This window comes from Acinonyx jubatus, chromosome A3 (genome assembly GCF_027475565.1).
Source record: "Acinonyx jubatus isolate Ajub_Pintada_27869175 chromosome A3, VMU_Ajub_asm_v1.0, whole genome shotgun sequence".
NCBI lineage: Eukaryota > Metazoa > Chordata > Mammalia > Carnivora > Felidae > Acinonyx > Acinonyx jubatus.
The window spans coordinates 123,326,160-123,470,338 of record NC_069388.1 but is presented as its reverse complement, the minus strand read 5'-3'; the positions used below and the strand labels follow the sequence as shown (position 1 = coordinate 123,470,338).

The following is a 144,179-nucleotide window of genomic DNA, read 5'->3' as shown; positions in this document are numbered from 1 at the left end:
GCTATTTTATAAGTAGTTTGAATCAAATTCTCAGAATTTATCCATCAACTTGTCTTCAATATTTCTGATTCTGCTCTAGTCTAGCCTCCTTTTACTTTTGCAAATTGTCATTACTCATTTTTATTTACTTTTAAAATTGCATTAGGAGATTCGCTTTTGGGGACACCTGGGTGGCTCAGTTAATCATCTGACTCTTGATTTCCACTCCGATCATGATCTCAGGGTTCATGGGATCCAGCCCCTTGTTGGGCTTCTGGCTGACAGTATAGAGCCTGCTTGGGATTCTCTCTCTTCTCTACTCTTTCTCAAAATAAATAAATAGACTTTAGAGAGAGAGAGAGAAAGAGAGAAGAGACTCACTTTTCACATGATTGTGTCAATGTTATTCACATCCACTTTCCACACTCCTCCTTCTCACACTGTATCGTTAAGTGAGTTTAGGCATAATTTGCTAATGTGGAGATTTCAGTTACTGGTAACTGAGTAACAGAAACTCTGTGCCAAGTTGTTTCCAGTTCTCTTTGAATAAGGCAATATTGCAATTCTAAATTCGTTATTTATTTTTGGTCTGCAATTCTTAAATTCGTTATTTATTTCAGTATGGTTGGCACACAACGTTACATTAGTTTCAAGAGTAAAACATAGTGATCCAACTTCTTTGCACCTGTGATATGTTCACCATAAGTGTAACTACCATCTGTCATCATCCAACACTCTTACAATACTATTGACTGCACTTCCTATGCTATGCCTTTTATTCCTGTGATCTATTCCTTCCGTAACTGGAAACCTATATCCCATAAATTAACATTATCTAAAACATTAATTAGAAGCTTCCCCTAACCTTGGTATTCAGGAAATATTATGGTTTGTACAGACTTAACTCAATGAACCCAAAGATCCCGTGTCTGTAGGTACTGGATCCAGAAACAGGAGGAGAGAAGCACCACACAGCACAACAGCTGGGAATATTACTTTTCTCTTGTTGTGTAACAAATTACCACAAATTTTCCAGCTTCAAGCAACACTAATTTATTATGTCACAGTTTCAGTAGGTCAGAGTTCTGAGCACAGTGTAACTGGGCTCTCTGCTCGGGGTAGGTAGGTAGGGCCAAGTGGGGGGCTCTCATCTGCAGGCTCTGAGGAAGACTGGGCTTCAAAACTCATTCAGGTTGTTGGCCAAATTTAGTTCCTTGTGGTTCTTGGTTGGTGGACAAAGGTCTCCATCTCCTGTTGGCTTGTCTGGCCGCCCACATTCCTCCTCCTGTCCCTTCATCTCCATAGCGGCAGCTGTCGCACTCCAAATCTCTCTGAGCACCCCCTGCCTCTACTTTGAGGGACTTACGTGATTATATCAAGCCCACCTGGATAACCTCATTTTAAGGGCAACTGTGCCATATAGCGTACACAAAATCACAAACATTATCCGTCATCATATTCGCAGGTTTGGAAAATTAGGCCAGGACATCTTTGGCAGGAGGAGGCCATTTCAGAAATTTTGCCCCACACCAGAGCATGTTTTGTTCTGGTATGAGGAAGCTTCAGAAACCAAGAGATATCACATGGAAAATGACACCTCCTTGAACAAGAAGAAGAAGACCTTGAACAAGAAGTAAGTTTCCAGTAATCCAATGGGAAAATTTTAAACTGCGTCGGTAAATTTTCTGCATTTGTTGCTGGAATCAAACTATAGGAAAAGGCACAGATGATCAAACAAGGAGAGAAAGAAGAAAGGAAAAAGTAAACAAAGTTTTGTTAGAAAGATTCCAGAAATACCAGGCCTGATTTTAAGTATACTGACATGAACATCATGAAACACATGAAAAAAATGAGCCATGAAGGGAAACCGTGCAAGTGAATAATCAGTGAGGGGCCTGGGAGCAGAGACAGCAGGGAGCCAGTGAATATAGAACAGACAGTCCTGGATGAGAATTCTCAGAAGAAGGAAAACACCAAGTAAACAAATACCCAGCTCAGAGCCAACAAGCTGCTTCAAGGCTGAGAAGTCCTAAGATTCAGAAAATAAGGGTGGTGATGGTCAGAGGAACAAGGACATTTCACTGTAGGTCCATGTAGTCAACTGTAAGGAGAGACTCATATACTAGCTATAAGTAGTACAGCAAAATGATCCCACTAAAAGGAGATATGGGCAACAAGTCTGAAAATGAGATATCCTAAGCTAGGTATATTTTACTCTTCAGAGACTCCTATTCTGTTACTGCAGTTATATGTCTTTACTTTGTACCTAATTCTAGGAAAATGAATTATAAAAATATTAAAGATGATGAGAAGCTTTAGGGGTCATCTAGCTTAACCTATTTCACAACTTGGTAAGTCAAGGACCAAAGAAGGGAATAAACATGTCTGGACCAAACTGTGAACCTCAATAGCCAGTTCTAAGGATCTCAGCCCTCTGCTTTTGCCCAAGGTTGAGTATTTTTTAAGAAATCACTGTGGGTCTTCTTTTAGTAATTTGTATAAGCTTTTACTTCTATGTGCCATGCTATCACTACTCCTCCATAAGAATGATATTTATTTTTTCATGCAAGGAATTTTGGAATGAAATTTTTATTTTAGTTCAACTATCAATGGCTTTTAAAGAATGAGGATGTGTTGGTCAAGGTAGGTCTTAAATTTCATCAAAAAAATCTTTAAATAACTTTATATGTTCAAAAAATATTGACCCCCCCATCAAGTGTTATTAGCATGAAATGGGGATTATGGTGAGATTTGGGGTCTATACATGAACTCATACATCCACTCAACAAATAGCTGGTTGTATGAAAATACATAAGAGCTTCCATTGTTGGGCCTCAGTTCTTCATCTGTGAGAGGTGAAAGTAGGAGTAGACTCTCTATACTCTCCCCTTTAGTGCTAATAAACAACTAGTCTAAGAATATACATATCACAGGACGGCTATTGAGCTGTATACTCAAAACACCAAGGGAGTGCCATTCTCACTGCAGTGTGTGTGAATGGACCCCTCTGGAGTATGGGATATGAAAACTGCAATGTTACATATGTTGTTATATGGGAAAAATCCATCTCAAAAGAAAACATCACGAAAAATTGGAGATCGTATTAGACCATCCAGCCCAATAAAGAATCATCTCATATCAGCTACACTTCTCCGGAATCTCCCGTGTTGGCTGAGAAGAGTAGAAGATACTCCTTTCATTCTGGCTGAGAAGGGTCCTGTTGCCCTTGAGATACCATCTTAATGTAGTGAGAATGCTGCCGGATAGCTGTCCAGCTTGGAGGCCGGGGCATGGGAAAGAGCCCAATAGTAGTTGGAGAAAGAGGAGTGTGGTGATGAGCTCAGATGTCTAAACATAGAAGAAAAGCCAAGAACTGAGTAGTAGATTAGCCGTGGAGCAGTCCAGTGAGGCGCTATATATCCTGTAGGCATGGTGACAAAAAACAAGAATTAAAAATGCTCAAAATTCATCCAGCCAATTTTATTAAGAATAACATTTTCTAACTAAAAAGAACTTGAGTTAAAGGCATTTCCATATGCATGTCCTTTGATATTGAGTCTTAGCATGACTAACACTGATTTGAGTTATAATCTATGGAAAGATTCTTTTCAGATTTTGAATTTACCTTGGGCAATCAAAGTGCTAGTGGCAGATACTTGAGGTCTCCATTCTAGGACAGGCAGGGACACTAACAGAGTTATAGGTTGAGGGAGCGGGGGGCAGGGAGGAAGAGAAAGAAGGATCCAGGAAAAAACCCTTCAAGGATTTTTTTCAAATTTAATTTTATTTTGATATTCTCTAATTTTAGAATAAACAATCAAATAGTAAAGTCCAATGATCTTAAAGTTAAGAAATCAGCATCAGCTTGGCTCACACCCCAATATAATCCATACACTTCACTCAGCCTCAATAGCTCCAGAAATGTCAAATACCTTCCTAGTCAAGGTCTAGACTGGGCCACTGGGGAGCAGGTGTCATGTCCTACTATGAAGCTACTGATCACAGCAACAAGAATAACAACCCTCCTTTTTGCACTTTGGCACCTGAGACTAAAGGAGCAACACAGAGAGGCAGCCATATAGAAGAAGAAGGTCTTGCTTTGGTTTTGGGAAAGCATCCTCTCTACAGCTCTTTGAAACTATAGAATGATTATTAGAAATTAAGCTGAATTTACACATTTTTCTTTTATGTTTCTCAGAATCAAGCTATTGGGAGACTGAGCAATCTATCATTGATGTATTCATTCAAAAACACATAATAGGAATGCACATATTATGAGCAAGGTTCTAGGAATGAACACAACATTAGAAATGGAACCACTCTGCTCATAGAATTATTGAAACAAAGGATGAAATTTAATAATTTTTCAGGAAACTTAATAAATGAAAAATAATACCATATTTTTGATGCTGGGGTGCCTCGATGGCTCACTCAGTTAAGCATAGGACTCTTGATTTGGGCTCAGGTCATGATCTTCCAGTCGTGAGACTGAGCCACGCATTGGCCTCTGTGCTGGGTGTGGAATCTATTGGGGATTCGGTCTCTCCCTCTCCATCTGCCCCTCCCCTGCTCGCTCTCTCTCTCTCTCTCAAAACAAAAAAAAATTTTTTGATGACATGAATCCCTGCCTATTGCAGTGGGAGTGATTTTTTTAATGTTTTTCCCATAGCTGACATGTAGCCACATGGGGATTAAATGAAACGAGATAAGAACTGCAAGGTGCAGAGCATGGTCGTTTCCATTATCAAATGGATGTGACTTAGCCCTCCATAACGTTAGTGTGTTAATTCACGGACTCACATAGTTTCAACTGCCCAATTACTTTTATTGGCATTAAGTTCCACTTTCTTACCTGAATCATATATGTTCATGAAGATGCTTAACGATGAATCTGGGTACATCTATGAAACCTCCTGAAATAGATCAAATTTCAGTGAGGCTACCCATTCCCTGCTTCCACCACCAAGATCTAGATGCAGAAGATGATACCTGAAGTCCCAATGCTGGGACAGGACAAATCACATTAGCCTCCGAACAAAGTCAGTCATAAACGTCTGCTGCTATCTTCTCATGCGGTTATCTTTCCTGTGACTCCTCATCCAAGCCCTCCGCCACTGCACCTACTTGGTCTAAAATGTCAGTGTTTTGGGGTATATTTACTTAGCCATCTACTTCCTGGCTCTAGGATTCTGTTTTGTTAGATGCTGTCGTCACTACCAGGCTGGAGGCCAATGTTTGTACTGGGTGGGAGTTGGAGGGAGGCATAAACAGAATCAACCCTCTTGTGCTTTAAAAAATCAGGCTAGAATTATATACATATTTCATGTCAGAAAAATAAAATGTGTCTTGGCGGCAGATGGGAAGTTGGAGCGCGTGGAGGGGGAGTGGAGAATTGGCAGAATTGTTCCCCTTTTCTTTGGCCCCCCGCCTGACAATCATTCAGCCCTTTACTCTTGGAGTCAGCACCTTCCCCTTCTTCTGAGGCCTTCCAAGTGCTACAATTTCCTTGCCGTCATCCCTAGCATGTTGTCAGAACTCCGAATGGCTTGAAAAGGAAGAACACTCTCACAAAATGGTGTCCATTCCCTAAATTATCTAAGACTTGTGTTCAAGTCACTGGAGTGAACCTCAACTTGGCTTAGAAGAGAAAGCAAGGTTCAGATGGCAAGACAAATCCACACAAGGATTTGATGATCTAAATGAGGATGCGTTTAGGAATCAAGTTCTTCACCTGAAGAAGAAATTCCACTTCTGAGCTTTGTAGGGAACCAAGAGTATTACCTACCTAAAAGGTTTGCTAAATTTCTCTAAGCCCCATCACTTCCCTCCAACTGGAGTGTTTCTGTTTCTCTAATTCCTGGTGCTTTCTAGGACCACCCAGAGCTGCAGTCTCTTCTGAATAATTATCTACACAAAATGTGACCTTCGCCCTAGTCCTTTAGCCTCAGCCTTTCATTAAGCAGTTCCCAATGCTTCCTATCATGTTCCCAGAAAGGACCGCTCCGTGATAAACAGTGCTCCTAAGTCCTCAAACTCCTCAGAAAGTTCTTCTCCTACCAGTGGTCTCAAAAACCCTGAAGCCTTCCGGTGGCGGCTACTTGTGTCCATGTGATCCCTAGATACTAGTTTCAGGGGACATAGAATAAATTTGTAAAGACCCACAAGGCTTTTTGGCCACTCCTTTCCTACTCTCCTTGAGAATACACTCCTCCTTGAGCCTGATGCCACTAATGAGCTCTCTTCACCTTCATGGCTGTCATATGTCAGCCTCTATGTTGGTCATTTCTTCATATTTAACACCTCTTATAACCTGACACAATGTCTTACTCTCCACCTTAAATCCTAAAATGTAGTGCTGACTTCACCAATCACAATCCTAAAACCTTGCTAATTCGAATGGCCTTAGACTCTCCTCCCCACCTATATACAATTCATTCCAAAGACCATCAGCCAGACCCTGGAACTCTTCCTCTCTGAAAGTGCCCTAACCCCCACCGAAATATCACCTTTGGAAGCCCACTCTTCTAGCTTTGTTCAAACAGTGCAACAATATATTTAGTAGAGAATGAGATCTTTCAAATTCAAGTGGTGTATCCAGATATCAAAATGGAAACAAACACCGTAGTTAACCCCAAGCAAAATATTTTGTTTGGAAAGAAGAATAAGCAGTGAGAAGAACAGAAAAAAAATATGGGTGTCAATGGCCTTTCCTCCTGTAAGAAATGCCTACATCTTCTGTACTGGGGAAACAAATTCAGTACTTAATAGCAAATAAATAGGATGCATTCCATTACTTCTTCAGGAGAAGATAGCATTTCTGCTTAGCCTCCATTGACTTGCAAGGAAAAATAACACCGGCATCACCAAAAATCATGATTTCTGGGGTTGTTTGTCGTAAAGAACCCACCTATGCCAGAGTGCCAGTGACTAGTCTGAGCAGTTCCTGCTCCATGGCCAGCCTACCAAAGGCAAACTCAAGATGAAGTGTTCCATCCCACTAAAAACGTATATGCACGGTCCCAGATTGCTGTACTTTCTTTATGACACAACTGAAATAGGAGGCTGGGAAACTTGCCTTATCTAGAATTGAGTCCCAGATCTTGGCATTGTCCAAAACAATCCTCAACTCAAGTTACACTAATGTAATCTTCCTTCTTGTGCCAAAAACAACTTTTGATGGGTCTTCTACACTTACTCTGCAGGTCACACACTCTCTCCCAAACGTGAGTGTTGAACTAACATCAGCTGATTTCCGAGAACTTTCAGGGCAGGGGAATAGCCCCAAACACTTCTGAATTTGGCTGATTTTTGTTGTTGTTGTTATTGAATGGCTATGCCTCCCTCAGCTCTGTGTTGTCAGCAGAATTAACCTGTCTATATCATCTTTTATAGATTGTGAACAGGGAGGACCTCAAGTCTGACCCCTGTCGGGCCCCAGTAAATCTTGCAGCACACAATTAAAGGCACTCCTCTGGTCTTTGTTTTTCTACCAGTCCATCAGCTCCCATGCACTCTGGATACTCATGAAACTTCTTTTCATCTGAGGCTCCCAGTAGGATTTTTTAAAAAAACATCTACTGAAGATCCAAATAGGTTGTTATACTTCCTCTTAAAAACTAACCCATGGGATTGCTTCTCCTAGACAATTTTTTTTTTTCTGCTGAAAGTGAACACCCTTCACTTGTTCTTTTATTTCAGTTTGAAACGAAGTTGCCCAAGGTAGGAAATAATGCAATTACCAGCCCTCCTTTTTTTTTTTTTTTTAATTTGTGGATCATTTGGCTTTGTTATCTCTTGGGTTAAAGACTCTCAGGAAAACTTGGAAATCTCTTGAGAACTTTGTTTCTTATAATGGTCTACTTCTAGGCTCTGCCCAACGGTTTTATTGTCATATTAAAACCAACACCTATCTTATAAAATACAATGAGAAAAAAATTCACGTGCATTTTGCAGATAGACCAGGACTTCGTGGATCTTTTCTATTCAGTGCCTACTTAAGCCTCTAACCCCACAAGCTCTCAAGTTGTACGTTCTGTTTTCTCTTCAGGAGGGAATATAGGAGAAATGCACCTTCCAAAGCCCCTCACAGCAAAGATGAGGAAGCCAAGGGGACAGGAAGGGCCTTGCCAATAATCATGTGCTACTTGGGGGCCCCTTGGGCTTGAGCTCAGAGCTCCTCTCTCTTGTTGTAGAAAATAAAACAAAGTAGAAGACATTGGAAAATACGAAGAAAATGATAATAGCAGTTCATAATCCAGTCATGGATAACTATTATTCATGTTTTGGTCAATATCATTTTTTATTATGAAAAGTTTAGTTTATATAATTTGGATCATAATTATATATAATTTTGTATAGCTTTTTGAACACATAATATAACACAAGTATTTTCCAACATGAATAGAAACTCTAACATATTTTTGATGATCATCTGATATTTTATTAACACACATACCACAATTCAACTAACTACCTTGATTTTCTAGAGCTTTTGTATTTTAAATAATCTAACAATATCTTTCAACAAACTTTTTTTCCTCTGTATTTTGTAACTAACTTTTAGGATCAATTCCCCAAAACCTAAATTAAGAGTATGGATATTTTAAGGCCCTTGGTATTTGTTGACATTTTTTTTACAGATAGCTTGTGCCAATTTACATTTCCTTCAGGGATATATTAAAGTAACTAATTCATTAGACTGTCATGAACATTAGTTATTCTAATTTTTTAGAATTTTTATTCTTACAAAATTCAAATCTACAGACAACATATAAGATCAGTACAATGAACTCCTGTATGCTCTTTGTCTATATTCACCAATTATTAATATTTTGTTACGTGTGCATTAATGGCCTCAAACTATTTATTATCACTATCATTATTATTATTATTATTTGCTGAACCATTTGAGAATAAGTTATAGACATTTTTACCCCTAAATATTTCAATTTTTGTCTTCTAAGAAAAACACTTTTTTATATTGTTGTATTTTCAAATTAAGCACCTTTAACATTGATAAATATTATCATCCAACACACAGCCCTATATTTAAGTTGTCCTAATGTTGTCCTTCGTAGGATTTTGTTTTCTGATCTAGAAACCAAGCCAGGATGATGTATTGTGTTTTCTTGCCATGTCTTTTTAATTCCTTTAATTCAGAACAGTTTCTCAGCCTTTAGTTTTCATGACTTTGACACATTTGAAGAGTACAGGCAGATTGTTTTGTAAAATGCGCTTCCATCTGGGTTTTTCTGAGTTTCCTCATAATTAAACTCAGGTTGTGCATTTTGGGCAAGTATGCCACAGAAGTGATGTTGCTCTCAGTGTATATACATCATGATGTCAGTTTGTCCTATTTTTAGTGATGTTCACTTTAATCACTAGGTTAAAATGATTCTACCATGTTTCCGCACTGTAAAGGTAGCTTTCCCTTTTGTAATTAATAAGTAATCTATGGGAAGTTACTTGAGACTGTGTAAATATCCTGGACCTCAACAAACTCTCGCCCATGGGTTTTAGCATCCGTTTTGATATGTGTCCGAAATAGTTATTACTATGATTGTTGCAAAATACTAATTTTTCTAACTCCAGAATCCCTTCTGCATTTATTATTTGCCATTTTACTTTAACAAAAAGCTTTTGCTTTTTCTTGCTATTTTGCATGTATGTATGTATGTAGTCAGTCATTTGTTCATATATATTTTTAATAGAATGGATACAGGGATTCTTTTTATATTCAGTGTGTTATAATCCACTACACTTATTATTCATTTTGATACTGAAATTGTCCCTGATTTGACTAATGGGAGCCCTTGTTTCTAAGTTCTTTGGACATATCTTCATCATTTTATTAGCCCTTTCTTATATCCTGGCTCCCCACTCCCCACACACAGACACACAAACCCCACATTCCAATTACTCTGCTCTCGCAATTATCCTGTTCTCATTCTGGAATTGGCCATTTATCCAAGGACCCCTGATTTCTTTTACTGGAAAATAGAATTAATTCTATTTTTTTAATGCAAAATGTTTTGGCTTTAATTTACATTTCTTTGGTTATTAGTGAAGTTAAATTTTTTTCAAGTATTTATGCCTTGCTTTCATTTCATCTTTTGTTATTGTCTTTAATTTGCATAGTGTTTTCTTTAGAATACCTAGAATACATACTTAAGAATGACTTTGATTCTAATATTTAGATGAAACCATTTGTTTAGAAGGATAAATTCAATTTGTAATTTCATTGTTCTAAATGGTTAAATCCCCCAAAAGGCTCTTCATAAAACTCTTGTAAACATGTTAAAGGAATCCAGTCCCATTTTAGAGCACCATCCCGATAGCCAAATTCAGAACTTCAGCCTATGGGAGCTGAACCCATTCTCCTGTGCTTTCTACATTACGGTGGCCCTGCCAAGATTTCCTAGGTGGGAGAGTATATGAAATCTGTGTTGGTGAAAGCAGCAGTGGAGCTTGGGGAGAGGAAGAGCTAAATTTGAGGTCGAAGGAATCTGTGGCAGTGGAAGGACTCATGGTAGGAAAGGAAACGAAAATGGTAAGATTATTACAGAAGCAGCTGCATGGAGAAAGGAAGGGCTCTCAAACAGTAGTTGTTAAAAGAGAAATCATATGGGTGCCTGGGTGGCTCAGTTGGTTAAGTGTCTGACTTCAGCTTTGGTCATGTAATCATGGTTTGTGAGTTCGAGCCCTGCTTCAGGCTCTGTGCTTACAGCTCGGAGCCTGGAGCCTGCTTCCGATTCTGTGTCTCAGTCTCTATTCCTCCCCTGCTCACACTCTGTCTCTCTTTCTCTCAAAAATAAATAAATATTAAAAAAAAATAAAGTAGAAATCATAAACCAGGGTGGCAATTTGTAAAGAACTTTACTTTTATGAAGAACTACCAGAAGTTTGAAACATCCTCTAAACACCTACGGGTGGAAGAGATCGTCCCTCTGCTTGTTACAAAATAAGCATACGTATCTAAATCACACAGTGATCTATCTTCAAATGAAATTATAATGAAAAAAAAACAAATATGTTAAGCCACTGAAATTCCAGGTTTTTTGTAACAATAGGCAGAGATACCCTAACTAATGCAGTTATTTAAAATAAGGTAGCTGACAGGTTCATGCAACTAGAAATGGAGGGGTGGAGGGTAAAAGAGAAAACATTAAGATAAAATAAGAGGGGGCCATGGACACACCTGGAGTAAGTAGGTAGCCCTTCTCTATGTGCTGCAATCAAAATATATATTTTTAATTTTTTTAACATTTATTTATTTTTTGAGAGACAGAGCATGAGCAGGAGAGGCGCAGAGAGAATGGGAGTCACAGAATCTGAAGCAGGCTCCAGGCTCTGAGCTGTCAGTGCAGAGTCCAACGTGGGGCTTGAACTCATGAACCACGAGATCATGACCTGAACTGAACTGGGACCCTTAACCGACTGAGCCACCCAGGCACCCCCCAAATATATTTTAAAGAATTCACCAAGGATTGAGAAATCAAAGCCAGTCCACCAGTCAATCATTCCATCCATGTATTCTTTCAAAAAGTGTTTGTTAATTCCCATCAGAGAGACACCAGAGATATATCAAGGATTAAGATGTGGTCTTTTCTCTTATAATTGTCAGGAGAAAAATCAGCTTTATAAGTCTGTTATGAAAAACAGCTATTTTCTACCTGTGCCCTCCAGGGAGAAGGAAGAATTAAATGAAGAACTTTATTAGTCTCACATTTCATTAAAGTCTACTCTGACTGTTTTTCCTTCCCCTGATAAACTACTAAGATTTAAAATGGATTGGTCTTAAACCTTTGCCATATTTTTACTTTCAGCTTCTAAGAAAATTCTAAGATTCATAAAACTGATCAAAGCTATCAAAAAAGCAGGGGGAAAAGACAAACAGTCCAGATAAAACAGTGGTCAGAAAATCCACACCCTTGTTTGACTCATCTTGGCTAATTGTATAGAATTAGAAAAGATTCTTTAGAATTTGGAGAAAATTGACGTTTTAATCTCAGAAGCTCCAGATCATTGACTGTTTGCCTCTCTGAGCCACTGAGTAGGCTAGTATGTGTGGCACAGAGACAAAGCAGGCCCTCACCATCTAGTGAGAAATACCACTAAAGATAAATGTTCTCTGCGTCACAGAAGGGTTCAGATCAGTGCCACCTGCCTAAACAAGAGGAGACATGTTTACCATGGGACTCTGAACAAAGATTAGCAATTTACTCATATTCCCTCCTTTCCTGGGAATTTCTATTCCCTCTTCTGTATGGTGGAAGTGACTCTTCTGCATGAATTCGAGCAGGTGGAACCAGAAACCCCGCCTTTGCCACTCCAAAATGGGCCACATGAGACACCTTCCTGACCATGTCGACACCCAGAAAGCCTGATCCTAGTGCCACTCTTGCCAGTTTGGACTTCTTAGCCCCTGGATCTCATACCAAATGAGAACTTCCCAGCTGTATCTTTGTCTTCTTAATATTCAACTTTCAATGAAGAAAAGATTCAGAAAAGAATTATATATCTCCTTCAAATCTAGAAAACATTAAGATGGCTCTGTCCTCAAAGGGCAAGTGATGTTTTAGAAAGAGGTGTAAAATTTTGGTAATGTTACATGTTTTCCTGGGAATAGGGGGACCGGGAACATTGGAATCCTGCCCCAATCTCATTGCTCATTCCCATAAAGTCCCCAAAGGAATTATTTTTAAAAAGGGGAGTACAGCAAACGGGAAATTAAAGTACACTTTATTATTAGCCTGGCCAATGCCAAATAAACAAATGTAGAACTTTCTGGTAATGTGTCTAGGACACATGGCATACTCTCAGATCCTGATCCAGATCCCCAAACTCTAAATTGAATATCTTATCTTGGAATCTTCACATCCTTGGGCTGCTCACATGGAAGAGGGAACAGAAGTAATAAATGAGGAAAGTACTGCGTGGAAAAAGAAATAAAATTAATCTGGAGAAATTTCAGAAACAGAATCCTTTATTAAACAAAACAACAAGCAAAAGTACTCCAGCATAAAAAACAGCTCTATCATAAAAAATAATTTCTCATTATCAGGCAGATAGGTATCCTGGACCTAATCCCTAAGTGACAGACACGGAGGGATTGCAGGTTCCAACAACAACCCTGAGAGTAAGAAAAGGAAAAGAGCTCAGTGATGTCGGCTGCCCTCGCTGATCTGGCCATGTGACTGCAGGAAGAAAGAAGATCGTAGCATACAATGAACTGCCTGCTAGGGAACATGGCCCGAATGGCAGCCGGCATCTGGCGCCGTTAGTTTAGGACTTTATTCTCCGAGAAAGAAGTGAGAAATGGGACAAGAGCGTGAAGACTCCGCTTGCCAACTCCCCCCACAAGTCAGAGATTGGTCAGGAAAGAAAGGTCATCGTTGATTTTGGGTTGTAGCTCCGGGTCAATACTGCCACTGTGAGTCTCTTCGCTCTGCAGGGAGACTTACGTAGGAATTCCCGCAAGCATCACAATTACCTACTGCGCCAGATATCCCAGTCCTCACTGCGTCTATTAGGAAAATGTGCCTCAGAAAGGTCATTTTGACCAAGATCTCACAGCTGTTAAATGTGATCTTGAATTATGTGTATCCAGAGCCTATATGCTATTTGTCATTTTTTTCATCTGAGTTTATTATACCAGAATTGCATTATTAATTAGGACAGGTTTTGGAAATCATTTGATTTTTTTTTCTTATTAGTCATTACAATTTGGCCTTAATGGAAATAGTCAGTCAGTCCTGAGTTACATTTCGTGTACACAAATGACACAAAGCAGGCACTGTTCACCACGCCCTTTGCAGCATTCTCTAAGGCATCTTGATACTGTCAAGAACAGAAGCTTCTTCACACACAAGTTCTTATACGTCCTTCCAAAGAAAACATTCTTTCTTATAAGTAGTCATAATCACCGTATTCATATGCTTACTCACCCCAGGTAGCTAGGTACCTGAGTTGAAACAACCACTCAGTGCAAACAATCGTAGGAATATGTACATATATTCTGCATTATGTATATGATATATTTATTTCCCATAAGGGAGGTATGACTGGCCTCATTAAAAAGTTCCAGAAAAATGAGGGTTTCCTAATTTATGCATAAATTTATATGAATATGCTTTCCAGCTTTTGCATAATTTCACCATCTAAATATTCAAATATATGTATAAGTGCATATATGTACATCCTTATTGACACAGTACACACTCTATGGATATCATGGTTATTACTATTAAGAAACATGTAGACACCTGGTTTCTGCTTGGGATGTAAAGAACCAGAAGGATTATTATTCCCACCCCTGCAACAACAACAAAAGCCAAACTACAAGTTCACTTTTCTTGACTGCATCAGAGAACCAAAGTTGCAGGAAAAGATGGGACAGGAATCATGGCCTACCTGGGGCAAATGCAGTCAGACATCACTTAGGAAATGTCCACTAGTATAGTCACAAAAATTGATGGCTGCCAGGTAAGCAGGCAAGAGAGTTTGGACCTCCTTAGACCTAGAGAGACAAGAGGGGTTTGCACCTTCTTCTCCACAGACCCCACTGGGAACTAGCATAAATGATTGACCAATGTCTTGAGAAAGTGTTTTTGTGATGTAGGTCTGGACCTTTCTCTCTTCTCCTTCACAAAGGGATGCAATCCTTAATCTGTTGGGGAAGGAAGGCACTGGTGACAATCCATTGCATTTGGTCAAAAGAAACAGGAAGAAAACTTCAGTTTCTGGGTCAGGTGCAGAAATCCTTTCAGAGCTCAGAAGCACAGCTGAGGCAGGGGTGCTGAGAGATAAAGCATGACTAAAGGAACTGGAAGCCCATGATGCACAAAGAGAAACCACAGCGATAATATGACCAAAGACCCAGCAGTACCCTTGACTAGATCAACTCAAACCCCCACATTAAAAACATAGCAGAAAGGAATGTACATTCATCCCCCTGCATAACAAATGATTTATCTCAGTCTCTGTCCTACACAAAATGTTTAGTTTTAAACAAAAACTTACAAAATATTTGAAAAGGTAAGGAAAAAATGATATAATGCCAAGAGGTAAATCAATCAATATAAATAGATTCAGATATGACACAGATGTTGGGACTATGTGAGAAGGAATTCAAGAAACAACTAGAGGTCACTATTGATTATTTCCAAGCCACCAGGTTTTGATGTTTTTGTGGGATATTGCAGTCTATACAGCTAAAAAAAAATCCAAGCTGGACTACCCAATAAAGCTGGTTCCTAAAGACTCTGTAATGGGTCCTCCAAGAACACCACTATCATTCATTTCATGTATATTTACTCACTATTCATTGTATATGGGACCCAATCCCCAGTCTTTTTTTAATGACAGATATTATTCTCTTTAAATGAACACAATTACATGTTAGATCCCACCACTCCAGATCCTTTTGGGCCTCAGGATTATATCAAGCTGTATCATAGATTTTCTTGGATTCATAGCATCATTTGAGGACATTTCTTGGCCATCTGCATCTTGCACCTTAGTTCCACATAAGTGTGTGCATCAGAACATGTTCTCGCCATAGCATCATCTGCAAATTTACAGATGTGCAGCTGGAACCACAGATGTCCCCTGATGGAACAGCTCCCTTATTTGAGACCAGTTGGAGGTGAAGACCATTACTGTCCCCTGACATTTAATTTGGCCTAGAGCTTTGTTGCTGCATTATCACCTATTTTTCTCTTATAATTCTGTTTAAGTGTAGATTTGGATCATTCATTCATTCATTCATTCAATAAACCAATCCCCAGAGCAATATATGATTGAATCCTTGTATCATGTGATAACCAGTTTTTTGCCAACATCCAATATTGTCAGGAACTGTTTCATGTATTTTCCATGCATTATGCATTTCTCACAATAATGCAACAAGTATTATTAACCCCATTTTACATTTAAGAAAATTATACACAGTGGGTTTGAATAGCATTGTCCAAGGATATATAGTTAACAACAAATCTGGTTTTTAAAATTTTTTTTTAATGTTTATTTATTTTTGAGAGAGAGAGAAAGAGACAGAGCACGAGTGGGGGAGGGGCAGAGAGAGAGGGAGACACAGAATCTGAAACAGGCTCCAGGCTCTGAGCTGTCGGCATAGAGCCTGATGCAGGGCTCGAACCCACAGACCGTGAGATCATGACCTGAGCTGAAGTCAGACGCTCAACCGACTGAGCCACCCAGGTGCCCCAACAAATGTGTTTTTTAATAACCTGTCCAAGTTGATGTCCAGTAGGTCACACATGAGTTTATACTGATTTTCAACAAATCTCCATGGAGAAACATTTCATATTGAGATGACATCTATGGATGGTCATCTTACTCTTTTTAGTTCTCTTATACTTTGAGAGAACTGAACTGGATCACAAGAAAGTTAATGGAGCACAAAATCTCATGAGAGACTTAGAAAGGCCAGCAGGGATGAGTCTATAGGATCAGAGCTTCACAACCCATGAAATAAGGCAATGGAGAGAAATTCTCCCTTCTTTACATCCCCACTGGTACATTTCTTGTAATTTGTTATTCTACTGTATAATATCATTATCTTGTTAATTCAGAAGACACTATTCACCTTCTCCCTTTCTGTCAGGTGTTAGAGTCCCATACTTTTACACAGCATTTATCATATTCCCTAACATTTTCCTTTATTTCCTCTGGTTTTCCTTCCCCCACCAGAACATAAGCTCCACAAGAGCAGAAAGTTTGCCTATCCTATTCATTGTTGTAGGCATACAATAGATACTTTCTGAATGACTGAATCATGTCTAATATATGGTCAAGATTCTTTTATTTTTTTAATATTTATTTTTGAGAGGCAGGAGGGGCAGAGAGAGAGGGAGACACAGAATCTGAAGCAGGCTCCAGGCTCTGACCTGTCAGCACAGGACCTGACATGGGGCTCAAACTCATGAACTGTGAGATCATGACCTGAGCCAAAGTCAGACACTTAACTGACTGAGCCACCCAAGTAGCCCTGTGGTCAAGATTCTTACTACAACGTCTATCCTTTGGGGTCAGACAATTGTGAGTAGAAAGCAAGATTGCCCCTTGGGGAGAACCACATCCCTACAGTCACCCTGAAACAGGGCTGAGGGAATGCTCATGCTTCCATACAGAGCCAGAGAGAAGTCTGGTGTAGAGTCTTAGGTGCAGAGGTGCCTGCTTCACAGGCATGTTTGGGTTTGGATGTGGACATTATTTGGGGTTCCCCTCAGGCCTTTGATAAAGTCCTGTCAAAGTCTTAGCCTGCTATCAATTGGGCTGTGAGAATCAGAAAGAGTAGTAGTATTGACTCCCTAAGTCCAGAGTAGAGGGGGACTTTGGGGTAGACATGCACAAAGACAACAGTGCCAGGACAGCAAAGATCTCACACAAGGGGGTTACTAGCAGGAAAGACACTAAGAACATGCCAGCAAAACAGGTCAAAGCATAAAAAGGAAAATTGCTTAAGATAACAAGAAAGTCCTAGGTTTTTGGAGACAACTAGTAAGCTTTAAGGGGGAAAATGAATACTCATTTTTTTTTCTTTTTTAACGCACATGTCATATTATTTCCTTGGATGACTCCATTAAGTGTATATGTCTTCATTCAAGAAAGAACTTATTTTGATTCCTGATAAAGCACTTATTTGCATTCTACAGTACTCTTTGATCTAAAACCATTTGTTTTATTATCATAAAATCCATTTTCATCTGAAAAATACCAAATCACCATATACTTGGTGATAGGCTTGGTCTGGACAATCATCTTGTGAAGCTCAAAACCTTCTGGAGCACCACTCCTCTGGACGAGTTCATGAATATTTCCCACCTATCTTCATTCTCTGGTGCCAGAGAATCCAGCCAGGCATCCTACTCTTACTTCCCGTGTCCCCACCTATCCTCTGGCTGTTTCAAAACCATTTCCACAATCTGGTGCTGTATTTGTTTTCTGGGGCTGCTGTAATAAAGTAGTACAAACTACAAGACTTAAACAACAGAAAAGTATTGTCTCATAGTTCTGGGGGCTAGAAATTCAAGATCAAGGTACCAGCATGTCTGGTTTCTTCTGAGGGCCATATGGAGAATCTGTTCCATGCCTTTCTCCTAGCTTCTCGTGGTTGCTGGAAATTTTTGTGCTCTTTGGCATCACCGTAGTCTCTGCCTTCATGTTCACATGGCATTCTTCTCATGTATATAACGCTACTTCCAAATTCTCCCTTTTTAGGATACAGCCATATTGGATTAGGGCTCACCCTAATGACCTCATCTTGATCATCTGCAAAGATTCTTAACAAACACAGTCACATCTATAGGTACTGGAAGTTAGGGCAATAAATCCTTTGGAAGGATATGATTCAATCCATAACAGATGGGGTGAGGGGGAAGAAGGGGTTGGGGAGAAGGCTCTGCCTGAAGGCCCTTCTCCCCCTTTCCACTACACTCATAATGGTTTCCTAAGTTAATTTCCCAGTCTAGTGGTCATGTCTGAAACTTTCTCTTTCCTTCTCAAACTCTACCTTTCCTACTTCAAAATCCAGAATTTTAACCCTGTTGATTAAACATCCCAGATAATTTTGGGGGTGTTTGATTTTCTTCTGAAAAATAAATCAATTTTTCTCCCAACAAAATTCCCACTATTAGAAACTCTGGGTGATCTTTCTCATTCAAAAATTTCAAAGAAAAGCAGTGTTAGAACACAAATGAAATAATGAAGTGGAAAGTTATTTTGTTTTCCATGTTGTTGTTTCTTTTTCCTTTTACAAATTATTCCCATCTTTATAAAATTTACAACTAATTCCCCTATTCACCTTCAGCCACTATCCCTGTAAATCATGTTCCAGCCACATAGGACTTCTAAGCAATTCTTGAACCAAAGTGAGATTTTTGATTCTCTTTTCCTCTGTCTGGAGTAACCTAGCCTCACTTATGAATCTGGAAAACTCCAGCCAACCTCCAACACCTGGATTAAGTACCATCTTCCCCAACTTCCTTAGGGATTTGAACTCTACCTGCTTTCCCCCTTCGCAAAGATTTATACAAATTTCTATCATCATAGAAGCCATTGGCCATTTTTCACTGTGGTTTGTTGACAGTGTGGTCCTTCTGATTACCCCATACCTCTGATAGTATGGACTGTCACTTTCCATTGTATCTGGGCCCTCACTGACACTTCATAAATGTTTGAGAGACACATAGAAGGAAAGGGTGTACAAGTCACAGAAGAGCTCTTTCCAGGTCTTCACAGGCCTTTTGAGTAAGGCCTTTTGAAAACATAATCATTCTCTGCAACTTGCCACTGATGTAGGGTCTTGCTAAGAGTATGCTCACTCTAGAACAGAGGAAGACATTGCAGTTCAGTAAGATAAACATGGAAGTTTCATAAGAATTCATTTTGTGTTTTATGGGTGTATAACAGAGAGGAGTTTGGGGGGAAAACTGTTGAGAATGCTGGCTAACCTCAAAAGATTCTGGTCTTTTGTTCACATGAACAAAGCATGAACATGTTCACAAGCCATAATCTGCAATTCAAAAATCAACACCCAAAGTTAACTTAGACAAGAAAAGCATCCAGAAACACTAAGAACCCAGCTCTATTATGCCTTTGCCCCTTCACTATAATACTCTATGATTGCTTGTCATGTGACAAAAGTGTAGTGATCCATTATCTGAGTCTTGAAGGAGAATATGAGTCAGTGGCATCCATTCACTGGGCAGAGATGCACCCAGAATGACCATGTGAGAGCTTCATGCATTCACCATTCGCAGTCCAAGTGGCTGCTACCTCTTGCCTCAAACATTGACGTCTAAACAATCAGCAACTTCTACCAATAAACTCCTTCACTCTCTAAATGTAGCATCTGAAGCCCCATAAACAGGAGTGAACTAGTAGCAGTCTGCAGTTGTCATCATTGACAGCTTATGATTTATCTTAAACTCTCCCTCGCCATTTGGCCATGACTTTAAGTAAACACTTTCCGTCTTCCTCATGTTCTCGTTACTGCCACCTCCCACTAATAAGAGAGACTGCCAAGAAAAGCATCCAGACAGTTCATTTACCTCCCAAACTTGCCTGAAAGTAGCCGCCCCAGTTTAGACAAGGGGCGAAGCAACTACTGCACATTTTCAACAGATGGAACAATGCTTCCCAAATTATTTACATTAACATTATTTGCTCTGAGGATGTGTGTAACGAATGGGTAGTTGAATGAAATATTATGGCACAGACTGAAGACACCAGCAGTTCAGGCAGGCCATTTATGGTGATAGATGGAGATGGGCCGTTTTGCTTTCTAAGAAGCTGAGGAACTTTGGGCAGTCTGTCTTTGCTAAGTTCTTGGCACTGTCTTGTTCTGTTGGGTGGCTGGGGGCTTGGTCCAAATTCACAGGGAAATTCCTCACTTAAAGCATGGTGGCCAGAGGATCCCAAGACTGTCTCCTCACCCATCAGCCTGTGAATGAAATTGGTCTAGAATGTTGGCTGCCGCACAATGCAGCTGGCCACAAGAATGGTAGGTAGTCCTTAGATTTTCTGTGAGTGTCAGGAAGCCATCCCTAGTAGAAGTTGAGAGACCTTCCCTCAAAACTTATGGGACCCACTTCTGATTCAGCCTTCCTGAAATTTTTAATGGCCTGCCCACACCAAATCCAAAGTGGTATTGGGTATAATAGAATAGGCCATCATGAGGACCCTATGCCTGATAATATTCCTTTAGTGCCTTGTAAACCTAACCAGGAGTAGAGTAGAATGGTCACTGGCAGATGATGGGCTACAGTATAGGAAGAGAGTGAGCAGAGTCCTACCGTTTCTTCAGGTGAGCAAGTGGATTAGTAAGGGTTGGAAGGATGCCACAATGAGCCCCCTCAGTGTCAAAGTCAGTCTCATAGCAGGAGTTTCCAAGTTCTATTTGGGTACTCACACAACAATTCTCCACGTGGACTGTGTTAAATGATCATATATTTATTAAATATTTATTGAGTACATTCAATATCCAAGGCTCTGTGTCTTGAAACACAGATGAGGGATATCTTGAAAAATGCCTTTTCAGAAGCTCCCTCTGCAAGTGGATAAATAGAAGGCCATCATAATACTAAGTGATAGACCTAGAGGGGGACATTTTCTTGAGGTGACAGCTGAACTACACAGGCACTTGCTTGTCCTTGGTGTTTGTCAGAGGACTACAGAGGGTGAAACAGGGCGAGAGCTGGGTTGTTCCATTACTACATCCACCATTACGGGGTTGTGTGTTATATGGAAAGATGTGACATCACGGGCTGTGCAAGCCAAGTTGTTAAGAAGTCTACAGAGCAACTTAGATTGTGGGAAAAGGTGTCAAGCTCCTTCTCTGGATTTGTCCTCAGAGTATTATCTGGTGTTTTGTTCTCTTTCTCTCCCTTCCTCTCTCCCTCTTCCTTCTCCCATTCCCTCTCTCTCTTTCTTCTTCAAAGAATCCTCACAAGTACCTCATTATTCCCTCTAACCTGCTGTTAAATCTTCAGACATCCGCAGTCTCAGAGTCCTGAGCTTCTCATTCACAGTTGAGTTTCTCCTTCTTACATGTTATTTCCCTTTCCCAGAGCAGTGATGGTTTGGCCCAAGTGGAATGATTTTCTCCCCACTGCTCCTCTGCCTGACTGTCAATCTTTAGTCTAAGAAGTATCAGACACCAGCAGTCATCGCCACATGATGGGGAGGGGACCCTAGAGTGGACCGTGGCGACCATATGCTGGACTACCAGTCCTCATGATGGGAGTCTGGATTGTTCTGGGGAAGAAAGCGCAACAAATGACATTTTGCCCTTATCACTCTGACACATTTTTAAAAATTTATTTTTGGTATCATAAAAAGAAGACACAAAATTTCTGTATCTAGGAAAATGCTTGGAGAAGGTGGCAAATCCTGACACACAACTCTCCTGCCCCCACCCCAACTGCCCAGGCCAATGTCTCTGGCCACCAAACCACAGTGACCATGTCCATGCCTTGTTCTTGGCTCTGCACAAACACTCCTGGACAGCAGGCTTGGCTGTCATAAGAAAGTGCATGATCCAGGCTGACTATACACTACAGGGCTGGTTCTTTTCAGTGTCCTAAATAGCCCATAGCATAAGGCCTTGCACATACAACGAAGTTTTTTAAACCCTTAAGGATTGCTGCACTTTGACCAAGAAAATTCTACAACAAAGTCAATTATGATTTCATTTTCCAGGGGAAGCACACCCAAACACACAAGCCGACAACACACATAGGCATGAACACAGACATATACGTAGATTCCCAGAACATACACTCGAGAGTCAGGGGGGAAGCACATGAGAGCAGCAGATCACACTCAGATGCAGGGACCCCTGAGCAGACGCCTCGTGGGGCTCTGCACACACCGCACCTCACCCCCGCTGACATCACTGCCATTGCTCAGAATTCCTGGCTCTGCAGTTTGGTCTCAATTCCTTTGGGCTGGAACCAGTGGGGCCTGGCCTGGCCAGGCTAAGCTGAGCTGGACAAGGCAGGGCAGGGCAGGGCCAGCCAGGGCAAAGCCGCAGATGGGTTCAGGTGTCAGTCCCCACCCGATCGGGAGCTCCCTGAGTCCAGAGTGACTCAGGCCCTGCTGTACTCGGGTTACTCTAGCTTAACTGCCCTGAAATGGCCTTGCACCCCCGCTGACCACACCAGCCCCCCCTCCATCTCCCCACTGGCCAGATGTGCGGTATACATTTCAGTCTCGGCTCAAACACACCAGTCTGGCCCCACCGAAAGGCGCAGGAATCTGTGCTTCCCTCAGGGATTCAGAGAAGGGGCTTCAATGTTCTTGCCTTGACCAAAGGCTCCTGGGAAGATGCCTCAAGATTCTTTCAGGTCTAACCCTGTGGGCTGCACTCCTTGTGCTTAACTTCCTAGAAGCTGGGGCTGCTGGCTCCTGAGTGGGTGCTCAGGGAACAACTGTAGGGGATGGTTACTCTAGCACTCTTTATCTCCGCAGTAAATAGAGTGGCTCCCACCTTTGTGAATCCCAGTAACACTCTCGGGCATGAGAGGCCATGTTTTGGCCCACGCAGGTTATTCTCCGATAGTCTGAACTATCTTTGGGTACTTAGAGGCCACTTGCCATGTGGCTGGCTCGGGGCTAGGTGCTGGCAGTGAGAGAAGAGTAAAACCCAGCCTTCATCCTGGGATTATGGTCAGTTTGGGAAATACAGGAGTGGGAATAGCAAGACAGAAAAAATAACAAAGGCCTGGACTTCACACAGACTACAGGTCAGCCCCTGTCTCTGTCTCCGGCTAGATGCATGACTTTGGGAAGTTACCCTATGGCTCACTAAACCTACTTTTTTTATCAGCTATAAAATGGCAAAGTCTATTTAACACAAAATTGTGTAGATTCTGTATATGATAACAATAATGATAGTGACAAAAGCAATTGTTACTTACAGAATGCTTACAACTTAAAGAAACTGGACCAAACCTGACTCTCATTTAGTCCTTACAACCACCTTCTTATTTTTAATCTGTTTTTTTATTTCTAAATTATATTTATTATGTATTTATTTATATATAGTATATATAATATTTATATTTATTACATATAATATAATATATATTATTATATTCTATTTCTATTTCTAAATTATAAAATTTGCCAATAAAATGTGAGAAGATAAAGATAGAACTCCACAAGATATTTAAGTTTTAACAGGGACTCTTGAACATGAAAATACTTATGAATCCTAAAGAATGAATCTCAAGTGGTGGAATTTTCACAACATGGCAGGAAGCAGGGAAGACAATTTTTTTAATGTTTATTTATGTATTTTGAGAGAAAGAGAGTAGGGGAGGGGCAGAGAGAGAGGGAGAGATATAATCCTAAGCAGGCTCCCTGCTGTCAGCACAGGGCCCAACATGGGGCTCTATCCCACAAACCATGAGATCATGACCTGAGCCAAAATCCAGAGCTGGTTGCTTAACCAACTGAGCCACCCAGGCGCCCAATGAGAAGATAATTTTTGGTAATAGATCTCATTAGTTCTTATTATTTATACCACAGAAGCAAACACTTTACCTTAACACTTTTCTTTAACTTTGGCCAAGATCAATGGTTTAGCTAATGCGATAGTTAATTTTATACATCAACTTGGTGAGACCATGATGCCCAAACACTTAATCAGGCATCATTCTTGATGTTTCTATGAGGATGGTTTTTGGATGAGATTGACATTTAAATTGGTAGACTTTGAATAAAGCAGATGGCACTCCATAATGTGGATGAAAGGCATGAATAGAACAAATACTGACTGCCCCTGAGCAAGAAGGAATTCTGCCAGCAGACAGCCTTGAACTTGAACTGCAACATAGGCTCTTCCCTGAGTATCCAGCCTGATGATCCATCCTGTAGATTTTGGACTTTTTAGCCTCCATAGTCACAGGATCCAGTTCCTTAAAATAAATCTGTCCCCCCTCCCTCTGCCCCTCTCTCTCTCTCTCTCTCTCTCTCTCTCTCTCTCTCCACACACACACACACACACACACACACACACCCTGTTGGTTCTGCTTCTCTGGGAAACCCAACAGATACAGACTAGTAGGTTGATATTGGCTCTGGCCCCAACAGAACTCCAGAGTGAATGGGAAGAATTCTGGTATCCTAGACTAGGACAGGGTTCTGCAGATTTTGAGGGGAAAAAAGCCATTCTTATAGGCTCTGGCCTGAATGCTTCAGATCCCAGGACCTGAAGATGACTAATCCCAGCCTGTGACTAGCAGCTTCACAGGGATTTTGTTACAGAAAGGAGGAAGGGGACTTCAGTCAACATCTTCTTGTTCTTCGCTTCTTAAGGCATATACCCCTTTATGAGTCCCTCAAACACAGGTTCACTGGCATTTCAAAGTTATTAAGCTCCCTTACTGCTCTGCTGTGCCATCTTTTCAGGGCCAGTTTCCCACCTTATCCAGTCAATGAGCCATTCTTATCTCCCCACTTCCTTCTTGTGGTGTCTAAAAGTGGTGTCTCTTGTTCACATGGGGGCCCCCAAATGTGGGACAATTGATATGAAGAAGGTGATGCTGGCAGTGAAAGGACTCACCAGAGGCAGAACAGAGTAGATAGAGGTTTACTGAATACACCATGGGGAGCAGCAGGTGGAACAGCAGAGGGGAAGCTGCCAACCAGGAGGCAATGGGTACAGGCTATTTTTAAAAAGGGAAGGTGAAGAGGCGTGGCAACATATGGAATTTTTCCTTTTTTGGTAACTGTGCCTAGTTATAAGTAGCCCATTGGTTAGGTAGGCCTTATGGATATTTTGAGGTGGGTCACTTGATGGGCCTGTATGTATTCAGCCAGGTGGTTGCTGTGGGCTCTTTTGCCTTGATCAAGTTTCCATTGCTCAAGCCAGTTGTCTAAAAGCAGCTTCTACACTTCTGGTCAGAAAACTCTAACAGACTATCTGCTTAACCTTGCCCAGTTACACCAAGCTTCTTCCCAGGGGAGAAGAAGGGGCTCTGGATATGTGGTCAGAAGACCTCACCCTAACCTACTGATCACTTATTACCTCCATTATAATGGACAAGGCATCTGGATGGATTCATTCATTTATTCATTCGTTCACTCATTAATTCATTGAAATATTTCATGGAACACTACACCCTCCATGTCAGCATTTTGATTGTCACTAGGGCCACGGTGAATGAAAACAGACCATGCCATTGTAAGCTCCAGTTTTAATTTGACCATTCACTCTCATTTATCATTACAAACTGTGGTCAGAGATTCGAAAACGTAACAGAGGAAACTTACATTTAGCAGAGGATCAGGAAAGTTTGACATTTAAGCGAATATCTTACACTAACTAGGATAAAGGGCAGTAAACAGCATTTTGTGTTGACAGAACAATAGCATATGGGAGGCCAGAGAGAGAAAAGATACAATTGACAGAAACTGGCCATAGTGACACAGTGGCTGACAGAAAGGTCAAGGGAAGTGTCCAAGATGACTCCTGGGCTTTCAGCTTTTGGAAAAGATGGATCATAGAGAGGGAATATTGAGGGAGGGGGGCGTGGGGAAGACCAGGTTTGGGAAGAACAGTGTTAGTTCCTATAGTGGTAACTTGTTGCTTTGCCACCCAGAGTCAATTCAACCTTCCTCTGATAGCACAATAACTTGCATTTTCTTGGAGAAACAGCTTTCTCCCCCTTCAGTGTGTGTGGTGTGGGAAATTGCCTCCAATATTCCTGGAGCAAGTACTCATTGGTTGAAGCTGAACAGGGTAACCAATTTCACTGGGAAAAGTGATTCGTTCTGGACTGTATCTATCCCCCTGCCTGGAAGTCAGGCCCTGGGCTGGAGAGTTATGAGGGAAACTTTTTCCTTATGCTATACTTAACAGTGGGGGTATGTACATTTAGAAGCTCCTAATCTTACAATCATTAGAGGAGAGTCAGACCAAAAAAGGAACAAGCTCACAGGAGCTTATGTTGAGTGGAAATGACAGAAACTGAGTCATAAACATCAGTGAAGCCCATGGTCCAGCCATGTCTGATATTTGACTTTTTAGTCACATTAGGCAATAAACTCCTTTATAAATTTAGATCAGGTTTTCTATTCCTTGAAACCCAAAATTCCCAACTGATAGAATTCTTGGAGGTTTAACATGGACTTCTTGGCTTCTCATACAGCCTATCTGGACTGTTTGAATAAAACAATAGAGGGTAGAAGGATAATTTCAAGAGTGAATGAATGAATGAATGAATGGAAGGTAGGTATTTTTGCTGAATGCTTTCTATATAAGTATCATGTTTGATCTTTTATATGAAGCAGCCACTGTTGTAGACCAAAAATATAACTTGTTTATGCCCTATAACAATTCTTGAACATGATTGTTAGCATTATTGCCAAGGATGAAGAAATTACAGTTTGAAGAGGGGGAGTGAAAGATGAAGTCAAACAACCGGTGCATACAAAACCTAGGATTGAAGCCCAAGAACTTTCTACAGTGCTTCCTGCTTTTCTGAACCTTAGCTTTCTCATCTGTAAAACGGAGATAATAATACAGTGCCTCTTTTCTAAGATTGTTAATTGAACCAAAGGATGTGTGTCTGTGTGTGTGTGTGTGTGTGTGTGTGTGTATGTATGTTAAATCTCTTTCTAATTCTTTGGCCTGTTTCTCTAGCATTATCAAGTGACATGGACATAGCATTTAAAACAAATGGTTTTATTTTTTTTTTGTCCTTGACAATTTTTTTTAAGTTTCCCTAATGTGCACGCTTAAATTTCACGCATCCAAAACTGATTTCACTTTTCACTTTGCATGTTAACTTTGCACCATTGTTCAAGGCTTATGTGCCTGGAAAATTAAGGAAAGTCTATGTCTCCAGAGCCCATGTTAACTGAAGCCTGTTGTCAGACTCCCCATAGAAGTCTGGAGGTCCTCTCTGTGTGACTCAGCAACTTTCTAACCACCACTGCACTGCTAACACCACCTTCTCTCTCACTTTCACCACTGTCACCACCACCGGCAGCATCACCAACACCACCACTTACACCAACAACTCCATGAGCGCCATCTACCCGCAATAATTCCACCACCATAACCACTACATCTGTGACTACAGCAGCGCCCACACTTATAAGGGTCAGAAGGCACTTATGATCCCTAATCTTATAATCCCTAATCTTCCCTGGAACACTATAAAGAATGAATTTTATCCTGTTTTGCCTGTGCAGAACCAAAGTCTCAGAAAAGTGAAATAACCTTTCCAAAGTCTCATGCACTGTAAATAGTTGAGTGAGGATTTGACACTCAAGGCTACCTGAATTGGGAAAGTGTGGTCTTTTTACTCTAGTTACTATTTCCTTCTCTCGCCCAATCATCTCTATTCTAAAAGGCCAGACTCTGTTTTTTTTCTCTGGAGTATAGAATGAGATTTCCCCTCTCAGCCTTTGTTGACTGCAGATGTGGCAAAATAAACTTGCCTGACAGTAACTGTCTTAATTACGGATATGATAACAGGAAGTCAAAATCACTACAGAGAAGGTAGAGAGGGAAGGTTGAAAGTGGGGATGGTAAATGTGTACGAATCTCATGTGAGACTTAACATGTCACAACTATGGGCTCTATTGTCCGAAAGGCAACAAAGTCTTTCCAGCTGGTGGGGAAAGTCCAGCTGAGGTGGGGGAGGAAGAGATACCTGGCAGTGAGGCCATCTTCCTGTCAAGATGGGGGTGTAGGGTTGCTGTGACATCGGAAATGAGGGCAGCCTGAAGGCTGGGGTTAGCATTCAATGGGAGGATTGAAGGGCACTTTGAAGTCTAGATAGCATTTCTGAAGAATGCCCGACAAGAATTCCAGACTTTTATAGAGGGATATGGAGATTGGATATGTTTTGCTTTTGAATGCTTTTTATTTGCAACTTTATAGTTTTCTGCCATAAATTTGAACTGAAATGGATATTAAATTGCAAAAACAACACAGTTCATGCCTATTTTTCACACACACCACAAAGACTCTCAGAGTAAACTTTGTCTTGAGTAGCACATAGAATGGAGTTTGGATAATGCCTTTACCCAGGTTTTACTACCCCACCGGAACTATTGCCTCCTTTATCCCATTAAAAAGAAAATTGATTTATTAACTGTTGATATTTTCACTTGGGAAATTCATCAGGCCCCTTGGTCAGTAGAACTAGGAATCCTGAACAATGTTTCTGTAGTATAAAGAGAAGGTACCAATAGGATATCATCCATGTGTGTACTTAAGAGTGTTTATGTGTTTGAAATGTTAACACCTCTACCTTGCTTGTCCATCATGGAGAGCATCTTATTTTCTAAGCTAAGCACAACAGGACTCTGTCAATTCTAAAGACGTTAAGCCATTTTTTGCCACTTTTATTGTAGCTTCTAGAAGATTGTTTTGTGAGTGCAGATATCACATGTTGTTATTACATTGTTGTCCAAAGAAAGGTACTCACAACCTCCACTATGTAAGAATAATTGGGTGAGAAATTCTGATTAGCCACCTCCTTTTATCTAATAAGATAAATTCTAGGATTGATGGCATTCGGACACTCTTAAAACTCTTCCAAGTGTTTTGATCTTCATTACATTTATTAAAATAAAAAATAGCCTCATCAAAGAGTTTATAGAGTTTAGTTCTCTTTGAACCTGTTATACAAATGTATCCTCTGCAAGAGCTGACATGTAAATATATGTAACATTTAAAGTGTAAACATACAGTTAGGGCTCACAAATTAGTCCCCATGAAATAGTCCTCAGGGCACTGAGAGCTGCTAAGATCAATGTTTTAGAAACTACATTCTTTTGATGAGTGAGATAAGTTCTCTGATTTGAATCCTGGGAAGGCCACAAAGTGCTGAGAGGAAGGCTCTTGGCTGGGTGAGGGCCTTTATGAAGGGAGGAGGCTAGTCCTTCCTCCAGGGAATATGACGCCACCAATGCAGCCTGAGCTACATAGTCGGCGCTTGTGGCCATATTGGCTGCTTTTAATCACTCTGGGTAATAATCTGAATGTTGCATTCATGGTATTAATGATTAGTAACTCCTGTGGCCATGGTTGGCACCAAAAACAGCATGTTGATGATTACTTCTGGTCTTAAAGAATGAGTAGCACAGGATGCCTGTGTCCCACTCTATATGAGGCCTTCTCTCCCCTGCAGAGTAAGTTGGCATCTTTCTTTGGCTTAATTCAGAGAATGGGTTTCCAAGCCAGCCTTGAGCAGCCTCTGGAGCATTTTCTGAGCCAGCTTCTGGTGGGGTATTGGGCTCTGGTGTATTTTGAAGAGAGTAGTTGGCATACTCAAAGAATGAGTATATTTGTAAACCACAATCACATAAATGTGAAGGGAAACACAGTGTCTGCCAGCAATGTCTCTGGCCTGTATGTGGAACAGACTGGCAAGCAGTGGAACAGGCCAGAGCCACGAGTGTCAGAGCTGGAAGGGACCGCAGCATAATAAGGGCCAAGTCCACAATGACAGAGAACAAGCAACTTTCCCAAGGCCACTCCACCACGTCCCTCGGTTGCTTCATTTATAAAAGGGGAACAGCAGTACTTGTCTGGCAGATCACTTGAAACAGGTTAACATTTAATCTAAATACCTAAATGGGGTAACGTCTATGTGAGTGCCTCACATGGAGATTGGCCCCTGACAAATGTTTACCAGTTGTCTTATTACCAGGGTATTACCCCTTGGAGCCCACACCTCTAACCATTGTCCATTCTTGCCTTGCTGCATGCTGATGCTACACACGGATAAACCCTGGTGTGATGCTGGATGGTCACACATGCCAGGTATGAGTTCCTGCCACAGAACTCGCCTCTTTGCAGTACAAAACATATAGGAAATTGTCTCCTTTTTAAAATAACTGTATAGAAACTTTTCCACTTCCACGACATGGAAGCACCACAGACAACCCGGGCAGGACAAGCCCAGAGCCTCTTGACTTGGGTTTCCTTGGGATTTAGAGCCTGTCATCGTAGAGCAAACACTCATGAATTCCTACTCTTCTCAGGAGCACATTGTTGACCCTTGTCTCTCTAATTCAAAGAAAAATATGTTCCAAGCTCAAGAACGTCATCTTAACACCCAAGAAAAGAAATCATCTATCCCTTTACCTTTAATAACATCAATAACTAATAGGAAGGTAACCAAATCTTTATAGTTTTTCAAATATCGCCTAGATTTGTAATTCTAACCGTGAGAAAACAGCATACACCTGTGACAGTGCAGTGTTCTGTGTCCTCATAAGAGTCAACAGGGAACTTAAATAGTGCACCCATGATGGTGCAAAGAACCTGGAGGCAATTTTCTTGAGCCTAGTTTCCTTTGAACATATGTTATAGGCTCGGGTAGACTGTTGCCATTGAGTATTTGGTATTTTGTTCCAAAAGAGAAAACCTCTGCTGGTAATAGGGTATCCCTTGACAGAAATCAGCCAAAGAAGACTATCATAGAATCCACATCACAGAAATTTTACCCAAACCACACTTTATAATATTTCATATCATGAGAGTTTAACTTCTTCTATAGAAAGTTACAAAAACATCGAAAAATCAAACTCCAAAACCAAATTCCCAGCTGCCTTTTCAAAGAACTCTACACTCAGACCATTGGAAGCAATGCTTGATAAAGTGTATTTAAAAAGAGCTATTGATTGCACAGCTGCAAGTGGAAACAGGGGAGGGTTATAAATTAGGAATCCACCATCCAAGAAAATATCATACAGATAAGAAGAAATCTCATCTTTCTGAAGCAAAGCCACTAAAACTAACAATGGTCAGAAACTCTCTTCTGGGTGCTCAGTGAGGTGCAAGGGGACATTGCTTCTTAAATGAAATACTACTCTGATGGGGAACAGAAGAGATATCCCAGAGTCTTTTTTTAATGCAGTGACCAATTTTTTTTAAATGCATCATAAAATTGAATTAATGGCATGAAACGCAAAACTGGAAAGCAGCATCACATGAGGAGGAAGCAGAAGAGATGTCAATAAGGATCGTGACAGATATGGGAAAAGAGGCTAAAAGTCAATATATGAATTCAAGTTCAGAAAAGCAGGGAAGAGAAGAACCAGCATTTATTGTCTATCACGAGCAGTCCCTCTGTTATGTTGTTTTCTGCTTTTGTTCAAGAGCTCAAGGTGTGACTAAGTGGAGGATAAGAAAATATTTTAAATAGAAACAGCAAGTGCCCCCTTTCTGTGGCATTCTTAATGTGGGCATATGATTTATTCATGCAGCACAGGGCTAGACTCTTCATCCTTCATCATGAGTAATTCTCAGAACAATCCTGCTAGATAGGTCTTATTTTTCTGATTTTATAGATGAGGAAAGGGGCATACAGAAATTAAGAAGAAAATACAGCAAATGGTTAGTGTAGTCAGCTCAGGCTGCTGTAAAATATACCATAGTTTGGGTGGCTTCAACAGATTTATTTCTCACACTTCCCGGTCCACCGAAGACCAGGGTCCTGGCAGATCCCAGATCTGGTGAGGACCCACTTCCTGGTTGGCAGATGGTCGGCTCCTTGTGTGCTCACAAGGCAGAGAGCAGAGAGAGGAAACAAGCCTCTGTATCTCTTCTTAGAAAGGCACTAATGGCATTTATGAGGGCTGTGCCACCATGACTTCCTCACCTCCATCCTCAACTACCATCATTCTGGGGATTAGTCTCCCACATATGAATTTGGGGAGGAGGGGACACAAATATTCAGTCTATAGCAGACAGAAGCAATAATGAAATGTATTACAAAAATAAACTTCTTTATCTGAAAAGGACCTAAGACAAGAGAGGAGATGTAATAAGGAAAATTTGTGAAAAGAAATCCTTACTTAGACATCCTTTTTTCAGGGCAATGAAAAGGAATTCTCTAAGCACTGGAAAAAAAAGTAAATAAACAAAAATTTACATCACCTGCCAATGAATACAAGTCCACTTTTTGTAAAGCTGACAGGAAATAATGAAGAGGCCTCTGGAGAGGATGAGGGGAAATGGGAGGAGCCCTCAAATCTGTGCCTACTAGAATTCTCATTCTTATGCGATGAAAAATAAATAGTATTTATTTATTTATGCTGCTCAAGGCATCTGAAAAGTGGTTTATACACACTGACCTTTTTCATCATAACAACTCCTTGAGGAAGAAACTATTATCTCTATTTTACAAATGAGGAAACTGAGGCACCAGAAGGCATCTGACGTATCCAAGTTCACATAGCCACCATGCGGTGGAATCTGAATTTCTCTCTGGCAGCCTGATTTCCGAGTCCTTGCTCTTCACCAACACACTGAGAGGAAGTCGGTGGATGACACGAATGGGGTAATTCACACCCACGAATCTTTATGTCACAAAGAAGTCAGGAACAGGATTTGAAATAAGGATGTTTAGAATACTAGAAAAAGCAATCTGAAAGAAGTACTGGATGTTTTGGCAGAGGAAGGATCATCAGAACTGAAAAGGAACCAGTATCAATTCTGAATTTGAAAATCATACAGAATAAACCAAACAAACACCCCCAATTTAGTAGTGTAATGGTCTACTAGACAAAAACCGAATTTGACACTGCATCCCTGCATCTGAACTTGAAACTTGCATTTGAAAATGGAATCTAGAGCTGGAGAAATCTCCCAGAATGAAACAGAGAGATCAGGATGATGGAGGGAAAAAAGGGAAGGAGATCTGATAGCAGGAAGCAAATGCCAGGAGACAATTCAGTATACAATATACAGTGGCTACTCCAGAAATACAGAAGAAAAAAAGGAGATGAAGAAGAAAAGATTAGATGTAATTTTGACACTTACACTTTTGTTATTTAGCTTTTGCAATTAATTTCCGTTATGATTTCTGCTTTAATCCAAGAGATTTCTTTTCAACCAATTTTCAAACATCTGGGGTTTTGAAAGTCATCTATTTATCGGTTAATGTTCAGTTGCTAATTCTGCCACATTTCGTTATTCATTATTCATAATAAAAATATTTAGTTCTTGTCATTGTTGGGTTTTTTTGGTTTCTATTTTCGTACAATTTCAAGAAAGAGATGAGTACTCTGAATAAAAATCAGAGTACCAACTTGGTTAACAAAATCTAAATCACACGCGGCCAAAGATTAAAATCAAAACAAACAAAAAAATAAATAAAAAGTGGTGGAAAAAGGAGATTACTTACTAATGAATGCTAATCCAACTAATGGCAGACTTCATGTCAGCAACAATGGCTGTAAAAGAACAATGAAAACAATGACCTCAAAGTGCTGAGGCAATAGAACTCAATCTAGAATTCTAAACCAGCTGAACCGTCATTCAAGAATAACAAAAGTGGTGCCTGGGTGGCTCAGTTGGTTAAGCATCTGGCTCTTGATTTCGGCTTGGGTCATGATATCATGGTTCCTGAGTTTGAGCCATGCATTGGGGCTGCTTGGGATTCTCTCTCTCCCTCTCTCTCTATTCTTCCCTCACTCATGCTCACTCCCTCTCTCTCAATAAATAAATAAATAAATAAAACATAAAAAAAAGAATAACAACAAAATAAAGACATTTTTAGAGTATTGCCCAAGGACCTTGGCTGAAAGGCATACACTATAGCTTATATTTCAGCAAGAAACATGCGTTTTCTCTTTTAATTTTTGGAAGTGAGGTCTTATGCTGATATGATTGTTTAAGTATCCGTATTTTTTTAGACAAATTCCGCTTTGATATGGTGTAAAATGTTTCTGAAGCACTATTGTCTTTGTCTTCCTAACACTCATCAAAGTCTGGACAGAGATTAAAATGCCAACAATCTGAGTGCTCCCCAGATTCCCTGTCCCTTCTGGACAGAGCCTGCCTGCCTGCTCCCCACCTCCTCAGGGGTGACTGTGGGGCTGAGGCTGGCTGCACAGAGGTTTCCATGAGGGCCCAGAAGTGGTCGGGTTGGCCCACAGGATGAGCCTTCTGCCTTCCTGTGCCCCCACTGCTTCACAGGCCCTCTGCCTGCCAGGCACCTTTACTGAAGTCACAGAAAAGCAGAGGCAGGCAAAATGGGACAACACACTTAAGGATTCTCAGGGAGGAAGGTGTGAATCTAGAAGAGCTGACAGCTGTTGCACAGGTGAAAGCATTTGAAGAGAGCTTCCCAAGTGATGAAACCTATAAAAGTAAGTCACTTAGAGACCAATTAAAGGTCTTCTGGATCTGAAAATGTATATGATCGAAAATGTTTAACAGATAACTGAAAAGGGTGTGGGCAGAGCTGAACACGAATTTAGATCTGAAAGATCCAGTGGAAGAATTAGTTCACAATACAGAGCAAACACAAGGGGATTGAAGTCCCTAACTCGGTGAGCCAATCCTCCATATTTCATTGCTGTCTGTAAAACTGAGGCAACTATAACTAAAATTCACAGCCCCACGTTGGGGCTCAAAAGATGTCAAATCCCAAGGAGACTTCTCTTTTTTTTAATTTATTTATTTTGAGAGGGAGAGGGAATGGGAGGGGCAGAGAGAGGGAGAGAGAGAATCCCAAGCAGGTTGGGCACTCTTCAGTGCAGAGCCTGATGTGGGGCTCGAGCTCACAAACTGATCTGAGTTGAAATCAAGAGTCAGACACTTAACCGACTGAGCCACCCAGGCACCCCATGAAAATTCTGGAGGTATGTCCTAGCTTTAGATGCCCAACCAGGTATTCACAAAATAAAAAAAAAACATTTTAGTCAATTATTTTATTTTGAAATACATTAATGTGATACACAGAGACCTAATGAACATTGAAGCGAGTTAGTAGTTTGTTGGTGGTGTGTGTATTTGTGAGTGTGTGAGTGTGTGTGTGTGTGTGTGTGTGTGTGTGTGTATTCCATTTTGGATTCCTCCTATTTCAAAGAAATAACTATCTTCCCTAAAGACTTGGAACACAGGACTTTTTACCTTCTCTTTCTTGTTTGTCATACAAAGAAGGTACTTTGGTATTTTATGCAATTGGATTTTTAAGCCTGACTTTCCCTTGGAATAAAATTTGACTCAAGGGAGTGAATGCTCCATGCTGTGAGCAGGGTTAAACCACTGTTTTCAAAAGCTGGCAAACAGGTGAAAGGTTGGAGGTGCATCTAAAGAGATAATCCAGGAATGCTTGGGGCAAACCCTGTTGAGAAGTTCATGACAGACTAAGGTTTCAGGAGTTGGGCCAGAGAGGCAGTGGTGATATTGAGAATCACCTTTTGGCTACGCCAAAATACATCCACCTATCACCAGAAAGGCCATGAAGCAACTGCTCAAAGAGGCACATGAAAGTCTATGTGAAACCAGACTCAACAAAAGGTGGAGAAATAAATGAGCAAACCAAGGCTGAGTATTACGTTTGGCTCTGAGACTTCTGGCAACACAAATAAAAGGTGAAACATGGTGAGCTATGTGGTTCTTGTCAGAAAGGATGAAGGGGACCCATGTTTTTCTTGGTACTTAACTATAAACTAATTTTTCCAATGCATCCTTATATGGGGGCAATGAACAAGCATATCAACATGCAAAATAAATTATTTAAAGTGGTACTTCCGAAGCGCTAGAATCACAGTCTTTACCAGGACTTTGCAAATACTTTTTTCTTGGGTTTTTAAAGAAAATTTGATTTACAATAGCTCCTTTCCCTCCTGGTTTGAAAATCAGATTGTTATTGGCTGAAGTGTGCCCTCCCCCCCATTCATATGCTGAAGTGTTAACCCTCAGGACCTCAGAATGTGACCTTACTTGGAGGTAAGCTTTTACACAGTTAATCAGGTTAAAATAAGGTCATTAGTATGGGCTTAATCTAATATGATGGTGTTCTTACAAGAAGGGGAAATTTGGACACAGACAAGCATGTATCGCCACATAAAGATGAAGCCAGAGATAAGGATGATGCTTCTATAAGCCAAGGAATGCCAAAGATTGCCAACAAACTAGCACCAGCTACACGGGAGCCAAGGAACAGCTTCTCCCTGACACCCCTCAGCAGGAACCAAGCCTGCTCAGACTTCTAGCATCCATTCTTGTTAGATGATAAATGTCTGCTGTTTGAGCCACTCAAGCTGTGGTACTTCATCAAGGAAGCCCTTAGGAAACTCATGCACATGTCATTGTATTTTTTTAGGCTGAGGGATCCTCCAATGCAGCTTTGCCTGGCAGTGAACATTTCTGATCAGGGCCTGAATCAAAGATTCTAGTGATTCAATTACAAACAAAATAATTGAGAGAAAAATGCAGTCAGGCTAATTCCAAGAACAGTCCATGACTGAGAGCATTTTCCCCGTACCCAACATCCCCAGCAACGATGTGCTCACATCAGGTCTGATCGTACCATGAAAAGTTCACATTTCTACAATAAAAAGTTCACATGTTTTCTTTGGTCTCGTCCTAATTTATATTGGTTCCCTTTTATGACAGGAGTCCAGGGACCAGAAAGAACTGGCCCAGGACCAAATGTAAATAAAACTTGAAATCTCTGTCATTTACCTGATCCCTAATTAGAAGGGCAGCCCCTCACCCAAGCCTTTGCCAGTGCAGGTAATGCTGCTGGAGGGTCCCAACAGCTCCTTTTATGACTTGGGTGAATTTTGCCAAGTATTTGCTTGGTGTCACATTTATGAGCTTACTTAAGAATCTTTTGTACAAACGTTTTGAAGACTTACTTTGTGGACTTGCTCCAGGACTAGATTCCTGGGGCCCACTGCACAGTATTTTAACGAGGCCAAGAGGTAAGCTTTGCCTTCTGGGTATTTTCTCCTATCTTCTTTCCTGCCTCTTCTCCCTTCCTCCAGGAGTTCCTGTTCCTATAACAAACAAGTCAGCTACTACCTATGGGCAACATTCCCTTAAGCACCAACCATTGTCCTGCATCTTCCTGGGCATGGGCCTGATCTCTATGGGGAAGCTTACCATCTTAGAGCACCTGTGAATGTTCATGTGTGTATGCATGTGTGTGCACGCGTGCATACCCTTGCAATTGAGGGAGAGCTTCTTGAAGGAGAACTACCCACCTATTTGTAGAATCCAAGTATCCTGGCATTGCAAGAAAACTTTTAAAATGTCTGATGCAACTTCGACTCCAGCAACCTTTGCTCCAATGAAAATTTGCTATACGGTGTCTTTGCCAGCTGGTCATACAAGTTCTGATGGAACTCTTCCAGGATTAAGTCATCTCTGCATTTCATGGAGCCCACAAAATTCCAAAGACTTTTCATTGTTCTTGGAAGGTCTTCCACCTATTGAGATAGAACTTCTTTCTTGGCTCTAACCCACTGCAGCTCTTCCCCTAGACAGTCTCACTGACATGGGCATGGACTTACAGCAAAGTTAAATTGGGAGGGGAGCAAACTCTTAGTAATTCAGATATAAAGCACTGCCAGTTCTTCTCTCAAATGTCTGGGCCATCTTGGTGAAAGTACCCTCATAAATCTGTATAATTTGTGACAGGATCCCATCTCCTCCTTCACTCTCCAGATTATAGAATCCCCTGGCACAGGGCTGGACTGGGCTGGACAGCTTCGCCTGAGTCATATGTCTGTGAATGGTAGAATAAAGGGAAACAAGCAATATACCCTGGAAGTTCTAGAGACGGTGCCCCCTTGGGAGGATTTGGAAGACAGCAGTCAGGATCAGTGGGATGAAGGCATGCCGCACAGGAAGGGGAAAAACTTAGCCAAGAAGACTGACCCTCGGCAGCCCTGGCATAGGGAAAGGGGCCTTCAAGGACTGGCATCTTGGTCCACTGGGGCTTTTCTGCTTCCTTATGTGATTTTTGGACTGTAAAGATTCTTCTGTTTTCTATTATTGAAAGGTATCTTCCCGTAACATTCTGAGAAAGCTCCTGATAAGAGGTATCTGCTCCAGAAATGTGGAGATGTGGCAAGGATGGCTGGGAGAGGGGCTGGAGGCAGGAGGCCTATGGCAGCAAAGGGAGGGCTATGTGATACCAACTCCAGAGAAATTGCTGGATAAGCCTGTTGACCCAGGGAGAGGTTACCCACGTCTGGCCTGGCTCAGAATGCTCTGCAGAACTCTGCCTATCTGCCCAATCACCATTGCTTTACATACTGCTTCCTTACACCTTAACAGAATTATATTATTTGAACAACTCAGAAGACGGCTTTTTGATAGATGAGAGAATTGAGAAGTTGAGTGATTTCCTCCAAACCACATAGGGAGTTAATAGTAGAGAGTTTTCCCTTGACCTTTTGATCTTTCTGTTTCTACTGATACAAGTGAATGAGGGGAGTGAATTTCACCTCTTGAATTGTCTTGGCAATTGTCCCACTGACCCTTTGGCTCCATACCATATGACTGTGACCAAGGGGACCACATCCAGAGGGAGGAGGCCTGCCATCTCTCTCTGAGGCACTTGGTTTCTCTAGCTTCATCATAGGTGTTTTGAAAGACTGAGCTAGGGTCCCATTCGTTGAGTAATTTGTTCAGAATATTTTTGCATTTTTTCCATAAGGGTGAAAATAGACTTTAGCCATCAGAGAATAATATCAAGTATTCATGCAACGGTAAAATCAGTGTCCAGAATAAGAGTTGAATCCTCCTTGTTCTATTTATACGTGTAAATTATTTAACCACACTGGTTACATTACCAGTTGGGAATACCTCCACCTGACTAAATATATATTCGTACACGTTGGCATCAATCTCCATTAACATAATATTCGCCATTATGGGAGCATTACACCATCATCCTACTCACAAATGTGACACAAAGCAGTGTCACAGACACCTCAATGCACGGGCCCTTAAGTCAAAATGGAAAGTTAAAAACACCTTCTGCAGGCAGCCACTGGCATTACTTCATATTTACATTAGTTTTGCTAATCTAGTAGAGTGAACTTTTTCCCTAAGAAAATGTAATAGGAATATTTTATTTGAAAATTTTATGTGGTAAGCAGCTGTCTAAAGTCTTAATTCCTGTTTTCAGTAGGGTAAGTGGCAAACGCAACCAGGAAGGAAAAAAAATGCAGTTTCCCGAGTGCTAGCGAGGGCAGCAGGCAGTGGAAAATCCGTGCAAAGTCTTTCCAGGAAAACGTTGCTATATAGATCACTGTGCAAGTACTTAAATGTTGGTGTAGAAAAATATATCCACATTTCTTAATGAGATTGAGCAAAAGAGCTGGAAAGGCTCCCAGCAATTAGGAACCGGGCAGAGAGAGGGCCAGCAGATTGCAAAAGTCACACAGAAGGAGAGTGATCACAGGCACCCAGGCCCTGGCAGAGTGGCAATCTGCATCCTTTGTACCCATTGCTGCACCTGCCACTGATCTCAGGGGTGTTACAGTTAGGACAGCAGGAGGGGAGCTCCGTGGACCCCCACCATCACTCCAGCCATGGTGAGTCACATACCCATGACATCTGCCGTGCCCTGTCGTTCCTCTCACCTCTCTGATCAATTACTAAGCAAACACAGGGCCATGTTGCAGTCTCTGCCTTTTTCTGTCACAGAAATTCAAGCAGGAGCAAGAGCACAGTTTGTACTTACCTACATCTTGCATGAGTTAAATGAGTTGAATTGGTATAGTAAAAAGAGGAGTTTAAGGGATAGTCAGATGACAGTTCCTCTCTTTGTTCAGGTATAACTTTGGGAAAATTGCCCAATCTCTGAGCCTCTTAAACTAGAACAATATTTTTCTCATAATCTTTCCTAAGAATTAAATAGTGTACTGTATAAAAAGTTCACCCTAAAGGAGTTACCCAGTAAATGTTAATTTATAATTATACACAATTATATTAAAATTTTGTATAGAAAGATATATGTAACCTATATAATATATAGATAAAATATAGCATATATCATAGAATAAAAACAACATGCAATAATCTCATCAGTGCCATGTTTTGAGGCAACATGGACTTTGAGACAGAAGAAGTGATGATCCCAGGAGCAGAGTATAGGCCTCAAAAAGAAGTAGAACATACAGAGGACACCAGTGTCCCTGGTGGACAGAGCTTTGCCTGCCCTTCCATCTTTGTTGTAACTGTGTGGAGGTTCTAGCAGAGTCTGATTCAGAAAAGTCTAGAACTCACTACAGACGAGGGCTTTTCTTCCCTGCTGTCTAGTTTACATTGTTTTTCTAAATATGTGTAAGACTGATGCCTACCTCACAGGACAGTCTTGTGGATTAAATAGAATAATGTATGTAAAAGTTCTCCAAATATAAGGCATTACTATGCTTAATAAATGGATGGTGTTGGACCGTTGAGTAAGATGGTACCTGAAGATATTGAGAGAGCAGTGTAACGAGAATAATATTAAGGGAGACAACCCTAGGTAAAATATACCAATACATTAGGTTGAGAAAAAGACTGAAGTCAAATTAGTCGGAACAGCATGGTTGCAGAAGCCAGAAACCCCAATACTGGGGGTACATCCTCATAATTAGTCCAGCTACCTACCTGGAGCTGGTGGAAGGGGCCATAAAGGAATGGTTGGTGCTTGGCTCCTCTGCCTCCCTTGGACAGAGCGAATGGAAGATACGCACATCGGTCAGAATCTAGAGCACCAACAGAAGGCAGTGTTAGGAGGCCATGTGGAGCCTGGTAGGAAGTGTGGGAAACCCCTGGTCATCCCAGATCAAGATCCCAGGTCCCATGCAGCTAAAGAGAAAGCCTTTAGTGAGTCATACATCAAGCAGATCTTGGTTTGATTTGGTTTTTCAGGACAGTCTTTTGGTTGGTTGTTTGTTTTAAGATATAAACGCATGTTATTATCTTAGAAGTAGAGAAGGAAGGAGAGATTAAGAGTTTGATATATGGGCAAGTTTTGCATTATTTCAGAGGTGGTCAGTCAGGTGTGGCCACAAGAGTTGACACAGGAAAGGAACAGGAAAACACATTGTATTATACTTACACATCCTAGGGATATAGGGACACCAAAAGCCATGAGGGAGCCACATGGAGTGGGAGCATAAAAGAAAGGGGGTCAACCAAGCAGGTGGGGAGCCAAGAGAGAGTGAGGACCTGTGGACTAGTGTCTTTATTGGGAATCAGGCACGAGGGGATTTTACCACTGTGTATGATTATCACTAGGTCACACTCAGGGGACGGCAAGAAGGGAACTTGTGGCAAGGAAGGACCGGCCGGCCTTATCGTACTGGTACTCCTGGTCAGCTGGATGGCATGTTCACAGATTGGTTTCGGGAAGGCTGAGGCATCTGAAAATGTGAAGTTTCAACATTTATAGTAGAGGACTTCATTGTTTAATCTACATTATGTCTCCAGTAGGAAGAAAAGTATGCAAATCCTCCATTTGACACATCCAAGTTAAAACACAAGAAGTGATCCTAAAAATAAAAGCCCTCCCCAGATTACACTGCACAAAAATAAGATTAAATTAAAACCAAGATATCCTTTGTAAATGTTTTTCTTTTGTATGTTGGGTCTAAGAGGCATGAAAAAACTGAGAATTTTTGTATATGAATTATAGGTGACTTAGTTCACACCTGTACTCATATACACATCTTCATACACACACACACACACACACACACACACACAAGCATTGGGTCATTTGTTGATAAATTCCAAAGGGATTGCCACAGTACTTGGCACAGAGTATGTACTCAATAAATACTCCTAGAAAACTTGTGGAATAAGTTAATAGATGAATGAATGAATGAATGATATATATATATATATAGAGAGAGAGAGAGAGAGAGGGTGGGAAGAAGACAGACAGACAGACAGACAGACACAGAGACACAGAGAAAGAAAGAGAAATGTTAATCCCTGACTTCAGAACTAGGATTCAGAGGTGCAGAATGTAAACCACACTGACCATTCAATGGGCTTTTAGTTTGGCTTCAGAGGAAGTTCTTCAAGGCTTTGGATAAAGGGTGATATGTGTATATGAAATAAGAAACCTGGACTCAACAGGACCTTAAACTAGCAAGTCTAAGGAAAATCAAAGGGCTATAGAGCCAAAATGTCTACATCATTGTGATGCATTTAATTTTCGTTACAAAAAAAAAAAGGTAAAACCTATATGTTGCAAGGGTACCAAAAATCTGTCTGTGGAGCAATGGAATGTTGCATGTGGTTATAAGCAAGTCATTTTATATCCCTATGACACAATTTGGCCATCTGTAAAATAAGATGAAATCACCCACTCACAATTCTTTTTATTTTTTCATGTTTTTGTTTATTTATTGATTGATTGATTGATTGAGCATAAGTGGGGGAGGAGTAGAGAGAAAAGGAGAGAGAATCCCAAGCAGTTTCCACACTGTCAGTGTGGAGCCTGATGCAGGACTTGACTTCACAAACTGTGAGATCATGAGCCAAAATCAAGAGTCAGATGCTTAACTAACTGAGCCACCCAGGCACCCCCACCCACTCACACTTCTTACGCATATCATTGAAAGGTTGAGAAGCACAGGCAGGAGCTTGGAAGAAAATGTCCATTGGGGAAAACCTGAAGGGCTGTCACTAGGTGACATTGTCCCCTTTGGTAATAAGGGTTTCTAATCACAGACATCATCCAGATATGCCAAAGAGTGGGCTGAGTCCACCTCTCCTTGGAGGAATACTTCAAGGAGATAAATAAAAAGCAGTATTAGCTTGTCATTAAATTGGGGCCCCCACTGACTAATCCTACTTGAGCTAAATGCCAATTATTGAAGGGAGTGAATAGTGGAACATGTAGCTTATTGAAAGTCTGTGGGCTTCAGGTCAGAAGACTCAGGTTTAGGTACAAGTTGTACCACTTAGAAGTTGTATGATCCTGGTCAAGTTACTTAATCTCTCTCCCCAGTTAATCCCACAAACCCCTTGCCAGGCACACAACACACTTGCCATGTGTGTGTTGTGTGTGTCATCCTATGAATGAATGGGAGAATGATGTTGTGCAGATCAAACAAGATTGTGCATGTGCACATACTGTGCAACACTACATGGAGGTGTGACTACTATTTTCCTAATAATAGACATTCTGTAACTCAATATGAATCCCCGAAAACTGGATTGATTGGCTTACCAGGACCATGTGGGCAGAACTTGGGGTGCAAGCTGACTTATTCTGTCATATAGATTTTCCCAGCTAGGAGCTCCAGCAGTTGAAGCCAAAGAGACCCCTTTCTTGGAGTCCTTGTGGTGCATGCATGTGTGTGTGTGTGTGTGTGTGTGTGTGTGTGATATAAATGTGATTTGTGACTATGAACAGGACAGTAATGGTAGCACAATTTGTTGCACTGCTCAAATACATTAACAAATGAAATCTTTCTTCTCATTGCCTGTTCAGTTTATTTTTTCCCCCAACCGGCTCATTTGAGCCAAAAGAGAGGCAAGAATTTTCCACCTTGCTGCTTAATTGGCAGTCTGACATTTGGCCTCTTGCACCTCTCAGAAGTTTGGCCACAATGACTAGCCTTCTTCATGCCAAGCAGCATTAGCGCTCTGTTAACACTAGGCAGCGGCACAAGCAAGAAGTCCCCTTGTGGGAACAATGTGACTTCATGTAGCTGACATCTGAGCAAAGAAAACACCAAATAAGTCTGGACAGTTTCTTTATGAACAAACAGGAAGCAAAGAGAGAGCTAACTCATGGTCTAGTGTAAGAAGGCAGTGAGTCGCTGTGGATACCTCAGTGATAGAATTTGTAGGAACTGATAGGGATGTACACAAGTTTAAACATCAACAGTGCGTGTTTGAGAGGGGGCGTGTGTTGGTGGTTGATGGGGAAAAGCAAGCCTGCAATATAATGTGCCACCCTTTCAGCACCTTCTCTACATGCTTCACAATCTGGCTTTCCACAGCCTTCTCTAATGCCCTTTTATCACAGAGTAGCCAACAACTGCCATGTTCAAGTCTTTGTTGGAAATTATTGAATACGCACCACTTTTGGAGAATTTGCCTGGGAAAAATGACTACTCTCCATGATTTTCCCATTGTTACCTTTTAGAGAGGCCTGTCTGTGGGTATCTGAGGGTTCCAAATCTATCATCCCACTACCTGCCGCAGGTGTGCAATTTCATTCCCAACTGACTGGATAATACTGATCAGTGTATTTTTGCAAAGATGGAAAACCCAACTAATTAGGGGAAGCAGTTCACTATGTCCATCTTTCTCAATGGAAAGATCCCCACGGGGGTTGATCCAGGCTGCTCATCTAGATCCTGCATTCTGTATTCTCTAGGGGACTTCTTCTTTTCATGCTCCTCTTTTCCACCAGCCATGAGTAAAGCCTAGGGACATTCTACTTTTTTGTTTCATTTCATTCTGAACTCTTAACTATAGCAACAAATCCTAACAACCATGCCTTTCTAGCATAGATTCAGGGTAACCCTCAGCGAAATGAAAAGTTTGCCATTATGTGTTCCTCTCTGTGCTGATGGCTTCCAACTCCCCACACAAAGGGCCTTTCCCCATTCTGCTTCCCTCTCCCCCTTTTCATAGCCTCTTTTATTTATATTAAGGCAGGATTTCTCCACTTTGGCATTATTGACATCTGGGGCCGATCAATTCTTTGTTGTGGGGGGGGGGGGCTGCCTTGTACACTGGAGGATGCTTAGCAGCATCCCTGCCTTCTACCCATTAGATGCCAGTAGCACCCTCTCTCTCTCCAGTTATAACAACTAAAAATGTCTTCAGACTTTGACAGATGTCTCCTTGGGGACACCATCATCCTAGATGGAGAACCACTGCACCAAAAGGACCTCAACGTGACCCTTTCCTAGGAAATTGACAATGAGCTGTCTTATAATGATGAAATTTGGAGCATTCACCAGCTTAATGCCCTTCCTGGGGATCCTGAGGTCACTTAATGAAGGCAGGCTCTTCTTGAGGGTAAGGCATCCCATGCAGTCATTAGCATTTATCAGAATTATATAATTGAGACCTATAATAAAGTGATCACAAGCATTTGGCCCAAAGCAGTAGCAGTTTCAGGTGTAAAACCTCCGATTCATTGGACTTCTGGGCCAGTGCACTCCCTTAAGATCCCAGAACAACACTCAGCTAGGCAGAAGCGATGCTCTCCATTCCTCAGATGATGTGTTTTCAAGCTCAGAACATACACCTATAAAATCCAGCACTTAGGAGCCAGTATCTGTATGCATAGTCTCACACAATTTACGGCCCTGACCAGAAGGTGATGTCATCAAATGAGGCACATATTCTACACCTCGTTTTCCCGTGGTAGGATTTACACTTTCTTGGAGAATGTGGAGTTGGCAAAGAATGTCAAAAGCAAGAAGCAAAGACCCAAGGCAGGCACAAACTATTCTTTAAGAGTAAAGTCCTATTCCTGTGTGGTTTGTGATCAGCCAAAATGTGAGCACTTCAGCACATTTTGTGCAGTGTAAAATCATTTACCATGGTATGAGTGAGGGTTGCTTTAAATAGAATGAAAGAAAATTACTATTGCAGTAAGGAAGCTGGCTAATGAGCATTTGCTTGTGGCAGAACCCTTTCAGGGATCTGGCAAACTTAGACAACTGACTGAAACCCAATATTAGGTCTACTGATTAGCTTGGATGACTCCAGTCACTCAGCAAACAAAAGATGTGAGCACAGATTCTGAGTCTGTGAACTCTTGTGAAGTTAAGACAAAGATTCTAACTTTTTTCTCTTTGAAAATAAAAAGGACTTTACCACCAATTCTTAAGGAGAATTATATATTTATATATTTGGCCAATTATCTGTCTTAATAGAACATTTATAATTCATTCATTTGGACTTTAAGATTTTTCAAGTCTATTAAATTTACATAGCAAATCCCCTGATATTCATATTGATTCCACTGCTACTGATGAAATTAAAAATATTGAATGATGTGTCCTAAATCCTCAAAGGTTATTTCCAATATGGATTTAATTTTTTAAAACTCAAACACTTACTATCTGAAGACTGATTTTTTTTCCCCCATTTGAAGACAGCTCACAAAGCAAAGCTTTAACCTGGCACTTGGCAACTCCAAAAGCACTTCATTCTTCTGGCAATGTGATCTTCCTGCTAGAAAAAAATTAACTCGTAGTATGATTTTTGAAAATCTATGGCTTTGGGATTATTGCCTATGCAACTGGGTTGGAGGCAGAACATTCTTTCTTGGCCATTGAGCTGCATATTAATCATACAGAGTAGAGTTTATGCAAGACCAAAACATGAAGCCAAAGCCCAACACTTTTCACCAAAAAGGAGAGAAGTACATCATGGAAGACGTAACATCATATTCTGTTGCTCAAATTTAAAAAAAAAAGTGTTATGTCTTTGGGGAAATGGGCAGTCACTAGCTCATCTTTTGAGGCATGGCCATCAGACAGCCCTGCGTGTGCCCAGCACATGGCACTGTGCTTCTGGCTGATTCTGTCAGCAACCCACGTCAGAGTGTTAATGAATGCAGATGGAGAAGGTTTGGCTCCTAAGAACACCATGTTAAAATTTAAATTAGTCATGTGCTTAGGCATTTTTTTCTTTTAAAATATAATAAACAGTCATGGTTTGTGGATGAGATAGTCTGATCAACTCTGCTCTGTGCTCCTCAGATTTTCTCTATTGCCCAAACACATGCTCACTGCCTGCTATAAATATGTTTTTCTCCCCATCAATAATATCTTTCCATCCTTCATTCTTTGAGGGATTTGTGCCAGGACTGGAATCAAGCATCAACTCCACTAGAAGTCCATCTCTGGCCTCCCAGATGGTAATAATGCTTCTTTTCTCCCTATTCCCCATCACATTGTACATATCCCCATTACGGTGCTTCTTGTGTTGTGCTATGATCATCCATGAGCATTTTTGTCTTCTTTTTCATTGCATAAGCCCTTCCAGGATAGCACTGTGTCATACCCACCTCTATGTCTGCAAGGCAGGCACACAGTCACTTTCTACACACTTCTGATAAAAGGATGAAGGAATAAGTGGCAATGAATGGGCATAAGAATTGCAGTACTTTCTGTCTGAAGTTGACAAGAATTCCAGGAACATCTGTAATATTATCCACCTGTTAGGTCAGAAGGCAATGGACACGACTTGGCTTTCCTGTCTTGTGGACAAAGGAGCTCAGTTAGGTAAGAAATGTAAAATCTTAGAGCAGAACCTGGTATTCCCATCCCCTCAGTTGTTGTTTAACTCTTATTTTTCTAGTTTTAAAAAGTTACTGTTTTTGGTAATTTTCCAAGGAAACTTTGAATCTAATTAGAGAAACTATAAGTAGAGAGAGAAGGCAAATCTGCCCCAAAGGTCACCAGACAACTCAAGGCAATAGAGACATGTGCAGGATATTGGGGCTGTCAGTCAAGCAGCCCATGGAATGACCCTTTGAAACTCATTGCCGTCCTGACCATTCCATAGATATCATGGGAATAGTATTAATTAAATTAGTGATCTATTTCTGAGGGGTCTAGGGAAGATAACTTTAAGATACGCTTTTCATTTAGTTTTTCTTGAAGATACAGTGCATCGTAACCAATCACTATATCTTCTGCCATTGGCTCCTGGCAGGTTTAGAATCCAACAAGTAGCTCATCTCTTCTCTAGCAAGTGTCTCAGACTTACAATCTACACTTTTGTGGTGGTCTCATTCCTGCATAAATTTATCTTTCTATCCTTGTATTACTTTTTGCTTCTTTACCTAGTTCTGATAGATGTTATCTTATTGTTGTCTACTTTTATTAAAATTTTTTTTAATGTTTATTTTTGAGAGAGAGACAGAGTGCGAGCAGGGGAGGGGCAGAGAGAGAGGGAGACACAGAATCCAAAGCAGGCTCCAGGCTCTGAGCTGTCAGCGCAGAGCCCGACGCTGGGTTCGAATTCACAAGCTGTGAGATCATGACCGGAGCCTAAGTCAGACGCCCAACCAACTGAGCCACCCAGCGGCCCCTACTGTTATCTACTTCTGATAGATGCTATCCTGCTGGTTTGTGGTATTTTTATAAACAGCCATAAATCCTTTTCGAATTAAAGTAATGTAGTAGAAATATTACATATTTATACAAAAACAGAAGCAATAATCAAAATATTTAATAACTACTATGACATTGTCATCGACCAATCAGAAAGGTGCTATCCATTAATGAACAAAAATGTCACACTGGTGCAAGCAAGCAGAACACCATCCTTGCTGATCAACAAACTAAGCAGCATCATTTCAGGTGGAAGAGAGAGCATTTGGCTTGGATTCAAAGGACTAGGAAAAGCACTGCCAACAAGGAGAAGTACTGAAGGAAAAGTCAAACAGATTTGATTTGGAAAGCCTGGCTCTGTTAGTCACTTTCTGAGTTTCAGATTTCCCACCTGCAAAAAAGGAAAAGAATACTTGCCTGCTTCGCTGGGCTGGTAGAGAAAAGAAGATATATGAGTTTTCTGCAAAAAAAAAAAAAAAAAAAAAAAAAAAAAATATATATATATATATATATATATGAACTAATGTAGAAATGTTGCACCCCAAATGATTATTTGGGCCTTTCAGCAAAATTTTTCAATGAATCACATCTCCTTCCAGTTTTTCTCATAGCAGGGAACCTTTTCACACATTAGCAATGTCTCAACTTTGGTCTTCTTGGATAATTTTACAGATTGTTACTCAAATTAGTGGATTCTGTAATGGAGCAAAGTAGATACACGAGGTGGCCAGGAGCTACAACTCTGTGCACAGACTACTCTATAGTGGCCTTGGGATTGGGCCACATGGCCACAGGAGCAGCCAAAAAAGAGGAAGGGGCAGGTGAAGCCAAAATTCAAGCCAGGCATTTCAACTTCAGCCCTGAGCCAACAAGGTCATTTTCCACGTGTTCTTGGCTTCCACTAGATTAAATGTCTCCTAAATGTTGAACACACAAATCTAAGCCCATTTGATGAGCCAGCCAGGCCAGCACAATGGTACTTGCCATCCTGGCAGTGTCATCTGGAGCTGGATCTTTGCGAGCACAGCTACCAAGCCAGGGCTTGAGGTTATAATTTGTCCTTTATGTCCATGAGTTGCTTGTCCTCAGAGGGGATAACCTCCATTTCTGGGGAGCTCACTCCATCATATCTCTTAGAGGCAGAAGGGTATGGTGGTTAAAACTTTCTGACATGGACTGTGTGCTTTGTCCTTCAATTTATTCATATATCATGTGGAAGTAATAAGAGTACCCAAGTCAGAGTGGTAGCAAATATTTAATGAGATCATTCACATAAAGCAGAGTGCTTACTGCTCACAGAATCATTCTATGTGTGTAAAGTATAATTACTATCCATGCCCCCACAAGAGAATAATATAGTTTCAAACTCATTAACACAGCAAGGCTGCTACTGATTGTTCAAGCTCATTCCCACCCTCTCACAGAAATTCGTTATTATAGCCACACCTCACATTTTTTTTCACACCTGCTCTGCTTTAATTGCTCTGCCCCCTCTGCATGGAAAGCTGTGATACTGTAATATAATAAGAAGTGTATACTTGATCTTTGTTCCCAATTCCTGGCACAGAACTGCCAAACTCTTGGAGTTTCCTGAGTGATAGAGGAGAAAGGAACATGCTTTATTTTTCATAATATATCCCTTTCAACCATACGTGAGTTTATACTAATGGGGTGACTTGTGGAAAGCTCCAAAAGATGGAGGGATGCTTCCAGGAGAACCAGCCATGTGATTACAGGGTTGTAACTTTCAGTCCCTTCCCCAACCTCCTCAGGAAGGGGAGAGGGGCTGGAGATTTTCCATTACCGGTGGCCAATGATTTAAGCAACCATGCCTATGTAATGAATCCCCCACAAAAGCCCCAAACAACAGGGTAGAGAGAGTTTCCTGGCTAGTGAACACATTGAGGTGTTGGGAGGGTGGTGAACCCAGAGAGGGCATGGAAGCTCCATGAACCCCTTCCCACCTTGCCCTATGCTTGCTTCTCTTCCTTCTTGCTGTTCCTGAGTTGTATCCTTTTATAATAAACTGGTACACTAGTAAGTAAACTGTTTTCCCAAGTTCTATGACCTGTTCTAGCAAATGTACCAATCCAAGCAGGAGTTGTGGGAACCCCCGTTTATGGCCAGTCAGAAGTACAGGTGACAACCCAGGCCTTGCAATTGGTTTATGAAGTGGGGGACAGTCTTGTGGACTAAGCTCTTAACCTGTGTGGTCTGTCCAGTTAGTGTAGGAATTTAAATTGTAGGACACTCAACTGGTGACTGCCGAGAACTAGAGAATTGCTTGGTGTGGAAAAACCCACACATCTGATGTCAGAAATGTTGGTGTGAATATAGAAAAGAACAGTGTTGCTGTGGTTGTTGCTTAATGCCTTTACGGATTTTTATTTCTTACTACATCCTTGTAGCAACTCAAAGCCATCCCACTCAGGAAGTCTTCTCATAGATATCTCTCAGGATGAGATAAGTGTCCATTCCTTGCTATCTTGCTTTCTGCATGAAACTCAAGTCTTCTCCCACCTGGATTGTTGAGACAGAGACTACATTTTTCCATTCTGCTATCTTCCCCAGCATGACCTAACAGAAAGTTGGTGCTCAGTAAACATCGAATGAAATTGTAAATGGACAAATAAGTTTAACATATTGGGATACTTGCATTGTGTCCAGGCTTATGAGGTGTCAGCCAACATGGTATGACTTCATAGATGCAAGGAAGGTGGCCTGATGTCCTCAAGCGCCCTTCCACCAGGGGCCTCATCTCTCAGAGCTCTACTCATTCATCTATCCTTGCATAGGCACAACACTGTGCTGGATTCCTGTAGTATAAAACACAATCAGACCTGGATGCTACTCCACAACAGTCTTCCCCTGTGCTGACGGTTTTAAATCCCTATTTTGAGTTTGGACAGTGCGTGCACAGGAAGATCTTCTCTAAATGTCCTTTATGCCTTTGGAACATGAATGAAGGATCTCAGATACATTCTGGCTGGGGCACTGAGGGAGAAATAGGGAGAACCTGAGGCCTCTGGGCATTTAGAGAGGGCCAGGGAAATGGTTGTCAGGGAGGAAAGGAAAGAGCTAGAGGGGGCCAAGTCAGAATGTCTCTGCTTAAGACACATCACTGAAGGAGCTGGCCCAGGAGGAAGGCTTATTAATAATTAGTCTCAGTGGGAAAGGGATCTGAAAATAATGATGCTCTAAAAGAAAGAGTCTGTCTTGGAGCTAAATAGACCATAGTTTGAATCTCATCTCTCCACTTAGTGGCTAGAAAGACCTGGGCAAACTTCATAGTCTCTGATCTTCAATTTCCTCATCTGTGCAAATGGAGATGGCCTCATGGTGTTTGTTGTGATGTTTAAATAAAATTTAGTGGGGCACCTGGGTGGCTCAGCCGGTTAAGCGTCCAGCTTCGGCTCAGGTCATGATCTTGCGGTTCGTGAGTTCAAGCCCCGCGTTGGGCTCTGTGCTGACAGCTCAAAGCCTGGAGCCTGTTTCAGATTCTGTGTCTCCCTCTCTCTCTGACCCTCCCCTGTTCATGCTCTGTCTCTCTCTGTCTCAAAAATAAATTAACGTTAAAAAAAATTTTTTTTAATGATAAATAAATAAATAAATAAATAAATAAAATTTAGTACCAAACAGCCAGTTAGATTGCATGTGCTCAATAAATGCCACTCTTTTCTCCTCTCCTACTAAGTACAAAGCAATCTCTGTGCTTTGATGTGCTTTCAATCCACATGGCTATATATCTCTTCACATACAAATCAAGAAAGCAGGTAGGGCACCTGGGTGGCTCAGTCGGTTAAGCGTCCGACTTCGCCTCAGGTCATGATCTCACACTTGGTGAGTTCGAGCCCCACATCGAGCTCTGTGCTGACGGCTCAGACAGAGCCTGGAGCCCGCTTCAGATTCTGTGTGTCTCCCTCTATCTCTGTCCCTCCCCTGCTCACCTCTGCGTCTCTCTCTCTCTCTCTTTCAAAAATAAACTTAAAAAATTTCAAATCAGGAAAGCAGGGGCTGCAGGCAAAGCAGATGCTGTGCTGACTTCAGGCACGATGTGGCTAGGGCTGCTTGGGTCTACATCAGGTAAGACAGCCTAACCAGGATTCAGAAGAGACTTAGATGGATTCCCTCAAGATGAGCCCAGTCCCTCCTTAAGATAGAGCTGCTGGAAGTGCTATCCTTGTAGCTCCAGACACTAGGAGAGCGGACTGGCGGGGCAACACTGGCCCCCTAGCTCTAGCTCTTACCTGTTGGTAGCCAGAAGCTGGTCCCACTGCTCTCCCAGAGTCTGACTGATACTGTGGGCAGGCACATAGGGTGAGAGGTGGGGTGGGGCTGTGCTTCATTCAAACATGCAACTTCAAAGTCTCTGGGGATGTCGTCTGGCATGGACGAGAGTCAGGGGCAGCTGGAACTGTGGAATTTCCAGTTACAAAAGGTCCCATTCAGAGCTGCATGCCCTGTTGCACAACAAGGGAACAAGGAGACATTTGATGGCATTAAAAAGCCCTTGAGCTCAAAACAAAGGGACACAACTCTCTCTGCGTTGTCTTCTGAGCTTTAGACCTGGCTTGTGTGATGGGAGGTCATAAAAACAGGTGACATCTTATCTCAGTCTGCCTTGACAGAGAGCTAGCTTCTGGACATAGACCCGGAGGCAGTGCCCTCTGACGTGGGTCCCCCCAAAGGCTCTAGCATCCATTTAATCTTGGCAGTAAAGGAGCTGGGTCAAAGACCCAGTCAGCTGGTACATAAATACGAACTCTCTGAGACTCATCTCCCTCATTCTGGTAACCAATCCATTCCCCCACTGCTTCCTGCACCACTCCCATAACCATCCCTATTATACTGTCCATTTAGCCCACGAGTTCTGAAAGTGACCTGAGAGGCACAATCTCTGAAACCATGTCTAAAAACTTCCACAACAGTCCCAAATCATAGTGTCACCCTGAGCTGAAATTCATATTTAAGAGGTTACTCCAATAAGCTGTATGTGCAAGGGCATCTTATATACATAGTTTATGACTTATTCCTTATACCTGGATGAGGGAACAGAAGCTCAGAGAAGTTGTCCTCGGCCCAGTACTAGTAAGTGACAGAACTGTGGATTTTCACCCATCAGCATCATCATGACATCTGCGTCGGCCCCTCACATACAGTATTTGCCATTGTAAGAGAGTCCACCTCCCCCAGTGGTGATCATGCAATGGACAAGAGCCATGGTAGACATTGGTGGATACTGCTGGAATCTTCTGGAGTGCCTTTAAAAGAGCTTAGCACAGAGCTTTTAAAAAATTGATTCTAAAAATAATCTAATTATTTATGCTGAGTATATATGTACACTGATCAGTATCTGATTTTGCTAATTTCTCCATGCACTAGTGACTCATATCCCATTTCTAAATTAGAAATTTCATAAATCGCTGTAAGTGTGCCCCTTCAGAAGCATAATTATAAGCAGCACAATGTACATTTTAAAGTGTGAAACACTTAAGTTTCAGGAACACGGTATCCCTGTGCAGACAGAAAAGGTAATTACTTACATGCCAACTCACAACTGGGAAAATGAGGTCACCAAAGAGACTTTAACAATGGAAATCTTGTGTTTCTGGGGCACATGTTCAGTCAGAGACATGAAATTTTAAAGAATCTTCATCTGCAGGAATGATGCCAGCTCCTCTCTCCTGCACATCCTCTCTGTGGATTAATCATCGGGCCCCCGGTAACCACAATGTGACCGCTATGTGAGGCGCCTTCTTCCCTGAAACAATGAAGTTCTGTCCGTTTGTCTTTGGGAGGCATTTACAGCTCGAGGACATCGCTCTGTTTTATTTCAAGTGTTCAGTGCTGGCTTCTTGGGACATGGCTGGAAGGGGTGTTGAGCTGGATTGGGCAATAACAAATGTTCCAGTGGGACACTGAGACATTCTTACCATGGGGCACCTAGCAGGGACACATTTTGAAAGGTGAGGAAGGCAAGAGTGTGTTTCATAAAGCCCAGTGTGAACACGTTTCCCCAGTACTCTGGTGAAGCTGTGAGGGTCCTGGTCTCAAGGCCTTAGTGGGGTCTTCCTCATGAAAAGGTTATATGACAGGGAGGAACACAATTGCTAGAGCCCTGACTTTGTCTCGATAACTGGCGAGATGAAATAGTCTCTGTTCATCTGGCTGGGTAGAGCTCCGGAATGCGGTAGCTCTGCCTGAGGGGCCCCCGTGGAGTATACAGAGCAACATTGTCATTCCCAGAAGGTGGCAGCCGCCTTGCACAGTAGGCTGCCCTCCCACCCCCATGCATAAAGGCAGCAACCCAGAGTTTTTAAAATAATAAACAGCTGGCCATGGGCTCCCAACACAAACTGCAGAATACCAGTACAATTCGACTTGACTGAACAGGTTTTAGACCACAACACAGGAAACCCAGAGTCCAAAGGCTTCCCACTCTACACACTGTGCTTCGGAATCCATTAGAATGATCACCTTGAAGCTTCGTGTCTGGGAGAGAATCTCTTACATAGCAGCCAAGGAGGGGGAGATTCAAAGGTCTTGAGTTAAGCCATCTTGCTTCCCGTCTTTGGGATATGCAAATGCAAAAGCCACTGGGGTTCTGAGCGTCATGTGGACATGACTCCTTCTCCCCAGGTCTGAGTGGGTCTCTCTACTTGAGTGATTTGCAGAGCATCTGGGGAGCTCAGTCAGTTGAGTGTCTCCACTTCAGCTCAGGTCATGATCTTGTGGTTCAGTTTGTGAGTTCAAGCCCCACATCAGGCTCGCTGCTGTCAGTGCAGAGCCCACATCAGTTCCTCTGTCCCCCTCTCTCTATGCTCCTTCCTTGCTTGTGCTCTCTCAAAAATAAATAAAAACATCTTTAAAAAAGTAACTCTCCAACCTCCCTCCTCTAACTCAGAGCTGGACGCAGGGAAAGCACAGGCTGGGAGATGAGGAAGGACAAGATCTCAATCAAGTTCATAAAAAAGACCTCTTTAGCAACCCTGTTCTGAACTTCTAGAGTGATGTTGGTGCAAGAATGGCAGTAGTAACTCCTCTGCAGTCTGAAAAAAGTGGAAACAACCAAAGACTGGGAATCGGAGAAACTGGATTTTCTTTCTGGCTCTATTACCTGAAGATCATGTGACTTCGGATAGATTATTTACCTTTCCTGGGACTCAGTTTCCCCATCTACACCTATAAAATAAAGGTAATAACAAACTTGCCCTGGGGTCATGCCATAGTAGATAACTAATATCAGTTATGTAATTAACTACTGATTGAAGGCTTAATAGCTACCTCAAAGTTGCTATATTAACTGAGATGGTCTCTGACACTTGTCTCATAAATGATAAACATGTGCAACTTAGAAAGTCTGATAAGGAAGCCTACCTCTCCAAGAAGCCTGGAGAAAGCCTCTCAAGATGTGGGGATTCACAAAATGTGGGCTGCAGAACACTGATTCTGTGACATATTAACAGGTATTCTGTGCAGGGAAATGTTCATGGGGAAATAGGAAATTCTGAGTTAAACAAATGTAAATAGGTTTGTGTGCTGTAGATTTTTCTAGGGTGTGTTGTAAATTTGTGAGAGACATCCAAGGCCACTTTTTCCAAGTTCACCTAGTCATTGAGCGCCTGTCCACGTGGTTCTCCAGAATCTTGTCTTCTTGAGTGATATACTGAAGACCAAAGTCAGGAAAATAACTGCTTTAGACATATCCTTGCGCAGGAGTTTCCATGGAGCCCCTCCTAGGCAATAAACCTTTTGGTTTCAGTGGCTGAATATGTATTTATTTCCTTGCCAAGTATTTCACAAGACTGTGCCCACTTCAGGTTATTTCAGGCTATCAGCATGCTTTCATAATAAATTGTTTTCATCTGCAAAGTGGAAATAAATATTGGTAAAGAGAACGGAGCAGCCAGCAATTTGAGTTCCTATCTCACCAGTATCTAGATACTTCCTGGTGATGGCATATGAGCTGCACCCTTTAAACCCTGAGCAGGAGCCACATCCACAGAGGTTAAAGTGAAGGAGCTGGGTGACAGAAACAGCCCCACAACTTCCAGACTGAAGGAATGAGGTAAAGGAACCCTATTGTCTCCTAAGGGTCTGAGATACTCAAGAAGCCACCAAAGGCCCCTGCAGGAATCATGAGTATGTGCCATAGAAGAGCCTAGAAAACAAAGGACTAGCTTCTCCAAAATAACCCATATGCCTAGGTCAATCCAGTGATATCAAGACCCAGGAGCTGGTGACAGATCTCCATTCATGGTTATCTTCGTGTGTATGAATAGAAACAATTAGCCCACGACAGAGTTTTGGAGCCCCTCAACGGAAACCAGATGATATCTGGCATTGGTGTTTTCTCACCATCTTAGAAAAAAAGCTTCCCTTTTGGGGAGATGAACTTGATAGTCTGGGGGTTGGGGAATATCAGAAAACTGGTCTACCACCTCAAAGAGGGGAGCTGTTTTTCCAGGTTGCTGGGACAACTCAGTGACAAGCTTAAGGAAGCCCCTTTGTGAGGAGCTTGAGGCACAAGTCCTGCCTGGGATCAGCAATTCCGAGCCTGTCTCCAGGGTCCTGTCACTCCACAGTTAACACTCCTGAATTTACAGTCTCCGCAGTCATCTTCAAACTTGCCTGGATGAGAAGGGGGGGAAAAAAGAAAAAAAGGCAAAAATATTCAGAGAAAATACATTTATTCATTAGTGATTGCTAAAAAGCTTCAAAATGCTGAGTTTAAAAAATATATTTTGTGTATTCATTGATGTATTCACTCAGAACCAATCAAGACTCGCCTGTGTTAGAGATTGGTGATCAAAGAATGAATGACGCTAGTTGATGCCCTTGAGGAGTCCACAGTCAGTCGGGGGAGGGGAAAAACTCCGTCTCACAGCCCACAACGTGGAATATTCCATAGAAGACACAGGGAACTGTAGGAGAACTGAGGTAAGGTTCTGAATCAAGCCGAAGGGAGGCTCTGCTATAACACATCCTCGGCTAAGGTGGAACATGACAGCAGTTGGTCAACCAAAGAAAGGGGCTGAAGAGAGAAGGTTTCCAGACCAAGGAAGCAGATAGAAGGGATGTCCTTGTCCCAGTTTTTCCTATTCCCTGCATCTGCTTTCTGTTGCTGCTATAACAAGCTACCACAAGTGTAGTAGCTTACAACAATACAGACTTATGACTATAGAGTTCTAGAGATCAAGAGTCTGAAATGGGTCCCAAGGAGCTGCAGTCAAGGTGCCCGCAGGGAGGCTCTAGGGGAGAATTCATTTCCTTAGCTCTTCAAGATTCTAGAGGATGCCCACATTCCTTGGCAGGTGACTCCCAGCCAGCAATTACATCACCCTGACCTTTACTTCCATGTTCACTTCTCTTCAAACTCTCACTCGCCTGCCTCCCTCTTCCCCTTATAAGGACTCTTTGATTGCACTGGGCAACATGGATAATCCAAGATAATCTCCCCACCTCAAGATCCCTAACTTTATTCTATATTCACTCATATCTACAGAGACGCTTTTACCATGTAAGGTAGCATATTCACAAGTTCTGGGATTAGAACATGGACATTTTTGGGAGGGCCACCATTCTGACTACCATACCATTTATGGCACTAAGTTTCTCCACTCATAAAATGGGTTGGATCTCATGGCCTCTAAGAACCTGTCCAGTTCTGTCTACCAGTGGGTAGCAGATAGTTATCCAAAGATTAGAGCCTGGCAGACCATATCAGGAGACTGATATGACTTTCCACTCTAGGTGCCTAAACGATTGAAACAGCTTTAGATTCCTGGTCTTTGGTATGAGACAAAAGCCCGAGAGTATCTCCACTACACATGCTCTGCGAATGGTTCTGCAGTCACCTGATAGAGACATCAGGAGATTGACCCATCCATACCTGGAACAAAGGGAAGGAAAAATAAGATTCTCTTCCTTTACTAGAAGGAAAACCTTGTTCTAAAAGTCCTCAGGTCTCTAGGATAAAGGACCTTTTATAAATTTTTTTAAAACATTTTTTATGTTTATTTTATTTTTGAGAGAGAGAGAGAGAGAACACAAGGGGGAGGGGCAGAGAGAGAAAGGGAGACACAGAATCCAAAGCAGGCCCCAGGCTCTGAGCTGTCAGCACAGAGCCCGATGCAGGGTTCAAACTCACGGACTGTGAGATCATGACCTGAGCTGAAGTCGGCGCTCAACCCACTGAGTCACCCAGGTGCCCCAAAGGACCCTTTTTTTTTTAAATCACAAACTAATTCATTTTTAACTGCTTCTTTACCGAATTCATTGAAGAGTTAATTAAAACCCTGCACAAATCATCATAGCAAACATGAGAATAAAGTAACGCTTGAAGTGCAGAATGAGACTGAGTGAGCAATCATTTTCACTGGAAGGATGCCTAATCTCCAGCGGTCATGGAGGAGAATTAAATGAGAGAGGGAATAGCATGGCCTGGTGGGGGGAACAGAAATAAAAAAACCTTAAAATGAGAGTCCAAAACTGGGTACAAGATTTCACTTGGCTGCTACATTATAGGTCACTGTAAACAAGTCCCTCTCTTTTCATGTTCTTGGTTCTTCTTCCTCAAGAAAAAAAGACAAGTGTTGGGGCTGGGGCTCTCTGAACTCAGCATTCCAGAACCAGGGGCAGGGAGTGGACGATATGTCTCCTAACAGTGATTTTTGGATACATTTTTCTTTCTGTTTCTGTAGGTCAGAAGAAAACCAGTGATGTGAACTATCCAGCGAACTCCTGAGAAATAGTGTCTCTATCCACAAGGTAGAAGATGTTATCAGTATAGAACTTTCCACCTTTACTGACATTTCTTATCTTCTGTCATCTGCACAGTGACTGTGAAAAATGCTCTCCGTTGGGTGTTTCTGATTCATTTTTGTGATGGTTCCATGATGTCTGAAGAAGTTAAAGTTTAAACTCTTTCCCTTCCCTGTTGGCCTTTACAGCTCTGTGGATTCTGCTCATAACTGGGCTGACTCCTAAGTCCTGAGCCTTCTAGAAAGGCAGATGGCTTGACCAGAGTAAGTGGCTGTATTTGCTGAGGAGGAAAGCTCCACCAGCTTTTAAATGGTTCTCTTATGCAGCAGCAATAAATGTGAGCCAGTCTGTCAATGCCTCCATTTTCAGCTGGTGTTTGAAGATCTCTATCTAGGAATAAACTTCCTCAAAGATAAAACAACAGGCTTGAGCGTTGGAGACAATAGTAATATTGTCTTGGGAGGTGGAGACACTGGTCCTAAAGGCACTTAGAGAACACAGTGTACTCTTCTCGTTGATCCCGACAATTTATGTATTGTTCAGGAACTAGCCCCGAGCAAAGTCAGAGGAGAGTCAGTTTTGGGGGTCCTTTAAAACTCGGAAGTCAGCCTGCAGTCTCCAGGGAATAACGAGAATTTTTTTTTTAACGTGATGTGTTGTGACTGCCACAGCAGCCAGGATTCAGGGTGTTTCCCTACTCTCAGTCCCAGCTTCAAAGTCATCTGGAGGGCATGCAGGTTTGCATGTGTGCGGGTGCCATCCCGTAGTGGCTCACATGTGTCTGTGCCGCTGTGTGTTGGGGGGGATACTTGGCTGTAAATATGGATGGGGGAGTGTCGAGTTTGGGTGCAGAAGAGGTGAATGTCAGCCCTTGGGGGGGCACTAGGATGCACACTCATGCACGGGTGTGAGTGTGCAGGTGCATATGTACACATTCAGCCGCGTCAAATGTGTTTTTGTGGGTGGTAAAATGGAGTTTTATAGAAATGCATGACTGTGGACAGCCCACAGAATTATCGGTCTTCGCATTCAATTCAGTGAAGATGCTGCTGGTCCAGCCCAAATCCCGGTGGCTCTCAGACTCATCCATTCATCACAGAGGTTTTCCTGAATGCCTACTATACGTGAAGTCCTGTGTCAGAGACTGTACAAAAGGTAGAAAAATAGACATGAGGTTTATGCCCTCAAAAATGTCACCATATAGTGTGAAAAATGAGAGGTATATACTTGAAAGGGAGAACACTCTCAGGCAGAAAGGAGCCTGATTGCGGAGCCCAGATACCTGTATGTTACCTCTCCTGAGGATGTCTTTAACTACAAAATTTATACAGGCAACAAAAGGAATGTTTTCAACACATTGAGTGAATTTTCTGAAGTGTAACTGATGTTCTTTTTAATGTAGAGTTATTTAGATTTTGTCCTGTAAGACAAACTATAAATAATTTATTTACTAGTTGTAAGTGTGAGATTGGCTTTTATTTTTTTCTCAAAGAAACTGACAAGTATGTTGTAAGGTTTAAATAAATGAGGAGATGATGATGATGATGATTTTAGCACAAGAAGATTAATGATAGATATTTATTAAGTCCTTAAATATGCCAGGCATTGGATTAAGTGGTTTACTTAGATTCACATGATGAGTTTAGATTGCATCCATGTGCCCTGGGAAACTCTGAAGACAGACTTGATGGAGGTCTGAAAGGAGACCCAGAGGAGAACTGGCAGAGAAAGTGGAGGGCGTGATGACCTGGCCCTTTCCTACAGGACCTTTGAGCTCTCTGGGGCTTCTTAGCTTTGCTCTGGGCCCCACCGCTAAGTTCTCTCCAAGACTGGAGAGGAGGTCGCTCCTCAGGGATTGGTGGTCACTCTTGTGGCCAAGATAGTGATTCAGTGCTCAGTCCATTCTACGTCCAGCCATTCTACCCCTGATCACAGGTTTAGAAAACTGCCCTGGAATAAAAACCCCACTATGTCCTCTATATGCTTCCACAGGGGCTAGATTTCAAGGTAAGCATAGATTTTAAGTTGCCCACAGCATCTCTGTCAGTATCCACTCAAATAAACATATCTCTTCAAATCAATAGTTCTCTGCAGCTTATGTGTAGCACTTTCACATCCGTAGCTTGATGAATCTAAGCCATTACCCTTGGGGGTAAGAATAGTCTACCTAAGACTATTCTGGGGGCAGATCACCCCATGGGAAAAGAGTAAAATTAGTTACTATTATCAAAACACCACATATTAGAAGTCATCTACTCAACAGAACTCTCCAATAGCCAATATGCATTAACACACTGTACCTTCTACTTCACAGAAACACCCAATCATTTGATGGTGTAACATGTAGCCCCTGGAGAAGACCATTGTTTTGAATAGGCTCGTTCAGGTGGAGAGTAGCTAGGTGATGACTATGGATTCTTGCACCAAGAACCAAGGCCATAGGAAGACCTATTCTAATATTTAGTCAAGGGAGGGATCATTAAGAACTCAGCTGTAATAACAGTAATCTTTTCTTACTTTTATTAAGAGATTTGCATATTGTTAGTGTTCTGAAATTACTACACTTTTTTTATATCGCTTCTGGTTAAAACGAGTCCAAAAGAATTTGTTGTTGTTGCTAACAATTCAAGTTTTTCCCGCATTCCAGGGACATGTTCTGAGTATGAGTGGAAATGCTCATTAACCTAGACTTTTGACCTAGAAAGCAATCTAAGGTAAATGCAGAATGCCCCAGGTATACTGAGCTGCATATATGATGTTGTCTACTGTGCTGTGTGGGCCTCTGAACCAAAGTTATTGCCAGCTGATTGTGTGGTTGAAGCTAGTTAACTGAGATTATACCATGCAAATAAAGTGCATCAAGCTGATTTTCATTTCTTCGACTATCTAAATTCTTCTAAAAAATGTAACCCTGGCTGATTTCTTAGGAAATGTCATGTAGGAAAATATAATTTATAACCCCTTTTCATTTCCACCCACCAAATATTTATAAATTTCCCTTCCCCCGGGGGTCATAGCTAGGCCCATTTCTGCTTTGCAATTTTCTTGCTATCTTTCTGCCACAAGACAATTCTCAGCTTGTCTAATGTTTTGGCCAACCAGGGCCAGGGCTACCCTCAGCTTCAAAACCCAAAATGCTTGAGGAGTTTATCCTTGGTTTCCTCTGCAGTGGAAGACCAGTAGATTTCCTTGAGAAAGAGAGTGGCACGGAGAAGGAGATATTTAGCTCTGCTACTCTATGTTGCTGGGTGTGGGAAGAGAATGTTATGTATAGAAAAGACCCCTCAACAGTAAGTATGTGGGAGGGAGACTGGTATGTTGAGTCTTTTGGTTAGGAATCAAGAGACGAAGAAAATCTGATCTAATAATTTCTCTGCAACTGAATCACTGGTTACTTTGGCCACGTGATAATCTCTCTCTGGGCGTCTAATTTTTCCTCTATAAAATACAACTTTCTAAATATCCATCCAGGTTTGGCACACTATGGTATTTTCATTATAGTCCCGATTTGTGCCGTATGATAAAATGACTTTCCTGTCTCCTGGTTTCTTCACCTGCCTAGTGTCAAAGAAGAGACAAGGTGGGGCACCTAGATGGCTCAGTCAGTTGACTGTCTGACTTAGTTTCAGCTCAGGTCATGATCTCACAGTTTGTGGGATCGAGCCCTGCATGGAGCTCTGTGCTAACATTGCAGAGCCTGTTTGGGATTCTCTCTCCCTCTCTCTCTGCCCCTCTCTGCTCACATTCATTCACTCTGTCTCTCTCACAAAACAAATAAATGAACATTAAAAAAATTAAAAAGAAGAGACAAGACAATGTGGGAAGCCCCAGAAAGCTTGTAGGAACTCTTCACTGAAGAATAAGTAACATCCAAGGGATACAGTCAATATTATTGTAATAGCCCTTGTGTGATGACACGTGGCAACTACATTTACCATGGTATTTTGTAATGTGCATAATTGTCAAGTCACTATGTTGCACACCCAAAACATATAACATTATATATAGATTATACTTCAATTAAAATTTTTAAAACTTTTAAAAAATAAAATAAAATCTCATCAAATGTAGTTTCATGGAAGATACATGACCAGGACTTTGTTTTAGCATTGCAGATCCAGTGCTATAAAAAGGGGGTAGGGGAAGCAAGGGAGAGGAGTAGGAGAAGGGGGAGGATGAGGAGGAGGAGAGGAAGAGGAACACTCAATGCAAACAGAAATGTGCATCCTAGGATTTTTCATGTTAAAGGGGATAAGAGAATCTGGCCAAAGTGGGAAGAGAAGTCACCAAGTCCATGGTCAAGAGGATAACACTGAAGCAGTTATAATCACAACCACTTTCTCCTCCAGCCCCTCCCAAATCAGTCATTAAACCAAAGCAATACACATACAACTTTCAAAACTTAGGCATCATAAATGATGCCCACAACTTAAAAGGATACATCATCCATTTGGGACATTAGAAAATATGAAGATAAATCTTATTTTGTAAGATTTTATTCCATTCGAGATATTAGAAAATATGAAGATAAATTTTCTCCTTATTTTGTAAGGTTTTAAATATCCTTAAGGGAAAAGCTCTTGTTTGCCCTAGTGATGCACTGCTGGAACGTAGTCAGGGCTCAGAAATGAGGAAGGATGCCTCCATCTCATTCAATGATTTACAAGGCTGACTTGAACATTTCCAAATGAGATTTTTTTTAATGAAATTTTGCCAGCTTCTTTTTTTTCATCTCCCTCTTGGTAGCAACTGAGATTCTGAATTCAGTGAATATATGTTAGACACTGTTTACTTGAACTTTCTAAAGCAAACTGTTCATCTTGGGTGTAACAGAAATGCTCTCTTTTTATATTACTGTTCCCATGCCTCTCTGCAGAGACTCGCCAACACAAACACCTACTTACAGGGCTGCGCTTTACCACTGTAAGCTCTTTGGCGACTCCGCCATTGGATTTCAGTCGATAAATTTGCATTTAGCGCTTAATTTGTTCAGTATGCCTTACTAATTTGGCAATATTTACTTTGGCTCGGAAAGCATAAGGCAGCTAAGTTCTATGGTTTTGTTTGGTGGGTTTTTTTTTCATTTTCATAAAAGGATTTGAGATATGAAAAAAGTTACAATGTCATGGACAGGACCGGTTTCCTGTTTATGAGTCACCATAAATATGAAAGGTGCTGGGTGACATTTCTCAGCCGAGAGAGTCCATACAACCCTGTGTGGAGAGCAAATCCTCAAGCAGGGTGGTCTTGAGGTGACGTGCTGACCTTGTATAATGTCAAGAGGAATTATTGTTAAAGTACAGTAGCCAGATCTCTCTCTCTCTCTCTCTCTCTCTCTCTCTCTCACACACACACACACAACTAATGGTTTTTCTCACTCTCACTACTCTAGGGATGAGAGTTTTGTTAGTTTTTATTAGTTTTATTAGTTTTATTTTTATTTGTTTTATTTATTACTAGCAAAGATATTACTCTTTGTTTGCTCAAAATCAACACTGACTTTCAGGAAGAAGTGACAGGAAATGCATTCATGTCTGTCACTTTTTTGTTTGTCTGTGTGTCATTTCACAAGTCTCCTCCACAGAAACAAATCCTCCTCCATAGCACTACACCCAGAAAATTCTCCTACTAGGTATGGAGTGTACCCTGTGCCTCTCCTATTTCCTCAAAGGAATGCTGCAGCTCACAGAGCCTTGCAAAGGCCATGAGGTCTCTGTATTAATCTCTGAGAACACAGTAGTTGCCAGACTCTGAACTTCCTAAGACTTGTGTGTTCAGGGAAGAGTGGCCCCGACAGAAGGGGGTTGCACACTATTTGCTGGAACACAGAGGGCAAAAAGAATGCTCCCTAGAGAGGAGGCTGTTCTCACTCAATGACAAGTAGTTTCAATGCCTGACATTTTGTGAAAGCCTCGGTAGAATGGGGCTTATAGCATCAGACTACATTCATCCATCTCAGCTCTGGTCTCTTCCAATTTCCAGCCCACAACACTCAGAATTCAGTCTGCGATATTAAGACTGCACTTTTTACAAAAGGAATCAACTTGAGCCATGAACAGCAGTGCAATCGAGGCTGTGATTTCTCCTCATGCAGGAAAAATACTGCCCATGAAATTCTGAAGACCCTTTCCAGATCAGTGAACTCCTACCCACTTCCTGAATATGCCATGGTTTTGATTTTAGCCCAGCTCCATACATTTGCCAAGCTATTCCCTCTGCCCAGAATGCCCCCCTCTAGCTTTCCTTCCCTAGTAAACTCGCCTACCCCCTCTAGTAGCCAGTTCCAATGTAACCAACCACTTTAGTGACGCTTTTGCCCACTTGCCAGGGAGAAAGTCTTTTCCTCTCTGCTTCTTTTGATCTTTGTACTCTTCATTTGTTCCTTTCTCAGGCATGCTATATTCCATTTATTCAAATAGTACGCTTTTAAATGCCAAACACCATGCAGGCTATTTATCCTAGAAAATTGCAGTTTATCTGTGAAAATTGTCTCTAACAAAATGGCAGGTCTTATGACATCAGGAGCTTTTTCATTTGTATCTTAAAATTTCAAGGGCCCAAGGCTAGGTGCATGGTTTCCTGGCTCAGAAATATTTATAGGGGCAATATTGTGGGTGGCTCAGTTGATTGGGCTTCTGACTGATCATAAGGTCATCATGATCTCATGGCTCAATTGGTGAGTTCAAGCCCCACATTGGGCTCACTGCTATCAGCGCAGAGCCCACTTCAGATCCTCTGTCCCCCATCTGCCCCCTCCTACTTATGCTCTCCCCAAACTAAATATTTTTTAAAAACTTAAAAAAAAGAAATTAGGGGCACCTGCGTGGCTCAGTCAGTTAAGCCTCCTACTCTTGATTTTGGCTCAAGTCATGATCTCACGGATCATGGGATTGAGCCCCACATCTGGCTCTGCGCTGGCAGCACAGAGCCTGCTTGGTATTCTCTGTCTGCCTCTCTCTCTGCCCTCCCCCGCTGATGCTAAAACTATCTTTCTATCAAAATAAATAAATAAATAAAAAAGATTTTTGAAAAAAAGAAATTATATTTATAATAGACAAATTCATGTCCTGCTCTCTGCAGATTCAACCTAAATGAATCATTATCTGATCATTGTGTACCTATCTACCAGATAACAAACCATATTTATTAAGCCAAAGTAGTTACACTTCCAAGTAATAGACTTGAATGCAGGAAGCACTGGATTGTTCATACCTGGAAAAAGTTGTCTTAATTTCGTTGTCGATAAAATAGAGAGTAAAATGCTTATGCTGTTAACGTGGGAATTAAATAATGTGTAAAATATATTTTGCTCTTACACCAATGTTCTGAGTGGTAGCCATCAGTCTTAATCTCCAATATGTTTAGCAATCATGTCAAAAATAACATTACAAACTTTCAGAACAACACATAGTGAACAATTTAGAGACCCTATTAGGGCTAGACTGAGTGGCTCAAATACAATAAAGCGATGTCCATCTTGTTTGTTCAACAAAAACTACTCTAGGGTGAGCTCAAAGAATCAAGAGGATACCATTATCATTCCATTACTTAGATACAACATTTCTCACAGATATAAGATTAAAAAATGACCAAGATACCCAAAAGAAGTTCTGGGGCATGTAACTAATCAACTCTAACTCACTCACATCAATAACAAGCACATGTGAAATGGTCAAGCCCTTACAGTCTTGCAGCCACTGTTTCTGGATAGCTTCAAGGACTGGACATCTTCCCCAAGGGCACAGACTGGCATCTTGGCAGTAGAAGTGAGATTTACATGAGGACAATGGGCATAAATAGAACTGTCCTAGGCAAACTGGGACATATGGCTGCCTCCTTATATATTAATTTAAAGAATACAGGTGTTATTAAAGAAAGGTTTTAAGTATGGAGGTGAATGATGTGATTTATGCCTCTAGGAGATCACCACTCTGACTGCTGCTGCTGTGTGGAGAATGCATTGGAGGTCAGTAGGATGCAGAAAAGGCACCAGGGAAGCTATTTCAGTGGACCAGGTAAGAGATGGTATTATTGTAGACCACCATGACTGTGTCAGTTGAGAGATTCCATAGATCAGTAGGGAAAATGGAGATATAAACTTGACACTTTAAGTATAATTTAATGAAAGCTTTGCCTTTTATTAAAGGCCTTATTAGACACTTAATAAGTGTTTATCCATTCATCCATTTCTATATTCAACAAATAGCTGAGCAGTACTATCGACCAGGAACTGTTCTGAATACTAAAATACATATCCCTCCCCAACCTTTACATCCAAGCATGGGTAGCATCATGTAACCTTGAGAAGAAGGAAGATAGAACTAAAGATTTACATATGTACATGCACCTGCACATATGTATAAAGAGATAAATAACACTATAAGAGCTTGTTATGGAAAGATTTAATGAATGAAATGTTAACCACGATAACTTAAAGGTAAGATAAGGCTGTCTTGGAGGTCAGGCATTACACAGAGATAACTGAAGAGTATCTTAAAGGAAGTGTTAGAATTTTTGAAGCAGAGGATAGATTTGGAGAGGCAGCAAGCTTTCCATGCCAATAGGAAAGTATCAGCAAACCAAAGATGCTTGGGCAACTTCTTGTGTCTGCAGAATAGAAAGGAGTTTACTCCCACTAAGTCCTTAGAGACTGAGTCAGAAAAAAATTAATAGAGGAAAAAACAATATGTTAGTACCTCTTATGGATAATGAGGTCTTAAATGACACTGCTTTCCTAAGTCTTAAATTTCACTAATTACACTACTTTCACTAATGTCAAGATACTGACATAAACATCGATCTGGATGCATCCAAACCTATGCAATTAGTAAAGTTATAATCTGGAAAGCATGATTAGTAACTTTGATTAAATAGAGATATATGAAATACTGAACATGCCATATAATATTTTTTTTCAACCACACTTATCTAAGATAGTGCCCCAAAGCCCAGCACCTAGTATACATATAACTTCTCCCAGTTAGTTATTCATCAAACACTGAACTAGGTACCGCCTTAAAAGTTTTTAAAGATGTTACTAAGGCCCTAAGTCATTTGACCTTAAGATAAGGAAATTATCCAGTTGAGTTCAACCTAATTTCATGAGCCCTTTAAATCTGGTTCTAAAGGTTAGAGACAGAGTGCATCAGAGATTCAAAACATGAGGAAGATTTGATCCAAGAGAAAATTTCTGTTGCTAGCTTTTGAAGATGGAGTGAGTAATGAAGCTTGGAATATAGGTGGCCTCTAAAAACTGACAGCAGTCTCCTGGCTGATAACCAGCAAAGAAATAGAACCTCAGTCCTACACCACAAGGAACTGGCTTCCACCCACAACAGGAATGAGGTCAGAAGCAGATTCTTCCCCAGGGCCTCCAGATGCAAATTTGGCCAAGCAGACATGTGATTTCAGCATTGTGGGAACCTGAGCAAACAACCCAGCCACGTTTCTGCGACTTCTCACCTACAGAACCCTGAGCTAAAAAAAATGGTATCTCACTTAGCATAACACTCTCCAGTGCTAAGTGAAATAAGTCATACAGAGAAGGACAGATTCCATATATTTTCACTCCTATGTGGATCCTGAGAAACGTAACAGAAAACCATGGGGGAGGGGAAGGAAAAAAAATGGTTAGAGAGGGAGGGAGCCAAAACATAAGAGACTCCTAAAAACTGAGAACAAACTGAGGGTTTATAGGGGGTGGGAGGGAGGGGTGTGTGCGTGATGGGTATTGAGGAGGGCACCTGTTGGGATGAGCACTGGGGGTTGTATGGAAACAAATTTGACAATAAATTTCATATTAAAAAAATGGTATCATTTTAAGTCTCTAAATTTGTGATGATTTGTTATACTGTAATAGAATACTAATACAGTATCAGTCCGTAATGAAATCCTAACAGATATCAAATAATTTATAAAACACAGGCCACTATCTCTGACTAAAATTCAATAAAATTAGAAATGATAAAATGTACCCCCCCAGAGTCCCAAAGTTTGGAATTAAAGAAAGCAATTCTAAACAGTCCCTGATTGAAAGGACAAATCATATGAGGAATTACAGATATTAAGAAATAAAGAATAAATAAGACTGTGTCCATGGATGAGGAAACTCAATAAAATATGTCAATTCTCTATAAATCTACTGATTCAATACAATTCCCTTAAAACCTCCAATAAGAATTTTGTGAAGAAAGTGAATTGACCCTATTTATTCATAGTGAAAAAGTACTTTTCAGGTTTCCAGGATTCAAAACTAAGTTGCAAAAGAAAACACTCTCATGCACATAAATTGGTGAACATGTGTTAGAACATCAAAAGACAAATGAAAAGTGAGAAAAATTATTAAAACACATATGATTAAGGACTGTTAGCATACAGAGAACTGTAATAAAAAGAAAGTAAAAAATAAAATAAAATTAAGCAAGACTTGTGAGTAGAAAGTTTATAGGGAAAGAAATTCAAATGACAAACTTGTGAAAAACGTTTAACTTCGTTTAGAAGTGATAGATGCAAATCAAAAATTGCAAGACAGGGGCACCTGGGTGGCTCAGTCGGTTAAGCGTCCGACTTCAGCTCAGGTCATGATCTTACGGTTCGTGAGTTCGAGCCCCGCCTCGGGCTCTGTGCTGACAGCTCAGAGCCCGGAGCCTGCTTCGGATTCTGTGTCTCCCTCTCTCTCTGCACCTCCCCTGTTCATGCTCTGTCTCTCTCTGTCTCTCTCTGTCTCAAAAATTAAAAAAATAAATAAATTAAAAATAAATTTAAAAAACAAAGGTTCTTCTTTAAAAAAAAAAAAATTGCAAGACATCCTATCAATTAATCCCACACTAAAAAGTTGCAAAATACCTAACGTGGCAAATGTATGGAGAAATATATTCTCCTAAGAGTTGCTGATGAGCAATTTTAATAAAAGTTATCATTTAAAATGTAATAACCTTTAACACCAATACACCTTCTAGAAATGTATGTTATTTAATACATGATGAGAAATTCTCCCTTAATATTACTCTAATTATCTACATTTTCTTAGTATTTTTGCCTGCTTATTCTTTTAGGTAATTCTTTAAATATTATCTCCGAACAACAGGAGACATTTATTTAGGTTTATTTATTTCATTATCATATATTTAAATTCTTAAATTCACATATTAAATTTTATTATAATTTTGATTAATAATAAAAAATTAAACCAATGTATTTGTCCCTGACTATAGATTTTGGTAATACAATTCTAAAGTTCTTTATTTTCCAATATTATTTTGGAATAAATTATTATCTAATACATATTTTACTTTTACTTTAATGGAAAAGAAGTTCTTTTCAATTATAGAATTATAGAAAAAAATAATTAGTTTTATTGCACTATCTGAGAATTAGTCCTATAACATTTCTTTTGTATGTTTTGGAATTTATTGTGATTTTCTTATGATCAAGTGTGTGATTACCTACATGTCCACTAGGAACTCTGATTCTTCCTTGTATGTCTAATAGATTTTCCTTTATATATCCAATATTATGATATTCGATAAATAAAGATTAACAACTGTTACTATGTATATTGTGGATATTGGCTCTAGCTTTTCTTAAGAATCATATTGTATTAGTCATGTTTTGTAAACTTTCTGTATATTATGATGTTATAACATCTTAAAAACAAATCTTTGGTGGAAAAGACTGCCCCTTGCAGGGGCTAACCAATTTTTTTTTTAATGTCTGTTTACTTTTGAGAGAGAAAGAGACCGAAAGAAAACAGAGTGTGAGTAGGGAGGGGCAGAGAGAGGGAGACACAGAATCTGAAGCAGGCTCCAGGCTCCGAGCTGTCAGCACAGAGCCCAACGTGGAGCTCAAACTCAGGAGCCACAGATCATGACCTGAGCCGAAGTTGAATGCTCAACCGACTGAGCCACCCAGGCTCCCCAGAGGCTAACCAACTCTTAGTGATAACAAAGGACTCAGCCAGGAACATGCTTTTTTTAAAATTATTTGTTAATTTTAGCTTTACTGAGATATAACTCACATATAAAATTGTAAGATATTTGAAGTGTGCATTATGATCATTTGAAGTACATATACATTGTGAAGAATTCCCCCAACTAGTTAATACATTTGTCACCTCATTTTTATCTTTTTTTTAGTGAAAACATTTAAATCCTACTCCTTTAGCAAATTTCAATTATGCAATACAATGTTATCAGTTATAGTCACCAGGTTGTACATTAGATCTTCAGACTTTATTTATCTTATAGCTGAAAATTTGTACCCTTTTACCAACTTCTCCCTATTTCTCTATCCCTCAGTCCCTGGCTCACTCATTTCAATTAACATAATGTCCTCCAGGTTCATCCACGTTGTCACAAATGACAGAATTTCCTTCTTACTTGTCACTGAATAATATTCCATATTTTATGTACATATATAAAATATATATTCCATGGTATATTCTATATGTAAAATGTGTTATATACATTATATTATTTTCATATAGGTATATGACAGTAAATAAATATGATAAATAAATATACATATATCATACCACATTATACACACACACACACACACCACCACCACCACCACATCTTAAGGAACACGCCTTTGATATGTAAACCAACAAATTCCAAATCATACTTCCTCAATCTGGCCTGTTCACCCAGGAAGCAATATATTTCTCTGCTTTAATCATCCCAGGGCCTGCCAAAACCATTCAAACTAGCCAATCCTGAATTGCTTTCCCTGCCCTGTCTCACCTTCCCCTCATTAAAGGTTCTGGCCTTGATCTATCATTTGCTCCTATGATCTGATATTCATCCAGTGGCCCTCTATGTCCAGCCATGCCTCCCATTTCTAGGGGGAAGTAGGAGTAACAAACTTTTCTTTCAACGGCACTGAACTCTCCATGTGGTCGTTCAGTCACCTTTATAAATCAAGATCCAGGCACACATTTCTGCCCAGTCAATACTTCTGCTAAAATTATACTTTGCCTAAAATTGATATTCCTATCTATATTTTTCAGGGTTCAATCAGGAAGCAGAACCGCTCTGAGTATTATGACATCAAGAATTTGATAGGAACAAGTCTTTATATAATTATGGAAGAACCTGGAAAAGTAAGGGTCTAGAAGGAGGAATAGAGGAGCAGAGAAAACCACAACCCAATTCTCCAGAAGCACTGGCTTGGGTAGTAGAAGTGCAGCTTTCAGGGAAAGCTGGGAGGCCAGCATCATGGAGCTGCCAGAGTGGGGCCATGAAGGGGAGTCGATGGAAAGGTGCATGTAAAATTAAATCCTCTGCTTAACTACCTCTTCTGCAGGTCTACCACCAAGCTTCTGGTAATGGGCTGGAAGAGACAGTCAGTAGAGCCAGCAGGCAGGAGAAACAAATGGATTGGGTGAGTGAGAACAAGCGGGAACCTTCTAGTGCCTCTACATCTATCTGCCCTCCTTCAAAACCACAATGACCTTCAGAGAGAGATGAGTCAGTTCTGCCTTGCAAATACAAATGAATTCCTTTTTTGCCCTACTCTAATCCGGAAACAGAGAGAAGGGGATTCTGGAAAACCATTCTTAGAATAACCAACTAGACGTAGCACCAACCTCCAATTTTCTCTACTCTCATTATATTTGCATTTACCAGACAAAATTTTGCCCATATTACTATTCTGACCTTTTCTGTGTTATTATATATCGAGCTTTCCCCTTATAAAGAGTAGACATTTATTTTAATAATGTTATTTGTATTGCCCAAAGAAGGTTGTGCCTCTCGATAAGGATGTTAAAACCATTTGTCTCTATTTTCAAAACTCATTTGTGTTACTTTCCTGTCACCATTCTTTGTGCTTTGCATTTGTCATTTGTATTTTATATTTCTTTTGTTTTTCAGCTTTGAGGTCTTTGCTTTTATCTCATCCAGAACTTTAATAGGTGTGCGTTTATTTTTCTTTTAATGATTGTTTTTAAGATTTTCAAAAATATTCTTAAACATATATCTACCAGCCTGACGAGCTCAAGACAAAACATGGAGGTATAATTGAAAGAGTATTAACCAGAAGAGTAATCAGATTTCAGTTTAAATGCAGCTGCTGTGGCTGGTAGCCATGTAAAGTCTCCATTGTCTATTTCTTCTATTGACCTTGCAGGACTGCTTTGGGGTTCAGTAGTATGACAGGAATAAGGCCTAAAATATTATTATTGCTCCCAGTTTTGAATACCAGTTATGTCCCAGGCCATACACACTCCATGTAATGCTTGATTTAATTTTCACAACATCCCTCCAAAATAGGTATTGTCATTCTCATTTTACAGCTCAGTAAACAAGGTTCATGGAAGGTAAGGGACCTCTCAAGGTTGCATAGCCAGTTAAGAATCAAAATGAGATTCAAGCTCAATTTTTTCTTACCTCAAATCAGTCCTCTAAACCACCAGTAAAATATATCTGTTTGTACCATTTTGCTAGATTTTCTAAGCTCTGAGTCATACTAATTTATAAGCATGTTTGGGGAAAGGAATCATTTTATGTGTATACTCAATAAATTGCAATTATTATTATTACTGTCATCTTTGAATCGCTCCACATGTAAAATGTTTAATATGCTTTTCCTTACCCCTCTACTCCCCCATTTTGCCCCCTCTGTCACCACATCCATACTCACCCATGCCACAGCCCCACCCACAGTATCCTAGTTACCTCCAACACTAACTCCCATAAAACAGAGGGGCCTTGAGTCTTACTAAAGATTTGGTAATTCTGAATTGACTGGCAGTGCAAGAAGGAAATACTATTTCTCCATGATCCAGTGAGAGCAGGTTTCACTGTTCTTAGCAACACCCCATGAGCAGGTCTCAGACTCTGTTTTTCCATACAGACTCACAGTCTTGCAGTTGTGGAAGTGACTCCCAGTTCTGAATAAAGTGTGGATGTTAGTCTTAAATGTGGGTGGAGGTGTGAGTTTTCATCCTTTCCTATGTTTCCCGGGGATTTTTTGAGGAGATTTGAAAGATCAAATTCGATCATGATCTTGAGATACTTTGGCAGTTAAAAAACAAAAAACAAAAAACAAAAAACAAAACAAAAAAAAAAACACCACACCTTATCAGCCAAATTCGTTGACTCACATCTAAACTTTTTAGCCATAGAACTGAAAAGGTTAAAATTATATGAGTCAGTTTTACAGAGGCAGAATGCTGGTAGTGTAATAGCAGAGGAAAAGGTATTGGCACTGACCGGACTTAGGTTTGAATGCTGGCTTCACCAACTACTGGGTGGGAGGCCTTGGACACATCACCCAAGTTCTCTGTACTTCACTTAACTCATCTGTGAAACGAGAACAGCAATGTCTACCTTGCCAGGTATAATGAAGATAATGAGTTGTTAGCAGAATTTAGCAAATATTCAATGCATGGTAGTTGCTACGAAGGTGAGGTATCGCTTTCTGTTATTGCTCTCCCACGAATTGCTTTCCCTTCTGGGCGACTGTAGGGACTGCCCGGCAAAAGCAAATTTATGTCAAGTCCCGTGGCATTGGTCAGCAGGAGCTCCGTTAACTGTATACATAGATTACAAACTACTTAGTCAATTTACACATATCTGCAGCTGTAGAAAAATATTTACTGGGCAGATTAAATTGAGTTAAAACAATCAGATTAAAAGGAGCCTGGAGGCTGCCCCTCGACCCAACAAAGGACAAGTTGCCTTGCTCTAAGTAGCAAACTCATGCCAGCAGCTTGACTAATTTAGCGGTAACATGAGGAGGTGTGACCAGATCTGCACAACGGGCCGAAATGCTTGAGAGGGAGGGCTTTTCTCTTCACGGTGTATTCATGTCACAGCTCTGGGGACAGGGTCATTCACGAATTCAGAGCAACATCGATAAGGAACACAAGATCTGAACGAGGGAACAACGGCTAAAACACCTACGATGGAGGCCAGGTCGGTTTTCATTATAGAAATTGCCATCTTATAAGCCATTTTTACGTGAAATGGGAAACTAGCCCTTTATGACTCAGAGCAGATTTTCTTACAAATGTGAATTTATACTCTGTGATCAGGTGATCAGCCTCCCGGGTTGGCCACATAAGTATTTCCAATCCAAGAGCATAATGTGGCAAGTACCACACACCTGAGCAGCTGCAGCCCAAGAAAGCAGTAGCCAGATTGCTTGCTTGTCCTTTAGACGGTCCGTGTAAAGCTGAGTTCTCATCGGGCGCTATTTTTCAAACAGAATTTAATGGCCATGAAGAATGTTACTAAAACAGCTTAGGTTGCTTCTATGGGTCTTCTAGTGCTTCCCAATCTAAACTAAGCTGGCTACGTTAGGTATGTCGCAGGAAATACTGCTTAACCCGACATTTACCAAACTGTGTTCCATAGCTCCGTATTTCAGGAGATGTTAAGAATTCTAGAAAAAGAAAGGAAAGTCACTTTGTAAAATAAATTTGGAAAATGCAGCACACTTGGAGAGTCACAATGCACGTTCAGTTATTAAAGATTCCAAGGTAAAAACAAAACAACTTTTTTATTTTTTAACTTTTTTAGTGCTTATTTATTTTTGAGAGACAGAGCACGAGTGCGGAGGGGCAGAAAGAGGAGACACAGAATCAGAAGCAGGCTCCAGGCTCCTAGCTGTCAGCACAGAGCCCGACGCGGGGCTCGAACTCACAACCCTCGAGATCATGACCTGAGCCAAAGTCAGAGGCTTAACCGACTGAGACATCCAGGGGCCCCCTCCAAAAAAAACTTTTTAAATTCATGTCATCAGCTGTCATTAAAATTAATTTCCATACAGAATAAATTTTTGTGTCCTATCACCCTAATTAACATCCTGAATATAAGTGTAGAGTGAGACATTCGTTTGGAAAATCCCAATCTACTTATTTCCACCCAAGAGTGTATATGTTGTACAATATCCACAGTAGAATAACAAACAGCCCAACGTACACACTTTCAGCTATCCTCAACACCATCATAATAAAACAATATACTATAGCTATATCATAAATAACTTAAATTTTTAGACTGTCCTGAAAAGTAATAATTAGATCTGACATAGAATTCCACGGAAAGAAAAGTTAAGTTTCTGTGTGAAAGGACCATAACTCCTCTTACTTTTATCTCTGGAGTTTCAACCATAACTTCTAGGATAGAGTCTTTTGCAATGACTAGTCACCCCCAGGAGAATCTGCGCACAGAGAAGTTTGGTTTCAGTGTTTGCTCATGAGCAGGGGAGTATTGATTTATATTGGCACTCCTGCTGCTGAAAATACTCTCAATGATACGTAGATAAATTGGCTGCTTCTAGTGTTTCCAATATTATTGTTTCTTCTTTTCCCAAGGAAATAATTAGTATAGTACCCCCCACAGACTTTCTTATTCTGAAATGTATGTAAAATACCCTGTCCCCATATAAGAGTGTAAAGGTACATTTGAGGTAGGGTCCCTGGCTCTGACAGAGAGGGTCCCAAGCTAATGAGACTTCCCAATGTGCTCATGGTAGAACACATTAGGCAGGGAGAGTCCTACCCCTTCTTGTGCTGGAAATATGTATTCTGGCTGCACAGGCCAGAACCTTCTGGGGGGAACAACATGGATTCCCAGCATGCACTACTGATCTGAACCAGAAAGGCCCAGGCTTAGCTCTCATTTGTCGCTCTGGCAGCACTGCTGGAGACCAGCAGCTTGCTTTGGCTTATTTAATTACCTCCCTTGCCCGTGAAGTTCATGCTGCTTTCTATGGCACTTGAGAACTGCCAACACCAAAGGGTTTGGTTTCGTCTGCTTGAACTTGGGTGACACAAATATTTCAGTGGTGAATCAGTCCTGGAAAGGGGAGGTAGGTAAGGTAGGGAGTGTTTGTAGAAGACATTTCATCACCACTAGTCAAACATGTCTCATTGTTGGTTCAGGAGGTGCTGGTATTTTCCTCTTTGAAGGAGATGCTCGGAGAGCCAAGAGCTTCCAGCCTGGAGCTCAGCTCCAGGGCAGGGCAATGGCCATTAGCAGGCAGGAAAGCCGCAGGACTAGTTGCTTTGGAATGTTGACGATCTTAGGGAGATGGTTTTATGTCTTTCTTGGGGGGGGGAATGGGGAGTGGGGGGAGGGAGGGGGTTGATCTGTGTAAAGAAAGCGTGAGGCTGTGTTGGGGCTGCAGAGGGGAACTTACTTTTCTGCCTGGCTTCCTTCTAAAGGCTTCCTTAGTTGTAGAACCCCAAAGATGAGGTCAAGAAACTTGTGATTTCAGGAAACCAGTAGTGCTGATACCAATGGCAAAAACACTTGGTTGGAGGATGAGAACATAGGATTCTTTGGCTTGGATACATCACTTGGACCATGAGTAAGAGTGACCCGGGTCCTACACGGCAGCGTCCCCCTATGAGCACTCACCCTTCAGGAGAAGGGGAGGTGGCACCATGGTCCTGAGCGCCCTTCCAAGCCTCGGGAACTGGAAGGCACTTTAACAGCTTGCCACTAGCATGGGGGTGTGGCATTGTGAATGGCAAGGGGGTCGGAAGAAGATTGCATTTAGAAAAACCATAGCTGCGCCATGCCAAGAAACACAAACCAAAAGGAAATATTTTAAGAAAATAAACAAAGCTACTGAGTCAAACATACAAAGCAGAAAAGCGGAACAAAAGATTATTTGAGGCCTGAGGTTTGAGCGTTTTGAAGCCACACATGTGATAGGCCAGCCCAAAGAACATGAGGGTCCGGACAGCTGTGTAAGCGCTGAGGCGGCCTGCTCCCATCAGGGGCTCCCAGCCGCTGAGGCTCCAAGCAAGCCCACCGAGCTAGCTGAACGGGCTGACTTGAGCTCTGGAGCTCAGCCTTGAGCCATGCACAGTAGGGCCCCTCTGCCGGTGGGCCACACAGAGAAGTCTGACAGGAAGGATCCCTCCAGCCGAGTAGCTCCTGTTGTGCATGTCCTCCTGTCCTCAGTCTGCTGTTCAGGAACCCCAAAGGATGTCAGTGTGATAGCTGTGCTGGGCCTTTTTACAAGTTTGGCTGTCAGAGCTTCCAACCAAGAACCTGGCACATCAATATTACCCTGTCCTCGGAATCCCAGCATTTTGGAACTGAACTTGTTGGGCCGAATCCTTTAAGTTCCCAAGAATTTCAGCTCTGTGAGATAAGATACAAGTTAGACACAGTTTTCAGGTTTAAGCATATGTTCTGGTAAATAGAGCAAGGTCCCAGGGCACAACAGCCTCTGTCAGAGTAGGGTCTCAGCAGTATTGAATTCTGAATCCTTTTTCACCTTCTTTGTTGTAACCAGATGGCTTTTTGAACCAATTCCTTTAGCCACAGCAGAAGCCTCTCACCAAGATGTGCTACAATGCCATGCCTTTGGCTTTTCTGACGGGCCCAGGAAAGCACGTGATGTGTGAAAATGGGTCTGAATTTGTTGTAAAGCTACTGTCAAGAATAAAATCATATCTGATTGCAAGTTATTTTTGTGATTGAAGGCCAGAAAATGTGTGTCCCTTGACGAATGAGTGTATTTCCTTTGTTCTGTTGATGGAGGCTCAACAGGTTCTCCTTGTTGCTGTGGCTGCCAGGAAACTCATCTCTAAATGTCATAATCATAACTGTATAACTTCTCATGATCAGGATTTCTAAAAACATATAGATAGATATCCTTTCCTGGAATTAGGACACAAAGATCAGGAAGTATTACTCTAGTGAGTGAAGAAAGAATTTTCATAAGTATGTGGTCCTGGCCATCTGCAGATACTATTTCAGGAAAAACATTAAGTATCCAGTCATCTCCCAGTTTGGGAGAGATCATTTATTTCAGTGAGGGAAGGGTAGCATGATTCATATCATAAAGGCAATACTCTCTGCCCTCGTCCTTGTTCCTGGAAGAGGTCGGTCGGGAGAGGAGAAAAAGCGTAAGTCTCACCATTGTCTAGCTGAGCACATTAATATGTTTCTTAGTAAGTACAGAGAAGTCAGAAACTGAGTCTAGGTTCAGAGCCGGAGATGAGGAGTAGGCTCTGCGTGATAAAGTGGAGGGTATGGTGGAGAATTTGCTAGAGTTTTGTGATATTAAGGAAGGTGTCAGGAAAGGAGAGAAAATATAGCAGCAAGCTGAAGTCTCTGTAGAAATGACAAAGGGAACTTTGTTGGAATAGGAAATTTGCATCCCACTGAATTTATCTAATCATCAGAGCCATAAGGTAATCTGGTTTATCATTATTTTATTACCAAAATTGCACCTTTTGAAAAAAAATTGCACCTTTTGATTCATATGTCATGGAGGGGGGTTATTGCAGAAGGCAGAGAAGTAACAGATTTAGGGAATATTATCAGGGAGAAAGGATGGGGGGGGGTCCCCTGTTTGGCTGAATGTTAAGATGACATAAAAAGAAAAAACAGGTAAAGTGTGGAAAAAGAGAGTTCAGTGTAAGCAAGTTTTAGAGTGACACCTTGTTGGCAGAAACCGAAGGCTTGAGTATCTGCAAACACGTGTGGAGAAGCCGCTGTACCCCAAAGTACGTGGACTGTGGGGAGGGGTCATGGTGACAGTGTCCAAGTCTCAGAGGTAACAGGGAGACCCTGCTCGTCTACATGTGCAAGTATTTTCTATTTTAGGTCTTTCGGGGGATATCAGCCTAAACTTTTCAAGCTTCCTTTCCATAGATCTGAGGGGCATGCGGCACATGCAGGTGGAAATCGCCTAATCATACAGGAGGGAGGGTAGGGCAGGTGTGCTCAGAGCCCAAGGAGACACTTCAGGGACTCAGAAGAGAGGTTTCTGCAAGTCGAAATGACTTGTACAGGCTTCATGTAGGACGCGTGACTAGGGGAAGACCTCAAAGGGTAACAATTTTTCTACCCTTGTTTACTAGCAAATGGATGAATGCATGAATAATTAGACTAAATGTAAATATGTACTGTTTATACCTTATAATAAAGGCTCTGTGATCTGAAGTACTTCTAAACTGAGCCTAAACGTAGGAACAGAGTAGAACAAATAGAAGAATATTTATGAGTTACTCTCAAGGAAACAAATTACCAGTGTGTTCCTATTTTGGAAATGGTGATATCTACATATACAGAAATCATAAGTACACATCTGATTCTGGATATAATAATTTCTAAGCATCAAAATGGACTGAAGTAGCTATCCTAACTGGATTATCCATACGAAAACAATTCAGTTTTAAGAGCTTTATCACTAGAACTCTGAACTCAAGAAACAAAGACAGCTATGGTTTAAAATTTAGTTAAAACACTTTAATATCTAGTGATACATTTCTCAATTTAAGAGGAGAAATTTAAGTCTACATTCTATTATTCTATGTATGTATGTTGGGTGTATTAAGACTTTTAATGAATCACTTATATACTTTTCAAGAAAACAATGATGTGACATAATTTTTAAAATGAGAAACTTAACAGAAGACCATGGGGAGAGGAAGGGGAAAAAAAAGTTACAGAGAGGGAAGGAAGCAAACCATAAGAGACTCTTAAAAACTGAGAATAAACTGAGGGTTGATGGGGGGTGGGAGGGAGGGGAGGGCGGGTGATGGGCACTGAGGAGGGCACCTGTTGGGATGAGCACTGGGTGTTGTACGGAAACCAATTTGACAATAAATTTCATATTAAAAAAATAATAAAATAAAATAAAAAATCTAATAACAGAAAACAATTACAGAGAAGGGTGTGGTGGAGTCTTTAAAACACGGTGCCTTGAAATAATATTTCAAGAGAGAAGATAAAATTGAAACTTCATAGACACCTTTCACACACTAAGCTCTTCATTCCCTTCAACCTCAGTGCTTTCCAGATACTCAACTTTTGATGTCACCTAATTGAATATTTAATGTGCTCACCACATGTTAGAAATGTACTGATTTGGTTAGACTATAAAAGCCTAAAAAATTTATATAGCTCTTCTTACAAATAGGTATTTACAAATAATAATCAGCAATGTGTATGTAGGGCTGTATAGTCTACCTAACACACATCCATACATCCCATTATATCTGAGTCTGAACACTTGGAAACTTGAACTTCATATGCCATATTCTAACACTGTGCTTCCCCTAGTATTCTTATTTCACCTTAAGACTATGAAGTAGTAAAGACTTACTACTGAGAATTACTCATTCTCAGTTTATAGTTGCGGAAAATAAAATGCTACCATCAATTTGACTTACGCTTTAGAACTGTCATGAAAAAAAAACTTATAAATATCAAAATAATCCCACTTATAATTGCACCAAAAATAATAAAATACCTGGGAAGAAATTTAATCGAAGAGGTGAAAGACCCGTACTCTACAAACTGTAAAATATTGATGAAAGAAATTAAAGATGACACAGAGAAATGGAAAGATATTCCATGCTCATGGGTTGAAAGAACAAATATGTTAAAATGTCAATATTACCCAAAGCAATCTCCAGATTGAATGCAACCCCTATAAAAATAAAAACAGCATTTTTTCACAGAACTAGAACCATCCAAAAATTTGCATGAAACCACAAAAGACCTGAAGAGCCAAAAGCAGTCTTGGAAAAGAAAAACAAAACTGGAAGTATCACAATTCCAGACTTCAAGTTATATTACAAAGCTGTAGTAATCAAAGCAGTATGGTACTGGCACAAAAAACAAACACATAGATTGATGAAACAGAATAGAAAACCCAGAAATAAGCCCACAGTTCTATAGTCAATTAATCTTCAACAAAGGAAGAAAGACTATACAATGGGAAAAAGATAGTTGCTTCAACAAATGATGTCTGGAAAACTAGACAGATATATGCAAAGGAATGAAACGACCACTTTCATATACCATACACAAAAATAAACTCAAAATGGATTAAAGACCTAAATGTGAGACCTAACACCAGAAAAATCCTAGAAGAGAGCACAGGATGCTCTCTGACATTGGCCATAGCAACATTTTTCTAGATATATCTCCTGAGGCAAGGGAAATAAAATCAAAAATAAACTCTTGGGACTACATCAAAATAAAAAGCTTCTGCACAGTGAAAGAAACAATCAACAAAACTAAAAGGCAACTACTGAATGAGAGAAGATATTTTCAAATGACATATCTGATAAAGGGTTAGTATCCAAAATATATAATAAGCTGTTACAACTCAACACCCCCCCCAAAAAATGAGACAATTAAAAACGAGCAGAAGACATAAACAGACATTTCTCCAAAGAAGACATCCAGATGGCCAACAGACACATTTAAAAGATACTCAACATCACTCATTATCAGGGAAATACAAATCAAAACAACAATGAGATAGCACCTCATACCTGTCAGAATGGCTAAAATCAACAACACAAGAAACAACAGGTGTTGGCAAGGATGTGGAGAAAGGGGAACTTTCTTACACTGTTGGTGGGATTGCAAACTGGTGCAGCCACTGAGGAAAGCCATATGGAATTTCTTCAAAAAGTTAAAAATACGGGACACCTGGGTGGCTCAGTCAGTTAAGCGTCTGATTCTGGCTCAGGTCATGATCTCACGGTTGGTGAGTTCAAGTCCCGCATAAGGCTCCATGTTGACAGCTCGGAGCCTTGAGACTGCTTCAGATTCTGTGTCTCCCTCTTTCTCTGCCCCTCCCCTGCTTTCACTCTGTCTCTCTCTATCTCTAAAATAAAATAAAATAATTTTTTTAAGTTAAAACTAAAACTACCCTATAATCCAGTAATCACACTAGTGGGCATTTACCCTCAAAATACAAAAACACCAATTCAAAGGCATACATGTATCCCTATGTCTATTGCAGCATTATTTACAATAGCCAAATTATGGAAGCAGCCCAAATGCCCATTGATAGATGAATGGATAAAAAAGATGTGGTATATATGTATAAGGGAATATTATTCAGCCCCCAAAAAGAATGAAATCTTGCCATTTGCAACAAGATGGATGGAGTTACAGTATAATGCTAAGCAAAATAAATCAGAGAAAGACAAATACCATATGATTTCACTCATATATGGAATTTAAGAAACAAGACAAGCGAGCAAAGAAAAAAAGAGAGACAGAAACCAAGAAACAGATTTTTAACTACAGAGAACAACCAGAAAGAAGGGGGGGATGGGTGAAATAGGTGATGGGGATTAAAGAGTACACTTTTCATAATGAGCACTGAGTAATGTATAGACTTGTTGAATCATTATATTGTACACCTGAAATTAACATAACACTGTATGTTAGCTACACTGGAGTTAAAATTAAACACTTAATGTGGCGTGTGGATGGCTCAATCAGTTGAGTGTCATACTTCACCCACATACTTCATACTTCACTCATGATCTCATGGTTTATGAGTTTGAGCCCCGCTGCTTCAGATCCTCTATCCCCTCTCTCTTTGCCCCTCCCCTGTGCTCTCTCTCTCAAAAATATACATTAAAACATTAAACACTTAATTTAAAAAACCTATACACATCCCTGCCATTAAATTCATTCACTTCTCTTCTTTGACTTAACATATCTTATTTTTGTTTTTCAGAAAGTTCAATATTGTGTTGCCTTTGTTTTCTCCCCTCTTAGTACCAAAGAGAAAGTCATTATCAAATCTAAGATGTATACTTGTCTCCCAATTCCAGCAACACAGTAGACTGACCTAAAATGGAACTCCTTTTTCCACAAATAAAATATTGCCAACAGAAAAGTGTTTGGAATATATAAGAGAGCTCACAAGAAAAAGAAATGACCAATTGTCAGAAATAAAAAGCGAATTAAAAGACTAAGGCTGGAAAAAAATCACATATAAAACCTGTGGTATGCAATTAAAGCAGTACTTACAGGGATGTACAATATGCGTACATGTATATACACTTATGCAAACGTATATATTTCATGTTTATACAAACAATAAATATTTGAAATCTATATGCTAAATGTGGAATTTAAGGTAACCTAAAGAAAGTTAGAGGAGCACCTAGGTGGCTCAGTCGGTTAAGTGTCTGACTTAGGCTCAGGTCATGATCTCAAGGTTCGTGGGTTGAAGCTCTGCCTCAGGCTCTGTGCTAACAGTTCAGATACTGGAGCCTGCTTCGGATCCTGTGTCTCCCTCTCTCTCTGCCCCTCTTCCACGTGTACTCTGTCTCTCTCTCTCCGTCTCTCAAAAATGAATGAAAACCTAAGAAAAAAAAGCTGGAAAAGGAAATAATATAAGAAAGCAAGATAAAATAGAAAAAAATAACACATGAAAACATTCTTTGAAAGCCTAACGAAATAGGCAAATTCATCACAAAACTAGTCAAAAGGGAATATAACCATAGTTACAGTGGAGATTTTTCTGATCTTTACAGAATATTAGAAATAGACATATGCCATTAAATTTGAAACCTAGGATGCAATGAACAATTTTATAGAAAAAATTAATAAATTATTGTTCGTAATCAAAGAAAAAATAAACTCAGTATCCATTAAATAAATTAAATTGAGTGTTAAAAAATCCATCTCACCATCCCCATCTTTTCATACCCTTGCCTTCTCAGCAAACCTAAATATCAGCACCATCAGGCTCAGTTTTATAGAGAACTTTCACTAAACTTTCATGCAACAAAAAATCCCTGTCTTACACAAACTGTTCCAGAGAATGATAAAAGAAGGAATTCTCTAAAACTTGTTTTTACAAGGCTAGGACAACCTGGATTCCATTCTAGAGTGCACTAAGAAAGGAGAGAAAATAGAATTACATAAAATGCTACAATAAAACCACAATAGGCAGAAAAAGAATGGAAGACAAAAATAGGAACAGAAAACAAGGTCCACAGTAAGAAAACCGTAACAAATATGGTTGATACGAATCTAACTAGATCAGTAATCACTTTGGAAGTCAATGTTCTAAATGCATTAAGTCAAAGCACAGATTGTCAGAGAGGATCAAAACACAAGACCTAACTCTATGTTGTCCATAAGAGACCCACTTGAGGGGTGCCAGGGTGGTTCAGTTGGTTAAGCATCTGACTCTTGATTTCTGCTAAGGTCATGATCTCACAGTTCATGATTTTGAGCCCCACGTTGGGCTCTGTGCGGACAGCATGGAACCTGCTTGGGATTCTCTCTCTTCCTCTGCCCCTCCCCACTCACACTCTCTCTTTCTCTCTCTGAAAATAAATAAATAAACATTTAAACAAGAAAAAAAGAAACCCACTTTAATTATAAAGACATATATAGATTAAAACTAAATGGATGGGGGGAAATTTTACCATACTAACACAAATCAAAAGAAAGCAGGAGTGGGTATATTAATTTCAGACAGAGCTTATTTAAAAGCAAGGAAAAATCAGGGAAGAGAGGAACGTTACATAACAATAAGGTGTCAATGTAGCACCTAAGAACAGAGCATAAATTTGTATAAGGCAAAAACTATGTAAGGTAAAACTAATAGCATTGCAAGGAGAAGTTACAGTTTCTATTCAACATTGCACTGGTGGTCCTAACAAATACTATAATATATTCAAAAAATAAAAGACTATTAAAGAAAAAATGTCATTATTGACTGATAGTATGATTGAATTGAAAAAATCTATAGGGTATTAGAACTGATAAAAGAGTAAATCAAGTTAGCTGGTTATAAGAAAAATATATATAAATTAATAAATTTCTTGTATGCCAGAAACAATCAATTTAGAAATTAAAAATTTCTAATTTTTAATTTACAAATTAAAAATACATAGATACATTCATAATAGTCACAAACATTATAAGATACCCAGGAATTGTTTTAACAAAGTACATGCTAAAAGAAAAACAAATCATTATTAAGGAACATCAGAAATATCAAAAATATATGGGCAGATATACAATATTTATTGGTGGGAATATTCCAAGCTCAAAATATGGTAATTATACCCATATTAACCTACAAATTTAATGCAACTCTAAAAAAAATTCCAGCATGTTTTTTAATAGAATTTGATAAGCAAAAGTCAATATTGGATTTTAAAATACCCAGGAGAGCCAAGACAAATTTAAAGGAGAATGTCAAAACTTACCTTACTACTATTTCAAACTTTTGAATTTATTTCATATAAGGTAAGTTTATTGGTAAAGGAAAAGACCAAAGAAACAGAAAAGAAAGCAAACTTTGTGTATTTCAGAGGTAACAACATAAATCAACAAGAAAATCAGAGACTAGGCAATAAATATTGTTGGGACAAATGCTTATCCATGAGAGAAAAATATAGAACTGAATTTCTAGCTCATATTTTAACATAAATATCATGCATAGTAATACTTTAAAGTAAATTCAAAAAGATTAAATTTAGAATAGAAGGAAGTAATTTTTCCTCAAAACAGGAATGTCATAAATAAGATAAAAATCGAATTATTATGGATAAGATTGATTACTTCATCAACTCTAAAATTAAACTTAAAATTTCTGTATGCAGAATTACCATGTTCAATAAAATAAAATGTGAATGATATTTTGAAATTGTATATATGAATAGCACTGTGCTAATGTATATATTCAATATGGAAACCAAGACAAATTTTAAAAGCAAGCCACAGACCACAGGCTGGGAGAATATATTTACAAACATGTAACTGATAAAGGAATAATACTGAGAGTATATCTAAAACTCTTTAAATTTAGAATATAAAGACAAATAGCCCAGTAGAAAACCGGGAAAATGGATAATGACTATTTAAAATCACAGAGGGGAAAAAAGGAAAAGAATCTAGACACACATCTTACACTTCACACACACACAAAAATGGCTCAGACTTGATCATATACCTCCATGGAAAAATGCAAGGCTATAAAACTTCTAGAAGAAAATATTTTAGAATATCTGTGTGCCTTTGGGTTTGGTGAAGAGATATACCACCAAAAAGCACAATCCATAAAAGGAAAAATAGATGTTTGTCATTATTAAAATTTAAAAGTTCTGCTCTACAAAATACAATTGTTGAGAGAATCAAAAAGCCACAAACGGGAAGGAAATATTCACAAAATATGTATCTGATAAAAGACTCGCATGCAAAATATGCAAAGAACTCTTAAAACTCAACAATTAAAAAAAAAACCCTAAGAAGATATACCTATCCCAAATAAGCATATGAAAAGATGCTCAACACCTTGTGTCATCAGGGAAATACAAATGAAAGCAACAATGAGATAATTCTACAGGATCCAAACGCCCACAGCACCAGTTTCTGGTGAGCATTCAGAGCAGTAAGAATTCTCATTCATTACTCCTGGGAATGAAAATGGTAAACTTCTTTGGAAAACAGTTTGACAGCTTCTCACAAAGCTAAGCATGGTACAATCCAGCGATCAGGCTACTAGGTATTTACCAAACTGAAAACTTCTGTCCACATAAAAATCTTCATGTGAATATTTACAGCAGTTTTATTCACAGTCACCAAACCTGGAAATAACCAAGATGTTCTTCAATAGGCGGGGGATAAAGGTGGCAAATTCGTGCAGTGGAATGCTATTCAGCGATAAAAGGGAATGAGCTAGCGAGAAATGCAAAATCATACATGCATATCGCTAGTGAAACAAGCCAGTCTGGAAAGGTGACCTACTATAAGATTCCAATTATATGAGATTTTGGAAAAGACAAGCTATAGAGATGGGTAAACACATCACTGGCTGCCAAGTGTTTAGGAAGAGGAGAGTATTAAAAAGATGAGGCAGAAGGGATTTTTTTCAAACACTGAAACCAATCTGTATGATAATGGTAATAGTAGATACATGTTATTATCCATTTGTCAAACCCACAGAAGTTTACAGCACAAATAGCGAGTTTGAATACACACAAATTTAAAAACATTTTGGGGCTCTTGGGTGGCTCAGTCGGTTAAGCATCCAACTTCTGATTTCAGCTCAGGTCATGATCTCACAGTTCATGGGTTGGAGCCCCCAGGCGGGCTCTGCACTGACAGTGAGTGGCCTGCTTGGGATTCTCTCTCTTTCCCTCTCTGCCCCCTCCCCATTTGCACTCTCTCTCAAAAAGAAATAAATATTAAAACAATTTTAAAAACATTTAGTTTGTTACGGGGGAGTAGTACTAGGACAGAACATAGACTGACGAGAGCAGTAACTTTACTTCCCTGAATGAAGAGAGCAGGAGAAAAAGGGCCTGACCTCAGTAACTTTGGAAATAAGTGGCATCTGTAAGACTAGAATGAAAAGAACTGCACATGAGCACTGTATGCTAGCTGACAAAGCCCATAGTGGTATGGGTTAACAATTCTGAAACCACTATCCATCTATACTGGAATTGAACAATGAATAGATGATAATGGTGGGAACCATATTTCCCACTGTTGGAGTTGGAGGCTACAGATAAGCAAGGGAAGTCTGCAATGATCCACTTAGTAATGGATTAGAATTGGAGAGGTCAGTGTGAACTCACGTTTAGCTTAATACACATGTAGATCAGCACATGTACAAACCATGCAATCCATTTTGTTTACTGCATTTCAACCTCAACACATCTCTATAAGGTAGCTAATCTCATCCCAATTTATCAAAAAAGTAAAAAGGAAAATGAAACATTATATTTTGCTTGAGACCCCATGGATTATGTGTTGGGGGAATCCAAGGCTGACTGCAAATCCATGCTCCCAGGCACTTTTCCTATATTACCTCTTATATTTAAAAGGAGAACGTTAATTCTTGCTCCATAAGGATGCTTTGCAAATTTGAAAAAATTCACATTAAAGTAGACTGTGAATGTTCTTCTTTAATTTCTTCCTCTTCTTGAAACAGTGGAGAATTAAAGTGCCCAACCCAGCCTGCCTCTGGATGGGGTCTTATGACTAGTTCTTACCAATGGGTTATGGACAGAAAGAGTTATGTGCACTTAATTGTCAGTATGGGACCATCCAGTTCTCATCCTGCCCAAGAGAGAATGGAAGTGTGTGTTGATATGGAAGTGCCATAAGATTCAAGTACCCTAGAATGTTGAGCCAACACATGGAGGACAGCTGCCTTGGAAAATTCTGCACGGTGAACTTTGTATGAGAGAGAAATAAAATTTTCTTGTCTTAAACCACTGAGATTTGGGATTGTTTGTTACCATAGCAAAACCTAGTGCATCCTCATCTATACCACACAGTACCTGGGATGGTGATGATGGTGTTCATATTTTAGTGGTGGTTGGCCTTGATGTTATTGTCCATAAAGACCATCGAGCCATTTCTCAAAGGTAACCTTTTATGGTCCTTGACCCCTCTCCCATAGACAGGCAAAATAATATTTTCAATCAAAGCAGCAAAATTAAGATGATGTATGTGTAAAATGTAATTCAATGGCATGGATAAGGAATGGCTATATTGTCTGGAGTGTTCAGCTGACATCTAAGCATCAGATAAACAGCCTTTCCCCTGGAGTTGATTCTGGAGGCTCTCAATCTACTTACAAGTAATTATAAAGGCATTATACTCACAAGCATGAATGGATTACAAACCATTCCACCACTAAGCAAATTTAAGCAGACTTCTTGATCTCTATCAGGAAGGACTTCCCCCCCTTAACAAGTTCCACATTGCAGACAAACCTTTTTGCCATCTGCTCGAATGGAAACATGTGGCAAGATCCTGCATTTGAACACTTTGCCCTTGGTAAGGAAAGAGACCTTTGGGAATTTTTTTTGGAAAACCACCCTCTTGGCACACAATTTGTGGCTAAGTTTTGCCCTTTGTCCCTTGTGTGAAATGATCTATTTTGATATAAATGTCACATTGAATGACTGTATATGAAATCATATTTACATATGCTTACCCCCACTGTGGTTTCCAGTGGTGATGGTGATGGTGGCAGGATCCCCATACATACAAAGGAGCTAATATGCTATACCAAGGATTTTATTTGAGTGAGGATATCAATATTTTCTGAGCCACAAAGAGAAATGAGCCATTTTTAAAGCTCCAGAGTCTTTTCTACCGTAGTTGCCCTGGGTTGTATTATCTTCCTCCTCTTCATCAAGATACTTCTTACTGATCCTTTAAAATTCATACCTTCCCAAACACTTTCTCTGACTACCTTATGTGGGTTAGGCAAGACTTCCCCTTGTTCCATTTAACCTGTTCTTACCCCTCTCCCAGTATCATACAGAGGATATTCAGACATGATATGGTGACATATAATGCTAGAGATTTTGCTAGCTACAGGAAGTTTAATGATATTTCAAAGTTGTACCATCATGTGTATTTTTTCCTGTGCATGGGCATCAATTTTCAGATTCAATTTAAAGCAAGAAATGGGTTTTTTCCTGCTTTCTCCTCTAGGGTTTTGATAGTTTCCTGTCTCACATTCAAGTCCTTCATCCATTTTGAGTTTCTCTTTATGATTGGTGTAAGAAAGTGGCCTAGTTTCATTCTTCTGCATGTTGCTGTCCAGTTCTCCCAGCACCATTTGTTAAAGAGACTGTCTTTTTTCCATTGGATATTCTTTCCTGCTTTGTCAAAGATTAGTTGGCCACACTTTTGTACGTCCAATTCTGGAGTCTCTATTCTATTCCATTGGTCTATGTGTCTGTTTTTGTGCCAATACCATGCTGTCTTGATGATTACAGCTTTGTCGTAGAGGCTAAAGGCTGGGATTGTGATGCCTCCCGCTTTGGTTTTCTTCTTTAATATTACTTTGGCTATTCGGGGTCTTTTGTGGTTCCATACAAATTTTAGGATTTCTTGTTGTAGCTTCAAGAAGAATGCTGGTGCAATTTTGATTGGGGTTGCATTGAATGTGTAGATTGCTTTGGGTAGTATTGACATTTTAACAATATTTATTCTTCCAATCCATGAGCATGGAATGTTTTTCCATTTCTTTGTATCTTCTTCAATTTCCTTCATAAGCTTTCTACAGTTTTCAGCATACGGATCTTTTACATCTTTGGTTAGGTTTATTCGTAGGTATTTTATGATTCTTGGTGCAATTGTGAATGGGATCTGACCTCAGCCGCAGCAATTTCTTACTTGACACTTCTCCAAAGGCAAGGGAATTAAAAGCAAAAATGAACAGACACATAGATCATGGAATAGAATAGAGAGTCCAGAATTGGACGTACAAAAGTGTGGCCAACTAATCTTTGACAAAGCAGGAAAGAATATCCAATGGAAAAAAGACAGTCTCTTTAACAAATGGTGCTGGGAGAGCTGGACAGCAACATGCAGAAGAATGAAACTGGACCACTTTCTTACACCATTCGCAAAAATAAACTCAAAATGGATAAAGGACCTGAATGTGAGACAGGAAACCATCACAACCCTGGAGGAGAAAGCAGGAAAAAACCTGACCTCAGCTGCAGCAATTTCTTACCTGACACATCTCCAAAGCCAAGGGAATTAAAAGCAAAAGTGAACCATTGTGACGTCATGAAGATAAAAAGGCTTCTACACTGCAAAGGAAACAATCAACAAAACTAAAAGGTAACCGACGGAATGGGAAAAGATATATGCAAATGACATATCGGACAAAGGGCTAGTATCCAAAATCTATAAGAACTCACCAAACTCCACACCCGAAAAACAAATAATCCAGTGAAGAAATGGGCAGAAGACATCAATAGACACTCCTCTAAAGAAGACATCCAGATGGTCAACAGGCACATGAACAGATGCTCAACGTTGCTCCTCATCAGGGAAATACAAATCAAAACCACACTGAGATACCACCTCATGCCAGTCAGAGTGGCTAAAATGAACAAATCAGGAGACTATAGATGCTAGAGAGGATGTGGAGAAACGGAACCCTCTTGCACTGTTGGTGGGAATGCAAACTGGTGTGGCCACTCTGGAAAACAGTGTGGAGGTTCCTCAAAAAATTAAAAATAGATCTACCCTAGCACCCAGCAATAGCACTGCTAGGAATTTACCCAAGGGATCAGGAGTGCTGATGCATAGGGGCACTTGCACCCCAATGTTTACAGCAGCACTTTCAACAATAGCCAAATTATGGAAAGAGCCTAAATGTCCATCACCTGACGAATGGATAAAGAAGTTGTGGTTTATATATACAATGGAATACTACTTGGCAATGAGAAAGAGTGAAATCTGGCCTTTTGTAGCAACACGGATGGAACTGGAGAGTGTTATGCTAAGTGAAATAAGTCATACAGAGAAAGACAGATACCATATGTTTTCACTCTTATGTGGATCCTGAGAAACTTAACAGAAGACCATGGGGGAGGGGAAAGGGAAAAAAAAAGTTACAGAGAGGGAAGGAGGCAAACCATAAGAGACTCTTAAAAACTGAGAAGAAACTAAGGGTTGATGGGGGGTGGGAGGGAGGAGAAAGTGGGTGATGGGCATTGAGGAGGGCACCAGTTGGGATGAGCACTGGGTGCTGTATGAAAACCAATTTGACAATAAATTTCATATTAAAAAAATAATAAAAACATAAAAATATAAAAAATGTTTTAAAAATTAAAAAAATAAAGCAAGAAATGGACCATCCTACTAGAGGTGATGTTAAGCATTCTCCTCCCCTCAGACATAACATATGAGATCAATCTGTAGAAAGCACCAGAGAGCACTCAAACAATTTGGAGAATTCTGAAATTAGGGAGGAGAAAAGATACAGCATCACAGTCATTTTACTAAGAAAGAAGGCAGCTTGCATTTTACAGAGCATACTTGATGAAATGAAACCCACCCGTGGATATCAATGGCTACATACTCAGAAATCACACTTTGATAAAGTGCATTGGCAAAAGCTAAGGACTTGGTGTGACTGGTCATAAGTGTCCCAAGACGAGGCAAGAAGTAGACATCCAATCAAACACACAGTTCACTGGAATGAGAACAAACAGCACATACCAAAGATGGTCCAATTTGGGTCATCACCAGTTGTAGCTTTATAATTCAAATGCTCACACTATAATCTTAGCTGGGGTAGAAGGGTGAAGTTATTTTCAAACTCACACAAAAACAGACACATAAAATGTGTCTTATAATCAGCTGTACAAGACTCATTCTTAACAAATTCTTCTATGGCATTGAAGCATTTTTACAGATAAATGAGTAGACTAGATGCTCCCACCTGCTTCAGTCAAGTTTGGGGGGCAGATGTGAACGAAACTACATTAAGTTACCTACAGAATCTTCCCTTAAGGGGGTAGATTCTACCCAAGTGGACTATATGATACAACAGCACTTACCACGTTCTACATAATTATCTGTTCATGGATCTATTTCTCCACTGGGATGAGAGCTTCTTGAGGACAGGGTCTTACACATTTTCAATGGCTCACATGTATAACATGGTAATTAATGAATTAACACATCAGTTAATATACTTGGCATAACATCAAAACTATCCGTCTAACTTTGAGTAGGAAGGAATTCTTAAAATGCTAAAGGAGCTAATAACAAAAAATTGATAAATTTATTTATATTAAAATTAAAATGTCTGTTTATGACAAAACACTTTTTATTTATTTATTTTTTTTAATTTTTTTTTCAACATTTATTTATTTTTGGGACAGAGAGAGACTGAGCATGAACGGGGGAGGGGCAGAGAGAGAGGGAGACACAGAATCGGAAACAGGCTCCAGGCTCTGAGCCATCAGCCCAGAGCCCGACGCGGGGCTCGAACTCCCGGACCGCGAGATCGTGACCTGGCTGAAGTCGGACGCTTAACCGACTGTGCCACCCAGGCGCCCCTGACAAAACACTTTTTAAGAGAGGAAAATGTTAGCAGCGCTGGGGTGGCCCAGTTGGTTAAACAACCAACTCTTAATTTTGGCTCAGGTCATGATCTCATGGTTTGTGGGACTGAGCCCCACATTGGGCTCTGCACTGACAGTGTGGAGCCTGCTTGGAATGCTCTCTCTCTCTTTCTCTCAGCCCCTCCCCAACTCGTGCACACACACTGTCTCTCAAAATAAATAAACAAACAAACATTTAAAAAAGTAAAACACTGAAATATAAACTGGGAAAATATATTGTCACACATGTAACTGATGTTAGCAGAAGCACTAAATATAGAACTTCTATCCAAAAAATCCCCCAATAAACAAGACAAAAGACATGAATACGTATGTCATAGAATAGGAGTTATATGTGACCAATAAATATGTGAAAAGACATTTGATTTGATTAGGGATGAGGAAAATGCATCAAGATCACAATAACATTTTGGAGCCAATGACAAAAATCAATGTCAAGTATTTGAGGGAATGTGATCAACAGAATCCATTTCATATTGCTGATGGCTGCAGCCAATTTGGAAGACAACTTGTCATTATCTTGTAAGACCTAACATTAAAACCCCTTACTATGCAGCAGTTCTATTCCGGGGTATGTGAGCGTGAGCGGGTGTGTGTGTGTGTGTGTGTGTGTGTGTGTGTGTATGAGTTACTTTTAAATATGTGCTGGACACATGTATAAGAATGTTCATTAACAGCACTATTTATAAGACTGAAAATGGGAAATGTTACAGGGCTCTTTAACAGTCCAATGGATAAATAAACTATGATATGTTTACACAAGGGAATATTTTATAGCTGTTAACAAGAATGAACTATATCTATATGCAATGATATGAATAAATCATAGCAATATATAACTGAATGAAAAGTAAGTCTCAGAAGATTACATAACACATGATACATATTTTATAACTGTGCAACAACAAAAAACACACCTTGCATTGTGAGTAACATCTGCAAATGTTCCACAAGACGAGCAAACATTTCTAATAAATTTTAACCTGATAAATGAGCGATGTCTTGCAATACGAGTAGTACGTGATGCCGAATGTCACATGATCACAACTGAGCCCATGGTTCTTGAGATTCGCTTTGATATACAAGTGCTTTGGATTACAAGCATGTTTACAATGAATTATGCTCACAAACCAAGGTTTTCCTGGATATGCTTTTTAAGGGATATAGAAGTAAAGGAACAGGGGGTGGGGAGGTAGGAGGAGCACCCAGGTGAGATAGACATTGTGAGGGACCTGGAGGTACAGCTCGGGGCTCACGGAGCTCACCTGAGCTTGTGAACTGCATGTGACACATTGGACTAGCACAGCATATGCAAAATGACCAGCTGATGACATCCTGAAGATTATTAATTGTATGACTACTATCTATGATCGCCTGGAGCAAGCAGAGAGCAATATCATCAGTGTCCCTATCTGCATGGATACGTGTCTCAATTAGCTGCTGAACATTTATGATATACACATATGGAAAAGTTTTGTGGAACTCTGTCACCCCAGGCTTCACCTACAGAATGATGACGGTGTAATTAACATTGAAAAACGACCTCTGTTTAGAAATACAAACAAGGATGCAAGTTTCATGAAGCTGCATGGCCCAATGCTTTCACTGTGATGATTCAGACCTGAGCTTATTGAAATCGAATTTACAAAGTTACCTCTTACTTAGAAGTCAGAGCTAGAAAGCAGATTTCTCTCAGATTAGAAAACGAACAAACCAAACCCCGAGATACTAATTTTTCAAATAGTAGAACTAATCAGTGCTTAGTCATAGGTTATTGTCCTTTCTCACCTGAGCCCCCTCAGGCGTCTCTATCTCTCACCTGGCAGGAATAGATGTGCTCCTGAGAGTTCACTGTCACACCCATCACCAAATCTGAACAGTGGTCGTTGATACTCAAGAGAATCTTTTTTTTTATGTTTATTTTATTTTAGAGAGAGACAGTCACAGATCACGAGTGGGGAAGGGGCAGAAAGAGAGGGAGACACAGAGTCCAAAGCAGCCTCTCCAGGATCTGAGCACAGAGCCCGATAAGGGGCTTGAACTCATGAACCATGAGATCTTGACCTGAGCCGAAGTCGAACGCTTAACTGACTAAGCCACCCAGGCACCCTTGAAGAAACTGCTCTTTGATCATACAAAAACAGCTGTGAAAAACATATTTTATAATTTTCTTTTTTTTTTTAATTTTTTTAAACGTTTTTTTTTTATTTATTTTTGAGATAGGGAGAGACAGAGCATGAACAGGGGAGGGTCAGAGAGAGGAAGACACAGAATCTGAAACAGGCTCCAGGCTCCGAGCTGTCAGCACAGAGCCGGATGCGGGGCCTGAATTCACGGACCGCGAGATCATGACCTGAGCCGAAGTCGGCCGCTTACCCGACTGAGCCACCCAGGAGCCCCTATTTTATAATTTTCTAATATCACTCATCTTTTCAAAGAGCAGAGTAGAACTACCCAAGGAGAAAAAAATAAGTGTCCATTATAAAGCAGTGAATAAAGAAAAAAAATTAACAATCTGACAAGTAGTTCCTTGAGAAAAAATCAGGGGTTTGAATAATGTTTCCATTTTATCATTGTAGAGTAAGGTAAGTAGAGATTATCACCAGTTTAGAAATATATATTTTTCAATTGTGAGCCTCATTTTTAGTGCCACTTGTAAGAACTAGGTCAAGGATTTTTAGTGTGTCTCTCCTTCGTGCTCAAAGCCCACTTACATTCAACCGTGAAGGTTACCTTCACAGACTGCCTTTACCAGGCACCTGGGTGACAGTCTATTAAGCATCACTCGTGACTTCAGGCTCAGGTCATGATCTCGTGGTTTGTGGGTTCAAGCCTCACATGGGGCTTGCACTCTCAGTGCAGATCCCACTTGGTATTCTCTCTCTCTCTTTCTCCTCTCTCTGCCCCTTTCCTACTCATGCATGTTCTCTCTCTCTCTCCCTCCCTCCCTCTCAAAATAAATGAATAAAGTTTTTAAAAAATGTCTTTACCACAGAGGGAACCTAAAATACATCAGTGTCCTAAACCTTAACGGTGAGGACTATTTGAATGAGGTTATAGAATACTTCATTAACAGAATATGTGAGCATATAAAATAAATATTAAGTGTGTACTCAAAGTCATCACTCATGATCAAGGGTAGGTAGGCTATATTGCTTTTCTGGTCCTTTTGTTACCACGTAAGTTCCGAGGAGGTCTCCGGACAGACAAGAATGAGACCTTGACTAAGGACCAGCGACCCAGGTTCTTGGCTTTGCCTGAGAAAGAATTCACAGACAAACCAGGCCGGTGAAAGCAACAATAAGTTTACTGAAAGCAAAAGTTTATACTCAAGACCGGAGTGCAGGCAGACTCTAAGAGAGAGCCCCCCAAGAGGTTTGGGTCTTGTCTGCTTACAGGAAGGTTATGGGAAAGGGTGGAAGATTCATGGAAGGGGTAGGGATTTTCTTCTTTAATAAGAAGGGGCTCTGGGGACCTCATGCATGTTTCCTTCTAGTTGCCTGGAGTATGCATCCTAGCATTTTCCATGAGTATACCCTGAATATACACAGAATATACTAAGCTCTTCCTAGCACTCCAGGTGGAGGGGTAATTCTAGATCATTCAAGGCCATAAGCGCATGCATGCTTGGATCTCAAAAAAGGAGCCTGGCTTACTACGTCTTTAGTTAGGTCCCTGACATGTTATAGGCTGACCACAGCCTTCCTGTTGGTTAAGGTATGACATCCTGTTTTGAGCTCTGTCCCCTCATCCCTATGCTAACCTGCCTATAACTCTTTATCCGAAACCCTCTCACGTACGCTATATCCACCTTCTAAGTGCCACAGCACACTAGCTCTTCGGTCATGCGACAACTCAGCTGGAATACGAGCACCTAACGTGCAAATGTCCCGTGCAGATAAATGTCTGACTCGCCCCAGGCCGAGGTCAGAGACCCTTTCCCCCAAACCCTGATAAAGTAAAAATATGTGACCTGGGCTAACAGCTACTGCCTCCATGGGAAGGAAACAAATATGCTTCTCTTCTGGCGTTTTAGGCTGGAACCAGAAATCATCTCAGAGAAACATTGTGGCTGTTTCAAGAATGTACATGGATGCCTATTTGACTCATTGTATTCCTGAAATTTTAACCTGGGGACTGCTTATTATATAAATTAACTCCTAAATCAAGTTATCAAGAGAAGACCTTTACCCCAGATTATTGCTGTATCTGTCCCTCAGCATATGAAGATGAGTTCAGGGAGAGAGTGAATTCAACAAATACTCTTTGCATGTTTACTCTGCTAAGCCTTCTCCTGGAAGCTAGGTAAGAAAAACCACCAGTTACTGATTCCCGACTGTGTGCTGGACAGTTTGCATTCATGTTCTCCAAACAGACTATTCTACATATTAGTTATGAAGTCCCACATTTTACATATGAGGAAACTGAGTTATCCAAATTCACAGGACTAGTACACGCTGAAGCCAGCATTTGAATCTCTTAGTCTGAAACCCGAATTATCTACCAGAAGGTAGATAGTTTTAAAGAAACTTTAAACTTCAAACTGGATAGTTTGAAAAGGCACAAGTTCTTTACAACTAGAGAACGGGTTCATGAACATTTGGAAACTATAAAAGGTCAATCAAGCCCCTCTTCATCCCCATCTGTTTATTGTAACAATGTCACATTACAAGCTGAAATCCCCAGCCAAGACCACCTTAATTATCTGCTAGGTTTGTTTGTTTTTACCACTTTCCCATTTTTCCCAGTGTGTAGATCAGGGCACCTCACCCTGTAGTAGGTTACACTTGGCTGTGCAGGGGTCTGGGGGTGGCAGTGGACAGAGATTTCCTATCCTGTCTTCTGGGCTACAAGAGGTTGCTGAGTAAATAGCTCATCCAAGGGACCCATAAAGGTATTTTGTAAATGGCCTACTGTCATAAATATTAGCATTTATAGCATTTGGGAAGGTACTTTCTTAACATCAAAAATCAAAACTATCGGGGCACCTGGATGGCGCAGTCGGTTAAGCATCCGACTTCAGCCAGGTAACGATCTCGCGGTCCGTGAGTTCGAGCCCCGAGTCAGGCTCTGGGCTGATGGGTCGGAGCCTGGAGCCTGTTTCCGATTCTGTGTCTCCCTCTCTCTCTGCCCCTCCCCCATTCATGCTCTGTCTCTCTTTGTCCCAAAAATAAATAAACGTTGAAAAAAAAAATTAAAAAAAAAATCAAAACTATCATGTTGATCTATCATGTCCAACTTTAAGAAGATTGGCAACTACTGTTCAGCAACTTACAACTTTAGGAAATTAGGAACTGGTATCTCTAGGAAAATAAAAATAAGCCACAGGTGTCCTGTGGGAAATTAAGTGGACAAAGAACTTTAAACTATTTCCTGTTCTTCTCCCTGTGAATGCACATGGGCTTGCAAGGCTCATCTCCAGGTAGTAAAGCAGCATTTGTTAGCAGTGGGCCAGGAAAAGCCATCTCTCAGATGGGGGAAAAAAAAAAAAAGCAAAAAAGCAGTTTGAAGACCAGATGTAGGAATGTAATTTGAGACAGAAGAAGCTGAATTTCGGAGACCAGAAAGGCCGTGACGAAGAAGCAGCCCAGTGAAGGGTGTTAGAGGGCAGTGCTTCCAAGTTGTATATAAATTACCGGGGAATCTTGTAAAATTCAAATCCTGATTTGTGAATTCGGGGTGAAGCTTGAGCTTCTCAGGTGACACGAGGCCACCGGTCCTCACACACACACTTTGAATACCAAGTTTATAGGGTATTTGGTTGGTTTAATGGCGTCAACTGATATGTTATGGTAGTAAATGACAGTGACCAGGGGGGAGCAGTCATGCCAGATGAAACTAGTGCAGGACAGGCAAGCTGATGGAGCTAAGCATGCACAGTCCCACCTGCAGGGAGGCCATGGGAGGAACCCAGAGGCCTGGGTCTGGCCCTAGGCCACTGCTTACTTGCTGTAGACAGTAGACAGGTGTCCTCTGGGACTGGCTTTACAAATTCACTCATCCGCTCTATCCTCATATAGTCAAAGGGACAAATACATTTTAGAGTATGGTCATTTCTACAGTCATTTAGTAATTCATTCAGACATAGTGTCACGTTGCCATACATCCTATCTGCTGTGGTGTGAGTGTGCCCTCCTCCCCCAAATTCATATGTTGAATTCCTAATTCCCAAGGAGATGATATAAGGAGGTGAACTCTAGGTTGGATATTGTTTTGATGGATCCTCCCACGTTACCCTCTCAAGTAGGAGGTAAAGTGACTCCTAGAGAAACCCGGGTTGTGTCAAGGTCACCCCAGGAATCTTGCCTGACTCCTCTGCCTCGCTCCGCTACTCACATCCTAGAGTGGGGCACGGCTTTGAGAACCAGGACATCCTCCAGGCCAAGTTTAGATGGCTCTGGACAGAAAGCATCTGGTGAAGCTCAAGACCAGTGCCACCCAACAGATAAATCAGGTGATCCAAACATGTTGTTCTAAATTTTATGGGGCACCTGGGTGGCTCAGTCAGTTGAGCATCCAACTCTTGATTTCGGCTCAAGTCTTGATCCCAGGTTCCTGGGACTGAGCCTCATATCAGGCTCTGGGCTGATCGTAGAGCCTGCTTAAGATTATCTCTTTCTCTCCCTCTGCTTCTCTCTCCTGCTCACACTCTCCCTATATAAAATAAGAAAATAAATAAAATAAAATAAAATAAAATAAAATAAAATAAAATTGATTTAAATTTTCTAGTAGCCACAGGAAAAATCTAAAATGAAAACAGGTGAAATTCAAATAATGTAATCAGTGTAAAAATTATTAATGAGGTATTTTGCTTTCTCTGAGTCTTTTTTGCACTTAGTTTCACACACGCAGCACATCTCAATTCCAACCAGCCACACTTCTAGTGTATAATAGCCACATGAGTTTAATGGCTAATGTTTTGGACAGCACGCTTCTAGGCAGTTTCATCGTGAGTCTCGACATCACAGTAATGCCTCCTGGGCATTCCTGCAGTTATCAGGATCCAGAAACACCAAGTCACTTGCCAGGGCTCATACTACATGTCAGAGTCAGAGCCAAGACTGGATCAGAAGTCTCTCAAACCTAATCCACTGTTCTTTCCCACACAGCGTGCGCTGACTTCTCTCTTCAGTGCCACAGCTAAGCCGTCAGCAGGCTCCCGGGAGTCTTTCTCCAGAGCCTTTTCACGTTATTCGGCTTCCCACTCCGGCTGCCACCACCTGACCCAGGCCCTGACTGCCTCCCCCCCCCCCCGCCCCGCTGCCCCCAGGACTCCTGCAGTAACCCCCTAACTCATGTGCCTGTTTTTGGTTTTCTCTTCCAGCCCTTCCCACAAAACCTGAATTTCCTACAGCTCTGAGTAGAATAACTACGGTGCTGAAGATTCCTTAAATTAAAAAAATATATATATTTTTTAATTTTAAAATAAAACTTTAAAATATATGTATATATTTTAAAGAAGTTCCAGGTTGAGAGAAAAATTGAGAAGAAAGTACAAAATTAGGTGGCTCAGTCAGTTAAGTGTCTGATTCTTGGTTTTGGCTCAGATCTCACGGTTTCTTGGGTTCGAGCCCACAAGGCTCTGGCTGGCAGCACGGAGCCTGGTTGGGATTCTCTGTCCCCCTCTCTCTCCGCCCCTCCCCTGCTTGCACTTTCTCTGCCTCTTTCAAAATAAATAAACTTAAAAATTAAAATTAAATTAAAAAAAAAAAGAAAGTACAAAGAGCTCCCATATACCCATATACCCTCTCTTTGGGGACCCTGTTTCCTCCATTAACATCTTACATTGGTGTGGTACCTTTGTTACAATTATGAGCCAATATTGATACATTGTTATTAACTAAAGCTTACATTTGGCTCACTCCTTGTGTTGCACATTTCCACTGGTTTTGATAAACACATAATGTCAGTGTCCACCTTGAAGTATCCCAGAGTAGTTGCACTGCCCTAAAAATAGCCTGTGCTCCACCGATTAAATTCATTCCTGTCTGCCCCACCCAAAACCCTTGGCAAACACTGATCTTTTCACTACCTGTAGAGTTTCTTTTCCAGAACGTCACAGAGTTAGGATCATACAGCGTATAGTCTTTTCAGAGTGGCTTCTTCCGCTTAATAATAAACATTTAACCTTCTTCCCTGTGTTTTAAAGACTTGATAGCTAATTTGTTTTTATCATTAAACAGTATTTAGTTGCCTGAATATACTTTGGATTATTTATCCTCTCATGAACTGAAGGACATTGATTGTTTCCAAGTTTTAGTCATTATGAACAAAGTTGCTATAAACATTTGTGCACAAGTTTTTGTGTGGATTCCTTATTGTTAAATGATTAAAATATAATTCAAGACTCTCCATGGTCTGGTATTAACAAATACCATCATAATTTTTCTACACAAATTCTCTCTCTGTCAAACTTATTCTTCTTTTTTAAAAACTTATTTTGGCTACTTGAAGTCCTTTGCATTACCACAAAAGTTTCAGGATCAGCTTGTGAGTTTCTACAAAAACAGCTTCTGATGTTTCTTTCTATTGTTTTTTGTTTGTTTTTTATTTAGAGGGAGAGAGAGCACAAGCAGGTGGTGGGGAGAGGGGCAGAGGCAGAGAGAAAGAATTTTAAGCAGTCTCCATGCTCAGCACAGAGCCAGACACTGGGCTCGATCCCACAACCCTGGGGTCATGACCTGACACGAAATCAAGAGTTGGACGGTCAACAGACTGGGCCCCTTCTGATGTTTCTACTGAGATTGCATTAAATCAGTAGATGAATTTACAGATAGTTGACATCTTAACAATACTGAATCTCCTGACACATCAACAGACATTCCTCATCATCCATTCAGATCTTCAGTTTCAGCAACGTTTTGTAGTTTTCAGGGTGTAGGTCCTGCACATCTTTTGTCAGATGTATCTCCGTGCATTTCGTATCTACATGCTCTCATGAATGGCATTGTTTTTTTCTTTAAATTTTGGGTTGTTTGCTGCTTATATATAGAAATACAATTGGTCTTTGGATGCCAATGTTTTCTCCTGCAACCTTAGTAAGTTCAGTTAGTTCCACTAGCTTTTTTTGTAGAGGATAGCGAATATTCTACATTTAATGCCTCACACTGGCTAGAATCTCCAGTACAGAGTTTAACTGAACTGGTTAGAGTGGTCATCTTTGTCTTGTTCCTGATTTTAAAGAGAAAGCATTCAGGCTTTCACCAGTAAGTATGATGGTAGCTGTGGATTATTAATGACCTTTATCAAACTGAAGAAGGTCCCTGCTGTTTTTAGTCTACTGAGGTAGTTTTTATCAGGAATAAGTGTTGGTTTTTTGTTTAATGCTTTAATGTTTTTATTGAGATCATCATTTCTTTCTTTTTTACTTTGCTAATATACTGGATTACATTGATTGATTTTCTTTTTTTTTTAATTTTTTTTTTTTAATGTTTATTTATTTTTGAGACAGAGAGAGACAGAGCATGAACGGGGGAAGGTCAGAGAGAGAGAGGGAGACACAGAATCCGAAACAGGCTCCAGGCTCTGAGCTGTCAGCACAGAGCCCGACGCGGGGCTCAAACTCACGAACTGCGAGATCATGACCTGAGCCGAAGTCGGACGCTTAACCGACTGTGCCACCCAGGTGCCCCTTTTGATTGATTTTCTAATGTTAAGCCAACCCTACATTTCTCAGATAAATTAATTTAGTCATGATGTATTCAATCCACTAAATTTTTGTGTAGAATTTTTACAATATGTCCACGAAAGTGACTGTTGGTGATTTTCTTGACATATCTCTGTCTAGCTGTGATAGTAAGGTAATGCTGGCCTCTGAGAATGAGCTTGGTAGTATTCTCCCTTTTCAATTTTCTGGAACAGTATGTTCAGAATTTGTAATATTCTTTAAGTGTTTGGTGGAATTCACTAGTGAAACAAACTTGTCCTGGAGATTTCTTTGAGGGAGGGTTTCTAAGTATAAATTCAATTTTTAAAATAGACACACGGCCATTTAGCTAATCTTTCTTGAGTGAGGTTTGGTGGTTTGTGTCCTTATCGTCATAAACCTGTTTGTTTTCTTCCCTAGTTATCTTTTAATATCTGCAGAATCTGTAGTGAATGCCACCTTTCTCGTTCCTTATATTTATAATTTGCGTCTTCTCCTTTTTTCTCCCTCACCAGTCAGACTGGAGGTTATTGCTTTTCTCATTCCTCTTAAGGAGGCAGGTATTGGTCTCACTGATTTTCCCCATTGCTTTTCTGATATTAATGAGGCTTCTGTTCTGATCTTTACTATTTCCTTTGTTTTACTCACTTGTGTTCAATTTCTTCTCTTGTTTTAGTTTTTTAGGGTAGAAACTAAGCTTATTCACTGAAGACCACTCTTCTCTTTGATATAGACACTTAACATTCTAAGTTCTCCCCCAATACCACTCACAGAGCCCCCTGCAAATTTTAATGTGTTGTATATATGTTTTTTTATTCTGCTCAAAATTCTTCCTTTCCTGCTTTTACTTGCTTTTTTGATTTACAAGTTTTTTATACATTTGTTATTTAATTTCCAAACATTTGTGGATCTTCTCCTGATATCTTTCCATTATTGGTTTTTAGTTCTACTGTGGAATCATTTACTCTTGCTTTTTATTCCCATTTCTAAGAACATTGGGATTTCTCACTTGTGACTTTATGCCTTTTTCCACCTGTCCAGTCAGCACACTCCTAAGCATTCTTCAATGCCCAACTCAGAAACGATATCCTCTGTAAAATATTCCCAAACTCTGACAGAGGAAGTTTGTAGCTTTCTCTTTTGTGCCTGAAAAGCCCTTCCCATGCATTCATCTAAGAGTTCTTGCCACACCGGACTGCAATTATGAGGCAACGTTTGTCTCTCCCACTGGACTCTGAGGTCCTCAAGTTCAGCTCTGGAGTTCTGTGCGGGTTTGTCTCAAAACAGACTGGCACACCGCAATTTCTGAAAGAGGAAGGAAGGAAGGAAGGAAGGAAGGAAGGAAGGAAGGAAGGAGAAAAGAAAAGAAAAGAAAAAGAGGAAGGAAGGAAGGAAAGAAAAGAAAGAGGAAGGAAGGAAGAAAGAAAAGAAAAGAAAAGAGGAAGAAGGAAGGAAGAAAGAAAAAGAAAAGAAAGAGGAAGGAAGAAAGAAACAAAAAAGAAAGAAAGAAGAGAAGAGAAAGAAAGAAAGAAAGAAAGAAAGAAAGAAAGAAAGAAAGAAGAGGGGGAGGGAGGGAGGGAGGGAGGGAGGGGGGGAGGGAATCAATGACAGAGCCATTGAATTTTGAGTCATTCTCAGCTCATCCCTCCAGCTTCCAGAACGACTCAGCTATGAAAACAGAGACGGGAATATTAAGAAAGAGAGGGAATGTGTAAATAAGTTTCTTTGTGTGAAAGAACCAGAGACATGAAGCAGGCCCTCTCAGGTACGGCAGGATGCCTGCTTTGTGTCCAGGTTTACTCTGTGCCTGTAGGAGCTGGGCTGCTGGTTACCTATGCAGATGGTTCCCAGGCCTGCCTGCATGTGAGTGTGGCCAACACAAAGCAGAGCCACGCAGGTGTCCCCACTCCAGCTGTCGGAAACCTCTGGGCTGGACATGGGAAATGATGTCTGCACCAGGCTTGGGCACGGGTGTGCACAGCAGTGTGTGCAGGCACATGTGTGTGTGTGTGTGTGTGTGTGTGTGTGTGTGTGTGTGTGTGCAGAGGGGCGGGAGGAGGAGGAAGGCGGAGACGAATGACTACCAAATCTGTACTCTGCAGGAAGGAAGACGGCAGCTTCCTTATTTCCATCCCTGCTGCATTAACATCCTACACTTTCTTAGTGATTTGATCTAAAAACATTTCACCTACCCCACACTCAAGCTGTGCCATCCGTCACTGATACTGTCATAGAAATTGGCACTTCTATAGCATTCCACAGCAGAAAAGGAGGCTCCCCCTGCAAAATTACACACCTTTTAGGAAAGTAACTTTATAGAAAGAGATCAAATTACCTGGCTTCACTGGGAAATTTTAGACACCAGCCAGCACACAGGGCAGGTGTAGAACTGACTTCCCAGATCACCTAGTCGACCCCCATATGTGTGTGTGTGTGTCCGTACCCTTAAAAACTACTGAAATAAATACTTTCTATGATTTGGTATTGTGTGCACCTAGTCTAAGTGCAGAAGCTGAGGAAAACTCTTCCTAGCAATCTGCGATCCATCACTAAAATGCACACCCAGGACAGCGCCCACAGAAATGAATGGCTTGACTGGGGAGGGTTAGACCTTTGCATGCCTCTCTCTGCAGCCCTGTTCATCGTTTCTGTACAAGCTCCCTACCCTCCTAAAACACCTGACCTCTTAGCAATCTGAAGAGAAACAAAAAACAGGCTCTGTTTATTCCCACGTCTTTGACAACACGTAAGGCATTCAGGCAGCATCCTGCAGAAAGGTCTGCCTACTTGGTTTGGCTCCTCCAGTGAAGTGATGGATTCCATCCAGGGCATATCTGGAAAAAGCTTTCAACCTTTTAATTCAAGGCTGCGTGGAGAACACAGGTATCCTCTGCGTTTCAAAAGGTTGTGATGCGCCACTCCGCTTTTACAAAAAGACCTACATTAGTGCCTGTTTTTGCACTGATTTGAACGAAATCTGAGGCGGGTTTTGCTTTTATGAAAAAAAGGTGAAAAGTGAACATCACATTCGGCTTTTATTCTGCAGCGAGGCGTTATAGACGCACCCGGAGCAGAGCAGCGGGAGCAGAGCAGCGCCAAGCTGCTGCCCCAGGAAGCACACGCAGCATCCCAGCGTCCAGCTGCCCTCACTTCAAAGTTCATCTGTGAGCATCTGTGCTTTATCTGGATTTATTTTGTGCATTTTGTGGCAATACGTATCCTAAGGTATCAGAAAAACCTAAGAGTGGTTATTTTGGGGGTCTGGAAACTCTCAAAAAATTTTTTTTTCATGTAAATGAATAAGAATTGCTTCTTTGCCTCACACCATTTCAGCCTAAGCAAGTTTTCCTGTGAAAATGTGCTACTTTCAGATAGCGGGGGAAAGCTGTCACTGGATCCACTCTCTCGTGAGGACCTGGTAGTTTACCCTGGGTCCTTATGGATGACAGCAGGTGAAGCACACACCGCAGACTGACCTCGGTCCCTTGTGGCCCTCTCTAAGGAGCTGGTGAGAACCCGTAACTAATGTGGCTGGGGTTTCAGGCGTGTGCAAATCCTCTTGTGTGCAGTCCACTCTGGAGCTCCACAGAGCCAGCCTGGGGCTGTCTGCTCCTTGCTCTGAGCTCAGCATTTACAAACTCGGAACACCTCTTGTTGATTCCACAGGGTGCAGCTTTCCCGCAAAGTGCTCTGAAAAGCAACAGCTGTATTTCTGAGGGAGTGCCCAGAGACTGTATCTGTTGTCTGATACTGTCTCGTTTGGAGGCAGCCCTAACCCAGCCGGCGGGCAGCTGGCTTATACCCTGAGAGGTGGTTGCCACTTTGCATTGAATCAGCTCACTTCAGGCTCTGAGACACGAAAGAGGTGAGCCTTTCTGAGCTCGACCGTAACAGATTGACTACCTGTTCTTCAAGATCCTAACCATGAACTTGCAGCCTTCTGTTGAATCACCTATTCCCAAAGAGAAACTTTTATTTCCTTCTGCCAATACTTTTATTTGTTGACTGCTTGACCAAGAAAACTGATCTGTCATCTACATCTAAAAATAAATTTAAATCCTATTATGTGACATGATTTTCCGTGCTGAGGCAGAGATTACCAGTAAAGATGGAATAAAGGGTCTTTGACAAAGCAGCTCCTTGCCAAATGTTTGTTTCATTTACTTATTGGTTTGTTCATCACACACCTCCTGTGTTCTGGCTTTGCACCAGACATCATGCCAGGCACTGGGGACACAGAGATGAACAGACTTCCGCCTCCAGGGAGTTCATAGCCCGGTGGGGTGACAGACAGCAAAGATAGGAAGCCATTACTTTGCTGTATTAGCTATGCTGACTATCCGTGGAGGGTGTCCTGGGGAGGAGTGGTCTGGGTTACAGTGGGAGTAGGGAAGCAGAAGAGCAGGCATTGTCATCAGATACAACTAAGCTTTCATCATAGGCCCAGCCCTGCCCCTTACTAGCTGTGACACATTAGGAAAATTACTTAACCTCTCTGAGTTTTAGCTTTATTATCTGTGAAATCAAAACAATTACAATGGGCTTTTTCAGAAGATGAAAGGAGCTCGTATTCATGAAGCACTTAGCACAGTGGCTGGAACCTGGCTAGCATTCAATAAATGTGACCGATGTATTAATTGTATCAGTATTATTTTCTGTGAGTCAGCTTCTGACACACTAGCAGAAGAGATGTGGGGCGGCAGACAGCAGCTTCCTATCCAGGTTACAGAGAAGACCTACGTTCTGTTTACTGGAAGCTGTCAGACTGCCTCAGTTTGCTGTAAAACCCACTTCTTTTCCAGTTGCTGGCTGGGAAATTCTACCCCGAGTTATCAGTTTATGAGGTGTATGGCAGAGGCAAGATTGAGAATGGTTCCGCCACCCTAGCTGGTTCTCTGCCTGGGCAATGCCCCGTTCCACAATCCTCTTTTCACTATGCACTCAGAGTTTAAAGCAGAGAAGACATGCCTCTTGTCACTGGCATGACTGTGTCTGTCTCCTGGACAAGTGCCAGTTGTAAATGGTTCCTACTTTTCTCCCATTAATACTGCGTCTGCATATGCCTAAGCCTTTGTTTAAATATTAAGAAGGAGTGTGTCCAGACAGTAAGTGCGCAGAAATGTAGACACGTGGCCAAGGAAAAGAGTGTGGCTGATATAAAATACAGTGTGAATAAATATTCAGAATCTAAAAAATTGTGAAGACTCATTCAAATTTTTTCACTCACAGATTCATGCAGTATAATCAGGCTGGGAGGGAGCCATGTGATGTTCAGACACAGAACTAGAATGAGTTTGTAATACGATGTGTCTATAAATTCACGCAACATGCAAATTTGCCATCAGCCCTTCTCTTCTTCCGCTAATCCTAGCAAGGCTGGAGAAAATGAGAAGGTAGGTTTCCTCAGGCATCTGCAGTGGGCCACGTGGGATGCTGGCTGTCACCTGGAGGAAGTCATCCCACAAACACATCCTCCATCACCCCTCCATTCTGAGCCAAAGTTCCAGGGCTGCAAGGACAAGAGTGTCTACTCATCCATTCGTTTAACCAGCATTAATGGCATTCCCTACTGCCTGCCATTTCAGGAGAAACAAAAAAATGAATAAAGCCAATCCTGGTTTCCAAGGAGTTCATGGTCTAAAGCAGGATGCATAGCACGCTACCACCAGATACAAAGAGAGGAAGAAGGCAGGAGCAAAGATGAGTCAGGGTTATTAAAAGAGACCAATGTTTGTCACATAATCTATAATAAATGCACTATCAATGGTTCCGTTTTTAAAGAGCAGAGTGTTTATTACGTAACTTTGCCAACTAGAAACAAATGGCGATTCGAACGAAAAGTTGAAAGTTTAAGCCAGATATTTTGCCTACAATAAGCAAAGTGTTTTTTTCCATGCTAGCTTCTGTGTATATAGCAAGCATTAAACACACAGTCCTATCCATCAACCTATGTATTTAGATTTGGAGATGCATTGAATTACAAGCCCAAAACAGGTTCCAAATTATTCAGATATCGGGGTGTCAGTAAAGCCCATTGTAAAAATCAAACCTCAGAATGTTTCTGCTTTCCTCAGATTAGAGGCACAACATATCTGAAGCAACGTATAGCTAAAGAATGGCCTAATGTGTGAGGGAAATACAGATATCTAAGACACACACACACACACACACACACACACACACGTGTACACACACAGGCTGATGTATTAGGTTTAAATGTAAAGAATACTGAAATCCTCAAGTATATCACCAGTTTATTCACACATCAGATCTGACTCTGAGAAGTGAAGGACCCTCCTGTCAGCAGCCAGAATCAACAGGGAAAAGTTTCAGACAGTTCAGAAGCACCACATTTACTCAAAGTGTATACTACCTGCACATCGTTCTTCTTCATTCTGTTAAATCCTGAGGCTTCTGCCAGCAGACGTTTGATGCCTCACCTTGAGAAAAAGAAGGGGGAATAGGGGCTTCACTGGTAACAAAATGATATTTCTTTCCTAAATGGAATATAATTCTGACAGACTTTCTCCTCGTTAGTTGGGATTTTTGATGTTTGACATTGATTGAGCAAATGAAAGACAGATATACCTTGTCTTCTAATCTAACTCGCCATGCTGCCTTCTGTGTAATAAAAGTGGTTTTTAAAGGAATATCAAGTAGAAGTATGAAGTGTGCACACTGTTCCAGAAAGCAACCTCGTAAACTTGACATGATATATTGATATATTGAAAAACGACATATTGAAAATAGCTGGTATTACATCAATGGAGGAGAAGGGACAAAACATTTTGATAAATTCTTATTTATTCTGATAAATTTAAATTGGCACTAACTTTAAAAAATACCAACAACAGGGCCACCTGTGTGGCTCAGTCGGTTAGGCGTCCGACTTCGGCTCAGGTCATGATCTCACAGTTCATGGGTTCGAGCCCCGTGTCGGGCTCTGTGCTGACAGCTCAGAGCCTGCAACCTGCTTTGGATTCTGTGTCTCCCTCTCTCTCTCTGTCCCTCCCCTGCTTGCGCTCTGTCTCTTTCTGTCTCTTAAAAATGAATAAAGGTTTTTAAAAAATTAACATTCAAAAAATACCAACAATAAAAATAATGTATTTAGAATTTAAATGCAAAGTAGATTAAATTAAGAAATACCAGCAACAAGAAAGATGTTCAGAAGAAAGATAAGGATATTGATTAACATTGGATTACATGTTAACTGAAGTGTGAATGGTAAAAAATTTTAGAGTGACCACCAAAAGAATAGCAGTAAAATGTACAATTTTTCAACCCTCTAGAGGAAGAAATAGAAAAAAAAGAAAATAATCTATCCAATAAAAGCAGGAAAGATGGAAAAAGAGATAAGAAAATGGCAAACTGAAAACACAATATTGCTGAAAAATATCACAACAGAAATTTAAACATTTAGAACTGAATTACAATAAAAGCAATATATATCTACAAATATCAGCCATTATAGCTGTTGCTGTAGTCATGGTTATATAATTATTTCTATTGAAAAAGTTCTCAGAGAAAACTCTGAAGTCTTATACATTCATATATTAGAAAAAATAACTATGGGAGGCACATAGGTTGGCTCAGTTAGTTAAGTCTCTGACTTCAGCTCAGATCATAATCTCATGGTTCATGAGTTTGAGCCCTGCATCAGGCTCTCTGCTGTCAGCACAGAACCTGCTTCGGATCCTCTGTCTCTCTCTACCCCTCCCCTGCTCACTGTCTCTCTCTCTTTCAAAAATAAATTAGCATTTAAAAAACATATTAAAGAAAAAAATATTGAAAACTAATTATATAGGTTTTAGCCTTTCAAATAAAGCAGTAAATTCAGAAATAATGTTGAAAAGTCAAAGGTAGAGGTAAGAGGAAAATTTATAAAATAAAACATAAAATTATAGAGATGGTTGATAACTGAAAGGCAATTGAAAGGTCAGAAAGAAAGAAAGGTACAAAGAGGGACAGAAGGATTGAATGAAAGAACTTCTGAGAGGGTTACTCAGGGGAAAAAGCAGAAGAAAGAAAGCACATAGATACAAATAATATTAGGAGTGTAAAATTTGCCATAGCTATATATAAAATTTAAATGACATTATCTAAAAGTATATTCAGAAGAGTTTTGCATCAATAATTTGAAAATACAGTAAAGTGTTAATTGACTCAAAATATATTAAATCCCAAATTCATTTATAACCATTAAACAAATGGCATAGGCAGTCAAAGCCATATAACCCTTCAGACCAAGATACCATGTCAAAAAGTTTTATCAAACCTTTGAAAAACAGCTAATTCCTATTTTATTCAAAAGTTATAAGAAGAAAAAAAAGAAGACATACATATCTTATTTCATCTGGCTAGTACAAACTTAGTTTGAAAACAGGATAATTAAGAAAGTTATAAGCAATCTGACTTATGAATATACGTGTGACTCTCCTAAACAAAGTACTAACATATCAAAAGCAGGAGTATATGTTTTTTAAAATATCATAACAAGGTAGAATAGATAACAGAATTGCAGGTATTTTTCATACACAAAAAAAAAGCATAAAAATGGAATTTACCACATGAACACAGTAAGAAAGATGTTTAATAGTATTAAAATGTATCTATTAAAATATAACAATCTATGATTTTTTAAATAACAACAACAGAAAGCACTTACCTAGGATCAGAAAGGACCCAACTTAACTTGATAAAAAAAATACGAAAGACGAAAGCCATACTAAAACACTTCCCTTACATACTGGTAAAATGTTAGAAGTAGTCTCATTCAAATCAGGAACAAGACAAACCAACTCACTGTCACAATCTTTAGCTCACATTATACTGGAGAGCCCAGTCAGTGAAAAAATTAAGAAAAACACATATGTTTAAGGATTAATGGAGAAAAATATTTGATGATGTCATAGATGTCTATCTGGAAAATATAAGAAGACTGACAGACAAACTATAAAAACTAACAGGAGTCAGCAATATGGGGGTAAAGTTCCACTTGTACATTTACACCCTTCTCTATTTACCCCACTCTCTCTGTGCCCTGTGACACTACTGTGAGCTTCAGATGGATCTGGCCAGTGGTGAGAGGGAGAGCAAAGGCAAAGGCAGATTTACCAGAGGAAAGCAAGGTCAGGCTATTATTCCCCCAACAGTAGATCCCCTCCATGAAAGGCTTAGCATTTGTCAGGCAGACCTCCTATGGGGACTTCCCTGTGTCTTGCTCTAATCATTGCTCCTTCCTGCCACCCTTCAGATAGAAGGCTGATGATTGAGCCTTAAAATTACTAGCCCAGGGCAGCTACATGATCCATGGTGATTTTATATACCCTGCTCACACCTCTGTAATTAGTCCCTTACACTAAACTCTTCTCAAATTAACCTGAGTATTCCATCTGTTTCTTGCTGAGATACTGATTTATACAAGCAAGTGTGTTGAACACAAGATCAGCAAATATAAATCAATGTTTTTACCATAAACTGACAGTAACAAATCAGAATATGATCATTAAAGATCCTGGGGACACTTGGGTAGCACAGGTGGTTGGGGATTCAACTCTTGAATTCAGATCAGGTCATGATCTCATAATCATGGGATAGAGCCCCATGTTGGTCTCCACACTGAGTGTGGAGCCTTCTTGGGATTCTCTCTCCCATCTCTGTATCTCTCTCTCTGTCTCTCTCTCTCTCTCTCTCTCTCCCAAAAATAAATATACATACATACATACATACATACATACATACATACATACAGATCGTGCAAATTAGTCTGGCAAAGAAAATGGGTAGAATATTTACACAGAAATAATTTAAAATTCACTGAAGGCCCCAAAAGACAATCAGGATAAATATATGAATATACAATGCTCACTTTCGGAAGACCCCATCTCGTAAAAAACACCAAATCTCCCCCAAATTAATCTGTGAACTAAAGAGGTTCATATCAAAATTCCAACGAGATTTTTATGAGATGGAATCTTTCATACCAATTCTAAAATGCAGAGGGGAATACGAAAATCTAAGAAGGGTCGATCACGTTTAGAGGAGTGAGGAGGAAGAAGAGGCAAGTCAAGAGAATGAGGAGGAAGAACAATTTCTCCCGCCAGAAATCAACCTGTACTTTAGAGCTAGACAGATCATAAAAGTGATGCATTTACATAAAAGGGGATTAACAACTGAACAGAAGAGAAAGCCCAGAAGCAAACTTGCACATTAATGATGACATGTGTTATAGCAAAAATAATATTATAAATCACTAGAGAAAGATAGTCTCTTTTATGAAAGGTATTAGTATAATAAGATATCCATAAAAGGCGAAAAAAAAATTACCTTGGTTAAATAGCACCAAAAAAGAAACCCAAATACAAAAAGCAAAAACTTGAAGCTGCTTACAAAGTAGAAGACTACCTTCATCATCCATGCATAGAAAGGCATAGAAAGACCCTCTCAAACAATAGACCAAAAGCAAAATTCACAAATTAAAAGATCATCTCATCCTATCTTCATGTTAACTATATGTGACCAGTTCCTACGTGACTTGTTCTAGATGACACGGATGAGATTTTATTCCAGGTCTGACTAAAACTCCAGTGCTTTGGAAAAATGACCACTGTTTTCCCTTTTCCTTGTATCTGTAAGAACCTGTTAGTCACTTAGTTTTGAAAGTTCACTGCTCGTTTGTTTGACTATTTAATGATGACCTGGAGGAGATGGAGAGGTGCTCGAAGCAAGGTCCATACCTGTGTTCCAGTAAGAGTGCCCCAGAAAGGTTGAAGGCAGAGAGGAAGAGCAGGATCCTGTGTCTCCGACAGGGCTGATGCATGCCAAACCTGAATGTTCCTGCCACATCAGAGAAAAGGCACATGCCCCCAGGACCACCATCCTTCCAGCCCTGGATTCTTTCTCTACTTAGGATGTCAAAGGGTCCACTTGCAGAGAACGTGATTAAGGGTACATAACAGCTTCCTCCCTAATACATACTGGACTTGTTATCTCTGAATTGATTCAAAACTCTTTTGGGTCCATTGCTACATCATCAGGTTTTCAAAATGTATTCCCCATCATGGAAGGTAGTAGCAGTCTGTCTGCCATAAAGCTCTCTTTAACCTTTAAGCATGGAGGCATCCAAGCTCTGGGATGTGGAAACTAAGTTGAATGCACAGCATCAAGCCTCCTGATTTCTGATCCTTTCTTCCCACTTGCCGACCTGGTCTCTAAGTTCTAGCATGTTCTATGCCTAGAAATGCCCCTGTCATTCTCTTGTACCTTCCTGACTGAGGTGGACCATCCCAGCTGTAGTTAAGCAACTATTTAAAAGGGTAAAGGTAAAACATGAATCTCACTCTATGAGGCTGGGACTCATCCCACGGTTACCTTAGCTGGAGGGGAGGTTTGGTGGGGACCTTGAACAGCACCAGGATCAAAGCCCATAGTTCAGGCTTTCTTGCAGGTGTGTTTGATTGCTTTGTGTCTACAACCAGGAACTGTGAAACGTGGCTACCAGTTTGTTTTCATCTTTTGTTTGGCTGTGTCCAATAATGTCAAAACAGTCTGTCAGTTCAACACAAAGATATTAGCTGGTTCATTGGAGATACTCACTTACTGTTTGACACTGCAGAGCCAGAGAACCTGGGAGCGGGATGCCCTCTCGCCTCCCTGGCCTCCCTCCAGCCTCCTGAAGTGCATTTGCTATTGTATGTACTTGATTGCAAGGTGTGAGAGAGGTAGCTCAGTGTGAGACCTGATGAGTGAATAGAGGGGATTTTCTGCTCATGGTTATTTGATCTGCGTTATTACTCACAATGAGCCCTACCACCGCTGAGGGACTCACAATGCTTTATGAAATTCAGTGTACTCAGATATATCTGTTGTTGGTCTATGGTTGGATGAGGATAATTACTATAGTAATTATTAGATCATTTGCAATAATAGGAATTTGCCCATTATCTTCACCTTTATCTTCAAAGCATTAGACAAACGCTGACTTGATCCTTTAAACACCCCCCACTTGGCCTATCCACATCGGTCAATTGCTATACATGTTAATCTTAGAACATAGCAAGGGAAATACCCCCTTCCTGTAGCTGTGCTCAGTAATGACAACACGTTGAGGTTTGTGGCTGCCCTTTATTTGCAGTCACCTTCCTTCCGGCATTTGGTCGACTGAATACCCCTTATACCACTGCTGGCTGGTGAGAGATCCCGAAGGGTGCACTGCATGGAACTTAAATCATCTTCCAATACATGTTTTGCAAGTAAAAGTAGCTTTCTGAGTGTGTAGGGTTTCATTTGGAACTCTGAATTATAGAAATTAGGGACAGAGTGACCACACGGACATACAATAAGCACACAGCTGCAGAAATAAAAGGTCTCAGTGCATTGTGGCAGTCCAGCCAAAGCATGAAGAGAATCTAACATCATTTTCAGCCTGCAGTGCATTTTCTGTGAATAGAGATACAAGAAGTATTTAATTTTTTTTAGTTTGTTTATTTATTTCTTTTTTGAGAGAGAGAGAGAGAGAGACAGTGAGCAGGGGAGGTGCAGAGAGAGAGGGAGAGAGAGAATCCCATGCAGGCTCCGCACTGTCCATGCAGAGCCCGATATGGGGCTTGAACTCAGGACCCGTGAGATCATGACCTGAGCTGAAATCAAGAGTCAGACCCTTAACCGACTGAGCCACCCAGATGTCCCATTTTTTAGCTAATTTTTAAAGTAATCAAAAGGAGGAAAAATATCTATCTTCTAACTCTAAAAAATCTTGATTTATTTCAGTCAGCAATTTGCTTGATAGTTTTATCTTTACAGACTTTTTAAAACAAATTATTTTAATGTTTATTTATTTTTGAGAGAGAGACAGAGTGGGGGAGTGACAGAAAAGGAGGGGGCAGAGGATTCAGAGCAGACTCTAGGCTGACGGCAGAGAGCCCAAATCAGGGCTCGAATTCATGAACCACGAGATCATGACCTGAGCCAAAGTCGGACGCTTAGCTTAACCGACTGAGCCACCCAGGCACCCCATCTTTACAGAATTTTAAGTAGTAAATTAGTTTAATCAGACAGCTCTAATCACACAGCTGTGCAATATTATGAGGAATGGGTGTCTGATCAGGTGATAGTTCCGGCAAACAGGCTTTACTTTTTTGTTTTTTTTCCTTTACACACACATACCACATTAAACACTTTTCTTCTTAAGCTGAGCGACATTTTTCAACTGACAACTGTATTATATTTGTACAGCGTACAATTAAATGTTTGCCTATTTCAAATTGAAAATCAATACTTTCCTTTTATATCCCTCCTTTTTAAGGAAGCCACATTGCCTCCAAAGGGAAAATACTGTTTCTAGAGCTTCGGTTGTTAAGGTGAATGAAAAGGTCATTGGCTGCGTGTGGCATTGCACACCGTGATGTGCCTCACTCGAGCTGTGACAGCTTGCTGAAAGAAAGGTTTTTAGTCAGACATGAATTTGGGGGTGATGAAATCTGTTAAACATCTTCTCTACCTTACCAGGACACATTAGGTGATTGTCCCCAGCAGCTGCCTTTGCCCCCCAGCCCATTCCTGCAAGAAGCTCCGTGCTGAGACCTGCCCTTCAGCTCCGTTTCTGAGCACCCGGGGGGACAGTGAAGAGTCCCAGGGCTTAGAGTTGGGAGACCTGAGTACCTGCTCAGGCTCTGGGATAAGCCCAGTCTAAGGCCTTAGACCAGAATGTTCACTCTTCTGAGCTTCAGATCTCCACTTATAAAAAGAGAAGAATATTTTTGATAAAGATGGCATTAAGTTGATGTCTAGTACCCTCTGTCAGCTTTAAACACATAGCAGTGATAAATTAAGCATAAAAAGAGAATTCCAAAAAGAGAGAGTTGGCCTCGAAAGCCTAACAAACATCACCCCGGACTGAAATAGAACTTAAATGCAAAGCAGTGAGCAGAGCTGAAGCCACAAGCCTTGTGGGTCATGATCCAAACCAAAGCAGTGGTGGCCAGGAACCCATGGGCAAAATGGACTAAAAGTCTCCACTCAAACTGGGAGATTAAAGCTATGGTCCATACCTGGAGCAGAGTGCTGTAGGGGCCGCTCCCAACCATGAAGCGAGGCCAGAAGAAGCTGTGGTTGATTCTGCTTAGAGCTTATGCTCATAGAACAGGGTTACAAATACCAGAAATGGAACTAAACCACCTGATGGCTCAGTGACAGGTTTCGTCATGTCCACAAAAGCGCCACAGGGAAGGAATGCCAAAATGCATTGGAAGATGTGGAGCTTATCTGTGACCTTAGTAGAGCTATGAGGGGGTATCTACTAACTTTATAGAATAAAAAGGATACATGTAAAGGAGGTAATAAGTTTTCAAATCAATCTGAGACTAAAATTTTAAAGGCATAACTATATCTTATGGTAAGAAAGACAGCCAAATGTTAACAGATTGAAAAGCTGTTCTCTTTATATGAAATTAATTTTATAGAATAGCTTGAGAAAAATTACAAAATAAATTTGGGTAGGGACATCAAAGAGATAAAAGAATAATCTCTATGAAAACAAACATGAAAATATTAAACAAAAACTGGCAGAAATTGAATAATAACAAGAAGTGAAAAATAGAATGACTTAAATGAGAAAGACATAATACTATCCAGACTTGACATAGCAAATGAGGAATCAGAAAATGCCTCAAAGGAATTTAACTAGGATATCAGTTAAGGGATATAAAACTAGAGTTAGAAAAAAATTGTCAAATGTGTATTTCAAACAGAGAATTGGAAGAGTAAAAAAACAGAAAGACAAAATTTTACAGAATTTGAGGAACAGAATTGGAGATGAGTTTGCAGGCTAACATTTCACCTCAACAACTAACTAATAAAAATACAGTCACAGGCAGGTATCATAAAATTAAAAATAAAGAGAAAAATTATAAAAGCAACTGGAGAAAAAAGACAGGCTGCCACAATATTTCAATAGTGGAACCTAAAGCAGACTTCACAACAGAGTCAGAAAGGGCAGAAAATGATAAGTTAAAGGAATCAGGGGTGCCTGGGTAGCTCAGTCAGTTAAGCATCTGAGTCTTGATTTGGGCTCAGGTCATAATCTCACAGTTTGTGAGATCCAGCCCCACATCAGGCTCTGTGCTGATAATGCGAAGCCTGCTTAGGATTCTCTCTCTCTCTCTCTCTCAAAATAAATAAATAAATAAATAAATAAACAAACAAACAAACAAACAAACAAACATTAAAGAAAAAAAAGATTCAAAGTGCTGCAAGAAATTAGCCAAATCTGGTATTTCACATATAAAAGTATATTTTGGAATGGGAACAAAATAAAGACATGCAAATCTATACTAAATACAAAATTGGTTAATATTTATAGATCCTCATTATAAGAATTTTTGAAGTGCCACTCCGGGAAGGATTTAAAAAGAAAAAAATGCACTCAAACTCGAGTATAGAATACAAAAGACAACTATTAAATTGCCCCCCCCCCACACACACAGCAAAAACTGATGAAATTTTGATATCAGAAAAGGAAAGCAATGAAGACTATCAGTGAAATCAAAATATTATTTATCAAAATAACCAAAAAAAATAAAAAATCTCTAGCCAGATTTAATAAGAAAAAAAGACAAATTGCCAATTTCAGTAATGAAAGAGAGACATGGCTAGAGAGCTTATAGTTAATTATATATTAACTTTATATAAATAAATTCCATACATTATATAAAATAGGCAAATTCCTTGAAAAATATCTACCTTTGAAGTCATCAAAGAAAAAATAGCTAACTGAAATAGACCTATACTTATTAAATAAATTAAATTATAGTTAGAAACCTTCCCCACAACCAACATACACACATGCAAATACCCCAGACCAAGTTGGTTTCACTAGCGAATTCTATCAAACATTTAAGGGGGAAATGTCAGTTCTACACAATCAGTTCAAGAAAATAGAAAATAAGAGAACATTTCTCAATTTATTTTATGACCTGAAGGTAATTATTTTCATTTACCAAGGAAATGGTGAAAAATAAGCACATGAAAATTGCTCAGTATTCATATGTCATTAGAGAAAATAAAAACTCCAAAAAACTATACAACATCAGGAAGTGTTATATAGTGTTTTTTTTTTCTGACAATACCAAGTACTGGTAAGATTTTGTAGGAACTAGAACTCTAATTCATTGCTAAGTGGGAATGTAAAGTTGTACTACTTTGGAAGACAGTTTTAGTTTCTTACAAAGTTGACTATCACACATACCATATGACTCAGACATCCCAGTCCTAGATATTTACTCAAGAGAAATTACAACTCATGTTTACATAAAACTGTATGAATGTTTACAGAGACTTTATTCAAAATTGCCAAGGGGCTTCTGGGTGGTTCAGTCAGTTAAGCATCAGGTTATGTCAGTTAAGCTGACTGCACAGAGCTACTTGGAATTCTCTCTCTTCCTCTCTTTCTGTTCCCCCACCCCCTTTCTCTCTAAAAATAAATATTTTTTTAAACTGCCAAGAACAGGACCATCTCAAATGTTCTTCATCTGGTATGAATAAACAAAGTGGATACAGTGGAATACTATTCTGCCATAAAAATAAATGCACAAACTGATAAGTGCAATAATGTGCATTAACTTCAAACGTTATGCTAAATGAAAGAAGATTATATATTGTATGATTCCATGAAAATTACTATATGAAAAAGGAGGAATCCATTTAAAGGATTTAACAACAGACTAAATAAAGCAAAGGGATCAGTGAATTTGAAGACAGGTCAACTGATACTATATGAGGAAGGAAGAAGAGGAAGAGAATAAGGAAGAGAAAAAGTAATAATAAAAGAAATTGAGCAGAGCATCTAAAATCTAGAAAACAAAAATCAAATAGTCTGACATCCTTAAAAATTAAAGGCCCAGGAAAAAAGAAAGAGAAAATAAGAAAAGTAAATGTTTGAGGTTATATTGGCTGAGAATCTTCAAATTAATAAAAGGAATTAATCCACAGATACAAGGAGCTCAGATAATTCCAAGCAAAATAAAAAATAACAAAAAAATCACCTAGAAATGTCATATTATATTAAAAATACCCATGGTGTACTTATAATGGGATATTACTCAGCGATCAAAGAAAAATGGAATCTTGCCATTTGCAACAACATGGATGGAACTAGAATGTATTATGGTAAGTGAAATAAGATGGTCAGAGAAAGACAAATACATGATTTCACTCGTATGTGGAATTTAAGAAACACAACAGACGAACATAGGGGAAGGGAAGGAAAAATAAGATAAAAACAAAGAGGGAGGCAGACTATAAGAGACCCTTAAATACAGAGAACAAACTGAGGGTTGCTGCAGGGGAGGTGGGTAGGAGGATGGACTAAATGGGCATTAAGGAGGGCACTTGTTGGGATGAGCACTGGGTGTCATATGTAAGTGATGAATCACTGGGTTGAGAAACCAATACTACGCTGTATGTTAACTAACTTGAATTTAAATTAAAAAAATAGTGAAAAAAAACCTGGGGGGGGGGGTGAAAAACACAATACAAATTGTAGAACAGTAATGAGAATAACAACACAACAGAAACCAGAGAAATCAGATGACAAAGTAACAACATCTTGAAAGTGCTGAAATTTTTAAAAACTCCTTTTAGTCAATATATATATACAACAAAAATATCCTTCAAAAATGAAGATGGGATGTTTGCTGTCAGTGTAATTTAGTAGCTCCTACTAGACTGGTCACTCATGCAAATAAAACTATAAATTCTGGGCAACACGTACAACCACAACTAAAACAACCAACTAAAATTACTAGAGCAGAACAAAAGTAGCAATATTCTGGAGACAGATGAGTACTTGCGAAAAGTAATGACACTGTGCGCATTTCTGTTATCACAGCTTTTAGCCAGAGGGTAAACCCTAGTGATTGTCTCACATCTTTCTGGCTGGAAGAACCAGAAGAACCAGAAGAAAAAGTTTAAGCCACCAGAGAGGTGAGAAGTGAAGGGAGATTTCCAAACAGAGAAGGACTACGGAGAAGTAGTTACAAATGTTGTGTTTATGTTTTGCCCAAGTATCTGGCCAATCCCTAAGTCACGCACATGCGCATATGTGGGCTAAAAAGGGAAGGAACTGAGATTTAAACATCTTCCCCCAAAGATAAGAGTGTGCAGTTACCTTCAAACCAAATTAATTCTCTGCCAAAACAAAAACATCAAGACTCTTTGTAAAAATATTTAAAAATTCATAATCTCTACAATATAACATTCACAATTCTCAGGATGTGTTCCAAAATTATGTGACATGAGGAATCAAGAAAATGTGGCTCAATCTCAAGTGAGAGAAATATCAATGGAAATGAGACCTGAGATGACAAGGGTGGTTGCAATTACCCCACAGGGATTATAAACCAATTATTATAATGATGCCTAATGATATATGTTAAAAGGCTTACAATGAATGAAAATATATAAAATAACATCAGAGAAATAGAAACGATACAAAGAACAAAGTAGAAATCTCTATGTTTAACAATTACAATATTTAAAATAAAAATTTCACTAGACAGGCATTAACAGTAGTGTAATGGTTAATATTACGTGTCAACTTGGCTGGACTACAGTGCCCAGATATTTGGCCAAAACATTATTCGAGGTGTTCCTGTAAGGGTGTTTTTAGGATGCAATAACATCTAAATCAGTGAACTTAGTAAAGCCGTGTGCCCTCCATAATATGAGTAGCCCTCATTCAATTAGCTAAAGATCTTCTTAATAAAATAAAGACTGACCTCCCCCAGGCAAGAAGGATGGCATTGCTTAATGGGTTGCTTGATAGTCTTACTTGATGGTCTTCAAATTTGAACTGCAACATTGGATCTTGCCTGGGTGTCTAGCATGCCAGCCAACTCAGATCTTGGACTTGCCACTCATAAAATTGTAAACCAATTCCTTAAATTCTCTCTATCTCTCTTTCTGTACACACACACGTGCGCGCGCGCGCGCACACACACGCACACACACACACACTATTGGTTCTATTTCTATAGGGAATCCTAATAAAAGTGAAATGGATATGAAAAAAGAAATAAGTCAATGAAATTGAATATAGATTAATAGAATTATCCAATCTAAAGAACAAATAAAATAAAAGTTAAGGGAAGGATAGTTTCTAGGACATGTGGAACAATGTCAAAAGGCCTAATATATGGATAATTGGGAGTCTCATAAGATGAGGGAAAAGAATATGGGGCAGGGGAAGCCTGGGTGGCTCAGTCAGTTAAGGGTTCAACTCTTGGTTTTGGCTTAGATCATAATCTTGCAGTTTGTGAGTTCAAGCTTCACATCAGGCTCCATGCTGAAGGCATGGGGCCTGCTTGGGATTCTTTCTCCCTCCTTCTCTGCCCCTCCCCCATACATGCATGCACTCACATGCGTGCTTTCTCTCTCTCTTTCTTTCTCTCTCTCTTTCAAAATAAATGAACTTAAAAAGAACAGGATATTGTGCAAAAGAAAATATTTGAGGAAACAAACATTTCAAAAAAATTTGATGGGCATAAATTTATAGAATCATGAAATGCAGCAAAATTCACGCACAGTAAATATTGAGAAAACCATGCCTAAGTAAATCATAGTAAAATAGCCAAAAACTAATGAAAAAATTACAAAAGAATATAAAAACAAAAATTCACATTTGATATACAGGAACTAAGTCCAAATATATAGAAACTAGAAAACAAAGGAACAGCATTTTAAGGTTCTGGCAGGTGGGGAGAACTCCCAACCCATAATTCTATACTCAGGAAAGATATCCTTCAAGGATGAAAGTTAAATAATGTCAGTTTCAGGAAAATAATAAATAAAATAAAATAAAATAAAATAAAATAAAATAAAATAAAATAAAACAAAACATAGAAAAAATATTTTAGACAGAAGGGAAATGAAATTAGATGGAAACTCAGATATTCAAGAAGAAATGACTACCACTGGAAATGGTAAAAATATTGGCTTACATAAAAAGACAATGTTTTTCTCTCTTAATTATTTAAGATATGCAGAACTGGTTAAAGCAAAATTATAACATTGTCATACGGCATTTATAATGTGCAATATAAATATATAACATTTATAATACATGGTATATATATAATATGTATCTGTATGTAATACATGTAAAATATGTCAAAAATACTCTAGACTGTAAAAAGTTAATGGTGTATATTTTAAACCTCAGAGCCCTCAAAAAACCACTAATAAATAATGCAAATAGGTAAGAGTAAAAATCCAGTGGATACTTTAAAAAACATATACTCAAATAACCCCCCCCCCAAAAAAAAGACAGGAAGAAGTAACAGGATTAAAAAAAAAAAACATTGAAATGAGCAGATAATAAATATTAGAATGGTAGACTTACATCAAATGTTGATAACAGCATTGAATGGCTATGAATAAAACACTCTAAGCAAAAGGTAGAAAACCGTCAGAATGGTTTAAAACAAAAACTGAAGAAAATTTTACACGGGAAAGCAAGATGTTAAGACTCAAATCAAATATAAAGATAGATAGTTTGAAAGTGGAAGAATGGAAAAATATATACTTTGAATACAGTATGCATAAGAAGACAAAATGTCTGTACTATTATCAAATAAAACAGATCTCAAAACAGAAAGTAATACTGGAGAAAAAGAGAAACATTAGATAATGATAATAGAGTCAATTCCTCAGGTATTTATGACAACTACAAATATCTGTGTGCCTAATAAAAGAGTTCAAAACACATAAAGCAAAAACTGGCAATAACTAAAAAGAGAAATAAAAGAAAATCCAAGGAATCCATAGAAAAAACTCCACAACTAGTCAATGAGTTTGGCAAGGTCACAGGATATAATACCAGCATTCAAAATCAGTTGCATTTCTATGTATAAGTAATGAACACATGAAACTTAAATTTAAAATACCATTTTCAATCACTAAAGATATTAAATACTTAGACATAAGTCTAACGAAATATGCACAGAGTGTATATGCTGAAACCACACATTACTGTTCAAAAGAAACCAAAGAAGATATAAATAAATGGAGACATATATTTGAAAAAGAGAGAGAAATAGACAATTTCACAATCACAGTTTTAAAATGTCCTCTTTGAGAAAATAATAACTATACAAAAGTAAAATATTGCTCAGATCATTGATGTAATTATCATTTGTAGAACATTATTGCCAACAATAGCAGAATACATGTCCTTTTCAAATGTATGTAAGATGTTCACCAAGATAGATCATACACTGGGCCATGAAACAAGACCCTACATATTCAAAAATATTGAAGTCATACCAAGTACATTTACTGACCATAATGAAATCAAATTAGTATTCTTTATGAATAAAACATCTTTAAAAAACCAACTACTTGGAAAATAAACAACACATATTTAAATAATCTGTTAGTAAAAACAGATAGGACAATGGAAATGAAATATTTTAAACTCAATGATCATAAAAATGCAACATGTTAAAATTGGGACTCAACTACACCAGGGTTTAGAGGAAAACATATAGCTTTAATGCTTATAGATAGATCTAAAGAAAGATCTAAAAACAATGACCTACAGTACTACTTTAAGAAGCTAGAAACATAAAAGCAAAGTAAATCCAGATAAAAGGGAGAAATAAATATATATAAAAGCAACAAATCAATTAAATTGAAAACAAAAAAAATAGCAAACTAAGAAACTCAGGTTTAGTTCTTTGAAGAAAAAAAAGCAACAAAATTGAGAAACACTTAGACACATTCTTGAGAAAAGAATGAAGAAGAACACAAATTGACAATAGTGTGAGTGAAAGATGTTATATCTATGGACCTCACAGATATTAAATACATAATAAAAATATGAAAAACTTTATACCAACAAATTAAACATTTTTGGTTAAATGGATGCATTTTTTAAAAATATGACTTACCAAAATGGCACAAGATGATATAAATTCTGAATAGTGCTTTATAAAGAAATTGTGGGTTATTTTAATCAAAAATTTTTGCATGATAAAATATCAAATAATTGATTTTACTGGTGAATTATATCAAACATTGAAGGAAGAAATGCCACTAATTTTATACAAATTTTAAAGGAAAATATAGGGAGCCAAATGCTTTCCAAATCACTTTATAATGCCAGCATAATCCTAACACCAAAACCTACACAGACATTACAAAAAAATAAAATTATAAATCAATATCTCTCAAGAACATTCATGAAAAATACTCAACAGGGGTGCCTGGGTGGCTCAGTCACTTGAGCGTCAGACTTCAGTTCAGGTCATGATCTCACAGCTCGTGAGTTCAAGCCCCCGTCGGGCTCTGAGCTGACAGCGCAGAGCCTGGCTGGAGTCTGCTTCAGATTCTGTGTCCCTCTCTCTCTCTCTCTCTCTGCCCCTCCCCAACTCATTCTCTCTCTGTCTGTCTGTCTCTCTCTCTGTCAAGAATAAACAAATATTTTAAAAAATTAAAAAAAAATACTTAACAGAGTACTGTACAAGTACATTAACTTCAGCAAATGGTTTCCAACCCTCATGTCCCTCTCCAGGAATAGGCTGGAAGCATCAACAGTGTGAGATACCCCAACTCTTACAGTACTTGAAAGACTCATGTTAGAACGTGAACTTCCTAAGGGAAAAAGAATGTAGCCTTTCTGAGGTCATCAAAAACCTGTTTCTTTTTCATCCCTGTTCTCCCTTCCACGGGTTCAGTTTTATCCTATGGCTGGTTCTCCTTGCTGTCACAGGATGCCTACCAATAGCAACATCTCCTCATTCTTGCCAACAGGAGTAAGAGAACATCTCTTCCTGTTTTTTTTCTCCCCCCCCCCCCCCGCTTTGGTCAAAGAAAATTTTACCAAAAAAAAATTTGTTTCCTGCCCACTTAGAATAAATTCTTGTTAACAGGGAATTCCAGATGGTGATTAGCTTAGGCCTGAGTCCTCACATCCTTCTTCGTCAAGAGATGTAGGAGTGACTAGTATTGACTGAATGTATTCAAGGGCCCAAACCCAGAGCTGGGAAGCTCCACCACAGGGAGGGATTTGAATGATAGCTGGAGGGACCCGTACTATTCACTGAGTATTGCTGCTTGCACCAGGAAGTGCCACGAAGCATTGGTGGAGCTGGCTAGCTTTTTGATATATCCCTTCCATTTTATATTTTGTCTCCCATTGGTCTCTCACAAGGATCATTTAGCCAACAAAGCTAATCAAAGGCCCAAGGTGACACTGGCCTATTCTGCCCTTCAGGGGAAGACCACGTGGCAGGAACATTGTGTTGGGAAGGTGAATAAATGAAGTCTGCTGGTTCAAAATCCGATGGAATTCAAAATCAAGATAGTCCGATGAGACATCAAGATGTCTCAGAATCTGTTAGGTTCCCTGAGGGGTTGAGAAAGATCTCTGGGCCTTTTGTGTCCCTGGTCTTGTCTGATGTCAGGAGGATCCAGGTGTTCGGAAAGTTAGGGAGGCACTGCATGGCAGTGACTGACTCAGCAAAGTGACGTCTAAGAAAATGTGCTCAGCTTTATACTCTACAGGTTATGTAGCACTTTAAAAACTCTTGCCTCTGTGGCCCGATTAGATTGGGAAATACATTTTTGTTCCAGATATTTATTTAAAAGTTTCATTTTCACTTAATAAATCTATAGCCATGGCATACATGGAAGGTTTCCCCAAGTGGTAATTTATGCTTATTGTAGAATTACTTTTGAAAGTGCATGGGCTGCCTGTCATTGAGGGAAATTGTGGCCACTCAGTTTTTAGACTTATTGGCTGTTATAGATTTGGGAGTTGATATATATTTGAAATGTTTATGCCTTTTCTTTCTTGTTAATTATCGATCTAAACCTTTACGGATTCCAAGACATTTGTGAACAAGGCTTTCATTAATCCCCAAGGCTGCAGAGGGGTCTGGGCAGTGGAATTTCCAATTTACAGATATGTAAAAAACTTGGGGACTAACATGCTAATTCTCGGGGTCACACGGTGGGTCAGGGATGGCCCAGCTCACAGAGTTTATAACAGGGGTACAAGACATCTGACTTGCTCACCAAAGACGACCCCTTAGCTGTACCTAGACCACATGGTCAAGGTTGGCTCCAGACACAAATAGGATGTGGACACAGCCCTTTACAACCCTCCTGGGGCCTCCTCCACATAGGGACACCTATCCTGTGTCCTATTTCAGCCCTTACCTAAGTGTAATCTACCTCCAGTGGATGTATCCCCTTATTCTGAAATGGGTATGGAAGACTTCCAGACCATTGAAACCCTCCTCTTATCTTACACTGTTCCTCTTCCTTTCCCTCCTACCTCCCACCTACCTTTCTAAGGCAATGGAGGGCCTTAGAAACACTGGTTAGAATCTCTCAGAACTTAGTCACCAGAGCCTGAGAACATTGCAAGGTGAGGTAGTTTCTTGATTCTCCTCATTGGTGGGGACCCGTGTAGGGCTTCAGGACTAGCCGCAGCCCTGCAACAGGAGACAAGCATAGAAGCTGCATCTGTCCACATGCAGACCCTTACCTCTCAGGCCCACAGAATGAAAAAGGAATGGGGATGACAATTTTATTTCCTGTTCTTAAGGGTCTTGCAAGGAGCATCTAGCTCCAATAATTTGCTAAGAGGATTACTTGCTAAAAAGAAAAATTAGGACTGTTTTTCTTTCTCTATACAAGACCACTTTTATCTGTCCAGCCTTCCAGAAATACTCTAGTGACTCTGAGTACTGGCTTTGAGTCTTCCTTGGCGCTTTTCTTACCTCCTTGTTTCCTGGGAGGTCAGGACTCTGAAATAACATGATACATTTTGATGGGAAAAACGGGAAAGCAGATATCAGATCCTGGAGGCCTTAGGTACAGAGGTGAAGAACCAGATGTTACCTGGTTGGAAGTATGGGGCCTTTCCAAAGTGCCTGCCTCCCACCTCGGGAGACCAGAGAAGGCCCAGCCTCCTTCTCCATGGGTCAGGGACACTGGGGGTTGTACCGCGTGCTCTCTCTCGTGTGTGACAACCAGCGGGTTCTTGGATGTAGCCTGGCAAGCATCTCCCTGCTGGACACAGGATAGCAGCACTGAAAGGTCCTGCAAATTCTGCTCACCTGAGCCCCTCCTACGTGAGAAATGAGGATGGTGAGGCCCACTGAGTAGAAGTGAAGTCTTCAAGCCTTCGATCACATGCTCTTGATTACCAATTCAAGAATGAGGGGGTCTTCATGGGGTGCTCGCTTCCAGGAGGCCTGTGGTTTTATGTGTGTGAGCAAACACATTTTGTTTAAGTAGACCTTCCTCCTGCCCCCACCTCCAGCTCCGCCTCTGCCACCCCGTCTTTATTCATTGCTAACAGATGCCGCTGCCAGGCTGCAGCCAGACAAGAGCAGGAGCACACAGGCTCCCACACTGGTGAGAAGAGGGAGGACTGATGAGCTGCCACAGTGCAGTGCATAGGGGGGCCTTGGCTTTGAATTTCAAGCCCCCCTTCCTCCCCCCACCCCACCCCACTAACCAGGCCTTCCAACAATCTCTGTTCTATGTCCTTTCACATCTGGGAGCAGCCGGATGAAAGCAGGCCTGTGCAAGCTGCTGAGGAGTTGGGGCTCCCCCTGGCAACCGCACTGAGGCCCAGGAGCTGGTGCACAACCTCCTCCCAAGGGACTGAAGAGAAAGAGGCTCCTGCCGGGAGCCTGGAAGAAGCAGTTTCCCATCATGCTCATGGCCACCTTCTATGAAGTGGAAAACATGCCATGTCTGGGGCCCAGAGCACCCTGAGCTGCAGACAGAGCAGGCCAAGGCCTGAGCAGAAGGCTAGAGAGAGGCACTGATGGGACTCAAGTAAGATCCCAATGACCACAGCTCTCTCTTGAACCTGTCTGCATCCACCTGAATGTGCTAACACTGTGCGATGTCACATGAAAGATTTCCCTGCAGTACCGGGTGTGCCTGAAACCTGCTAGGTAGTAACCACTCCCCTAATCTCTGCCTAACTCCTGACCATCCTCAGGGCCTAGGTCAAGGGACCCCTCTCCTTTGAAGCCTACCCTGATCCCCAGTCTAAGGTGGTCACTGCTGCCTCTGAGCCCCACAGCTGGACTAACACACAAGGCACTTTGTACCTAGGGGACTTGTGTGTGTCTCTACCATCCCTCAGGGAGCCCCTCTCTCATGCCCCAGCCCAAGGTGTATGTACAGCACAGTAGTTGCTCAATAAAGATGAGTTGGATCAATGACATGCTAGAAATCTTAACGGGCTTGGTGTCAGAGACCTGAATTGGAATACTGGCTCTGCTGTGCATGTAGGCTGTGACACCCTCAACTATGCCCCACAGCCGCATACAAACTTGGACTCCTCATCTGAAAAATGGAAACACGGGTCTCTTTCCCTCCATATACACCATCGTTCCTGCAGAATCAAATAAGAAACGGGATGTTAAAAGGCTCCCTCACTTGTTCAATGCAGTGCACGAGTAAACTGGCACTGTAATTGCTGTGCCTTTGCTACTTCCATTATTACTACTCCTTCATTTATTACTATGAATAATGGAAACCGAAGGAGGACCCTTCTGAATAGTCCATTTCAATTGCTCAACAATCTCCTCCAGGAGATTGTTTTATTTATTCTCTTCTTGCACTCAATTTCAGCACAGACCAGAGCGCAGAGAGGAGATTCCTCAGCTGTAAAATGGAGATTGAGCCAAGCACTGTCTACCCATCCACCCCAATGTACTGACCCACTGATCTCATCTGGGTGCTTTCATAACTTCAAGAATCCCTGATGTCTCAAAATGGACAGAGACCAGCTTCCTGGGATCTAATACTGAATGCATGAAAGTTTAAAAAACTGAATGTGCCATGAGAAAACATGAAGAAGAAACTTAAATGCATATTGCTCAGTGGAAGAAGCCAATCTGAAAAGGCTACATACTGTATGATTCCAACCATATGACATTCTGGAAGAGGCAAAACTACGGAGACAGTAAAAATATTAGTGGTTGCCAAGGGTTGTGGGGGAGGGATGAATAGGCAGAGCCCAGAGGATTTTTAGGGCAGTGAAAACATTCTGTATGATACTATAATGGGGGGTGCATGTCATTATACATTTGCCCAAACCCATACATTGTACAACATGAAGAGTGAACTGTAGACTATGGACTTTGGACTTTGGGTGTAGACTATGGACTTTGGGTGCTTATGATGTGTCAGTATAGGTTCATCAGTTGTAAAAATGGACCACTCTGGTGCACATTTTGACAACGGGGGAGGCTGTGCATGTGTGGAGACAATGCCCAGCTTGCTGTAGGAAATCTCTGTACCTTTCCCTCAATTTTGCTGTACCCTTAAGACTGCTTTAAAAATAAAGTCTTTTTAAAAAGTGAACATGTCCCTCATAAAAGAAACTGATATCTGCTTCTTTGGTAATCCTGAAAGCCGAGCTAGCAGTAAGACTTTTTATGAAGTTTGGGACCACTCTCAGGGCTTCCTGAGGGAGAGCAAGATGGGACAGGAAATGAGCAGGGATGTTAAGGATTGGGAAAAACACAGTAGGAAGAATTAGGCAGGAGAAATACAACACAGGGCATGCCCATATCCCAGCTCAGCCACAGACATGGAGGCATAGATGGAGGCATAAGGCTTCTAAGTCAGGGTTCTTAAAAATGTTTTTTTCCGGAATGATGAAGAATATTTCCTGCTATGTGGTCACAGGCATTAGCTAAGAAGCCAACCTTGGTATTGCAGAGCATTATTTTCTATACCAGACACTGGTCATCACCATGACATGAGCTTTGCCATTGTGTCCCTCCATGGGTAAAAACAAGAGCAACAGCTGGACATTAGGGAGGTGGGCAGTCCTGGGGTCCTTTCCCTTGTTACTCTTCCGGTGAGCATTGTCTATATATTTATGGGTGTGCTTCCCAGTTCCCGTACTGGCTAGGCTTTCTTCAAGGCCACCTTGGGGACACAGCTGTGTGGGGTGTCCTATGGGGGAGGCCTCCTGTGGAAAATCCCGAGGAGAACCTGGGTTACAGGCACAAGGGCTCAGAAAATGCTGCTCTGGGGTCAAGGAGAAGAAGGTGGTTCTGTTTCTTCCCATGAAATGAAACTCCTCCAGAATTCCAAGCCTGCTGTGTTGCCTTTCAAGCATGGTCTAGTGGCAGAATTTAGACTTAAATGGGTCACTAGTTATGACCCATCATGTGTCAAGGACACAAGTATAAGTAGTACTTCTTAGGTCTTGAGAATTGAGAAATGTTTGCAGTTACCTGAACTGTCCCTGCCAGGAACTGTTCTTGGCTACCCTTTCCACTAACCCCACAGGAGGGTACATGTCCCTACTCTGTGCTCCCATATCACCCCATGGTGACCTCTGCCTCTGCATTTATTACATGATATTGAAAGGATGTGTTTGTTTCTCTGGCTTCCTCAACAAACTAAAAGCTGTTAGAAGTCAGGGATCCTGCTTGTATGACCAGTTTTGGTGACTCAATCTATCCTTGTGACCCATGGACTTGGCAAAGCGTCTGGTGATTAGCAAGTATTCAGTAAGTTGTGGAATGAATGAAGGAATACCCAAACTCTAGGGAGTCAGGAAGCCATAACAGGGGTAAAGAGGGTCAACTGGACCTCCAGAATCCAAGAGGTTTCAAACCAAGAAAATAAATAGTAAGGACAAAATTGATACAAAGATAGATAATAGTAACAACACTGCACAGTGAGTCACTAAATATGTGTTAAGCACTTTGTAGACATTATCTCATTCAATTCCCCTATAACCCTGTGAAGTCGACAGCGTAAGCCAACCACTTCAATGTAGGAATATGGTCTGGAGAAGACAATCTTCATCAGAAACACTCTCGACAGATCTCCTGCCCCTGCCTGGAGTGATTCCTGGGGCTTGATGGATTTATGTTTCTGAGCATGTGCAGAAAGGGGAAGGGGATAAGAGACATTGGCGTTCACTAAATGCCCACCTTATACCAGGCAATGGGCTGGGTGTGTTACACACGTTTTCATTTAAGCTTGCAGGAATCCTGAGGGAACTCTATTATCATCTGTAACAATTTAATAAATGAAGAAACCAAGACCTAGGGGATGAGAAAAGGTTGAAACGAGCCCAGGCAACAGACAGATCCATAGAATCTGATATATAATTGGCACTTAGTAAATATGTATTGAATTAAATGGAATGGAATTAAATTGAATACTCTCTATGCATGAAGTCAAATTCTATTTTAGGGCTCCTCATTTCAGCAGACCTGGCAGAATACCTCCCTCAATCTCTCTTTAAAAGGCTGCAATGAGCCCCAGGAGCCCATTGGGAGAAGTGAGAGCAAGAAGTGGCACCTCCCACATTAATGAAAGTGTGCAGTGGTCATGGATTTGGGTTGAGGCTACGGCCTGTAGGCCACAAAATCTCATCAGCCTTGTAAAGGGAGATGTATTTATGCAAAAGTCTTGCCAGTTGGACTGCACAGAGCTCTTTTCTCCCAGAACACCTTAGGAAGGCAGTTCTGGTGGTAGCAAGGGTGGCCGTGAGCCAATTTAGAACTGTGTGTGCCCCCCGCCCTGAACATAACTGGAATGTTATTTATTATATTTGACATAGCAGCCTATGGCACTTGGATGCCTGAGTCTCCAGCAGTGATCCAGAGAGGAACAGGGTAATCATTTTAAATAACTGAAAATAATTTGCTTTAAAAAAATGTGCATATTGGTTGTCTCATGCCTAGAAATATCTCTCAGTGAGGGAATGATAATTTTGGATTTCTGTAGCTAGCTTGAAAACTAGTACTTATAACATTTTCAGTTGGTGGCACCAAAAGTCTGTGCAGTGTAGTATCACCAGATTTAATATTTTAATTGGAACGTGAGCTAGACATTCCAGTGCGTGAATCTTCCCGAGAACCTTGCCATCCTCTTATTCACCCAAGTAATCCAGTCAAGGAGTTCATTTATAGTCAACAAGAAAGTCAACTGGAGGTCCCACCCTTTGGACTGTTTTTCTCTTCTCTTGAATATGTCAAAATGTTATAAATGTCAGTTATTCCCATTCTCATGGCTCAGACTGGCTCAATCATCCGTAACTTCCCCAGCTGTATAACAAATGTTGGGGGGGGGGGGTTGCAAGAGAGGAGAGCTTAAGAACTTGAAAGCAATTGCAGTCAAAACAGTTCACCTCTTTTGTTTCTGCAAGTCTCGTGCAAAAGTCCTTCTCTGCTACCGTTCTCTGGGCGCCAGAGTCTACTTCCCCCTTAGAAGCAAGCAACAGCTTGCAGCAAGCTTTTGTTGACACAAATTCCATGTTGCCTGGTGCTTTTGTTTGTTTCACACATAATTCACATTTTTCTATCTTACATGCATTTTTCATAGTCCGTCCTGAAGCAATGTCCTGGCTTCCATCTGGGACTCCCCGTCTGGGGTCAAAGTCCTCGCAGATAACTGGGTTAAGGGTGTTGATGGAACACTCAGCAGGATGGAGCTGACATATTAGAAACTACGTTCTTACAGCACAGAGATAAAAAATCACCTTGGATCAGACCCTAAACCAAACACAAAATGAGCCATAGCTCAGGTAGCCCAATCTTAAGGACACAACAATGAATCAATTTGCTTCTTTTCTAAAAGAGTTTTTACAAAATTTAGTTGGGAAACAGAAGGAAAGTGTCAGTTTTGGATGAGTCTTAGATGGGGTTTCGAGGGCAGAAGAAAGGGAGGACAGAGAGCAAGAGTAGAGGACACACTGGGTATCATCGGTGGCACAAATGGCATTTGTAAGACTTGTTATGACTTGGTAACCTTCAAGGAAGTATCCTGAAAGCCAAGACCACTTTTCTATCTCCCAGCTCAAGGATACTTGAAGGGAACTTCTAAACATGGCTTTTTCACTAACAACAAATTCCACGGTAGGCACTGACTTCACAGTAGTTAAGAATACCAAGACTAGAAGAATCCTTAGAAACCACTTACCCCAACTTTCTTCATAATGCAGGACTCAACACGGCAGCATCTCCAATGACATAGGCACCCCATTAATAGGGCACTCACTGTTCACAAGGTTGCCCATTTCCTTATTCAACACTCCTCTGTGATCAAATGCCTCCTTCTACTGAGATAAAGCACAAGACCCTGTTTCCCATCAATGAGTGTAAATTCTGCCTTAAAATCACAAGGAACAAATCCCTTCCTCTAACCATGGCTGGATTACATGATGGTTACCAGCATGCGGTTTGCATTCATTGTGTCCTCTCCTGACCTCTGCCACTTACTTAACTTGAGCAAGTTACATAAGTTCTCCAATATTTAATTCATCTGAAATATGAGCACAATAGCAGGATATGCCGGCTTTAGCCAGGCTTGCCAAAGGAGGTTATAATGGTGGCAGGACCACATGGCAGAGAAGAAATACTGACCAGGAGTCAGAAGACTTGTGCTTTGTCCTAGCTTTGTCCTGTGGGCTGTGTGACTCGTGCAAGGCTTCCTACAACTCATGCCTCCCTTTTCTAAAATATCCCTCTTAACACTTGCCCTGCCTGTTAGCATCTGGGTGCTTTCATAGAGATCAAGTGCAAGCAGGTGACTTGCACATCTGTGTACCTCTGGACCTATGGTATAGTGCCACTGCAGGCACAGGCAAACATTCTGTGCCTAATGACTAAATTGTGCCTGTGCTTTCTGAGTGAAAGTTTAGGAATTGTGGGCTGAGAAGAGGCTTATTAGACAATGCTTACAATTTGGTAGGCTATCTGGGAGGATAAAAGCCATAGAAAGCAGAAGGTGTATGTCTGCATTGCAGAAGAAGGACCTGGAATGTAGGCAAGGATTTAGTCATTACCTGTTGTGACAGAACTGGAAGGGCAGAAGTGATGGGAAGAGCACACCTCTGGGCTCCAGAAGGTGCTTAGTAGTAGTATCTGGGGTGCTGGTCAAAGGAGCTTTAGGCGGAGGTGAGTAAAGAGGGGTCTGGTGTGCTGAGGGATGGTGGGCTGCCTCGCGGTCAGCTCCCTTCACCTTGCTCTAATTCCCCAAGGTTCACTCCTTCTTCGAGACCAAGCCCTAATTTAATCTTCCCTAGAAAGCCTTCCTCCAAGTCTGGAACAATGAGGAATCTACCCCCTTCCTAAAATCTCTATAAGAATTTTGGTCTGTATAGACTGATGAATGAATAAAAATTATGTGGTATATATATGTATATATAGAGAGACATACACACACACACACACACACACACACACACACACACATATACAGTGGAATATTACTCAGACATCAAAAAGAATTAAATCTTGCCATTTGCAACAATATGGATAGAACAAGAGTGTATTTATTATGCTAAGTGAAAAAGTCAGGAAGAAAAACATAAATATCATATGATTTCACTCATGTGTGGAATTTAAGAAACATAACAGATGAACATAGGAGAAGGAAAGGAAAAGAAGATAAAAACAGAGATGGAGGCAAACCATAAGGGACTCTTAAGTAATAAACCAAACTGGGGGTTGCTAAAGGGGTGTTGGGTGGGGAGATGGGCTACATGGGTGACGGGCATTAGTGAGGGCACTTGTTGGGATGAGCACTAGGTGTCATACGTAAGTGATCAATCACTGGGTTCTACTCCTGAAACAAATACTACACCATATGTTAACTAAGTTGAATTCAAATAGACAAATTTAAAATTAAAAAAATAAAAAGTGAAAAAAAAGAATTTGGTTCTGTATAAATCATCTAGTAATGATGACTATAAAAAATAACTTCTGGACAATGTACCTATTTCTATCTTAAAATAAGGTTATTTAACATTTTACAGGTAGAATATATTATGTTCCACCATTCAGCCACCTAACATCCCCCTGGAGCATACATCAAATGTTATGTAAAAGAGATTTCTGGCTCATCCCTTTCCTGCCTGAGCTCCTGACCCCTACTCTCAGTCTTGCTTGGACGCCTGAAATAATGGCCAGCATCCTTCGACTGGCCATGCCTTTGCCTCCTCTCTTCTTCTCCCGCCTCTCCTTGTCAGTCCCTCTGCCCGTATGCTGCCTTATGGAAAGCTTTTCAACCAAGCTGGCTCAGGAAGGAACCAAACATCTGGAATGAAAACATGAGGTCCAGTCTGTGCCTCTCCTTTATCTTCCACCATCTTCATAGCAGAGCCATCCACAAGCTGGTCACTTAATAAAGATTGGTAAGTTTAACTGGTCTTTAAAGAAAGTGGCAAGATGGTCACTGGAAGGAGCAGTGTGTGAGAATTGGTGCCAGAAATCAGCCATCAACGGATCTCCTTTAGTTACAAACAGTGGGTCTTGCACATAGCAGGTGCTCAGTAAATGTCCGCTGAATGAACTCTGGAGAGCCAAGGCAAAATGAGTACGTATTGAACCCCCAAGTGGAAAAGTGGGAAGGGTTGAACTAAGAAGCACTTGTGGACAATCAAAAAGTATTTCATCAGGCAGAGTCTCTGCTCTTAAATATCAGCCTCTGCTCGCTATGCAATGCAGAGTGGCTGGCACTCTCCTGTGACCCCCTGAATGTCAGTCCTACGTGACAAGTTGCTCCTGGCACTGCACTGTCCACAGCAGATTGGGAAGGTTGCCAGAGGAGGCAGATGGAAGTTATCATGGCTGACCTTCACTTCATACCACTTTTCCACTTTCCTTGTGCCTATGTCCAGGTATTCCCTTAGGAATGCTTTCAAAACAACTGACTCTAACCCAGTTAAAAAGTTGTTTTGCTTGAACTCAGTTATGTGTCGGCATTGGAAGACTCCTGTCCAAAGAGGTAGGTGATTTATCTTTTCACCACAGTGGGGATTGTGATGGAGGAACAGCTCATGAAGACAAGAGGACACATAGGGCAGTGGATAATTTCTACCCTCAAATCTATAGTCATTCTGAGAAGTCCAGCGCTCTACTGACCCTTAGTCATCACCATGCCTACATTCGAAGCCCTAATATGCCTCTTTCAAATCTGTTCTTTTCCCATTTGTCTGTACATGGCACATGTGGGCCTCCTATACAAATGCCAAGTTCATGTTTTTGTTCCTTCTAATAACAATTATTTATTAAGTGCCTTCTGTGTATGTGGCATAGTGCTAAATGCTTCTCTTATTTTGCATCATTTAGCCATTATATCAGTGACCGTAAGATGACTATTGTTATCTCCGTTGTACTACTGAGGAAACTTAAACACAGAGAAGTTAGGTCACTTGCCCAAGGGCACACAGCTAATAATAAAATTAGATTAAAATCCATATTTTCTGAAGCTAAGATCAGTGCACCACACCTGCCTTTAACAATTATATAATACTTTGAATTCAAAATAATAGTTATTAATTATAAATACTTATGAATTATGAATCCCATAGTAGGAAAGACTATGATTTATGTATTACATTTAATTCATTAATACATCCGTAATTATTTTTGGGTTTAGAGTAAATACACAATTCTGCTGCTGTATTTTGCAAGTTACTCATTTTTCCCAGCAATGTTTCTGATATTGTTTCTTTCCAGACATCTACAGAAAGGTACTTTTCATGCTTTCCATCTATTTTGCAACCCCCCCCTCCCCCCCGCCTCGCACAACAGGTATGAACACTACTGTGCCCTCCTCCCTGTTGCAGCCTACAGGACAAGTGCACGGCCTCAGTAATGGCAAACCACACATATTAGGGGTTCAGTAAGATATAAAGGCTTTTTTTAAGTTCTAAATAACAAAAATTTGGGACTTAGTCAAAATAGAGCCTACAGTTATAACTAACACACGGCATCTTGGGAAAGAGCAGAGTTTCCGGGGAGTTAAGACAAGATTATGCAGGTGGAATATTTGGATCTCTACTTCAATCAGTCTTGACATAAATCTGGGAATAAGTGGCTATTCCCTGGCCCAATCATCTGGCCTACAATCTAGTGGGTTTTGGATATGTGCAGTTTGGGTTGAAAAAATTCAAAGTGTCCAATAAAAACAAAAACTTAAAATGGGAGACACTGACATAAAGTAGTGTGAAAACATGCTCTGTTCCAGTAAAGACAGCTGAAAGAATTCTCCCTTTGTAACACTGAGCAAAAGTGATGACATATTTGGTCTCACACTGAATTCATGAAAACAGAGATTTTTCTGCAGAAGATGAAAACATTATTTGGTGTCCTTTTCCAGCAACAAATGCTAGCATTTCACAACAGGTGAACTTTGGAAATCTGAGAGGACAGTGGGAGAGGACAATTTTTCTAAGAGCAGAGTTTTGGGTTCCTTCTCAATGTTCACACCAGAAATTTCTGAAGGTCAGTTTACTCTTCTACATCATTTCGCCTGTTGTGAATTAAGTTTGAAATACCTTCTCCTGACATGTGGCATTTCACCTTGGTGCTCTTTCCCCATGGAAAAGTCTTGCCCATCTGTTTTGAGGCAACTTGGCATCAGAATCTGATTCCTCTTGGAAACTTTAGGATAGGACTGGTCATCAAAGCACATTAATCTCAACTAAACCTGCAGCTGGACACATGCATCAAGTGCCCCACTGCCCGAGGTGCAAGCATTGTCGCCATGCACGCTGCAATCCTACAGTTCACTGTATAGGCCACAGAGCTCCCCCTTTCCTGCAAGCTCCCCATCCTGCTGCTGGGTAAGAGCTCTTGGCTTGTTTGCATATTTTAGCCTGCACAGGCTCCTGTTTAGCATTTGTTTTTCTTGGCATTTCAAAGCATTATGTCCATTTTTATTATACCCTTGACAGACCAAATCCTAGTGCCAGCAGGCCACAATGAAACAAACACTTGAAATTTATAGAAGAAATTCAGAATATATTTTCCACAGAGCCTAGAAGTTTCGTCACCTGGTAAAATACTGCAGGCAGGACAGTGGGCTTCCACTGCACTTGTGTAACCTTCAAACCTGCCTCTGATCTTGGAATCTCTCTCTCTCTTTCTCTCTCTTTCTCCTTCCCCTACTACACACACACACACACACACACACACACACACACACACACAATAATTAAAGTAAACTTTGATACAGATACCTGTTAACCTTCATAACATAACCACAAACCTAGATGTTGAGTTTTGAGCACTGAAAGTGAGCAGTTATCTTTAAAGAGTTATAAAAGGCTCAGAGCTCCAATCATTTCAACTCTGTCTATATAAACATAGCCTAGGCTAATTATGCTCAGCTCTATCTTTACAGACAGATAATTTTTCCCTAAAAACTAAAGATTATGAGGGATGTCTGGGCTCAGCAGCACATGTATTTTCTCACCAAAACATCTTACCTCCTGACAAATCCCATCTGAGCTCCGAGACTGCTCAGAGTTGTCAAATAACCAATAAGTGATCACCAACATGGCACCCATGATGTGGTAATATCCTCCAGATGGACAGGAGACAAAACCTTTGTTCTTAGGAGAATGTATCTACTTATAAAGGGAAGTCTTAATATACTTAAAATAATCAGTATATATTCTACGTTCCACTGATATTCATAATTATAAGTTTAGTTACATTTCCCAGTTATCTTTGATTGTGGACTATATTATAAAAACTCATGGGAGTTCTGATCAGACAGGGCCACAGCAGGATTGCAGGGATGCTAGTATGGTGCTCTTTTGCAATCTACACAGGTACCAAATGGGTATTTGCTCTCTAACAGTTGGTTAAAATGTACATGTAATTACTTGTTCCCAAGTCCTCAAAATCATCTACCATGGCCTAAGAGCTGAGATACAACTTTGTAAGTATCACTCAACACTGTCAGATTTATCTTCCCAAAATGCTGTTTTTCTTTTCGGCTGAAGACCTGAGATGTGCCCTCTTGCCCAGGATATGATTAAGTCCAAGCTTCTCTAAAAGGCACCTTTAAGGTATGAATTCACATCTGTAACAGTTAATTTTATGTGTCAACTTGGAAGTTGTTTTTGAAATTATCATTTCAATCAGTAAACTCTGAGTTAGCAGACTGTCCTCCATCATATGGGTGGGCCTCATCCAATCATTTGAAGGTGTGAACAGAACAAACAGATCAGCCTCCCAGACCAGGAGGGAACTCTCCAGCAAACTGCCTTTGGACTTCTTCCACACCATTGTTTCCCTTGGGTCTCTTCCTGCTGGTCCACATTGAGGATGGATTATCAGTCTCCATAATCTCCATAATCTCACAAGCCAATTCTTTGACATCTCTCCCCCTCCCTCTCCCACCTTTCCTTTCACTCTTTCTCCACGAAAATATATACATGCACGCGCGCATGCGTGCGTGTGTGTGTGTGTGTGTGTGTGGTTTCTCTGGAGAACACTGACTAATATAACACCCATTGCTGCATAACAAGTTATACCAAAACTCAGAGGTTTAAAATACATTTACTCTCACACAGTTCCTATAAGCCAGAAATCTGGACGTGGTATGTACAGGGTTTTCTACTTCAGAGTCTCTCACAGGCTGCAGTCAAGGTCTCTGCCAAGACTGCAGTCTCTTCCAAAGGCCTGCTCGGGGAGGGATCTGCTTCCAGCTCCTTTATGTGGTTGTTGGTAGAATTCAGTTGCTTGTCGCTACTGTAATGGGGAACTCAGTTATTTGGTGGCTGTTGCCCAGAGCTATCCCTCACTTCCTAACCATATGGTCCCTTCCATAGGACAGGGCATCTTGTTTCATCAGAGCAAGATTACAAGAGGAGCCAGAGAGAGACGGCTAGCAAGAAGCAAGTCATAGTCATTATGACCTAATCACGAATATGACATCCTACCGCTTTTGCCATATTCTCATTTGTTAAAAGCAAGTTACCAGGTCCAGCCTAACTTCAAGGGAACTAATACGAGGAGGCAGGGATCATTGGGAGTCATGCCAGAAGCTGTCTACTGCACCCATCCAACTTCCTCTTTCTTGATTTTTCTACATGAATGCTCAGTGCAGCCTTGAGAACTCTTAACCAGCACTCAACATAACCCGAACCTTTGCCAACCTGTTGTTCTACTTAAAGGGCTCTTCACTGTTTCTTCCCAGCAAATGTTACCCACAACTCTGGATATGTACTTCAAAACTTGTCTGTTATACATGTAAACACTTTGACTTAAAAACATATGCCTACACCTATCTAGAGCTGTGCTATTTAACCTCAGGAGACGTGTGGGTTCAGTCTGAACAAGCCATCCTTAGTGTCACCAGAAGAAATGTACCTAATTTTATTAGAGAATTGTTGCTCAGGAATGTGGGCAGTTTGCTGGGGAAGCATCCAGATCTTCTGGACCATCTGGAAACAGAAATGGCCATCCTTATCAAATTTCTACTGCTAAAACCATAATGGTAGAAACACAAGTCTAATTTCATTTGAAGGAAAACATTTTCAACCCTCAAGAGAATGACTGGTTTTAGATTCTGGGTTCTGTTTCAGGGAGGCATTTTTGTTTTCTTATTGCCTCCCTTCCATGCTATGGAGGTCAGTTCCATTTAAAAGAGAATAGTATTTAGGGTTGGCTTGCTATATGGCAAGGGGTTTGCATGCCACTTCATCATAAAGGTATTTATCTTTCTGAGTAAAGTAAAAAAATAAAATAAAATAAAATGTTACCAAATTATGCTTGCCAAAATGAGCTTAAAGATTCAAATGAAGGGTCAGACACATAGGATTAAATTCAAATGAAGGGTCAGACACATAGGATTGCTATAATCCACAGGTTTCTTTCAATCCAATAGAAAAAGACATAGACAGAGACACACTGAGTGATAAGTTTTCAAGTGCCCAACCTAAGGCTTTTAAAAATTAAGTTCAGGGAATTAATAGTTTAAAATTGGGAAGTTAATTTTATTACCCTTATTCATAGCGTCCTCCTTCCCTCTGCTTTTCTCAGGTTTATCAATTGGTCTACTTTTATGTCATCTTTCCAGATGAATAGCGGGTAGAAAAATAGCATTGGCAATCACTTCGAATAATAAGCTTGGACACCAGACCCCAAATGAAAGTAAGAATGCAGCGGCACACGTGTGCTCAGACACTGGCACAGAGTTTTTCAACATGAAGGTATAAAGGTATGTATGGAGGAGTGAGAAGGATTCATGAACACTGACAGAATTAAGAAAGCTGCTGAGGTGGTTTCTTTGGCTCCAGCCAAGTTTGAGATTATTTTTTTGGCAAGAATTACATCTTTAGGGATGCTAAGAAAACAATAATATAGTACAGAAAGAATTAACTCTTCTGTTTCTTCAGAAGCCTTCTCTGAGTTGTGGACTCATATGGCATGTCACAGGATTAAGAATGGTGGCGGGGGTAGGGGTGTGGGGCTGCAGAGGTGAGGAAACCAGTCCCACCAAGCAGTGTGGAGAAAGGCACTATGTTAAGTCACCAGTGTAAATAAATCCCCATTATGGCCATGAGCAGCAGTGACAAGCAGTGACATTCATTGTTTTCTCTCTTTACCTAAAATGGAAACAACTCAGATATAGACTGGGGAAGCCAACTGGACAGGAAGAGCAGTGAGGGAAAAAAGTTGGCGACAGGCTACGATGTAAATAGGCTTGTTGAAAAATCATTTTGTCTTAGTCTGAAAGCCTGGTTAATTCTAGCATACTGAAATTTTTATAACTCCAATGTGCAACCAAGAAGCAATTCTGTGTGTAATCTCATCTTAATAATAGCTGCTAAGGGACTGTTCAATGAAAATTATGAATAAAAAAGGTATAGCTTCAAAAACAGCTGGTAGAAGGGATTAAACAAAACCATTCCCTACCCCTTCCCTTCAACAGTGGTGTCACACAAACTAAGGTCATCACATTCTGTTTCTTTTTTTAACTTTATTTATTTTGAGAGAGAGAGAGAGAGAGAGAGAGAGAGAGAGTGCGCACAAGCAGGGGGGAACAGAGAGAGAGAGAGAGAGAGAATCCCAAGCAGAGCCTGATGTGGTGCTCGAAGTCATGAACCATGAGATCATGACCTGAGCAGAAACCAAGAGTTGTATGCTTAAATGAGTGAGCCACCCAAGCACCCCTTCTGTTATGTTTCTTCATCTATTTTGCTGAAAGAATTCTAAGAAAAAGATCAGTATACTCAAAGGAGTAAACAGGAGTCTTTTCTTCAAGAAATGGTTCTTTACATATTAGTTATTGGGTTAGTAAGTGGTCACAAAAGCTGGTGGCAAAAGAAAAACTAGGAAATCAATTCCTGCAAAACTTCCTAGGGAAGACAAGCCCTGGGAAACCACTTACCCTGAGATAAGACATGCATTATAGGGAAGTGCTATCCACAGAGTGAGGATTAAATTATGGAGGTACTGATATTAGCTGAATGTCTGTGAGGAGGTATGCTATTACAGCTGTTTGCATGAAATGTGGCTACAGTTTCATATCTATTTTATTGTTGTGCTTTTTCTAATACAATCCATCGGAGTTAAAATGAAATCTGCTGTGTTTCCTATGCAACCCAGTGGTAGGAAGGAGGGTATGTAAAAACTCAATAACATGTTTTAAAACCAAATCAACCATCCAATAATCAACTGTCTTATACTGAGCAGTTACTATGAGCCTGGCATAGTGTCAATTTTATATATGTTATTTCATTTAATACTCACAAAAATACAGTGAAAAAAGGGTTGCTACTATCTCATTTTACAGATGAGAAAATTCAAGTTCGGCACGTAAATGTTTTAATTAAGGATTCCCAGCTGGTCACTGCAATGCTGAAGGAAGAAACAAATTCTCTGAGGGCCAATTCCTGCTACCAGCTGTTCAGGTAAGATTAAACCAGGGCACCAAACCTCAGTGTTATGCCCCTAGAGTTATAGATTCATGTAGTCTTTGATATTA

The 144,179-nt window shown here is 40.4% G+C and overlaps 1 long non-coding RNA gene across 1 annotated transcript; it reads right to left on the bottom strand.

Annotated features, from left to right (window-relative positions):
* Window positions 1-49,573: 49,573 nt before the first annotated feature.
* LOC113604957 (uncharacterized) lies at window positions 49,574-109,993 on the bottom strand. The gene is made up of 4 exons (XR_003427010.2): window positions 109,762-109,993; window positions 53,364-56,955; window positions 52,572-52,784; window positions 49,574-51,140 (listed from the first exon to the last, which is right to left on the bottom strand). It is a non-coding gene; the product is annotated as an uncharacterized LOC113604957 (long non-coding RNA).
* Between the last annotated feature and the right edge of the window lie 34,186 nt (window positions 109,994-144,179).